Source organism: Phragmites australis, chromosome 13 (genome assembly GCF_958298935.1).
Source record: "Phragmites australis chromosome 13, lpPhrAust1.1, whole genome shotgun sequence".
In the NCBI taxonomy this organism is placed as follows: Eukaryota; Viridiplantae; Streptophyta; class Magnoliopsida; order Poales; family Poaceae; genus Phragmites; species Phragmites australis.
This window is the reverse complement of record NC_084933.1, coordinates 30,067,748-30,206,226: the sequence shown is the minus strand read 5'-3', so window position 1 is coordinate 30,206,226 and position 138,479 is coordinate 30,067,748. Positions and strand designations below refer to the sequence as shown.

At 43.4% G+C, this 138,479-nt stretch overlaps 15 protein-coding genes and 3 pseudogenes across 27 annotated transcripts; 12 read left to right on the top strand and 6 right to left on the bottom strand.

Moving 5' to 3' along the window:
* Positions 1-3,272: 3,272 nt before the first annotated feature.
* Positions 3,273-7,745, top strand: LOC133888078 (GTP cyclohydrolase 1-like). Of its 2 annotated transcripts, XM_062328190.1 has the most exons (4): positions 3,273-3,383; positions 3,491-3,763; positions 5,603-5,669; positions 6,087-7,745. In XM_062328190.1, exons 2-4 carry the CDS (start codon positions 3,593-3,595, stop codon positions 7,301-7,303), a joined length of 1,455 nt encoding a protein of 484 aa, XP_062184174.1. In that variant the 5' UTR covers positions 3,273-3,383; positions 3,491-3,592; the 3' UTR covers positions 7,304-7,745. The 2 variants fall into 2 exon arrangements, with proteins under 2 accessions (XP_062184174.1, XP_062184173.1); XM_062328189.1 differs by lacking the exon at positions 5,603-5,669 and having other exon boundaries at positions 3,276-3,383.
* A 4,590-nt stretch (positions 7,746-12,335) lies between these two features.
* Positions 12,336-16,350, top strand: LOC133887863 (flavanone 3-dioxygenase 1-like). The gene is made up of 3 exons (XM_062327855.1): positions 12,336-12,900; positions 15,020-15,448; positions 15,546-16,350. Exons 1-3 carry the CDS (start codon positions 12,520-12,522, stop codon positions 15,861-15,863), a joined length of 1,128 nt encoding a protein of 375 aa, XP_062183839.1. The 5' UTR covers positions 12,336-12,519; the 3' UTR covers positions 15,864-16,350.
* Positions 16,351-21,575: 5,225 nt separating this feature from the next.
* Positions 21,576-22,704, bottom strand: LOC133888934 (uncharacterized). The gene has a single exon (XM_062329332.1). It carries the CDS (start codon positions 22,475-22,477, stop codon positions 21,800-21,802), a length of 678 nt encoding a protein of 225 aa, XP_062185316.1. The 5' UTR covers positions 22,478-22,704; the 3' UTR covers positions 21,576-21,799.
* Positions 22,705-40,925: 18,221 nt separating this feature from the next.
* On the top strand, positions 40,926-41,950 carry LOC133889055 (indole-3-acetic acid-induced protein ARG7-like). Its single transcript, XM_062329498.1, has one exon. It carries the CDS (start codon positions 41,098-41,100, stop codon positions 41,542-41,544), a length of 447 nt encoding a protein of 148 aa, XP_062185482.1. The 5' UTR covers positions 40,926-41,097; the 3' UTR covers positions 41,545-41,950.
* Positions 41,951-43,871: 1,921 nt separating this feature from the next.
* On the top strand, positions 43,872-46,712 carry LOC133887856 (uncharacterized; annotated as a pseudogene).
* Positions 46,713-47,716: 1,004 nt separating this feature from the next.
* On the bottom strand, positions 47,717-50,184 carry LOC133888184 (uncharacterized). The gene is made up of 5 exons (XM_062328336.1): positions 50,056-50,184; positions 49,329-49,536; positions 49,152-49,231; positions 48,961-49,058; positions 47,717-48,112 (listed from the first exon to the last, which is right to left on the bottom strand). Exons 2-5 carry the CDS (start codon positions 49,498-49,500, stop codon positions 47,962-47,964), a joined length of 501 nt encoding a protein of 166 aa, XP_062184320.1. The 5' UTR covers positions 49,501-49,536; positions 50,056-50,184; the 3' UTR covers positions 47,717-47,961.
* Positions 50,185-50,258: 74 nt separating this feature from the next.
* Positions 50,259-53,945, bottom strand: LOC133888182 (26S proteasome non-ATPase regulatory subunit 7 homolog A). The gene is made up of 10 exons (XM_062328335.1): positions 53,555-53,945; positions 53,220-53,312; positions 53,055-53,136; positions 52,193-52,289; positions 52,040-52,115; positions 51,763-51,821; positions 51,545-51,667; positions 50,907-50,964; positions 50,712-50,797; positions 50,259-50,554 (listed from the first exon to the last, which is right to left on the bottom strand). The coding sequence occupies exons 1-10, from the start codon at positions 53,739-53,741 to the stop codon at positions 50,483-50,485; spliced, it is 933 nt and encodes a 310-aa protein (XP_062184319.1). The 5' UTR covers positions 53,742-53,945; the 3' UTR covers positions 50,259-50,482.
* A 1,090-nt stretch (positions 53,946-55,035) lies between these two features.
* Positions 55,036-56,680, top strand: LOC133888183 (mediator of RNA polymerase II transcription subunit 7a-like; annotated as a pseudogene).
* A 684-nt stretch (positions 56,681-57,364) lies between these two features.
* LOC133888325 (uncharacterized) lies at positions 57,365-65,215 on the top strand. Of its 8 annotated transcripts, none has more exons than XR_009903779.1 (14): positions 57,365-57,837; positions 58,345-58,387; positions 59,345-59,611; positions 59,695-59,787; positions 60,417-60,766; positions 60,846-60,995; positions 61,076-61,270; positions 62,002-62,076; positions 62,189-62,255; positions 62,326-62,604; positions 62,680-63,493; positions 63,585-63,641; positions 64,080-64,224; positions 64,769-65,215. XR_009903779.1 is itself a non-coding variant. In XM_062328519.1 (14 exons), exons 1-14 carry the CDS (start codon positions 57,478-57,480, stop codon positions 64,809-64,811), a joined length of 2,862 nt encoding a protein of 953 aa, XP_062184503.1. In that variant the 5' UTR covers positions 57,366-57,477; the 3' UTR covers positions 64,812-65,215. The 8 variants fall into 8 exon arrangements, 6 of the variants coding, with proteins under 6 accessions (XP_062184504.1, XP_062184503.1, XP_062184505.1 ...); XR_009903780.1 differs by having other exon boundaries at positions 57,366-57,837; positions 64,137-64,224; XM_062328519.1 differs by having other exon boundaries at positions 57,366-57,837; positions 64,156-64,224.
* A 1,161-nt stretch (positions 65,216-66,376) lies between these two features.
* LOC133888222 (molybdopterin biosynthesis protein CNX1) lies at positions 66,377-70,691 on the bottom strand. 3 transcript variants are annotated; one of them, XM_062328380.1, is made up of 13 exons: positions 70,441-70,689; positions 70,219-70,345; positions 70,003-70,133; positions 69,515-69,616; positions 69,349-69,432; positions 69,021-69,248; positions 68,634-68,821; positions 68,435-68,539; positions 68,004-68,327; positions 67,437-67,594; positions 67,234-67,340; positions 66,895-66,951; positions 66,377-66,808 (listed from the first exon to the last, which is right to left on the bottom strand). In XM_062328380.1, exons 1-13 carry the CDS (start codon positions 70,594-70,596, stop codon positions 66,599-66,601), a joined length of 1,977 nt encoding a protein of 658 aa, XP_062184364.1. In that variant the 5' UTR covers positions 70,597-70,689; the 3' UTR covers positions 66,377-66,598. The 3 variants fall into 3 exon arrangements, 2 of the variants coding, with proteins under 2 accessions (XP_062184364.1, XP_062184365.1); XR_009903748.1 differs by having other exon boundaries at positions 66,694-66,808; positions 67,188-67,340; positions 70,441-70,691; XM_062328381.1 differs by lacking the exons at positions 66,377-66,808; positions 66,895-66,951 and adding an exon at positions 66,958-67,089 and having other exon boundaries at positions 67,188-67,340; positions 70,441-70,691.
* A 3,298-nt stretch (positions 70,692-73,989) lies between these two features.
* On the top strand, positions 73,990-74,642 carry LOC133889619 (uncharacterized). The gene is made up of 3 exons (XM_062330071.1): positions 73,990-73,998; positions 74,240-74,403; positions 74,504-74,642. Exons 1-3 carry the CDS (start codon positions 73,990-73,992, stop codon positions 74,640-74,642), a joined length of 312 nt encoding a protein of 103 aa, XP_062186055.1.
* A 3,508-nt stretch (positions 74,643-78,150) lies between these two features.
* Positions 78,151-84,085, top strand: LOC133888473 (protein HEAT INTOLERANT 4-like). The gene is made up of 14 exons (XM_062328742.1): positions 78,151-78,548; positions 79,270-79,308; positions 79,444-79,497; positions 79,596-79,659; positions 79,988-80,046; positions 80,692-80,816; positions 80,938-80,997; positions 81,183-81,241; positions 82,254-82,327; positions 82,991-83,029; positions 83,122-83,184; positions 83,296-83,343; positions 83,428-83,556; positions 83,642-84,085. Exons 1-14 carry the CDS (start codon positions 78,381-78,383, stop codon positions 83,687-83,689), a joined length of 1,029 nt encoding a protein of 342 aa, XP_062184726.1. The 5' UTR covers positions 78,151-78,380; the 3' UTR covers positions 83,690-84,085.
* A 722-nt stretch (positions 84,086-84,807) lies between these two features.
* Positions 84,808-90,143, top strand: LOC133889618 (inositol-pentakisphosphate 2-kinase IPK1-like; annotated as a pseudogene).
* Positions 90,144-91,522: 1,379 nt separating this feature from the next.
* Positions 91,523-92,195, top strand: LOC133887885 (heavy metal-associated isoprenylated plant protein 2-like). The gene is made up of 2 exons (XM_062327897.1): positions 91,523-91,702; positions 91,802-92,195. Exons 1-2 carry the CDS (start codon positions 91,618-91,620, stop codon positions 92,170-92,172), a joined length of 456 nt encoding a protein of 151 aa, XP_062183881.1. The 5' UTR covers positions 91,523-91,617; the 3' UTR covers positions 92,173-92,195.
* A 106-nt stretch (positions 92,196-92,301) lies between these two features.
* LOC133887883 (protein NRT1/ PTR FAMILY 2.13-like) lies at positions 92,302-95,142 on the bottom strand. The gene is made up of 3 exons (XM_062327896.1): positions 94,905-95,142; positions 94,496-94,713; positions 92,302-93,958 (listed from the first exon to the last, which is right to left on the bottom strand). The coding sequence occupies exons 1-3, from the start codon at positions 95,062-95,064 to the stop codon at positions 92,465-92,467; spliced, it is 1,872 nt and encodes a 623-aa protein (XP_062183880.1). The 5' UTR covers positions 95,065-95,142; the 3' UTR covers positions 92,302-92,464.
* An 11,219-nt stretch (positions 95,143-106,361) lies between these two features.
* Positions 106,362-120,418, top strand: LOC133887895 (MAP3K epsilon protein kinase 1-like). 2 transcript variants are annotated; one of them, XM_062327910.1, is made up of 24 exons: positions 106,362-106,730; positions 106,840-106,974; positions 108,508-108,528; positions 109,300-109,373; positions 109,473-109,563; positions 109,635-109,718; positions 110,892-110,993; positions 111,714-111,845; positions 111,936-112,007; positions 112,089-112,195; positions 112,758-112,860; positions 112,988-113,320; positions 114,003-114,302; positions 114,438-114,482; positions 115,072-115,251; positions 115,330-115,413; positions 115,497-115,588; positions 115,692-115,775; positions 115,996-116,687; positions 117,936-118,327; positions 118,435-118,569; positions 119,104-119,510; positions 119,597-119,711; positions 119,867-120,418. In XM_062327910.1, the coding sequence occupies exons 1-24, from the start codon at positions 106,671-106,673 to the stop codon at positions 120,041-120,043; spliced, it is 4,017 nt and encodes a 1,338-aa protein (XP_062183894.1). In that variant the 5' UTR covers positions 106,362-106,670; the 3' UTR covers positions 120,044-120,418. The 2 variants fall into 2 exon arrangements, with proteins under 2 accessions (XP_062183894.1, XP_062183893.1); XM_062327909.1 differs by having other exon boundaries at positions 115,993-116,687.
* A 175-nt stretch (positions 120,419-120,593) lies between these two features.
* On the bottom strand, positions 120,594-123,137 carry LOC133887896 (probable inactive UDP-arabinopyranose mutase 2). 2 transcript variants are annotated; one of them, XM_062327912.1, is made up of 3 exons: positions 122,799-123,137; positions 121,990-122,121; positions 120,594-121,852 (listed from the first exon to the last, which is right to left on the bottom strand). In XM_062327912.1, the coding sequence occupies exons 1-3, from the start codon at positions 122,907-122,909 to the stop codon at positions 120,806-120,808; spliced, it is 1,290 nt and encodes a 429-aa protein (XP_062183896.1). In that variant the 5' UTR covers positions 122,910-123,137; the 3' UTR covers positions 120,594-120,805. The 2 variants fall into 2 exon arrangements, with proteins under 2 accessions (XP_062183896.1, XP_062183895.1); XM_062327911.1 differs by having other exon boundaries at positions 120,594-121,910; positions 121,992-122,121; positions 122,795-123,134.
* Positions 123,138-131,550: 8,413 nt separating this feature from the next.
* LOC133888644 (uncharacterized) lies at positions 131,551-138,060 on the top strand. The gene is made up of 6 exons (XM_062328959.1): positions 131,551-131,814; positions 132,004-132,179; positions 132,295-133,609; positions 133,989-134,258; positions 136,957-137,112; positions 137,503-138,060. The coding sequence occupies exons 2-6, from the start codon at positions 132,169-132,171 to the stop codon at positions 137,620-137,622; spliced, it is 1,872 nt and encodes a 623-aa protein (XP_062184943.1). The 5' UTR covers positions 131,551-131,814; positions 132,004-132,168; the 3' UTR covers positions 137,623-138,060.
* Positions 138,061-138,479: the final 419 nt, after the last annotated feature.

Sequence of the window (138,479 nt, the reverse complement as noted above, 5' to 3'; positions counted from 1 at the left end):
GACAGAGAATCGATAGGAGATGCCTCACCTTATGATAGAGAAGCTTTCTATTGAAGGGTATCACTCTGCGAAAGCTCCGATTTGGACATCGAGCTTCGAGGTGGTTTGGGGCTTGAGGTGGATGAACTCATATGGAAACTTCACCGACGGCGAGAGTGAAGGGGATAAGCTCGAGGAAGTCTTCGAGGAGCTCGAGGAAGTCCCCTCCATCGATCTTTGGTCATTGTGGGCATCAAGGTGGTCTCTCTCTCTCTCTCTCTCTCTGTGTGGGTGGAGGAGTGCGTGAGAGTGAGAGATAGAGTTGGTCGATTTGCTTAAGTGGATCATCTGTGTTGTGGTGGTTAGACTGCAGGAAGTGTCAGTCAAACAACGAAAAAGCTCACATGGCAAGCCTATGTGGCTACCCCCTAGCGGTCAGACTATGCGGAATCCCGGTCAGACCGTGAAAAAGGTTTTTTTAATGAAATTTCCTAATTTTCCCCTGTTTTTGTTCTTTTTCATCTCTAAGGAATTTAGGTTTTTTTAAAGGGCTCTAAACCACCTCCAAGTACTTCTGAAACATATTTAAACTCAAATTATCTAACGAATAAACATAAACATAATGTCATGATGCTTATGAATATTTAATTATAAGATTGGCCTTTTGGGACGTGACAAGTAGACACAAATAAATATAATTGGACATGTTAGGTATGAGCATCCCGCGAACAGCAAGTACTGGTTGTGGGACCATATTATATCGTAAGGAGGCTTGCTGTGCAAAACTTACGCTGGTCGTGCGAGCTAAGAGCTGGTTGCTTAATGGGCTAAGGTTCAAGAAAAATACCCAACAGATTGTCACATTCCTCATGAGGCCTATTAGTCAGAATGCCCTCTTACCCAATACTTCGACGGTAGCCTCCAAGCTTCTCCGCCAGCTTGCCCCCGTCCCACCCCACCCCGGCTGCTCGCCCTGCGCTGCCTATCCCCGCCCCACCCCACCCCGGCCGCTCGCCCCTGCGCCGCCTTGCCGCGTCACCCCGCCTGCCCGCCCACCCCTGCGCCACCTCACAGCGCCGCCTAGCCCCTGCGCCACCTCGCCATGCTGCGCGGTCACCCCAGCAGCTCCCCACCCTGGCCGCCAGCCCACCCCTCGCCCTCGCCATCCCCGTCCCACCGGCCCCGCGCCGACGGCCCCACCGCTCAGCGGTCCGACATGACCTGTCATGCTGCAACTGTGTCCGAGCCGGCCCGGCACGATACTGTGCTTCACGGGCCGTGCCGTAGACCGAGGACGCGGCATGCGGACAAGCACAATACGACCCGCTGAATTATCCCGGCCTATCGGGCCTGTGCCGTAACCGGATCGTGACAAGCCTGTCGAGCTAGCCGACAGGCGCATTTGACCATCTCTGCTCCGGTTCTTCTCTTAATTTCAGTAACCGGTCGCTGGTTGTTGGTTCTGGTGCTGTTTTTTCTTGGCTAGGATGAAATGGATGATGGACAGTTATGTTGAGGTTTTGATTTGGTGCAGGCCTTGTAGGTTATATGGTGTGACGTGTAATCTCCAGCATTCTTCTGGTGCAGCACTAGACGAATTATGGTCTGAAATTTATCCAGGTTAGCACTTCTTTCATTGATTAAGTAACATTTCCAGGTTCCTGATGGACAGTAGCATGCCAGCATCCTACATTTCAGTAACTTTCGATGATGCTCGTCTTCCAAACCCAAATGATGGTAATAGTCTTTGTACTGTGAACTCAGTGTTGTCTTCCAAATTCAAAGGATGGCATCGTGCTAGTGATTGCAAAATAATTCCTTTTGGAGAGCACTGCTGTGTGGTGCTGTATGTTGGTGCTGCTTCGTGTGCCCAACAGTGGCCGAGTGACATGCCATTTATTTCCATTTGTTGTCATTGTTCTTTTCCAAGGAAAGGATATGTGTTATTAGCTTCTACAGTGCAAGACGATGGCCACAAAAAATCAGGAGCTATTCATGACATGACAACAACACTGGTTTCATGGTATGGTATGAGCTTGTCATATTAGTATTATGGTATGCAGTTCCAATCAACTTTGCTTTGGCTCTACACTTCCAAATTTATGTAAATACTCAATAATGAGAGCTAGTCAGAACTGAAATGTACGCTCTAACCTGCTAATGAAGATGCAAAGAATTCTTTCCCCTTGATTGATGAATGTCGATCTCTCGAGTTGTATGTGAGAGCTGCAATGGAAGGGTAAGATTATCACAAACTGAACTGTCTCCTAGCTAAAATTTATGCTCTAAAGTAGGTGAGAATTTATGCTTTTTAAAATTATTTAGTTAAGCCGACATGCAGACATACAACTACTTTTCTATCATAGTCAACGAGTACTTTTCTGACACATTATGCAAGCTTAAGCCAGCAGGCAAAAAGCTTGTGGTGTCACACGAGTTGTCACATTAGAGCCGTGGTACAACGGGTCGATATGACACGATTCGTTTAACTGTTTCTATTTTTATAATATTTTATATAATTTGTTAAAATATAATACAATATATGATATGTGGTGTAATAGTAGTGTGTTTGATTTCAAATAGAAGGTCGTATATTTAATTCCAGTGAAAATAAGTTTTTTGATTTTTTTTAATTTTTCGTAGACTGACAAAAAAAAAAGTTTATCAGACCTACCATGCTGCAGGCCGGCACGAGCTGGTCTTAAATGGACCGTGACTGTACTGAAGTCGCGGCACGTGGGTTGATATGACAGAACCTATTTAACTACCAGGGCTAAAGAGATCATGCAACAATAAACCCATACCGTACCAAGCCGGGCTGCCCGTTTAGCCACTCTGGGGCGAGCTAATTGGTGCACGTGAGCACCTTAACTCGCGCCTCCTTCCGTTAACTCTCTTTTTACATTTTTTCCCCCTTCATGTATTTCTATTTTAAAAAAAAGTTCAAAAAAAAATCAATTTTTTTTTAAAAAAAGTTCAACTCAAGCCGCTAGTAGTTTTTATACGCCGTTTCACTCGAACTGCTAGCGCGAGCCCGTGGAACAGCATTTTCGAGCCGCAACCCGCCCGTCCTTTTAGATCCGCGGGACAGCGACCGGGCGCGCGCTTTTCTCCTAGCTGGCACCCTACCACGCTCACTGCCACTCGGTCCCACGGGCCATACTCCCATCCAATCGGCCATGCGCCACGCGGACACGGGCGGGTCCCTGTTTCTAATCCACCTACCGTGCCGCGGTGCCGTTTCGCTCACCTGGGGCCCACCCTCCTGTTATAAACCCAGCGGCGCTTCCCGTTTCTGGGCGGCCCATTCCGAAATTCCGAGAGTCCAAAAGAGGCGGCGGCGGCGATCCACACATCTCGAGGCGCGGTGGCCAACCACTCCCCATCCCTTCGTCGCCGCCGCGGTTCGGTTCGGTCCACCTATCTGTTCCCAGTTGCCCCGCACCCGCAGCCCCAGATTTATCTTTTGTTTTTCGTTTGGTATATTTTCGCGGCCGTCGCCTAATAATAGTCGTGCCGTGGGAAGCGGACGCCACCGCCATGGGAGCGCTCGAGGAGGCCCACCTCGCCGCCGCCGTGGCCGCCGCGTGCGCGTGCGAGGAGGAGGAGGAGGATGACCTCGAGCTGCTTGCCGCCGACGGCGAGGCGGCGTCGGCGTGGGACGACGACGCCATGGAGCCGGCGGTGCGCGCGCTGCTGGTGGGGCTCGGCGAGGACGAGCGCCGCGAGGGGCTGCGCCGGACGCCCAAGCGCGTCGCCAAGGCCTTCCGCGACGGCACCCGAGGTACCACGGCTGACCCCGCCTTCTCTCCTCCCGTCCCACCTGGGTTCGTGGATCCGTGCACCGTGCTTCTGTTTTGTGGAAACATGGCGACCTCTCCGATATGTGATCCGCATGTTGGTATGCTTGCTGTTGTGGAGTAGTGCACTGCGCCGCTGTATCCGCCATGCTATAGCTTTGTTGGTAGAGAACAACAACGCCATGTGGTATTTGGATACGTATGGTATTTGTTCGGATCTCGGAACGAAGGGTTGAGAATTCGGATGAACCTGGAATTATTCCCTGCCGAATTCTATCCCGGAAGGTAGTTCAGTCCAACTTAAACCGAGTGCAGTTTGGTGCGAGTGGTTGTTCCCACCTGTCATAATCATTGTGCTGGTATAGCTTTACTATTCTACTACTAGATTGTCACGCGCTTTTCGATTTCGTAATTGACAGGCTACGCTTTGAAGATTTAGCAACACCCCACCTAACAGCCTTTGACTTGAGCATACTGGCCAAAACATGTCATCACAAACGGGCACAAACATGCAGCACAAACGGTCACTACAATGAGCTTGTGCGATTGTGTTTACTGCAGTGTGAGAGAATGACAGTCATATTGCGAATTTAAAACATACACATAAAAGGACGTTAAATTTCTGCAATTTACCATTAAGGTTGTTGCTTAGTTATTAATACGCTTTGTCTCAGGCTGCAACACGGAGAAATTTTGTAATTAAGATTTAGGACAGTGATGTGTGGTTTGTCTGTTTATGTTACTGAATAGTCGTTGACCATTTACTGGATCCTTCCCAGACTCCTCCAATATGCCGAACCTCACCTCAGCCACCAGCTTATCCACTCTCATATCCATTTTCTTGTACTTAGCACAGCAGAACTTATCCCACAAACTACTGCGGTGATTGAACTCTAGTGTGCATCATTGATTCATGGCTGAAATGTAAAGTTTTGTCATTATAATTGGATATTTTCGACTCTGTGGTTGCATTACAATGACCCAATACTGGTTAGTAGAGTTTTTTTGAAATAAAAGTTATCTAGAATTATTTCCTAGTTAACATAGCTTTTCTTTATGAGTTATGACCAGCTGGGACTGGCAGTTACCATATTTTCAGGCATGTGGTTATCAATTCCTCTTACACTAACTTCTTTATTATTTTTGAAAGTATTCTTTATTTAAAAGGAACCTAAAGTTTATTATCAATTTACCAATTCATGAATTTGTGGAGGATTTTGGAATTGATGTACTGTACCTAAGAATCAACAAGAATATTTATAGATTCAGTCATTGAGTGGTCAGTACTCTAGATAGGCCTGGTGCAATTGAAAATTAAGTTCTAATATCATTCCTATGAGTGTTCTTTTGGCTACAGTTGAAAGAGCAAGCGCTCATTAGACAATGCCCCCCCCCTATGTTAAGCTATTTTCCCATTGGAAACATGAAACCTCTTGTGATGACAAAGAGAATTGTTGATATTCTGTTCTAGTACCATTGCCAGCCGTGGAACATCGTTTGGCTTATGTTTCGATTGCTGCTTGTTTCTTTAGGAAGGGGCACCATTTTTTTATTTGATTGTAGGAGTGTGAACTTACAAAATCAGTAATTTTGAACGCACAAGCCAAGGGTAGGGCTAGTGAGGTACTGACTTTTCTCGCAAATTGTGCACAGATGGAAATGCAATATGTCCAGTCTTTAAAATTACACTAGTGCTATAGGCCTTAGCTGCTAGGATTCTGTAGGTCTCTGCTTCTATGGTATTGTAGAACTTAATAAATTGCATTGAGTTAACAATTTAATCAACCTGATGTTATTCACTAATTTTCATCCTTGCTTTGTAGCTGATGAAAATCCAACCTTTTTGTTGGAATAATAAATCTTTCTTCTGCGATTTACCATTCTTCACATGTGAGTGATTGACATGTCAGTCTTCTATTCAACAGTTTTATGTTCATTTTGTTCGAAAATGACAAAGTTGAGCATGCGCTGTATTGCCCCAATATGACATACATCATGCTGGTTCTACTCTTAAAAATGATTTATGTGAAATCTGGATAATCTCATGCGACTCATGTGTAGAAGAGGTTGTCATAGTATTTTATTCAAGGAAGAAAACTGTTTATCCCATGGCTAGTGGCATCAAAGGAATATGTTTTCCTTTATCTTACACCAACTTTTTTTTACCTGGAACTGTAGGACCATCTCCTTTGACGCATATATTTTTACACCATCTCTTGTTTTAGTGAAGATGTTTGATGCTCTTACTCGTTGTCGCAACTTGTTGCTTGGCCCTAATTTGACATATAGCTAAAACTTCTCTTGCAGGTTACAGGCAAAAAGTAAAGGACATTGTGCAGGGTGCTCTGTTTCCAGAGGTTGGTGTCGACAAAAGGGCTGGCTCTGCTGGTGGAACTGGAGGGCAAGTTGTTGTTCGAGATATTGAACTTTTTTCGTACTGTGAGTCATGCTTGCTTCCATTCAGCATACAATGCCATGTTGGATATATGCCCTCCGGTGGAAGGGTGGTTGGGTTAAGCAAGCTTTCTAGAGTATCTGACGTCTTTGCCAAGAGGTTGCAAAACCCTCAAAGACTAGCTAATGAAATCTGTGGTGCACTGCATGCTAGCATTCAACCTGCTGGTGTGGCTGTTGCTCTGCAGTGCTGGCACATTCCTTTGCCAGAAAACTTGGAATGCAAGACTTTGCAAGGTTGGATCAGAACTTCACATTCATCTCGCTCTGGAGTTTTTGAGGGTGAGAACAACACTTTTTGGAATGACTTCGTGGCTCTTCTTAAGCTTAGGGGCGTTGACATGGAGATGGACAGCCATTCTGCCTCTCTATCTTGGTGCCCCTTGAGGTCTCATGAGGTCCCGTTCTCTAATGGGCACTGCAAGAAGAGCACAGCCAATGGCTCAATTTTGCCCAAATCAGTACCGACTCCCTCTAACATGGTTTCTGCTGTTAGCTCAATGCTCCTATCCCTTGGTGAGGACCCGCTCAGGAAAGAACTTTTAGGCACTCCTCAGCGTTACGTTCAGTGGCTAATGAAGTTCAGAGCATGTAATCTACAAGTAAATCTGAATGGCTTTACACTTAATAATGTTAGTGTATATGATAGGCCAGATGGAGACGCGGCTGATCACCGGACAATCCGTTCTGAGCTGCATTTGCCATTTTGTGCTCAATGTGAGCACCATCTTCTGCCCTTCTATGGAGTAGTGCACATTGGGTACTTTGACAATGGAAGCGGAGAAGGCATTGATCGGTCACATTTTCAGGCCTTGGTTCATTTCTATGGATGCAAGCTTCAAGTTCAAGAAAGGATGACAAGGCAGATAGCTGAAGCAGTTTATTCTGCTTCACACAATGGGGCCATAGTTGTTGTGGAGGCCAATCACATTTGCATGATATCAAGGGGAATAGAGAAAATCAGGAGCAACACCGCAACAATTGCAGTTTTGGGCCAGTTCTTGACCGACCCTTCTGCCAAGGCATGCTTCTTACAGAACGTTTTAGACACAGCTGATTCGGTGGTATGAATCTCATCAACAAAGGATACGTGATATTTAATTCCTTGTTGTCATTTCAGAAAAGCACTGAAAGAAAATTTATATGGTTGGGAGTTATTACTATCCAGTAATGGCAATGTTTGCCAATCTACTGGTCTTTTGTGATTCCATAGAAAACTCACGTTGCTTGATTGCTGCAATTTTTTGTCGCCTGGAAGATTGTACCAAGGATATCACAGGAAGCGCCAAAAGGGTTTTTGGTTCTCTCGTGTTGTACCATGACATTTATATGGCACATCAAATAAATAGTAATAGTTGCAGCTGTGCCGAGAAAGATAAACACTCAGATATGTTTCAAATGTTGTCAAATTGCCATATGTTCTTGCAATTTTGGAGATAAATTCAGTTTTGTTGTAGTATTGAATTTGCAGCTGTGCCAAGAAATATAGTTACTCGGATATGTTTTGATGGTTGTCGACTTGCCACATGTTGTTGCAATTTTGGTGAGATCATCCCAGTTTTTGTTGTAGTGTTAATTCGCAGCTGTGCCGAGAAAGAAAATTGCTCAGATATGTTTCTGTGGTTGCCGACTTGTTATAAGTTGTTGCATTATTTGTGAGATCATTCCAGCTTTTGTTGCAGTTTTGATTTTCGTTCTATAAAAAGCTCTACAGTACAGGGTGGTAGTGAGCTATATCTGAGTGTTTATAATCACGATGCTGGAAATATCACGTCATAGCCGATGCTAGATTCGCTTATAATCTCACAGTGTGTAGCATCACTCCTCTTCCGCCAGTTGGGACTCAAACCGGAATAAAAAAAAATCAACTCACCTGCTTGCATTCCCCGTCTCCTACTTCCCAAAGCCTGCACCATTATTTAACACCGGCGCAACTAGAGTAAAAATCTAAAATTAAACAACATACATAAGCATATTTATTAAAATAAATAATATATTATCGTATTTATAATTTTAACATTCGTATTCGCTACATCATTTACCGAAAATAAAATTTCGGTACACCGTACGTCAAAAAACTGCGAACCCAGTTATATTCGGCACATCGTATGCCGAATATGGTATTTGCCTGTCGTGCGGTCACTAATTGGCACACGGTCATATTTAACACACCGTGTGGCGAATACGGCACTGTAGCTCGTATTCGGCACATCGTGTACCGAATACGGGCTACAGTGCCGTATTCGTCACATCGTGTGTCGAATATGAGTTTTTTGACGTACGGTGTACCAAAAATATATTTTCGGTAAATGATACGTCAAATACGGATGCTAAATTTGTAAATACGATAATATATATTCTATTTCGATAAATACGTTTATGTATATTATCTAATTTTATATTTTTGCCGTGCAACTAGTTGCACCGAAGCAAGTAAAATTTTATCCAAGTAAGTGGCTGCAACGTTGAAGCATCGGTAGGACTCGGTGCCTGAAGCCCAAAAAACGTTTTGAAGCATCGGTTGAACAGTACACTGTGGGGGGCCTAAGGATACAAACTGCGAAAGCCACACTTGCCACGAGCTTTAGTTTGGCGGTTCGTTGCCGGTCGCCATCACCTGACTGCCTCGTACTGCACCGGACGGCACTGGCCAAATCTGTTACGGCCTGCGACTGGTTGGTGGATCACGCGAGTTCGGCCGCCACCATCCCCCTGCGCGCGCGCCGCCCCACCAACCGTTCAAACACCCGCGCCGCGCGCGCACCGAACCGCTCGTCCGCGCCGCGCGCGCACCGGGGCTGTTTGGTTAGGGGCGGGAGCCAAGCCAATTTTTAGGTGTGTCCTAACGAAGCTAGATCAAAATTTTATTTTATATCTTAAAAAAATTGATCAGCTAAATTTTTTCTATAATGTTTCTGTATAAATCTCGGATGGCTAAATAGTCCGTTAAATTTTTTACCGATCAAACTCTAATTTATTACTAAACCAAACGCTATTTTGATAATTAAAATTTAGCACTGTCTAAATTTTAGCTTAACCTGTTGAGACTAAAAATCAAACAGCCCACCGAATCCCCAGACGACGTGCGGGACGGAACTGCAACAGCTAGCCAGTTGCTATCTCCTCAACACGCACGGCACGTTGTATAAGCGCGTCTCTGTGCGAGAGCGCCGCGTCGCCCTCGGGCCTCGGCGCTGTCGCTGAGTGCGTGGTAGCTAAGTCGCTCACGGGTCACTGCTTGCGGATCGAGAGGGGTTTATATTGATTTCGACGCGGGCGACGATCTAATTTGATCTGTCTCCAGCGGTAACGGATGCGTACCCAAACTGGGTCGGCATCCTGAGCCCCTGAGGCACAGCGCGTCAGCCTACGTACCATGAATTTTATGCTGATAACAATTACGCTGGCCCATCGCGTCCTGTCGTTCATGTAAGCTGATAAGGCCAACTTCAGCAGCACCTGTATCCAGTGCTACAGTACTCCGCAAATACTGTAGCACTGGAAATTGCACTCCAGCATCTACTTGTCCAGTGCTAAATACTGTAGCACTGGAAATTGCACTCCAGCAGCTACCTTGTCCAGTGCTACAGTGCTCGCAGGGACTACAGTGGGCCCAGAGGCAGAAAACGCGTCGGTACTGTGGCAGTGCTGTACCAGCACTGTAGCAACACTGTTCGTAGAGGTTGTCAGTGGGCTCAGAGGGAGAAAAAAAGAGTAGTAGAAGATAGGAAATGAGGTAGCTGCTGGAGATGAAAAAATAATGTAATAGTGATAGAGGACGCTGTAATAGTGTTTTTAAGGATGAAAATTTAAGATAGCTGCTGGAGATGGTCTAACAAGTACATAGTACATCGCTACTGACTATCATATCACTCGTCTTTCGGATCTTTTGACCGAAGTCGGTCATCTTGTTATATGCGTGTTCATCAACCATAATATTCGTGGATTGTTACTGCTATAGAAATAATCATTACTATTAGTTAAAACAATATTACTATGGATAGTCGGACTGTCAGTGATAATCATTATCATAATAAATAGTAGTACTAATTTATAACGTAAATCAATAAAAATACAAGCTATCACTGTCGATTCTTGAACTGATTCTGCCGATTAATATATTTATCACTGTAGATTCCAGCTACGAACCGATAGTGATATTCAATTTATGAAAAAAAAATAGGTAGACAATAATTTAAATATTACTAATCTTCAGAATTACTAGTTTATATTTCACTAATATATAATTAAGTCACTAATAATTTCTAATCTATCACTGTACACAAAAACAAAAAGACATACATGTGCACGCAAAAGAACCCTAAACCCCTCGTGCGCGTCTACCGATCGGCCAACAATGACGAAGAAGTAGTCATCGCTGTCCTCGTCCTTTGTAGCGAAAATGACTCCATTAGACTATAATTATGATTTTGATGATTAATGATAATATAGTTAATGAGACTAATATGTTTGTTAAGAATGTATGTTAGTATGTCTCATGGATGCAGTACATGAAAAAGTTACCGTAACTGGGACAAAGTTGAACTGAATTGGAGTAGTCCTAGGAATACTTGCATCATCGGATAGTCCGGTGCTCTGGGTGTTTGAATTCACCGGAGTATATTTGTCAAATGATAGAGAGGCCTGAAGACCTCACCGGAAGATCCGGTGTTTGAGCAGAGTGCTCACCAGAGCAATTCTTCTAGAGAAGATAATGTGCTGAAGAATATGTCTCACCGGATAGTCTGGTGTTCAATGGGAGTTGCACCGAAGTATTTTCAGAGAAAAGAAGAAATAGCCAGATGGTCCGGTGTTGAGAATGACGAATGCATTGGAGCATACATCCGGTGATTGGATGCCGACCGGAGAATATTCTTTGTGGAGCTCCAACGTGGATTAGGAGTGATATTCATGTCATCAATAACACGAGAGAAATTTATTATGCCGAGTTTGCTTTCTCTACCTTATTTACGTTTATGCATTTATATTATTGCAATTTACCTTCTTAGATAGATTGCAAAGTGTTTTGATCGGTAGAGTAGACACACTAGATAAACCTAGAGCATATTTAAATAGAAATTGATATATATTTATTTTGTGTTATTTTTGAAGCTGAAATAGTTCTAAGTGTTCCAATTTACTTCCCTCTTAGGACGTCACTGATCCCTTCATCCTCCTCATCCGAGCTCCCAGGCCCCTCCGACTTCGGTTCATCGATGAAGTAGTACCAAACATTGTCCTCAGAGGAGGACCTTGTCGAACCACTGGAGTCCGAGGACCGCGCCTCGTCTGAGCTCTCCGACGAGGCCTTCGCCTCATCGTCAAACGACTGCGCAGGTGTGAGTGGTGTGGTCAAAGAAAGCGGCGATGGAGGCGGCGGTGGAATGGCCGAAGCGGGAGAAGAAGGTAGCGGATCCATCACGGCGGCAACGGTGATTGAAGGGAGAGGGTGAAAAAGATCGAGTGTGAGAGCGAGAGCGAGAACGAGTAAGATGAGTGATTGAGTGAGAGCGATCAAGTGAAAAATTAAAAGCATTCAAGATAAGCCAAGCAGGCGGATGTAGAAATTAGTACGATTTTCTGCTATCACTGCTGGTTTGTAAATACAACCGATAATAATAATCATTATTGCTATGAGTTATTAAATACATATCTTTTTATGAACTGGTATCAATATTGGTTCGTGTTAGTAATCGGCAGTGATAAGTTGTTATTGTCACCGTCAATTTATAATAAGAACTGATAATGATAATTACTGTCATTATTAAATCTTATTGGCTTAATTTTTTATATGCGTATTAAGCTTACGCTGATAATGATAATTACTATCACTATTAAATCTATTAAATCTTGTTAGCTCAATTTTTTATATAAATATTAAATTTACGAAACAATAATAATATTATCACTACCAGTTCAGTTCAGTAAATATAAAGATGTCTACGCAAGGAATCAGTGGCTTTTTACCTATGTGGAATGGTAGCTACCAGCTACCACGAGTTGGAGACTGAGCCTGAGTTCGGTTAGGCACAATGGGACTGGATACTACATATAGATAGTAGTATATTGATTGATGGAGTAGATATGCATGAGTCGCGTGGAGGTTAGCTCATTGTAGCTTGCGTGGTAGCTATCTGCAGGTCTCGTCTTCGGTTCAACCTCCACACCGTGCGCCTATATAACGCTACGTACTACTCAAGCAGCATACACTGTAAGATACGCCAGCCAGCCCAACACGTCCCGGAATACTAACCCAGCGCTGCACACGCATACAGTTCCAGTGCAGATGGCTCCGGTGAGCAGCGCAGTGACGTTCCTCCCGACGGCGGCGTCGGGCGAGACGACGCTGCGGCCGTCGTTCGTGCGCGAGGAGGACGAGCGGCCCAAGGTGGCGCACGACTGCTTTAGCGACGACGTACCGGTGGTGTCTCTCGAGGGCATCGACGACGTCGGCGGCGCGCGGAGGGCCGAGATCCGCGCGCGCGTGACCGCGGCGTGCGAGGACTGGGGCATCTTCCAGGTCGTGGACCACGGCGTGGACGCCGCGCTCGTGGCCGACATGGCGCGCCTGGCGCGCGAGTTCTTCGCGCTGCCGCCCGAGGAGAAGCTCCGCTTCGACATGTCCGGCGGCAAGAAGGGCGGATTCATCGTCTCCAGCCACCTCCAGGTACGTACGTGCGCACGCTGGAATGCACAGCATGTGCCGTGCATCGTTTAGACTGATCTAGAGGCACAGTTGCAGACGTACTTGGGCTCCTTAAACCACGCAAGCAAAGACTTGGAAGAGCTAGCTGCCACAAAAATTCATCAAACGTACGTTCTACTGCTATATATATATTCACGTATTAAGTGTGGCCAAACATTGCGTGATCATGCCCGCCAAATTAAATCAGATGAACACGCGAACTATATCATATAGCATGCACCAACGTATTGCGTAGGTGGCTAGCTAGCCACTGCTTCGCATGCTTCCCAGTTCAATTTACATCAGATATGGACACAGATCCTCTGCAGTTGTCACTGGCAACTGCAGAGAGCACTCCACAGCCCTTGGGTTTAGGGATGAAAACGGACGGGATAAATCCCGTTCCGTTCCGATCCGTTTTCTATATTTTCTCGTTCGTTTTCGATTCCGTTTTCGAGAGAAAATGTGAAAATGAAAACGGTTATGGGGTTTTTCCGACTATTTTCGGATTTTCCGTTTTTAATCTAGAATTTCCCGTTTTTCTAATTGAGATCAAACTTCACAAATCACAATGTAGCCCACATGCCAAGCCCGTCTGGTCAGTCCAAACATAACCTCTATCCCAAAGTTCAACCAGATCCCAGTGGTCCAGTCTCGGTCGGCTGTTGACCTACCGATGTTGTTCAAGCTCTTGCACCACTTATAATCCTAGTCTTTGTGTGATTGTATGTTATGTCGAGTACTCGAGTTACAACATGATAGTTGTTTTTCAGTTGATACTTATGTCATTATGTGGTTCATCTGTGTATGATATAAATTACTTTTGTTGGTGTGAATTAATTATGTGTCGCGTCGATGCTTGAAATCATTATTTTACGGATCGGTGTTCTCATTTTAAATTATCGGTTTCTGACTGATACCCGCATATTTATGTTCGGATTGGTTCGTTTTGATATCCCGACATTCCCGAGTTCGCACCCGTTTCCGGCTTTCCCGTTTTCGATTCCGTTTTCGAGAGAAAATGTGAAAATGAAAACGGTTAGGGGGTTTTCGCGACCGTTCCCGTTCGTTTTCATCCCTACTTGGTTGGGGATGGATGGATTGGATCAATCGATACAGTAACGCTACAGTACCTGATGCTACAGTATAGATTTGTGTCACAGTAGAATCAAACATTGTAGCTACAGTATCTGCAGTAAATAGTAATTAATTAATACAGAGAACTGTAGCAGCAGACTTATATTACTGTACAAACAGTAATCCTCTGCATTAATTGTCATTAATGCAGAGGATCCGTGTCCATCAGATATACCATCACCAATCTTTAAATTGTTGCGTTTCTTTGTCCTATGCCCAAACACACCGTATGCGCATCTAAGAAAACGAACAAAAAAAAAAGAGATTAGGGTGTCACAGGATATATATGTATCGACCTGTTGGCTCTGATGCATTAGCATGGATCCATATGCTTGATTTGGTAACTTTCTCAGTCAAACGGCTCCAAAGGGGAGGGATTAACGTTTTACTCTATGCATGTCTCGTGCGCCAAAAAGCGCAACATGTTGATTCTTATACAGATCTGGAACTGGGACAGACCGGAATTGACAATTGAACACCGGAGATCAGATGTGTCGTTGTTCAGCACATGCGTGAGAGGCAAAATCTGATAGTCTGTTGGATTAAAGATACTATTTAAATCACTTTATCGACTATATAACGAGACAAACGACAAAGCTTTACAGGTAAGTTTGAGCAGCCATATTGGCCTTATTTGGAATAAAAAAAATTAGTCACTATTTAAAATCATTGCATCCGAACTTAGATCAGATAGAAATAGTAGTGCTCCTGTTCATCATTCAAAAAATAAAATTTGAGATCGGAAAACAATCTCATTCGAAACTATTTAGTAATACTTTAGGAAAACAGCCCACTCGGTAGTTGCAAAACCGCTTGTGCTTACCATGACACTTAGAAACCTTGTGATTTTAGAGTTCTTTGAGATCAAGTGTAATCTTAGATATTTTTTTTAGATGGGTAATCTTAGAGTTGGTAACAAGTAACAATGGAATATCTACGAGCGCTAATGCAAAGCACCGTGCAGGGCGAGACGGTGAAGGACTGGCGGGAGATCGTGACCTACTTCTCATACCCTGTGAAGGCCCGTGACTACTCGAGGTGGCCCGACAAGCCGGCGGCGTGGCGCGCGGTGGTGGAGCAGTACAGCGAGAAGCTGATGGGCCTGACCTGCAAGCTCCTGGGCGTGCTCTCCGAGGCAATGGGCCTGGAGACGGACGCGCTCGCCAAGTCCTGCGTGGACATGGACCAGAAGGTTGTGGTCAACTTCTACCCCAAGTGCCCCCAGCCAGACCTCACGCTGGGCCTCAAACGCCACACCGACCCCGGCACCATCACGCTGCTGCTGCAGGACCTCGTCGGCGGCCTCCAGGCCACCCGCGATGGCGGCCGGACGTGGATCACCGTGCAGCCCGTAGAGGGAGCCTTCGTCGTCAACCTCGGCGACCATGGCCATGTGAGTTGATTGATTAGCTTGTAATGTGATTTGTGCGTAGGAAAGCATGCAGTTCAACTTCCTGATCGATGGATCGTTTTGGTTTGCGCGCGTGCAGTTCTTGAGCAACGGCAGGTTCAAGAACGCCGACCACCAGGCGGTGGTGAACTCCGAGTGCAGCCGGCTGTCGATCGCGACGTTCCAGAACCCGGCACCCGACGCGACGGTGTACCCGCTGGCCGTGCGGGAGGGCGAGGCGCCCATACTGGAAGAGCCCATCACCTTCTCGGAAATGTACCGGCGCAAGATGGTGCGCGACCTCGAGCTCGCCAAGCTCAAGAAGCAGGCCAAGGCCGAGAAGCAGCTGCAGCAGAGTGCCAAGAGCAAGGAGTTCGCCTCGCCAAAGGCCAAATCGCTCGACGAGATTCTTGCCTAACGCGATCGAACCATTGGTGCATGATACATAAGAATATTAACTGTGAGCGTGTAGTAATTAAGTGCTACGAAATAATGCGTCGCCGTGAAATAGAGGCACTTGTTAGCGTGCTTGTGCGGATTAATTGTATTTCATATGAATTCTGGGTGTGCAGTTTTCAGGACTGAGATGGTCACAGTGACAAGTTCAGTTGCCATTATTTTTTTCGAACTGACAGCAGGAGGTCTGCTGATTTTTTCGTAGAAGAAGCAGAAGGGAAAAGTACACAAGGTCCTTCCATATATGCCACCGGAAGTAGAGGACAATGCCATTGATCTTCCGACGAATGTGCGTGCCAATGGCCCTGTTTGCCTTTTGCCGCCACGCTCTGATGCTCTGAGCCTCATTAAGCTGCGGTAAGTGTGTTAAGCTGAACCACACCGTGATGGATGCCCAAGTTTCTCTTGTGAATGTGCAGTCCTTAAAAGTTGCCATTATTCATCGTAGGAAAGAGCTCGCACTTCTCCAAGAAACAGACCTCATGGTTTCTTTCAAGTATGTGAGAACAACTCGTAGGAAAGAGGTCTATTTCCTGGAGTATGTGATAACAAACTCGGAAAAACGCCCTGCTTTCAACCCGCCTTTATTTAGCTTCATGATTTCTTTTGAGTTATGGATTTACATTTACATGTGATGCACGACAGGCTCAACAGATCAATAGTTCTCCTAAAGTTTACCACAGCAGTAAGTAAATACAAAGGCCTATACGAGATAGTTGGGCCTAAGAGAAAGTATAACAAGTATTCAGTCAGTTACACCACTCAACTTGCTATCTTGCAGCACATCATGAAATCATCCGCATTCAATCAACCTGAAATCCCACAGGATTTCGACCGGGAACCTTGGATCGTCATCCGAACGATTTACGAGCAAATCGATAAAGAACTGTCACCCAAATCACAAGAATTCGAATCAGCAGCGAAGAACTAACCCTAAATTGCAGGAAAGTAAATACAAAACATAAAATAGATACAATAGATACAATTGACTAATGGATATGCAATCGGTCTCTACACCTCAACTATTTATAAAAGATGGTATGATCTTAACCCTATGAAATCAAATTAGGATTCTATTCCAACAAAAAAACACCTTGTTCGACCAAAATCACGAAAGAGATCCGAACAAATCTACGAATCTACTTCGATTCAGTTTCGGACTGAACACCAGATGATCCGATGAGAACAAACTCCAGAACACCAGACTATCCGACGAGTTCACTCAGCCGAAATTCTAAGACTCGGTCTTACACACACCGAATATTCCAACGTCATATATACTCACCGGAGTATGTTATCGGACCAATATTTGCAGAGAGCAACTTTTGACAAGAGAGTAAACATGTCTCGTTGGATGTTCCGGTGTACACCGGACTAATATTTGCATAGAACAAATTTTTTGCAAAGTTTTCCTTTTGAATTCACCAGATGATCCGGCGATCATCAAAGACCTCACAGGATAATTTTCACCAGAGAATATTTTTTGGGCTAAAAACCTTCTTCTTCTCACCGGATAGTCCGATGATACTCCGGAATCTCCACCGAACCATTTATTTCTGAGAACAAGTTTTCAACGCAAATTGACCTTCTACATACCGGATAGTCCGGCGTTTTCATCGAACCACTCGCCGGACTATTTTATACAGAGAGTATGATTTGCTGCACCAAATTCTCATCCCTCTCACCGAATAGTCCGACGTTCAATGAGCCTCTTACCGGACTATTTTTTCTAGAAAGTATATCTTCTGACCGAAATCGAATTATAAGCACGGAATAGTTCGACGATGACACGGTATTGATCACTGAATTATCCGGTGTAAAAAAAAATCTGACCGCGCTATTTTTTGCCATCAACACCCATCTGCAAAGAGACATGTTTGTTACCACGAGCCCAGAAGGATAATCAAGTACAAGTTCATTCAAAGGGAAATTTTCGGAACTAAGTGTGTATATATTGGTTATCTGAACTGTTCGTACATTTCGCACATTAATCTTAAAAATAAATTAAAGAAAAATACTAAAAATAGCAGATTTATAAATGTATACAGTCATATTCCGGTAGGATGTGGTAGTTTTATAGTTTTATCGGTCATACATTTTCGTGTTTTATATAATATGTAAATATTTTAGTTTTTTATGTGTTTATTCCGATAGGATAATCACACTTTCTGATTTTTACGTGTAAATGTTTCGATCTTTTATATGTTTATTTTGGTGGGATGATATTCTTTTATTATTTTACTGTTTTATGAATATTAAAATATATGAACGGTATAGATAACCGGTGCGTGCATATCCGGAGCAGAGTTGTATTTTCCCGGTTTCATCAGCCACCAATTTTACCGAGCGCGACGGAGGAAACGCTGACGACGGAGCGCACCGCAGCCAAAACCATTGCCTAGTCTCTTGAGCAGGCCACGGCGTCGGCGGTGTCGAGGTCCTTCGTCCTTGGGCGAAGATATTTAAGAAGATTAGTAAGAGGGTCTGAAGAAAGGCGAAACAGAGAGATACAGCAATACCTGCACAGTAGTACAAAGGAAACTCGAGTTTCGTTCCGCATTGTAGGAGGAGCAAGAAGGTGACCTTTTGCGACGACCTCGCTGATCCTCCTGCACTCCAGGTCCCATTCCCTCACATCTTTCGGCGCACCATTCTTGGGGTATGGCGAGCAGCGAAGAGGGAGCGGCCCGGCCGGGCCGTGATGGTGGTGACGGCAGGTGAGGCGCCGGAGCACTCTCCTCCAGCTGAAGCCGACGCCGTCTCCCGTTGCCGCTTCTCCACCTCTTTCATATTGCTCCGGTGCAGCAACTTCGCCGCCACCGCCTCAATCTCCGGAACTGGCAGCGGCATCCCCATCGGCTCCGACCACCCCAACTGTTTCGCTTTCTTCTGAGACGACTCTTCAGGGTCCGTCGTGCTCTGTTCCCCAAACTCGTAACTCTTCCTCTTCATTGCCGGCACCGGTTCTTAGGTCCAAGAAACAGGCCATCTGTCTGACACGCGGCATCCAGGCTGCTCCTCATTCGCTTAGCACCTTCACTCGTCACCTCTCCACTCGCCGCCGCCAGGCTTGTTGATTTGGGCTCCATCATCACCCAAGCACCGCCGATCCGATCAGAAGTGTTACTCCGTCGCTTTGGGTTTTGGGTTGAGGAAGGAACGACCGTTTCCTCCTCGGTCCTCACCCGGCCTGCCCTCGAAGGACTAGACTTTTGTGGCTTTTGGAACAGCTTTGTTATATCTTACTGGGCAAATTAAGAGGTGGTCTTACTTAAATTTTTATTTATTATATATATATATTAAGATTTAAAATTTAGGGACTAACCTCTGCCTTATGAGAAGGCAATTTGCAAGCGGGGGATCGAACCCCGGCTGGTTCGTCCACTCCAATGAGCTTACCGGCCGGGCTAGAGTCCGCTTGCTATATATATTAAGATTTATGTTGGATGGTTAGTTTTTTATAAAATTCAGCAATTCAATCTCTCTTTACCTAATTTTTTTATACTACTCACACATATAAATGTTATATCAATTACAGTTATCATATATTAAAGTTACAACTAATTTACATAGAAATTACAGTTATATTTTTATATAATTTTTAAGTAATAATGGTGTAACAACAAAATTTGGGTGAAAATCACCTCACTTTCACTGTATTTTTATTACTGCTATCATTCGATTTTAAACCATAGATCTTAGATCTAATGATTAGAAATACGAGTGAGATTTTCTTTTAAATAAGCCGGATGAGGTATAGACAGACCCTTTTGGAATCAGGATGCAAACAAACTTGAATATGAATTGAGTTGTATGCCGCTTATTTTCACCGTCGGTCACGATGGATCTAATCTAACTCCAATCGCAACCGATCGCTTTGTTCTCAAAGGATTATAAGATCATGTCTAATGGATTTCTTTCGCGATTCAGAATTTCTTCATAAATGGATTTTCGTTTACTTCAGTACTCTAACAATTTCACTTAACAGTTCCCTTTACAAAGATATTCCTAAGATCATTCTCTCTAGAACGAGATTCTCTATACTTTCTTTTATAAATCCTTTCAAAGTAAAGCTCTTAAATATAAGAGGGAAAATAATTATGGATAGTCTTGATCCGACTCGGACTTTGACAGACTGACAGTCTGACACGGTTGTGGCTTGTGGGCGTGCATGCGATCCTACCATGGTACTGTCACTTGTGCATGCATGTCCAGCACGTTCTCTTCTCGTTCACCCAGGTGGTCGACCACGGCGTGAACGCCACCCTCGTCACGGCAATGGCGCGCCGCCGCGCGAGTTCTTGGCACTGCCGCCGGCGGCCGACAGACTGATGGACCTGCCCTGCAAGAACTCGAGACGGACGCGGTCGCCAATGCCTTATGCTGGGCCTTATGCTGGGCCTCAAGCGCCACACTGACCCCGGCCCATCTGTCACGTTCCCGGATGATTCTCACACCGATCAATCACAGGAACAACCGAATCAACACAAACTCAGCTGGTTTACTGCCACCGAATCAATTCACTGTGTCTGGGTACAACTAACAGTACTGGAACCTAAGCAATCTAGAGTAGCAGGGAGAGAACGGAGACTTGGGAAGGAGACAGAGCAGCAGGGGATTGGGGATCGAAGAAGTTCAGACAAAGGAGGAGTTCTGAAGGAGGAAAAAGGTGATTCTTCTGTTTGTTCTTCGATGCCTTCGGTCCCGACCTTCTCTCCTTTTTGTTGTCACCTCTGCTGTGTGGCTTGGTCCAATCAGCAACGAGACACCGACGACTGAGCCCACTTAGCAGCTAGTAGCTAGATCCGTGACACCATCACGCTGCTTCTCTGAGGACATCGTTGGCGGCCATCAAGCCACTACGACGCCGGCCGGACATGGATCACCATGCACGCAGGGCCGCCCCTAGAGGGGGGTGAGCAGGGCGGCTGCCCCGGGCTTTTAAAACCCAGTGGTTCATATGTATATGTGTTCTGTCTTCTGTGCCGACTAAGCTGTGCTTTGTGCTCAACGTTACAAGTCCACAACTCGTCCGGTTTAAAAGTAAACTGAAAAAATTAGATCTAGGCAAATGGACGTCTTGTGGCAGGCGGCGTCCAGACTCCGGAGTATATTGGGACATGCTATTTTTTTCATATGATGCATGCAACTGCTATTTGTTTGATATAAAAAATATAACATTATTGCTTTGATATAAAAAATATAACATTATTGCTTTGAGTCACTGTGATATATAAATATTTTAAAATTTATATTTAATGAAAACTCTATTTTTAATGTCATTCTGGAACACCGAAATGTAAGGAGCGACCCTGCATGCACGGATGCACCCCGTCGAGGGAGCGTTCGTTGTCAATCGGCCTCGGTGACCACGGCCATGCGAGCTAACAGGCTTGCAAGTTGCAATGTAACTAGAGCTAATACACACGTGACAGTGTACCGGCAGTAAATTTGTACCATGTAGAAGTCGATATTCTTTTTCTTAACCCTCGGACTTGGCTAGTGTACACCGCCCCCCGCTAGAGTGATAGTTTGAGGATTAATCACATCCATGATCCATCATGAGAACTAGTTAAGGACAGCCGGACAATCTGCCATATCAACATCACAAACGCATGAGTAACGACGACAAAATGGATGTACAGTATAGTGAGCAGTAGCACTCATCTTTCTTCCTGGCAAAGAGTTGCACAATTAATGGATCGAGTAGTGTTACAGACAGAACAATACCAAAAAATCTCATCGATCAATTTCTACTACCATCCTAGCTGTTAAACAATCAGCACAGCTGCTGCTGCCGCCGCCGTCGTGGCGCTACAACGTACGTCCCTGCCCAGCTGCCCATAGGGCCGTCGCCGTTGTGGCGCCGCCATTACGTAGAGCACGGGAGCACGACCTTTACTCCGGTTCAACGGCGCTTGCCGTGGGAGCACGTGCACGCACGGTCTTCTCGGCCGCCATCTCGGCCGCGGGCCGCTTTCGCCTCTTTTTTTTTTTTCCCCCCCCGCCTCCGGAGGACCAGCGCTGCCGCGATCGACTTGCATGCATGCACACATGTTGCAGAATTCGAATGAACCACCGGTTCACCAAAGCTCGCCAATGGACAGGGCTGACTAGGCTTTGATTCGGTTGGCGGCTGGCTATTGATGGATCACCAGACGAGATCTCCACGGGCATCCTCTGCAGCAGCGGCCACGAGTCGCCGAGCCAGCGCCGCGTGACGGCCGGCCCGCAGAAGCAGGAGGAGGCCGAGGAGGACGAAGACACGCGGCGGAGGACGTCGAGGAGGTGGTCCTCGTCGCAGGGGAGCGCGACGGGGCCTGGGGTGGCTGGGAAGCCGTACTCCTCCTCCGCCTGCCGCAGTAGCTCCCGGAACGCCGGGTGGTTCAGGTGCGCCAGCCGCACCACGAACCGCCTCGAGCCGCTGCCCGCCTCGACGCTCACCGCCACGTGCCCCGCCGGCACCGGGGCCTCGTTGTTGCTGGAGCGCGAGGCCTCCGCGGCGCGGGAGCGCCACCGCCTCACGGTGCGACGCAACCAGATGAGCGACGGGATGGTGATCACGACCTTGCACATGCTTGACTACGCGAATTGGGTCGAAGAAGCGACGATGGAATGGACGAGCCACGAGTGAGCGGTTTGCTTTGCTGTGGCTAGCGCCGCTCTTGGCTCGGGAGTTGGGGCTTGCGGGTGTGGAGTTGGGCGGGATGGGGTGGGCGATATATAGCGGTCGCGTTGGGCATCGACCACCGGAGTTCGGCAAAAATTGCAGGAACGACATCGCGGTGCGTCGCCTTTGGTGTGTGGAGCTATGCCGTGCCGTACCGTGCCGAGCCGTGCGTGCACCGGGACACGGTTGTGATCCGCAGGTGAGGCAGTCGATGCTGTGGGGGCGGTAACTGGTAAGCGGTTTGTGTCGTTTTCTCGGCGCTGCTGCTTGCCATGCCTAGTAGTCTAGGTACTGATCGGTGAAAGAGTTGTGATGTTTACAGCTAGCTCTCTTTCACAGGTCCCGTGTTCTTTTTTTTTTTATTTATTTACATCACTGTGATGACAATGTGTCAATGTGATCGAGAATGTGATGTGTTTATTCGCATGAGTTCTCACTCATTTGGCTTGAACGTCCCCAGTACTAGCCTGATTTGTACTGTAGACGACAAGGGCGGAAGCAGCCTTATGGCATGCTCCGCTAGCAGCGAACAGAGGACACTGTGGAGGAAGCTTGCTGATTGTGCTATATGTTTTCGTGCCAACTCAGAGGCATGGGTGCACATTCTCCTACTTCCTCTAGTTTCCCTAAGTCAAACCGATTTTTTTTCAATAACAGTATTTTTTGGAAAATTATAAAAATAATAGTTAAATTCACAAAAATCAAGAATAGCTGCATGTCGGTACTCCGCGTGGCACTATGCCAAGAGGGTTGTCAGCACTTTCCTAGTCCCACAGACGATATTAAAACAACATAACTTTTTGATATTATCTTAGATAGGGATAATATTTATATGAAAAATATAGTTCTCGATGAGATTTATAACTTTCTAGTTGAACATTTTTTTTATTTGAATCCGTTTAGATGCTCAAAAAATAGTTATACATTTTAGATATGAAAAACTAGATTTGAAACTTCTGGCCAACTTTTGCGTATCTAAACGGATTTGAATAGAAAAATGTTCAATTAGAAAGTTATAGATATCGTCGAGAAATATAATTTTTTATAAATATAATCTCCATCTAAAAATATATCAAAAATTATAATTTTTTATTTAAATATCATTTACAGAACATATGACATGTTGTCACGCAGAATGGTAACAGGCACCTAAACTCACTACCCACGTACCAATAGGTCTCCGGACCCACTGCCACATATGAAGTCAGCACACTGCATGCTGATAAATTTCTTGTCGGCACTCCGCTTAACGACAAGTAACTAGTGTTGTAATTTTGTGAATTTAGCTATTATTTTTTTATTTTTAATAAAAATATTATTAAAAAACCCTCATTCAAACCTATGTGGTCCTTTCTTAGATCTGCACTCATTTTGTTATCCTCACACATTTATACCGTTAAAAGTTTGCCATAGTCCGTAGAAATCCTTGGCTCTACCACTAGTAAGGGAGGACGCTATATGGCTATTTCACTAGATTCGAACCCAAATTGTTCCATAGAAGATTTCAAGCTAATATATAGTGATATGCATCTGAACTTTTGTGGCAGAAAAGTTGTATTTCCGAGCAACTCTGTAAGTTTTTTTTTTTTTAAACTTGCGAATAGAGTCCAGTTGGCACTAAACACCATGGAGACATTGCTTTTGAGTTTTCAGCCTACTTTAGGACAAACCTTTGTATCAGTTCTGAGCTGCTTCGCGTTCCTTGCCCGGAACTTCGTCGCCCCAGCGGGCAGACCACGAAACCGAAATCCTGCAAAGCGCGTAGCTCACCGGACACCGGCAGCAGACGTGGTGCATCTCCAGCCGAGCCCCTCTCGACTGTCACGCATTATAGCTCTCTACTCCAACTCGGCATGGCATCGTGCGTCTGTTCACTGCACCGAACGCAAAAGCACTCCCAAATTCAGGCAATCATGCCGAGCGCCAACGGGAGACGTCACCCCGGTTGATCGATATCTCCGTGCTACAAATTTGCAACGCATGATAGAATGCAAATGCAGGCATGGTGCATGCGTCTCGTATTCATTCCACGTTAGCATACATGAATCAGTTCCCAAAACTCCACATTTTCCTTCGAGTTACAGATGTGGCACGACGTGTGCTTGCATACGTACAGTCTGATCTGTCCTTGCAACGTGAACCACGTACTGGATTGGTCGTCAAAGACTCACTAGAAAGAAAGAAAGAAAGATCAAGGAGATCTGAGCCTATTCCAGTGCCGTGGTGTTAAACACAGCGTCATCATAGTGAGCTCATTAGGCCGGCGACTAGCTGGGTCAGGTGCATGTGATCCTACGATCTACGGCTTTCACGTCTCATACCGTTGAGGCCTCGCCATCAGCAACACATGTCGCGGTTCAGATCTCGAACTACATATACCCGATTCCGCCTTTCTCCATCAGCTCGATCTCGCAGCCAACAGATTGCAAGAAACCAGTGTGTGCCAGCTCGTTCAGCTCACAGTTTCCGGGGGCGCAGGCATGATCACCCACTCTTTCGGAGCCGCCAAGTTGAAAACAATGCTATCGTGGCGCGTCGCCACATCAGACGCAACTGATTCCTCTCCCACGCTTGCTAGTTGCAGCCTTATCCGAGCACGAGATAATGACTGAAATTAACAGCTACTTACATTACTGCATATCACCGAATCACAGACAATTTTTAACGTATATCACAGACGGAGAGCGAAACCGTCTATAAAAAATATATGTGATATCGAGCTTACCACATACAGATAATCACTGTCTGTAATATGACATAGCACGTACGGTTTTTAATAATAACCATATGTAATATTATTTTTAGAAAATATAATATTATCAACGTAGAAAAAGTAAAACAAAATATTTTTGCGCTTGAGCGGTTTGTTGGCATCGATCTTATGGTCTCATGCTTTGCACGTAGCTTGTTTATCATCTCACTTGTACATCATTACTAATAGCAGTAGAATATTTTATTCTTTTGAGTCTTATTGTCCAAAATTTTAGATAATTATTTAGGCATCAAAATAACTTAAAAATGAAAAGTTATAAACTACAAAGTTTTAGAACTTGTCGAAAACTGCAATTTTCATAAAAAAGTTTCTTCCACCGACTTCGTATGAATATTTTATAAATTTTCAAATATATACTACTTACGGATATTTATAAAACTCTTCTGTGTTGATCATCTAGACACAAATAGATATTTATAAAAAAATCGTCTGTGTCTACGAAAGCGATAATATATAGATGATTTTACTAGAAGATTATTTGTGTGTACACGGCTATTAGATATAGATGGTTTTTTTTATATAGAGCCATCTGTCGTCATTCAACAACACATACGATTTTTCAGAAAAATCTTTAAAAGCCATCAACACACAAATAGCTTATTAATAAAACTATCTAATGTATTCTCACTCTATTAGACGGCTAAGAATATCACAAGCATTTTTATTATCAACCGTTAATATATAATTTATCAATAATAAAATTTAAAGAATTATTGTGACGTTGGGTCTATTATTGTTGTTTTTTAGTGTCAGATAGACATTATGTTGGGCCAGCTCTGCCTTCTCAGTAGGTCTGGAAAGTTTTGCGCGGTTTCGGCGCGCACACAGATCAAGAACGGTGGACTCGATTGATGGAACAGCACCGCGGCATGGGAGCGTACTACACTAACTAACTCGCCCGTGTCACGGACGCACGGGCCGGCTATCGCGGCCGCGACGTGTGCAATGCAACTCGAGCTCGCGGGCGTGACGGCCGCGCGCGCGTACGCTTATTCGTGCAATGCATAGCCTACGCGCGAGGGCACTGCACATACGCGCACTGAATCAGGATCTTAAAAAATCTTTTATAGAAAGGTTATGTAGAGTTTGGTTCTCACGAACGCGGCCGTGCTCTCTCATAGCCACGCGGACGTGCGTACCCCTTGTCCGCGTACCTGGCTTGAGTCGCTTTCGTTTCCGGGGTGGCGGCCGCCTCGTGCGCCCCGGCCGAACCTGTGTGCATGCATGTCTGCCGGTTTTACTGCTTGGTGTGCACGGGGTAGCATCTATTACAGAACACCGATTACAAAAGCACCCCTAAAGAAAAATGAAACTACAACACAACCATTGAGAGATCCCGTTCTTTTGATTCATTTCAGATCAACCCAAACGGGCACGGCAACGCCCCGCCGGAGTTGGACGTGGAAACACACCAAGGATAGAGTCCTCCAATGGTGAGGAAACTTCACTCTTTTTCGCCACATCAGACGACCTGTCCCAAATAGATCTTGATAACGATGAACGTCAAGCTTCATGAACTGGCCAACGGTCGAATCCTCACCGCAGAAGGAGCAAATAAGCGCCACCAACTTCATCACCAGTATAGAAACCAACACCGGCAAACACACCAACGAGAGAGTATGACCCACATCCAAAATCACATACCTGCACCATAAAAACATCATACCTCTGTAAACACTTGCCATGGCTGTCGTCGGAGCTGACGTAGAAGCCAACAAACTCAATGAAAACCAGCAAGAAACACAAACCTAGTGAAAAGTCATCAAAGATGATGCCTCTCGTAAAACCTAACCCTATACTAAACAAACCACCTAAACTACCAATATAAAAACTACTAACTACCTATCTAGGGGCACCAGACGTCGATCCTCCCGCTCCCCCCGCACTCTTCGGCAACAGAAAACCTGTCAAAAGAGGGGAAACGGTCGGATCGATGTCGGAAACAAAGAAATCACTGAGCAATCGCATGTTACTCCTGTAGCTAGGGAACGATGAAAGAGTTAGGTGAACATACAGAGCCACACATTCTTTTTTTTTTTAACAATAAAAGCAGGAGTTCTACCATTCATTGAAGGAGAAGAGAAGAATTTAGTTACAGGAGTGGCTATATCGCACTGCCGTCATGTACAAAATAGTCAAAGGCCATATCACTTCCAAAAAAACACCAGGCTACATCTAAGGACCTAATGTAACTTGAAGGCGCGCTTTCTTTGAACAATGTTCTCTTTTGTGCGGTTGCACTCTGTTTTTTCTTTCTGGTTTTTCTCGTGTCTTTCTGAGAGGAACAATGCAAGGCGTTCGTGCAATATCGCGGTGGTTGCCCGGTCCGATTGGCGAACTACAGCATCTCCGCTCGTGCACGACGTTCACGATCTCGACCATGCAACCCCCCAGAATCTTTGTGAAGGAACAATGATGACGCGCGCGGCCCGTTCCAACCGAAATTTTCGCGTTCCCTTTTGGTTGCGGGATCACATCATCTAGCTTAAGAAATTATAGCAGATCTTATTTTTAGAGTAAAGTATTACTGAGCTCACTCATGTATAAACATGCATGCGTGGCAGGATACATGCATCTGTCCTTCACTCCTTCTGGTGCTTAGTTGTGCTAATTGTGACTGCCAAGTAGTCCTCCACTAGTTTTGGTTGGTGCATGGGGTGTTCGATAGATTACACACTAAGTTTATGCTCGTTAATTTACTTGCGATTCTTTTCAAATTTCAACGGGAACACGTTGCTACCTACCAGGTAAAACTGAAAAGGAAAGAAATGCCTGTGCCTGGGAGGCATCTTTTCTGTGATGTGTATGGTTTGAAATTGGCCACACGTCATAAGAATCCAGTACTACTATATGGCCATGCATAGTCATCAGCCACATGCTCCCATGCCACACAACCATTTGGCTCATCATTGTAAATTGCTGGGCATTTGGGCCACTATTCACTCAGAGTTAGCAATTGACACGTAGAGCATCTAGGAGAGGCACAGGACAAAGCTTGATTTGGTGCCGTATGATTGGCAAATTAGGCCTTATTTGGCTCATAAGCTTACATATAAATCCCCTCCTCTATGTTCCGTTCCCACCTTTTCTAATGAAAGATCGGAAGAGAGAATATCTGTTCGGTGAAGCAGTTTAGGATGGGAAAGAGACAAATATATTATTGTATTAGGAAAGGTTGATCAGTTTGAGCAATCATTCATAGTCAAACAAGAGCCGGCTAAAGACATAAATATTTTTGAATGTGCACTTCTAGGTAAGCTATCCCAAAAATAATAAGGTAAAGAATATTGAGTTATGTACAAAAGAAAATGAGTTGAATTTAGTCTCATTTCAACCACTCTGCTGTAGTGAAAGAAAGAAGAACGCCAGAAGGAATTAGAAGTTGGAAATAGCATTGATCCTTATGTAGAACTTAGGGCACGTTTGTTTCAACAAGTGTTTATAAAAAACAGTTTATAGATTATGGATTGTAAAAAAATAGATTATAAAAACTGAATTGCATAATTTATGTAAGTTGATGGAAGACAGATTGGTAGAATGTTATAATTTTAAGGTTAGATTGTTAAAAGTTGAATTGCATGGCTAAACTGAAACAAACAGAACCTTACATTGGATATTGCTCTCGTTAGCAAATCTTATTGAGCAATTTTTTAAGAACAAATATTTAACTTGGCGATTACATCATGTGTTGTTTGCTATTATTCTGCCTCTTGCAGGCTCTGGAAGGACTCATGAGACAAACCACCCCTATCCCAAATGTTCAAGCCGCGTGGCCAAGACTCCGGGGCAGAGTCATCGGGGAAGCAATGTACTTGAGAGTGGGCCAGAACAACCCACTCGCATGCAGCCTCTTAGAGAACCTCCTTCTCGCTCGCTCCCAATCTCTCAATCACCTCCTTCATCGTCACTTATAAAGGTAATTTTATGATATTAATAAGTGTATTTGACTATATGAACGGATGTAACAATCGGTATCTGTTGGATGAAACTGCGTAGGAAAGCTCGAATTGAGTATTTCTCTTAAGCTAGACTATATATTTGTATTCACCGAATCTTGCATATGAAGACGGCCTGCACGGTGATCATGACGATGCGGCGGCACGCACGGTGGTGGTACTAAGCTGAGCGGCCAGGAGTCGTCCAGGGCGCACGGCACAGCCGCACAGGCGATTCACGAGGCGATCGGTTCCCTGATCAAGAATCACTGCGGGCTAAAATGTGCTAGAAACAGACGCCATGGAAGAGACCTCTGGACCGTTCTACTACTCGCCTACGAGCGTACGTAGAACACCGGACGCCGAGCGGGGGCGAAGCATTTTCACAAACACTTGAGCGGTTGCGCCGCCGCCGCCGCTTCTCTGAGCCGGCCAAACGAGCTGTCCTCTGCTTCTTCCGTCTCGGCGGACCACCATGGCCTCCGGCATCCGAGCCTGAGGAGGAAGTCGCCTTCTGCAATGCGGCTAATCTAGGCCAACCGGTCGGTAGTTGAAATAATGACCACCCTTGGGTCGAAACAAACGCCCACACCGCTTCACGGTGCAGCTCGCCGGACCGCCGCCGCACTCCGACAATGTTTAATTAACTTCCCTCCCCTTCCTCCTAGAGGCCCCGCAGCCACCAGCTTGCAACGACCAAGATAGGGTGGTCAAGTGCCCCGAGGGTTGGTGGTCGGTGTTCATGCAGTCTCGAATGAGATCGAAGAGATAAAAATGTAGCAGATAAAGCTCCTGCAGAGCTCAAGCTGATAAGTATGCCGATCCTTATGCAGGTGTACTGTCTGCCTTGTTGTACATACGTTAAAAAAAATTGATTCTTTCTGATTTGGCCTTCTACGATAGGTGTCGTTGCAGAGGACGACAAAGCGTAGTGGTGAACTGGTGAGCGATTAAACATTTCAGCATGGTATCCTAATGTTACGAGGTTCTATTTGTTCCCCATGAAATTTCAGATGAAGATAAAAACGTAGCAGATAAAGCTCCTGCAGAGTTCAAACTGTCTGCTCTGTAGTACGTACGTTAAAAAAATTGTTTATTTCTGTTTTGGCCTTTCTCTCTACGATAGTTGCCATTTCAGAGGGAAAACAAGCGTAGTTTAGCGATTAAACATGTCAGCATGATATCCTATTGTTACGAGGATTGAAATGTGAGGGAAAACAAGCAGAAATGTTAATGGTGAAAGAAAAAGTTCCTAAGCGTGAGATGCTAATTAACCTTTGTGCCTTGGTCGTTCGTGTTGGCCGTTGGCCGTGCTGTGCGTACACGTTCATGCATGATTACTTCGCTGACGACACTTAGAACAAACACTAAATAATCAAGGGGTGTTAGACAGTTGGTTAGGGGCAAAGGCGACCTCGGATAGGAAAGTAAGCCGTCATCACCATTCATTCATTCTCGACGTCGAAGGCAACAACCGGTGTAGACAGCAGCCAAGGGCTTAACAACGAGGAAAGAACCATTTGGTTGGTTCAGTTCGTTTCAGAAAACTGGAGATCCAGCCTGAAAAGGCAAAGGCTGACGCTTATTTTTTTGCCGAGACCTTTTGTTAAACTTTCACCGACCGGTATGGGCGATGATCATCTAGGCTTGGACTTTGTGGTGGGTAGCTACTAAGATCATCCCAACTATATTTTCTTCATTTCGTTTCCTTCATGATTCCCTTCTCCATTCCCATTCATTTTATTTTCTCTTATCTCCAACAGCTTCATTTCGAGAGGAATCGCGAAAGAAAAGGAGAGAGAATCCCGTTCTGAAAGGAATGACCATGCGAATCACATCGTGAAAGGAACCGTAAAGGAATTTTAGCCCACGAAAGGAATCCGTTGGAGCTGGCCTAAGACCACTCCCAGTGCTCCACCATCACTAGTGCCTTAAACATTTAAGAGGGTGCTATATAGGCAAAAATATGATGTGACAACTAAATTAAAGAGGAGAGATGAGCAGCTAATGTCTTTCCGAAGAAACAAGCCAGTCGTGAAATCCAACACTGAAGACATCACATGTAGCCACGTTGGAGCGCCACGGTTTCCTCTTCACTAGCTCCCGCAGATCCGCTGCTCCATCCAGCGGTCTTCCATGCCATCGTCCATTCTTCACCCTATCACGAGCCCCCTGTCGCAGAGCCAGGAGATCCTCCGCCACTGATGCCGGGAGAAGCTCCATCGCCGGCCCTAGAAGAAGCTCCTCCGCCACCACCGGTTGAAGATCGACACCGTTGCAGTCCTGATTCACATGGGTGGTCGGGAGAAAAAACGTCGAGATCGCGAGAAAGCATCTCCTCCGCTACCTGCTCGGCCACCGGCACCATCGCAACCTCAAATCACTTCTAGCTAAGGGCCTGTCGGTGAATCAGGAACCGGGGGTCCCCGAATCCCGAGGCCAGGTCAGCAATCTGCCACGTGGCGCCATCCCGTAGAGTTTCCCCCGCGAGGTAAAAAAGATTAAGTCCCGGGAGAGGGCGCTCGGGGCCACAGTCAGTGGCCCCCGAGTACTAAAGTTCCCCGATGATCTGCGAAGTCTAAGTGCCGGGAAGAAAGTGCTCGGGAAGGTGTACGGTGACCCCCGAGCACCTGAGTCCCCCGACGACCAGGAAGGCTAAGTACCGGGAGAAGTGTACCTAGGGCCGCGAGCGGTGGCCCCCTGGACGCCCAAGTATCCTGAGGACCCGCTGAAGGAAGTTCCGGGAGAGAGTACTCGGGGAGGTGAATAGTGACCCCCGAGTACTCGGTTCCCCGAGGACCAAGAAGGGTATTCTCGGGAGAGAGTGCTCGGGGAGATGAACAGTACCCCCGAGCACTCGGTTCCCCGACGACTCAAAAAGCCCCCTGACAGTGGCCCCAACAGGGGTCCGCTGATGAGGTGTTGGCCAGTCAGAGGCCTGAGGCTGCATTTAAGAGCGCGTGTGGCCTGTCACCTCCAACTGCTCCCGCCACGCTCGGTGTCAGTTCCTGCCATATTTTGGTAGAAGGGCGTGGGGTCATTAAATGCATGGGTCACATCCCGTGCCATCCGGTCCGTCTCGGGATAGCGTCGTGAGGGCCGAGGCGTTCCGTCTGCCGTGCTGCTGTGACAAGAAAACAAGACAGGGAGGGCACGCCGGGCCGCTCTGTGGCTGCCCGGTGGGCCCTCTCCACGGCGCCTGTTGCAAGGGAAAAGGGAAAAGAGGAAAGAGGCGGAAAACAGAAGGAAGTTTGAAGTGAGAAGAGAAGATCGAGAGCACCCAAGGCCAGCAGATACACACAGACCGAAGAACAAGGAGCCCCAGGCTCTAAGATAGATAAACATTCTTGTAACTAGCAACATCCTTAAGGGACTTTCTTAAGGCATTTATAGTATCCACACAGGAGTAGGGTGCTACACTCCCGTGCGGCCCAAACTTGTCTAAACGCCGGTGCATTTACTTCGTTCCGCACTAGGTCACTCCACCCCGCCGGCCATTGCATTCATACCCATTTATTTCTCCGGCGAACATATTCAGGATCATCTCCCGGCAGAATCTCTAAAAAGGGGTCCCTCAGGATCCCTGCGACAGGAGTTAATCCTCCGATAGGGCCCGACACTAATTTTTTGTTGAGTTTGCAGGGATACGTTTGTGATTGAGATTCATTACAATATGAGTATAGCATGAATTTGAGAATGCAGGAACATATGAGTATAGCATCGATAAAACAATACATTTGTTATTGAGATACAGTAGTATACTTCAGTTCATGTGTGAGTATAGCATGAATTTGAGAATGCAGGAACAAAAGAGTATAGCATCAATAAAACAATGCATTTGTGTTGAGATACAGTAGTTCAGAACACATGATTGGTTTTCATAATATGTTCCTATCAGTTATACAGGACACTCTTACTATTTCTTAAATTTGTGATATGTAGCTTATATGCATTCACTGACTGTTATTTTGATGTTTAGATCAACTAGGAAATTATATATTTTAACCGTGGCTATATATGTTGGTTGACAAAGCAATGGTATGTAGGACCTAATTGTTCTTTCTAGTTTGCATCTCTGAATTGTTTACCAAAATGGATTTTTACAATAATTGCTCCAACATGAAATAGTTAGGCATATTTGTGCTTGATATGCAAATTGATCCATCAAAACAGAACTATTATGACCGTTGATTTTATATCTTATCTTGATTAGGGTCCCATTGTATTATTCCAGGGTTCATCCACTAGGTGGTTTCATGAATTACTTACAACAGCCACAATTTCCATCCAGTAAAGCAGCTAATACATTGGAGAATTTCCATTTCGTTGGAGTTCCAAAGTCCTTTGCAGCATTCTCACCACCGCAAACTCCAACAGTACATTCACATATGCAAATTGATCCATCCGAGCAAAATGAAAAAAAAAAACACCATCAACATTGAGGATGCGGACAATGTTGATATTGGTAGGACTGGGAAGAGATTAAACTATACACCGGAAGAAGATGTTAGATTGGTAATGCATCACTTGTTTCAATTTTGAAAGATTGAGTATACAATATAATTCAGTTTTCATGTTAACAGTTTGCTTCTTTTACAATTTGTAGGTCAGTGCTTAGGTTAACAATTCGACAGACCCAATTTTGGAGAGATATAACTTAAGTGTACAACAGCACCACCCCCAACAGATCGCAAAAGAGAAGTAAAACAACTAAAGCTCCGTTGGCAGTGCATTAAGACAACAATCAATGAATTCAATGGTTGTTTCCGGTGGGGAAGGAGAAAAGGGAGGTGGCTAATAGGAAGGGGAGTCCGGTCGGGGGAGAAAGATGGGTGCCAGCCTGGAGAGGAGGGAGCTGAAGAGGGTTGAGGTGGCGCCGGAGAGAAGGACAACATGGGTGATGGAGAGCTCGACGGTGGGCTTCTTCGTGCGTGCGCAGGAGAGAGGGAAGAGAGACTGACCGGGGCGAAGACTCTACAGTGGTGGCAGCCTGAGGTGTGAGCGAGCACGACAACAAAGCGAAGAAGGGAGGTGGCGCCGCAGGAGGCTACGGTGGCGGTTGGCGAGCAACGGCGCGCGAGCGAGAACGTCTGCGAGGCATGACCGAAAGTGGGAGGCCATCAGTGTGGAGGGCGCATGGGCGTGACTAGGACGATTTGCGTGAGGGCTGCGGTGGTCACTGCCGAGCAGCGTGGCGCGTGCTCGGCTCGACGCACTGGTGCTACGGCTGAAACGACACGAAGGGGCGGAGAGGGGAGGCAGTGGTGCTTTACTGTGGACAGATGTTGACGGTCGAAGGTGGTTGAGCACGGCGAGCCTCGAGCGAATGGTGCCTCGGCAACAGCGGCAGTGCGCACGACTGTTAATGGCCGTGCAGAGGAGCCGCGGTCTCGGGACGGTGGCTCGCGGCTGGATAGCGCGATGAAGCGCGTACCAGCGCGGCGCAGCAGAGGGATCCGACTTGGGATGGCACACGGCGTGCGTGCGAGTTGATGCTGCGTGCTCGGTCATGGATGATGGTGTGTGTGATGCATGTATTCCCGTGTGTGTGCTGTGATTGTGCAGGGGAGAGGGAGAGGAGCAGAGGTGCTGCTACTGATGCTATGCTTGTGTTGTGCGTGTGTGCTCTATGTTTGTATGGTGTGGAGAGGAGTTCCTTGCAGGTGAAGGAAGGGGAGAGGAGAGGGGAAAATGGCTTTGGCTGCCAGTGGAAATATCAGTGGAGGGCATGGGCTGCCTTGGTCGGTTATCACACAGAGAGAGAGCAGGCATGGGAGCGATGTGGGCGTGAGAGAGTTGGCTGGTGGTGTGACTTTGGCCTATAGAAGAGAAGAGAGAGAGAGCAACAAGGTATGAGAGAAGGTGGCTGGTGTAGTTGAATAGAGAGATAGTAGTGAGATGAGAGAGTAGGGGAGTGAAAAGATCCGAGAGAGATAAATGAGAGAGATAGTATTTGAATGTTAAATAGAATGTGTGATAATTCAAATAGTTGTATTTGAATTTGAATTGAATTTCTCATCTTTCTCTCTCAGTACAACACGTATCATCATCTTTCTCTCTTCAGCATGCGCCAACTTTTAAATAAAAGAAGAAGAATATAAATCAGAATCTTACGAGAATCAAGAAACAAGAACGTAGAATTTTCTTGCGTGGAAATCGCGACTGTCGCCTTGCGCACCGCAACTTGCGACGCTAGTTGTCCGTGTTCGTGTGCTTGTTCTCGTTCATTGGCCGATCTACCAATCCCGGAATTCATGGGGGAATGGTACTTCTCGTAGTACTAGTACTTCACTATGGAACGAAACACCGGCGATCGAGTGGCATCGCATCGGAATCAGGTTTGGTGTCTGCACGAGTGAGTTTCATCACACTTTACACGTCCATGGCCAATCGATCGGAACAGGAGATGCTGTCCTGATCCACGCGTGCGCACAGCAACTCGATGATTTGTTGTTGCCGGTATTCTCTGCCTTCTGGTGGGTCGACAGCAGCATGGAAGCGAGAAAGACGAAGTTAACTTTTTCCTCGATCTGCTGAGGTATGAGGGTATCCGGTATCCATGCATGAGATCGAGGTACGTACGAAGGTGTACGACGAAATAGCAACCGTGCAATGGTCTGTCCCACTGATTTACTAGTACTTCGTATATATATATTCCTGGAACAACAATCTCAACATCGTAACGTGTTCTTTTCCTCTTTTGGTGAGAAGGGAACGTACGATGCGAGTTTTGTTCGTAGCAATGCCTTGTTCGTAATGGGAGATGTCGACCTAACAACCAAAACAAAACTCCAGCCAGGTCGTGAACAACCATGGTTATTCGTTAACGGAAACTCCACGGCACATTAGCATCTGTATGATCTGTTGCGTAATGGTAGGAGATGTGGACTTGACAACCAGAAAAATGGGTTCCATATACTGCGCATCTCATATCACGGATCTTCGTCCTTACTTCCTGCTCCCTGCCTCCCCGAGAAGACGTGTCATCGTTGTCCAGTGTCTGCACACAAACCGGCACTGGGTACCCGTTAACCTCTCAGCTCAAGGAAATTCACTTCACACATGCATGCACCGGCAGATTAGATAGATAACTAGATATATAAGTAGATAGTACTCCAACGTTGCCAATACAGTACTGGAAACTGGACCGGGGCACGAACCAGGGTACCACATCGTGCATGAGAGGCATGCGATGCCCGGCAAAGTAGAGTGGGCCGCGCGGCGAACGTGCCACACCAACCGGCCGGACCAGTAACCGGACCGAGCCGATTGCGCGCAGATTTGCCGTATCGTCCCCGCGCCGCCTGCGCATTAATTTAGGCGCTCCGCGAGCGAGTAAAATACTAGTACTCCTGCTGCGGCCGGAGCCGCGCCCACCCCACGGCGGCAGCGGCACATGGGTGGAGGCCGTTCGCTTGCCGCCGTGCGCGCCGATCGAGCAAGGAAAGGATACCGCCCCGGCCGCGCACGCCGCTTGGCTCGCGACGGCTCAACGGCCGCCACGTACGTCTTCGCCCCGTCGCCGCGCGCGGGGCCTGCGTTGCGTCGCGGTCCACTGCACTTGGCCGAGCGCAGCGTTACTCGTATCGAGTGCGCCAATCGTGGAGTCCGCGGTCGGTCGGTGGGGGCGCGTCCGTTTCGGTTGACCGGTACTAGCTCTCTAATGAAAGGAAATACTATAAGATCATTTAACAAAGGATTTTTATAAAATCTTGATTTATATCATCTTTTTTTATCTAACGGCTATCACGTGTAATTTAGAGTAAGAAATATAACACGTAGTATACGCAAAAAAAGTTTTTCTGTGAGATCGAGTCTTATGAAATTTACTTCCCACACTCATGGATCACAAATGCGTCGGTTACCGCTCGAAAATCACGGTAACAGCTGGATTTCAAAATTGATGTAATGAATTTTGAGCCTATTCTCTCTAAATTTTACGCGGTTATTATGATAACCAGCTATTATTGTGGATTTTTTTTTTGCCAAAACAAATTTGTGAACTTTGAGCTCACTTGCTCAGCTATTGGCTGGCTGCACGTCTGGTCGTACTCACCGATCCGTCCACGGTGCTTGCTGTGCTATGATGCTCTGCTCTAGTGCTCTCTACACTGATGGGAAGTTTGTATCCTTCTGCATGCTGAAGCGGCGAATTGCTACCGTTTGGCCTTTTGGGTCAGTGGCACGTGCAGCAGTACGTAGTCGCCGCTTTTGTGATACCGTTTCTTTCGTGTAGGCTCAGGGCTAGGGGTGGAAACTAGAGGTTGTAATTGCTTTGTTACGAAGCACCAAGCATGTGTTAAGGACAGTTAACTGGTATCATGCCTTTGACAAGGGATCTCACTTGACTCTTCATCCACAGATGCATGAATCAGATACAGTACTGTACTCACAAATGGATAAACAGCAGTGACGGATCCAAGATTTTAGGTAAAAGTGATCTAACTTATACGTAAATATTTTTTAATACCACAAATATAACGTGTCAACCTATAAGTATACAATTTTACTAAAAACACGATACAAATCTAAAATTTTACCAACATATAAATATGAAATTTGTGTTAAAAAGACTATCACCCATCTAAACACTATCAAAAGCGTTCTGTACCCATATGTGTCCTGCCTGCTGATGATCAGTAACGCACTCTTTTGCATCAAAGTTTCTTGATTAGGCGGCAAGCAAGATCAGGCACAGACCATGCATGTGCCAGCAAGTGACAGAGCACTATGATACAGATGAATGTACAAATATGCTCAGAAAATAATAATAAAAAAGATGGCACTACACTGCTACATATAAGAGCACAGAGAAAGAAAAAAAAAGATGGCAACCTGGCATGATGCCGGATGGCGCTGCACTGTTGTCGAGCCCAAGCCCCCCCCCCCCCACACGTTCCGTCCACGGCTTTAGCTCTTGTCGGCGCAGATGCTCTTGGGTCTTGCCATCACGGCCTCTCGCAGCAACGCCGGCGCGTTGAAAGCGTGTGGTGCCCAGAGATGGGAAATCAGGAGGGTCCGCTGCAGAATGCAGTCTGTCGCAGTCCGAGCCTCTAAGCGGACGGGAGCTAGCCGGCGATGCTTGAGGGACGGCAACAGCGAGCGGACGGGAGCCAGGTCGGCAACGCTACAGGAGGAGGAACGGCCGAGAGAATGAGGCTGAGTTGATCCGCCGATGGGCCTTGGGCCAGAGTAAAATCTTTGGGTGGTCTATGGCCCACCAGTGCCACCCTTTGAATCCGCCCCTGATAAACAGTGTGTCGCTAATAAGCTATTTGAGCATTATGCGGTAGGAAACATTTGACTGTGTGTTCGGTAGAAAACATGATCCTGAGTGAAACCTCTGCAGCTCTATCTCTTCCGGAAATGATGGTACTCCATCCGTTTCAAAATACTTGTCATTTTCTATTTAAAGTTTGACTAATAATACTTCTTAAATTAGCAAGTTAAGTAAAGTAGAAATGGTATTACTAGATTTTCCATTTAAGGTGCTATAAGCATGTTATATACATATAACCGTTTGCATATGTTTTTGTTAAAAATTGTTGGTCAAAGTTCAAATCAAAAAATCAAAATTGACAAGTATTTTGAAATGGAGAGTTCAAACCAAAAAATCAAAATTGACAAGTATTTTGAAATAGAGGTAGTATTTCAAACTAAAATAAAGTGAGCATGTCGGCAAAATTTACTCCATGCTATCTATTACTCCATCCACCATAAAATATAGGACGTATTAGAATTTAAAAAGATCAAATTTTATATTTTTTAACTAATAATGAATCAAATTACACATATATTTTAATGTAGAAAAGTTATATCAATAGACCATATTTCATAGATATTTTAATATAATATTGATTTTTAGCAATTGATAATTTATTACAAAATAAATTAATGATCAAAATATATTTTCAAAGTCTAATACATCCTATATTTTAGGACAGGAAAGTACCTAACATAATAAGCCAGGACTGACATGCAATAGCAGAACCTGAAAGGGGCTAGGTGTGAGCCTATCAGGGCGTGCCCTGAAATCTTCATGGCGATCCTTGAAAAGTGAAAACTACCACTCCGGCAAGGATTGCACGGCGCTGGCGCATAATCCGATGAGAGATCAGACAGATCAAATTCGGGCACATGTGCAGCCGGATTGACTGCCCGCCCTGCTGCGGACAGCGCCCGGTCACATGCACGAGGAGCAGAGGCCACTCCGATCGCCACCTGATCGATCGCTGATCGAACCGTAGGGAGCCACTACGCTCGGCTGCCTCATCAGAGCTTTGCCAAAAGGCCAAGGATTCGTTCTCTCTCTCAGGCATCAACACCACCGATGTGATGTGACAATGTCATTATGATGCCACTGTGTCTGCAGCGAACAGCGATGCATGATGTTGTACTGTATCGCCTGTACGTGGTTTTCTTTTCCTTCTATTTTCCTTGACAAGCAGAAGCTCAACAGTGAGCATGGTATGGGTTTCTGGTGGCCATGACATGGTCGAGCAGCATTACACGCTTGCAAAATGCCAAATTTTGTTCGACACAGCGTTACGATCCACACTAGCATCCCTGTTTCAGAAAGATCGCGAGCAGTGCGTGTCTACGTGATTTATTTTTGCATAACAGCAGCATTTCAACGTGCCTAGTATTATTCATTTCTTGAGGAAATATAATAGGGAAATAGATTATGGCCGCCGATCCCAAATGGCTCATGACATACACGCAAAAAAGGAATGCATTGAATAAGTGGAAGGAAAAAACGGGATATGCATAAGAAAGAAAGTTTGTGCACTCAATTTCTTGGTATATGGATGGGCATAAATCGATCCATGATCCACTTGTCTATCTCTATTTTGGTAGCACAAGTCTGCAAACCAATCTATGCACCTTGCACTTTGACGGTGGGATATTAAAACACTAAGCATGTGCACTTAACAGGAACTTAGAAAGGAATGCTACAGAGTACAGAAGTCAGGTTCGGATTTGCCACTGGGCAACTAGGTCATGACCCAAGTCGTAGGCTCGTAGCCTAATTGTACTAAGTAGCATAGCTACCATTTGAATTATAGTCCAAGTCGTGATCTAGCTGCACTTACGAAGAAGACAACTGATTGCCTCAGCTATTAGGCCAACCCAGCTCCGCCTTTGTACAGAGTTATTAGGAGTGACAAACTTTTGTTTATGTGCAGTGTCATTCTAAAGGCATCAATCCAATGTAAGGAACTTATAATGACATGAACATCACACGAGACCAAGTTGTTCAAGCTATCAAAGAGGTATGATCCGATTCTGAAAAGTGGAATTTGACTGTACGTCTATATCTCAATGCACTTATCCGAAAATAAGATGACATATTTATGAAAAAATACATAAGAGTATTTTTTTGAATGACCGTTGACCTAATAATACATAATAAGTGTACTCCATATGAAATTGGCCAACAGGAAAAAAAAAAGGCACAACCACAAACGAAACCAATAGCTGAAGAAGAAAAGAAAATACTACTCATATTTTGGTGTGTGTGTGTGGGGGGGGGGGGGATTATGTAATGAAAATATGAAATGGAGTGGACGAATAAAGTCCCATCACCTTCAAGCATAATTTATTCCAGGTCCACTGGACGACCGGCCCAAAGGCAGAGGCCCCCCATTTCGCGAAGGGACCCCTCCTCCCTATAAAGCCTCCCACCCCGTCCCCTCCAAAAGCCAGCTCCATTTCACAACTGACTCGTCGTACGCCACCGATTCACCCACGTACGAGCAACAACCGCGCGGCGCTCGGCTCGCCCACAGCTCCAGCAGCTCAGCACCGTGTCAAAGCGATGGCCAAATGCAGCGGCAAGATCCGCTATATCGTCTGGCTCCGGCAGACGTTGCGGCGGTGGCGGTCCCGCGCGGCGGCGCGCGCGGCGGTGGCGGCCGGGGAGGCGGTGGTGGTCCCGGCGGGGCACGTGGCCGTGTGCGTGGGCGGCGCGTCGCGGCGGTTCGTGGTGCGGGCGGCGCACCTGAACCACCCGGTGTTCCGGGAGCTGCTCCGGCAGGCGGAGGAGGAGTACGGTTTCCCCTCCGGCGCCTGCGCCGGCCCCATCGCGCTCCCCTGCGACGAGGGGCTCTTCGAGCACGTCCTCCGCCACCTCTCCTCCCCGTCCAAGGCGTCCCGGTTCGTCACCCTTGACGACCTCAAGAGCGGCGCGCTCTCCTGCTGCTCCGCCGCCAGCGAGGCGCTCCCGCTCCTCCATGGCATCGCCGCCGACAAGGCCGTGTGGTGAATGAAGCCCACTGGACGCTAGCCGCTCCGCGCGCCATTGCGCGTACGTGTGCGACCATTCGTGGCTTCTCTTTTCCTTTTATTTTTTCGCTCTCGCTCCCTCCATTTCCACACGAGAGGAGCTGGGAGTCTGGGACGCGACGGAAACAAGCAAGCAAGCAGGATGAGAGCGGCCGGCCGGAGGCGGTGAAGTGAGATGGCTGAGAAAGTCTTAGGATTTTTAGACGGTCTAGTCTAGTCATCCATTCATTCCCTTGTCAAATCTGGGAAAAATTTAGTGGCAGAATTTTTATTCTTTCTTCTTCTTTTTTTCTTTTTTCCTCTCACTTAATAATCCTCCGTTGTAAATACTACCTGTACGACTGCGATTCGGCCAGCATTGCAAGTGAAAAACATTCCTTTTCTGCTCAGTCGCATTGCAACCTTGCACGACTTGCAAGTAAACATTATGGCTTGTACTACTTTCTCCTGCACTGCCTGGCCAATGGCTATTCTTGCCATGATTTGCCATATTTTTCGTATGAAACTTGTAAAAAAAAGATCGAATTGTCCAGGGCAAGCCTAGAAAAAGGAATTAACAAAGTATCTTCAGTTTTTTAGTTTTTCTGCAAAAAGGATGGTGTAGGAGTTAGCAGAAGCTCACTAGAATATATCTTCAAGCTGTCGCTAGGCTGGTCGCAATGATTATGGTATCATCAGCCACCGCCCACCGAATAAAAGGTCGATAATTGACAACACAAAAGTATTGGTCTACTATTTTTTTTTTCCTCTCGGAAGATTGCTCAACTAAGGGCATAGAGCTTCCTGATTTAAATTATCTCGGAAAGTAATTTTATGAGGAAAAAGATTACATGGTTGAAAGTTATTATCTAAGATAAATTTTATTGGTGAAGTGATTATATAGAGAAAGTGAATTAGAGAAATTGTTTTCTTTAGAAATCAAAAACTATAAATTGTTGTTTGACAGAGCTCTTACTTATTTTATTTTAGAAGCTGATCTAAAAGTTCTATCAAATAGATGCTAAACTATGATCAACCTTATGGAAGGTTAACTTGAGCACTTGAGCTTGAAGGTACCAGTAATGTTGCTGTGATCGGGATTAAAGTACTTTCACCGCTGAACTGAGACCATCAGGCTCTGCAGCTGCAGTGCAGTGAATCACCAGGGACGTGATTACTGCTTTTCTAAAACCACCTTTTCGTGGAATCTCAGCACAAAACGGTATTGCACGGGACTCCATTTTTAACAGCGCATAGCATGGCAAGCCAAGTGAAAGATTCCATTTTCTTTTCCTCCCTGAAAAATAAGATTAGATCAGGATACCAGCTGCCAGCAAAGATAAGGCAATCAGGACGGACCCAACTCCCATCATCCATCATCCATACGAGATGAACAAGTCACCCGGTGAGAGGAGAGCTCACTTGCCATTAACACAGCAGGCTTCATTGTTTACGGCTGGGTAAAGGAACAGAGAGAGGCGACCCGTGAACCTCTGGCTGGCGTACTTCTTCACTGTGCTGCGGGCCTGCCGGCGCTGCCCAATCTGCCGCCGAGGCGCGTCCATGTGGGGCGTGGTCCCGGCTGCATGTGTGTTGATACCCAGCAGCCCGGGGCAGGCGCACGGCGGGTTGCCCAATCCACCTGCCGCTGTAGTCCTTTCGAGCTTTATCCGTAGTCCTCCGCCTATCCACAGGCCGGCGGCGTTCGCACGCCGGTCAGCACCACAGTTCAGTCTGGCTTGGAGGAGCTGTTATGAACAAATTTCAGCCACTGCAGTCAGATAAAAATTGACCAAATCTTTGTGTTCAAGTCGATTTTGTGTTTACTTTGTCGCTGCGACAGTTGCATGCCGGGACCGCACCGTGAACCATGGCCGTCCCCTTTTTGAGATGACCGAGGTCCCCATGGGTTGAAATCGGCCCACAAGGGTAGCAATCACAGGACGCTCAGTAAGCGGCACGGAAAGTGAAAACGGCCCACAAGGGTTGCAAGTCGAACGCGCCGGCCCAATCTGTCGCCTTTAGGCTCACCACATCTTTCATCGTTGATAGTTGCAAGTTAGAACCTCCTTCTAACTTGGAGTGAAGGCAGCTGTACTTTCTATCCATCAAAGATCGAACATCACGCTTGCTCTTTGTATTTCTCGTTAAGACGATTTTGTATTCATGGATAGCTAGACGTCTGTAATAACTTTATCGATCTGAGTACTCCGGTACAAAAGTAGAACCCCTCCTTCGTGGGTTCCTCCGCCGCCGGCGTCACTTCTTGCTGCTGAAAGTTTTGCGCGCGGCTTGCTCTTCTCGTTGGTTGGCAGCGTGAAGTGAAGGATGAGGAAGTTCGCGTTCCACGCGCAGAAGCTTCTCAAGATGGCCAACTTCCTCGAGTTCAAGCGGGAGAAGGGCCACCGCGAATCCGCGATGGCTTCGTCACCCAGCGCTACCGCATCGTCGAGAGGGACGACTACAAGAAGGACTCCTGCTCACTATCCCCCTAACCCTACCCTCGGTTGCCTGTTAAATGGATCAACTACTCGTGCTGTATTAGTTGCAATCTGTTGATTGATCTTGTCGATGAATTTGATCATGAGCAATTCACTGTAAATTTCCGATTGGTTCTGTCGTGGCAGGTACAACGGGATATGCTTGATGGTGCAAAAGCAAGTGAACATCATCAAGCAGATGGACCCAAGAGACCCTTTCAGGATCGACATGACAGACATGCTGCTCGATAAGCTGTAAGTTCATGCAGATTAGGCTCTAAGCTTCTCTATGCATTGCTTGTGTGAATTTCGTGCTGGAGAATTAATATAGATTAGAACCCTCAAGTTCCTTAACCTTATAAAGTTGCTGCCTTTAACTGCGATTGGATTGTTGATTTGTTGTGGAGTTATGGTCTTATATGTTAGAACTCGATTCTATAGTTGCAGCTGACTGTTTCGTTCGCTATTTCAGGTACGTAGGGAAGATATAAAGTTGAGCGTATATTCTATTTCTCATGCTATCAATACATTTTGTATCAATTATGTACTGATTACCTAGAATTTATTGCAGTTTAAATGGTGGCAAAGATGGCTTGAATAACCCTTTATGAGACCATTAGCTTATAATTATATCCTTACCTTCTTTCAGTGGCGGACCCAGGCATGAAGCAAAGGGGTGCTAATTACTACATACTAAAATTTTCACTAGTTTTTAATTTAAAGATATGCTATCCAAAGTACAATGTCCTTTATGCACAACGAATATTCATCACTTGTTAGGCTCAAAATTACATAAGGTGTTAGTTTGTTTTCATTGAACCTAACACGAGCAGTTCATTCATACTACTGAACTTTTTTCCAATGGCCAGAAACATGAAATGCTCTGAAATTAACATAAGATTTTTTAGATGTTAAGGTCTACACCGACATAAGGCATTCATTTTGGTAGCTTAATCAAAAGCATTGTAATCCAAACTTCAATAAGTTCTCAGTTCTACTTGCTTACACAATTACAATTGTATCTCTTTGGAACATCTGAATCTGTAAATGTTCGGACAAGCATTTGCTGAAACATCGCAGTTCACAAGTCTTTCACATGGAAATTAACTACTTTCTCGTAAGCAACGCACAAATGCCATACCAATTGCTTAACAGCAGCTAAAAGAATTAGCTAAAGCATGAGCTATGATGATATCCCAACCACTCATCAGAATTAACAACGCTGAACAGAAGTACATAACAAAGAGCAGAGCAGAGCGAAGTCTGACCATGTAAGAATGTGGAGAGGCCTCCCTTGGGCATGTAATCGAAGATGAGCAGTTTCTCCCCCTTCTAATTTTCTCTCTCTGTTGCCCCCAAACAAACAGTACCCCTGCGAGGGAGCCTGCAACTGCAGAGGTAATGCCGGTGTCGGTCGTCGGGGGCTCGGGGCTTCAGGGCAGAGGGAAGCTGGCCAGCCGGTGCCGAGCAGTAGGGGAGGCTTGGGGCAGACCGACGGAGGATATCCGGGAGCCTACGGGCTACAAGATGGCGTCGGGAATCAAGGATAGACAGAGAGGATCCGGGTTCAGGAGCCCGTAGGGCTTACGGGCGCACGACGAAGGCTGCAGGGCTGCTGGGGACTGGCGGGCGGCAGCTTTGGGACCGGGGCTGACGGGATGTGCCGACTGCTGCCAGCCGAGACCGAGAACGCGAGAAGGGCGCCGTCTCGCGGTTCGCTGGCGGCAGGGACGTAGGCTCGCTCGCTGCTCATAGGGGCCAGGAGCACCGAGCATGGACTGATGTTGTCTAGTGGTCTCAGGGGCTCACGGCCTGGGCTTTGCCGCTTGAGGGGAGGGGTGCTAAATGGGCTTGAGAAGATGCTATCTATTGGTTACTTGGGCCAAGCCCGTGCTAGAGCCCCCCTAGCACGGGCCGTGGATCCGCCCCTGCGGCTTCTGTCCATACAAACAACTTTTAGCTCTTTGTTGGACTCTCAGCTTTCTGCATTTGCACCGGGATTAAATATCATAAACCATCAGCTGTGGTAGGGCTTGATCCTGAACATGGCAATGGATTGCTTTTGTTTGCGTACTAGTGTTGTGACTATAAGGCATGGGTGCATCATGGAACTTGCTATTATATTGTTTTGATTGAGTGAATCCTCCTAGTTGCAGATATCTGAACATATTCCATTTTGGCCAAATCATATAATTCCTGCCCGATGAAGATTTGTCATTTTGATGTTTTCTCTGTTACTGGCCTCCTCATTTGTGTTGCCTGACAAAGATTCTTCAATTTCAAGTATAATATGGGTGTAATTTCAACAAAAAAGAGCTTGTTACAATGTGAGAAACTTTCAGTGAGCTCCTCCTGCAGGTCTCTCTCCCCGCTGACCTCTATCTCTACATCGCTTGTTCACAATACATATGATATTCTATTTACCTTATTGTTTGCTAAATTATTGCAGGCGGAGACTTGCATAAGTTATGGTGCATATCAAGATGGCGGAGCACCTTAAAGAGGCGGTGACATACATCGAACAGGGCCATGTGCGTGTAGGTCCAGAGGTCGTCACCGATCCAACCTTTCTTGTAACCAGGATTCCAGGAACATGGAGGACTTCATGGCCTGGGTGGATTCTTCAAAGATCAAGAAAAAAGTCATTGAGTACAATGATGCATTGGATGATTATGATGCCATGGCTTGAGAGTAGTGTTCAGCCCTTCCAGCTACCCCCTCCGATACACAGCTTTACTGATTATGTTCTGACCATTGCTGGAAAGTCGATATCATACCCAACATATGCACGTGCCAATGCTAACAAGCCTTGTTCATATCTAGCGCATTGAATGCGCTTCACAATCACTCGATACATACCCTTTCCTCTTTTCGTCCATTTCTCAGCAAGAGCTACCTGAATTGAAGCAAGCAACCCTAGTGAAGAAGAAGAAAAGTGGTCGAAGACTACGAGTCGAAACTGATCCTTATGGACTAACTGGAAAAGTACGAGCTGTAAATCCAGCGTGGGGTGCAGAAGGTTTTGATCCTGGCTATGGAGCTACTCATCCGACGTATGATATTTTTTAGGCCAAAATCTGAGGCAGTTACTTGTTGCAGAGCTGCTTGCATGTGCATTTGGCTGTCTTGCGTTGCAGATGCTAATACAGTTTTGTAGTTTTTTTGGGACTATTTTTTAGTTGGTTAATGATACATCATTACGCAGAAGTTGTGATATTGGGTGCGGTATCGGCATGATGTGGGTGTTGTCACCTTGTTAAGGGTGTGCTTCACTTTATGATGCTGCGTCACCAAGTTTAGACTGGTTCGGTGACTCCCCTCGTATTCGTTCAAGTGCGTGCCTCCTGTCTAGGAATTGCCTGAGAACCATATCTTGATCAGTTGGAATGATATTCGGAACTAAGAATATGCAGAAGTTGTCTTGAATCTTGATGTCAGTTGTGGATAGAACTTATGCAGAACGAAATTAAACATAGCTGAGTCTGGAAATAATTTTTTTTAAGGTTTAGCCTCATCATACAGGCCTGGAAATCCAAAAGGATGTATAAATATATCGCAATTCCCAGAAGCAAGTTCTATGAGATGTACAATATTTATGAACTTCTCATTAAGATCACAGTGAAGTTTCCATAAACTTACATGTTAGTGGCTCAGTAGTCGGTGCAAAGCCAACGATCATCTGCTATGTTGTGATTTCAGGATACAAAAATACAGTCAGCAGATTGTCAGTCCAGAGGGAGTTGCAAATTGCAATACAGATCCAGCCATCCAGGCCATGCATCATCTGATGAACTCGTGCAGCAGTTGTGAAGCATCGGGTGTTTCAACTGGATATATGAGCTATTGATCTGTGAAGGAATCATAAACAAGGCATCAACTAAGTATCGCTTCCTGCATCACCTAGACTAATATTCTGTCAGCAGCTACAACTATGAAGCTTAGGATTCTGAATCAACTTCTGATGTTTGAGAGGCTCTACTGCCTTTTGATTCCTGCATCTCCACCTCAACAGTAATCACTTCTGTTGACTTGCCATTTTCCGTCTCCATCCTTCGTAACTTTTCTTTCTGTATGGCACGTAGCTCGTACCTGCAAAAACAGAATGTGTGTAAGGAAAAGAGAAAATCATATAGCTCAGCTCATCAAACAGCAATAGCTCAGCTCTCAACTTTTTAGAGGGCTGTTGATGGGAAATTGGGAATAGATAATAGCACATTCTGTGCAAGGTTGCAGAGAAAACGGCAGTAAATTTTTTGGTTAAACAGTCCCCATGATTGCCAATTATGTCAGTTTTGATCCTTGAAATTTCGCATTTTTTTGCTTGGCAACATAGCTTCATGTTAAGAGATTCCTATACATAGCTTCACTTACTTATTCTCGAGACAACTTACAGATTGCACTTTTTAGCCTAAACAGGGAGGGCTCACTATTTTTTCAGGTCATCTATGTAGTTGAAAATCCATTCCATGTGATCTTTCAAGCAGTAAAACTTTGTGCAGTAAAGAACAATCACCTTCCAACATTCCATGATAGCAAGTACAATAAACAGAATCATAGCATGTACTAATAGATAATGCCTAAGAATGTAACGTTGCAGTTAGATGACAATATGACCTCGTCAGTCACCAATCCATTTCGCTGAATGTATATGTACGAGGACAGCAGAATACTATATCGAAATTGAATTATGTACGAGGACAGCAGAATACTATATCGAAATTGAAAATGTCACAGATAAACTTGGATCTACTGATGGCAATGAAGTGCACAGAAGATATAAGTCGATGAATTTTACAAAAACAAAACAAAGTGAGATGCTAGTCAGTTCGTGTTGCTAATTTTGCTCATTGACCACGTTGATCAATACTGAGAACCTAATCTAGCTCCACAGCTGGAGCGTCACCCACACATGGGAATACTGTTGGATGAGAGCTTACGGTGAGTTATAACTCTTGGCGAGCCGGAAGTATATCCTCCAGAACTGCTTATCCTTCATGTGGCGAGGGCACAGATCGTACCGAATCTTGGCGAGTTCCTGCACGCGAAGCATACAGATGCAGCTCACACTTCACAGTCCTTTGCGGATGGGCAGAATTGAGCAGTACGACGAGATCCGCGGGAAACCAACCTTGGCTTTGGATAGCACGAGCACGGCATGCCGCTCCTGCCAGCTGGTGAGGTCGCCGGCGGTCGCCTCCGCGGAGCCTTCTGCGATCAACACACATCGTCATCAGGATCGAGCCGGATCAAGTGGGGGCAGAAGAATTGGGAGGGGATGGGGGGGGGGGGTGGATTTATTGATTGCCTTGGAGCTGGAGGGCGACGGACTTGAAGGCGTCGGGGGAGAGCGTCCGTAGGAAGTCCAGGAGCTGCGGGGTCACGCCCAGCTCCTCGTCCTCCTCGGCCGACTTGCTTGCGCCGCCGCCCCCGCTGCCGCTGCCCCGGCGGCGAAACGGCCACGAGAAAGAGAAGGCCATGAGGGAGGGACGCAAGGCGAGCCGCAGTCAGTTGACGACAAATTTCAGAATTTGACATCCAATTCGCGTGCCACTCTTAAATTAACACCTAATTCGTGTGCTTTTTAAAATATAACATCGAGCATACAAATTTCTTCAGAATATAATATCCGCGCTAAAGGGATTGGCGCGGAGTTGGTGCGGAGGTGCGAATTTCTCAAATTTCGTGTTTATCTCCGTCGAACCGGACTAATATACCCTTGTAGACTGTTTATTACCCGCACCAACCCCTTTGGTGTGAAAGTATGGAAGTTCCGTGCTAAATCCTTTGGCGCGGACAGCTCGTCCAGCCAGTCTCTCACTAAACTCTTTGCATCGCTGGCGCTGGACTGTGAAACCTTCGCGCCAAATAAGTCTGCACAGGGGCATATTAGTCTGGTCCGAAATTAAGAAATTCGCACTTCCGCGCCAACCTCTTTAGCGTAGATGTCACATTCTGAAAAAATTCGTATGCTCGATGTTATATTCTGAAAAGTACGTAAATTAGGTGTTAATTTCAAAGACTCGTCAGTTGACACGCACACGCCGATGGGCTGAGATTCGAGAGCGACGGCGATCTCTGGCTCTCCGCGGTAGAGATCAAACCGGTGTGTTGGATATCTCGGCGGAAGAGAACCTGATTCCGTACGCCACACTGCGTGGCCGTTTGGGTCCGTCCGATCGAGGTGGAAGAGATTGTTCTACGTGCACGTGGATATGTTTCATGATGGTTATGGCTGGCAAGACGTGATGCATCAGATGAAATAATACAGAAAAAATTGAGGTATGATCCAAAGCTCATACAGTGTAAAAGGTTTTTCTTGCCGTTGACCTCATCGTACAAAAAATAAAGATCAAAATGTCCATTCAAGGTCAAGACAAATCGGTTCAAGAGCAACCGTGCTAACATGTCACACGTTCCTTTTTTTCTTGGACACCAATGGGTCAGAGATCAAAATCGCATTTAGCTCCCAGCAGCAGTAGGAATGGAGGTTGGTTTTGAATCCTCAGCCTTCTCGTGCTCCTTGTTTAGCATCTGGAATCACAATAAATTAACAATTTTAGATTTTCATCCCAAATAAATGTAAAATAGAAGATATCAATCTACAGGGAAGCATAATCATAACCTATTCTGGGACAGAATGCAGATAGGGACTGGAAACAGCTATCGTAGGCAAATAGAAACAACCAACCTTATTGTTGATCAAGTTGTGAAGTGCAATGACACTCCGGATCAGAGAAGACAGGTATATGACCAACATCATATCATTTGTTTTCACTGCACGATGGAAAGGGAACATAAGGCTAATGCGATAAGAAATCCCAGAAAATATAAATATGAGGTCAATTATGATAAATCAAAGGCAAGATTCATGATTACGGATTACCTGCAAAAGCTTTAATCAGCTCATTTACGTTGAGATTTGGAAGGAGATTAAACACATCCTGCAAAATGAATTGAAATGAATACATCTAACTCCATGGGAACAATCTGCAAGCGCTTCACAAAGACTTTGGACGGAATTAAAAATTATTGCAATGATACTTCAGGCGCTAGTTAGAAGATCAACTGATCAAGCATAACTATGTGTGGTACAACTATGTAAAGCTTGGCCTAAAAGAACAAGATCAGAAAAATAACCCTTCTGAAAAAATCGATATGTAGAAAGCATGGACAAAATTAGATCAAACATCTATGTGGCTGCAAAACCACTGGGAACTAAGAATGCCTGTACATTTCAATGCATAAGCAATTGTTGAACTTTCATTTAAAAAATGAAAACATTCTAAGCACGTTTCAGTTTTCTTTCAGTGTTTAATACAATTAGTTGGCTCACCCTGGTAGCCTTGTGAATGGAGGTGTACCGTGTACCTCAAACATTTAATAAAATAAAAGGATGTAGCACATGATAACTTCTGGATAGGACCAAATCCAAATAGGAATCATTAAGACTAGCGAGGGAATCGAAGGTATGCAAATGTAACTGCTAAGAGTAATATATGACACGTTACGAGAAAGACTAACCTGCAAATGGTACAAAATCTCATGATTCAGTGGGAGTTTCCCTTCAATTACAAGATCCAAATAGCTTCGGATCTCCCTGAGCCTTGCATCCAGTCCTTTCAAGGCTGCAAGCTTGCTAGTGACCTTCATTGACAAGGTGATAGATTAGTGGTGTGGCGTAAAGATTAGTGGTGTGGCGTAAATAAAGCATCATGTAAATTGCCCTCTTGAAATATTACCTCTGTTGCAAGTGTGCTTATTGTTGTGTCCTTGACATCCCTCAGAAGGTGCTCAACTCCTAAAGACAGCACAATGCATATCGGTTAACAAACCATTGCAGCAAAGACAGGATGATTTCCTCTCTAGAACTCATAATTAGCATCAATATTTTTATTGCTGAATATGAACTTGGCTAACAGAAGACCCTACATGATGACATGATTGAACAATAGCCTCTGACTTAAAATGCCAATAAGCATACCCTTTCTCATGCAATTTCAGATGAATGAGCCTTACCGATTTCCTCAACTTCATGAGCAGCAATTTCTGATGGAACATGGACAAACACTTTCTGACTTTTCTGAGTAGCATTCTGTAAAGGACAACCATGTACATTAAAACACTGAACAAGCAAGAGCAAATCTCCAACTTCTCGGACCGCGTAATTACCTCTTTAACCTCTTCCACAGCATAATACGCTTTAGTGGGTATTCCCAACTCCTTGGGTTGAACATCAATAATCACCAGGACAGGATTAGGAACATAACTGCAAATTGAAAATAAGAATTCAAATTAACTGCTACAAGAATGCCACAGGGAATACAGGATGAGCACCCAATGACGACGGCATCATAATTAACTTTTCAAGGAAAACCCAATAATTCTTTCATTACCACAACCAGACACCCCTTAAAAAGGATACAGAAAATATAGATAAAAAATACATATGACGTTTCAAGGTTTTAAATTAAGTTTTTTTTTTTAGGTCTACAAACCATTAGAAGGTATTAATACTAATAGCTCTAAAAAATCATGATTTAGCTTCACCCAACAAGTTGATTCTTTTAATGAAGTATGTGGTGGAGGAATTACGGTGTTGAAACTAAGTCAGGTGGAAATTTATCATGCTGACTGTTGTCTTGATGTTAGTTTCATTGCCAACAATCTAGATCAGAACTGCATTGGCAGGAGAGAAACAGATACAATTTCATTGGCAGGATAGTAAAAGATACAATTCAAATCTACCAGAACCCACATGGCTTGAAGCATTACAGAACAAAAAAATTGAGCACACATAACAATTGCCTATCATTAAAACTAGGTGAAAAGGGAGTGAATAAGCTACAGAAACTAGGTTATTCATAACAACACTTCAAACGGTCGTACTAGCCTGCCTGAAAAGTTATTCATTTGTTTTACAACTTCGGACGGTATAAATAAAATTGTAGCTGATTAAACAAAAACACTACTTATAAGAGGGCAGAACTTAACGAACAATTATATGATATATGATTATAGCACAGAATCATACCTGTTGAACAAAGCATGGATATCCAGGTCGTTCTCCCTTAGTTTTGGACCAGTGCTGTACCAGCCAACAACATGCTCCTTGGCTGCATAGGAAATAGTTCATCGGGCCAACAGAGTCAATCACATAGCGCAAGCCCAACAAGCTCGGAGTTCTGAAACAGCATACCATTGATCCTCTTGAACATGGAGAACATCGACTCATGGTAATTGTGATCCAGGAACCAGATCCTCGGATCCTTGTCATCCTCCTCGAATGGCACTGCAAAAATCAGGCGTCAAGCGCACCGCAGGTTGCGGATATAGCAAGTTACCCCGGAACAACTTCATAGATCTAATCATGTGAAAGCACGGCAATTCACGCCAGTAGATCTATATACATCTACACAACACAACCGAATTCGCGAAACCCTAGACACAGCACGAAGCGCAGGCCCCCTGGAAAGGGACGAGGACATGCCTGGGCCGGCGTAAACCCTAGCGGAGAGAGGCAGGGTCGCCTACCGGCGTAGGAGTTGGTGACGTCGACGGAGCCGCGGGAGGAGGTGCCGAGGAGCACGCCGACGACGCGCTTGCGGGTATCACGGGCGACGCGGTTGTAGTGGTCCACGATGCTGAGCAGCACCAGCGGGTGCACCACCACCCGCTCCAGCGTCCGCCCCGACAGCTGCGCCGCCTTCACAACGTCCATCTCCTCCCTCCCCTACTTGCCGGAGCCCTAACGCAACCACGGATCTGCGGCGCACGGCCTCGCTCCTCCTCTGTGTCGGCTCGTGTGATTGGCAGAGTTGTGTCGTTGCTGCTGCTGCGCCGGCCGCCTCTGTGCTTTGCTTCCCCCAGCTCCCTCCCTTTCTTGCGGATGCGGAAGGTCGGGCTCGTTTTTGAATTATGACTTGGTGCGAGGGGAGCAGCGTAAAAGGACTCGCCTTGCAGCTCTGCGCACCGTCTGATTGGAAATGATCGTCTCAGATTGACCTTGGTGGATCCGAATTGGGCCTTCGCCCATCCACCGGGCTGGTCCGGGTTCTGGTTTTCCGTCGCATCGGCATCGTCGACTCATCGACGGCGGACGGAGATCTTGTGCTCTCCTCATAATTTAGTATTAGGAATCTACTGTTCTCCGACTTCCCCCCTCTTTTCCCGTCGCCAAACGCAACCTCAGAGGAATTGGATCCGTCGACGGCATCGTTTCCGTCTCGCCTCCGTCCTACCGGCGGCGGCGGCGGCGGCGCTCCCCTTCCCCGTGGTGTCAGCCGCGAAAATCGGTGAGTTGACCCCCCTACTCGTCCTGGTAGTCGCCCCATATCTTTCTTTCTTTATCTCTCTCTCGCCTCGCTCTATGTTTGCTCAGCACTAGCCTCAGCCTCACTCATCTCCGGATTGCTGGTTGCTCAAATTGTTGTGTGGTGGTAGGGAAGGGGTTGCGAAGTGTTTGGTTAGTACGTCGTGTTCTAAGATTGGGGGGAGGGGCAGGATTATACTAGTTGAGACTTTCATGTTGTAGTCAGTGATACTGATCTCATTCCAGTTGTATATTTCTAGGGTAATCATTCATCCGTGATGTTTTATATCGTGAAAATTTTCATTGCATTTGTATTGATGTACTTGGCTAGATCGATGGTACTTGGAGTAAAGTGCTTAACTATTGCTTTTGCTCTTTTGATGAATCATAATTAGAAGGCTTCTGAAGTTTAGTGTTTTGTAATATGGTGTATAGACCGCTACTGCATTCAGGAAGTTGACTAGCCTGAGGATTTGTCCGTATGGCAGTAATGCGAAAATGTTTGGCTTTGTTTCCCCTTTGACCTTTGTACCGTATTTTCAATTTACATTTAATCTGTTGAGCTTAAGCACACTAGAAAACAAAAATTGCATTTATATGACTTGACCGTCTGAGAGGTTATGTAATTTGATTTGACGACTAGAAAAATTAATTGATTACGTATATGGTATTCTGGTTTTGTGCAGCATAAGGCTGGATGGCAATGGCCACATCATCGTCATTCCCTCCTACTACCAACTGTATAAGGATTACAAGCAGGACCCTTCATCTACTCCAGATCCTCCACCGCCAATTGATGGACCATACAAACTCTTTGGTGCTACCTACACAGTATGTTGCTTATCATAATCTTCTTTATAGTGTGATATTGCTTTTGTTAAACTGACTGCGGTTTGCCTCTCTGGCCCCTAGACAGATGTGGTGCTGCCAAGCTTTGAGGATCGAGGTGTTTTTTTTTTTTTTTGAAAACTGATTATATTTCAGACTTCAAAAAGGAGCTAAGGACCCTGAACAGAGAGCTTCAACATATATTGGAGCTGGCAGATATTTTAGTGGAGAGACCATCTCAGTATGCTCGCAGGGTAGAAGATATTTCACTCATTTTCAAGAACTTACATCATCTTCTTAATTCCCTACGACCTCATCAGGTGTGAACCTCAGTTTTTGTTCCACGTGGTGAATTTCTCTTCAATTCACTAAAATGTACTTAATTTTTTGAAAATCTTTTAGGCAAGAGCCACATTGATTCACATGCTTGAGAGCCAAATACAGCGCCACAAGCAAGCAATTGAAGACATAAAACAGTGAGTGACTAGTCTTTCTTCAGCTTGGCTGCATAAGTTTTGAATATTCATCTGGCATGGCAGGGTAGACCTCTGAGCTCTTTTCTCAATGCCTCTTTACAAAAAAGCATGCATCATTATTATCATTATTTTGATTATATTAGCTGGTCCCCCAGAATGCTCCACTATACACTGAACCAATCATATATGTATTTGTATATTCTTAGTTATTTTGAGTTGGGAAAATGGATTGTGTCCAGACGGCCAAACATGACTTATTGTTCGCAACTATTGCAAACTTTTAATCCAGCATAATCATGCTATTTCTATATTATTAGCCTTTTGTGTGTGTTTTTTCTTTTACGACCGCATTGCAACTTTGTCGTTGTAAAGAAGAAGAAGACTATAGCTACTTCTGGAGATGGTTAACTGATGATTTTGATAGAAAATTATAGAGGACATGCTATTCTACAATATTGACTTTTGCTATTGGGAACAGACATTTCATATGGTATCCTGTATGTATGCTTACATATTGCAAGTAACCTTCGTCCCTTACTCCCTTAAGGATCATTATAACTTAATCGCTTGCTTTCAAACCATCCGGTGTTATCGTAAATTGTGACTGTACAATGCTAGTATTCTGACATCCATGGGTATTTCCTTGCTTCAGGAGGAGAGAGGAGGCACAAAAGCTACTTGGGGAATCACTGCTTGTCTTAGATGGAAGCCAAACTAGTTAGGTTGGCTGCAAGCAACTCGAGTTGGCAGGCTCAAGACGAACTAGTGCTCTATGAGTTGGAGAATGTAGTAGTTTTCTTGTAGAAATAGCCTAGAGACGGTGTTGAGATATTTCTGGCTCGTGGACTTGTGCTATTTGTTGTGGCTTGTGTTATTTCCAGCTTTGATCACTGAATCTGTTCCAGACTTTGATGATGGAAACTACCATACTCCATTAGTCCAGCTACTTAATGCTTAACTGCCATGTTTCTGTTTTCTTCCGTGCCTTGTACTCAAGAGGTCATTGGTATCTACTGGCCTGTTTAATCCAAATCAATTATCATCGACTGTTTTTAAGTAAAACTATCATTCGATAGTGTTGACTGTTGAGGTAGTCGTTAGGGGTGTAAATTGGTGAACCTAAAGGATATACTCACCATCTTTAGTTTAATTAATAATATTAGTTTTTTGAAAATTTATTTAATAAGAAAAATAGTGTTATTGATTCAATTAAAAAAAGGTTGGTGGGTACCTTATGTTTGATGTCGCTCTTACAATAGGCGACAGGTTAAAAAATAAAAACAGTGCGTTTTATTGCTTTCAAAATTTAAAATAATATCGAAATAGTCATGAAAAATTAAAAAAATATTATGGAGGATACTATGACCTATCTCTTAAAAGATTCAGACAATTTTTTCATGAAATTTGTCTTTTTTGTTTTTTATTGTAAAATTATTTGTTTAAGTTGAAGTTTTTTGAGAGAGATCATACTATCCTCTACAACATACTTGTTTCAGAATTTTCATGATTATTTTGATAGTATTTTGAATTTTAAGAGCAATGAAATACAGTGTTTTTTTTATTTTTTAACCTAACGGAAGATCGCCAGCCTGTTTTACAATTTTTTGATTTCCGAAATATAAAAATAAAAAATGCCCAAAAGCTTGTGCGGGGCTGGCAGCCCAGAAAGCCCAAACCGTGTGCGCACCACAAACCTCGCGGAGAAGCAACAAAACCAGAGCAGAGCAGAGCAGAGCAGAGCAGACCGACCCGGTGTAAGAGTGACAGCAGGGGAAGAAAATTCCACCTCTCCGCAGCTCGCGCCTCCTCTCCTCTCCCCGTCCCCGTCCGCGTCCGCGTCCATGGACGCGTACCACCAGCAGCGCCGCTTCGCCGGCCCTGGCGACACGCCGCCGCCGCCGCAGCCGCCTCATCCCTCCCACCCGAACGCCCACTGGTATCCCGCGCCCCCGCCACCGTACCCTCCCCACCCCAGCCACCCCTACCCTCCCCAGCACCACCGCCAGTGGGGCCCGCCCCCCGACATACATCACCAGCGCCACCCTGCGCCGCTGCCACAGCAGCACCCGTACGCGTACCAGCCGCTGCCCCCGCCGATGCCGATGCAGCCGCCGCCACCGGCGCCTGGGAACCCCTGGCCTCCTCACCACGCCGCCGGCCAGCCCTCGCCGGCCAGCTACCCTCCGCCGCCGCCGGGGCAGGTACGTTGGACGTATCCAGTGTTCGTTTTCTGAAACAGATGGCTGGCGATGCGTTAGCGTCCTTATCGGGGCATTGGGTAACACTGGTAAGAGATTTGTGTTAGGGTTTGTAGCGTAGGTCAGTTGCTAGGTGTAGGGTTTATGGAAAGTGTGTTCTACTTCAAGTAGCAAACAAAACGTGGTGCCAGGTTGTTTGGATGAAAGCTTATGAGTCCATTCAATTCAATGATGCTCTTGCTGGGCGTAATTTGACGTTGATATGACGGTATACGATGGCAGATGGCACGGTTCTACTATCTAAGGCTTGCTATTTTCTGTGTCTTAGCTAGGTGCTTTGATGTATATCTCGACTTTTCTGCTTTCAGTCAGGTGACCTTCAGTTGGTTTTGTGTTTTTAGCCAAGCGGCTGGCTGCATGATCTGCCCATTATTTTTTATTTCATTTGCTTCTTTGTTCTCTACTTTCATGGAATATGAAATTTGTTCCCCAACGTTGTTTATTTTGTAGGCTTGGACCAATCATTCATGGACTCAGGATCATGGATATCCAGGTTTGTCAATATTATCTAAGCCTATGCGTCTTTAGATATAATTTTGCAAGATGATGTTGAGTATGATTTACAACAGGAACTTCATAGCTTGTGTTGATACTGAATTTTTGATACATGGCATCAATACAATATGATGTGGGCACTCTGATATGGCATTTGTGTTAAAAATCCTAATTGCTTCACATCGAGGATTTTTTTCGTAAAAAGTTTGAATTATACATGTATTTCAATCTCGTTCATGAAAACAGAAGTCCTCAATAGGTATTGGATACTGCATAGAATGCTACCGAAGTAGTTGACAAGTATGTATCAACCATGGCCATACTGGCGATGGTGTTGGTACTAAAGCTTAGTTTTGGTTGGAAATTTCCTTGCACCATTTGATGATTATTGGAGTGCTACCACTATCCAAAACGTATTAGTGAATGTGAATGAGATGTTTCCTTGAAAATTATCAAGCCTAAACACATTGTACGATGTAAAATGGAAAAATGCATCCATTTCCAAATGTTTATAAAAGAGTAATAAACTTGGTCCTGGGGGGATATTTTCTTCATGAGTTCATTTGTTGCTAAATCAATATTAACTGATCGTATTTCAAATATTCTGGATATCACTGTTATAATGCATGTACTTTCCCACATAACCCTTGCTTCTGAACTTTGACGTACTTTCTTACATAATCATGTCTTGATAATTTTTGTTGTGATACTTTGTTTCTAGCAAATGCAATTGTCTTGTTAGTTAATTGACCAATCATGGAAAGTTTTTTTTTTGTTTGGGGGGGGGGGGGGGCGTTAAATCTATTTAGGCTACTTTTAATGAAGTAAACTTTAAACATCATATACGTTAACTCTGGAGAGACTTCTTGGAGAGAAAAACCTTGCAGCAAGAACTCAATTTTTTGTTATGATGATTAAGTTTCTCTATTTCCTTAAAAAACAAAAAAACTGGAAGGTCATGGCAATGAGGAAGATTGGGCTACAAAGGCGAAAGCATGGGCTGCTGCTAAGTCAGTTACGGAAAACCGCCAGGTTCAACAGCATGTTGTATCCACAAGTAGAACTGAAAATCATCATTATGGTTACCATGATCAGTATCAGCAACCAGCTGGTCTGCCTACAGAAGTTAAAGAACCTTTACACCCACCAATTCCTCAATCAAGTAACGACTATGTGCCATTTCCAATGGCAGGTCATCATAGGGAAACAAAACATTTGCTAGGTACAGTATATTATTGCCCTTGCTCTATATGTGTTACATGTGGATGTGTAAGTTTCAGAATGGAGCTGAAGATTGTATTGCAGATAGAGGTCCAATGGTGTCTCCAGCGAAGAATTTTGATTCATTTCCATCCACCTATGAGCAGGAGGTATCTTATAATTATTCTTCTGCTCCAGGTATGCCTTGCTTGGCAATTTGATTGTATGTGCAGCCTGAATCATAATAGGTTGAACCTCCTGGGAAAGTTTTCAGATTCGACCATGGAAAGACTGAAAAAATGAAAAGGCTAGAGCATCCCTATTTTTAGAATGAAGAGTATAATGCACTTCACCTATCTCTTGATACTTAGCTACCAGTATCTGTTGTGGGTACTTCATTTGCGTTGTATTTGAAGCAACGAGTTGGATATATCTATTGTGTTGGCCTCTACCAAATGGAGGAAAACACATATTAGTAAATAAATATACTTATATGCTGATGAATTTCTTCATCAGTGATTATGGTTTTGTCAAATATTCAATAAGTACTGGTGGTATGTCATGTTGATTATATTTATCGTCCTTATAGCTGAAAAGAAAAATCGGTCACTGATGCAATATAGTTGATTAATCATCCTTTTTAACTGTGAATAGCAGAAATCATCCATTTCCTCCAATGGTCACTAGTACAATGTATTTGAGCAATATCCTTTTCTATTATATGAAGATGAACACATTTGTTTGTCTTACCAGCAGTCCAACATTCATGCTGAAACTTCAATAATTTTAAAGAAAATTTTCTTTTTGACTATGCCATGTAATAACAGGTAATGGGAATGCTATGCCTCAATATCCAAGCTCGCAAGCACAACCATTTCCAACTGCTTCGTCTGTTCAAGATGGATTCCCACGGGCTCCGCCTAGTATGCATGTTCCCTCAGTGGAACAGCCTCCTTTTGGGCATGAACGACAGTCAGTTGATCCAAGTGACCAACCTTTGGAATTTAATAGCAGGAAAGCTCCTGATATGCCAGTCCATATAAATTACAATTCTAGTATCCCAGCTGCTCCATCAGTAGCATCTAATCATGATGTAGTTGCAACATCCACCCATTCATGGATGCCTCCTGCAGTAGGGTTTCTCCCTCAAGCTCCAGTGCCACCACAAGCAGCACAGGTTTATACCTGTTTGTATTATTCACCTATCCTGTTTTATTTTCTTTACATGAGTGATGCCTACTCTTTTGATCTTACAGATGGATCCTTCTGTGCATGCTGCACCACTTTTTGGAGCAGTCTCTGGTTCAAACTATGTCCCACCTGCAGCATTTGGTGTTGGTAGTGTAACAGAAGTGTTCCCTACAGATCCAAACACTCTGTTTAGTGTTGCAGAAAAATCAAAGAAAGTATGCGACCTCTTTTTGCTGCCATGCATTTCCCTTCCTGATCTTTCTACCTGTTTAACTTTGAATGATTCTTGTGCCAGCCTCCAGTACCTAACTGGCTTCGAGAAGAACTTTTGAAGAAAAAGTCAGCTCCATTGAGTGCTTTGGCACAGCACTCGTCGAATTTAAATTCCATGGAATCTAAAGATGCCGAACAACCACTAAGAAGACCTGACCAAAGTGACAGCAGAAGCAATGATTCAGCTAAATCCACTGAAGATGATGAAGCTGATGAGGTGATGTTCACTATTTTAATTATCAATCCCTACCTATCACACTATTGATAATTCCTTTATGTAATTCATTTTTGTGCGAAGTCAGCCAAAAAAAAATTCTCCGTTGTAGTCTAGCTGGTTAAGATACTTGGCTCTCTCTCTCACTCTCTCTCTCCCTCTCTCTCTCTCTCTCTCTCTTAGCCAAATACCATACTTCTAATGATCTATTTAAGGATCTGAGTGGTGATTAATGTGTCCAAGTTAGTAAGCTAAATAGTGGTGTGGGGGACTCTAAATGAAGATGTGAAAAATTATTTTTGGATCAACTTTTGTTAAAAACAGTGAGCTAGCTTGGTCATAGCAGCAGGTTGGACTATTGGGGTAGAGTTGGAGGTAGTGGCTTCGAGAAACTATTGATGGCATGCTCCCTTGCCTAGCGTTATTGCCTGATTTATTGCTCCGTGGTTTTCCAATTCCTTTTGTATGTTATTACTTATTAGGTTATGCAATGACTTGTTTATATCCCACAGAGACACTGTACCCATACGCTAGTTATTGGAAAACTATTTTGTACAGCAACACCAATTTAGAGGGGAAACCAACTTTGCTATTCATTTTTTATGGGATTAATATAGCATATAGTTGAACAACATGCTGACCTTGGCCTTTTTTTTCTTTCTTTGTTCCCATTTTCAACTTGAGTATCAACATGGCTCTTATTTGAATCATTCTAAAACCTTAATCATTTGCAGGATGAAATTGAAGCGGCTCGGGTGGCAGCAATCAACCAGGAAATTAAGCGTGTGCTAACTGAAGTTCTTTTGAAGGTTTTGTTCTTTGCTTAATTGTGTTTAACTATCAGTATGATTGTATCTGCCAAAGACTTACAAGGATACTAATGTTTGTTAGTTTTTTACCCTTTTTTGTCATCACATCCAGGTTACTGATGATCTTTTTGATGAGATCGCAACAAAAGTTTTGAACGAAGATGATTCATCAGCTGAATGTGAGTGAATTTTTATGAACTGTGAAATTAAATAGATATTTGATTTTACTGATCATTGCCTCTGGTGCAGCCAATGAGCCCACTGGTATTTTTGGCTCGAAGGAGCCTAATCTGGGCGAATCAAAAACCAAGACCTCTGCTAAAGTTGTTCTCTCTGCTACGCCAACCAATATTAGCTCTAGTGATCGTAAAGATAGTATTGGGCTAAGTTCCCCTAAAGGTGCTCTTCTCGGTCTTGCTAGTTATGATTCAGATGATGATGATGAAGATGAGGGTGATGGCGAGGCTAAGATTCCATCATCAAATTTATCATCTGAAGCTAATGCCAGCGCCGCTAATCCTGAAGAAGGTAAGTTCTCAACGAAATACTCACGGGACATGATTTTCCACAATTTATTAACTTGGATGCATGATAAAATTGTAGGTGATAAAAGCACTCTTGGTAAACGACATGGGAATCATAATGAAAAAAATTCTTCACTCGGAAGCACTTCATCAGGGGAAGATCCTAAATATATGAACAAAAAATTTCAAAGGAGCACAAATGCAGAACATGAACGTGAGCATATTCATGACACACAGAATGGAGAATTTCCTTTAGATGCCAAAACTTTTATCCAGCCAAAGGGTGCAGTTCATAAAATGGATGACAAGGCACATAGATACGCAGAGGTAGATATCCGGAACAGAAAAACCTCTTCTGGCAGTCATGCTGAAAAGTACAATGATGTGGAAAGCAGTCACAGGCATTTAGAAAAGAGCGGCAAGGAGGACTTTTTAAAAAAGGTGAAGGCTGATCATACAAAAGAACTTGAATCTTCTACTGCAGAAAAATACAATAATGATGACAAATATAGCATGTATGGAAACCTTGATAAAAAGGGTAGCTTCAAGGAAGAAAAAGGTTCTGGTAAGATTGCAAAGCATGAATCAGATACAAGGGAGCCATACTCCAGAGGTAACTCTAAGCAGGATGATGCCAAGGGAGATCGAAAGGATTTTTCAAAGGATACTAGAGAGGGAAACAGGGATATTACTGATAGAGGAGAGGGGAAAGTAAAAGATGAAAAGGAGGACGGCTCAAGGCAAATGACAAAGAGCTCATCAAGTCATAGCAGTAGAAGGTCACGGTCACGATCACGATCTCCAAGAGAGAGAAGTCGAAATAGGAAGGAGAGCTCTTCACATGTTCGAGGGAGTGTTTCAAGTGATGAACCTTCTGATAGTGTGAAAAAGAGGTACTATAATTCTCAAGTAGATTTAATGATGTTTAGCATTTATGTTGCACTCCTGTTCTGATGAACAGTTCATTACTATTTTCTGCTGCAGAAAGCTTCATTCGCGTAAAAACAGCGTGTCTCCCTCACCTCCAAAATCTAGAAACAGGTATTTTATTTGTGCCCTTTTCTATAATGCTAGGAATCCCCTTTTCTATAATGCTACGAATTATGCTGGGATTAACGAAATTAGAAATGTGCTGGTTGGCTCCAGTATTTTTGCAGATATGTTTTATGGTTAAAAACAGTAGTGTTTCTGATCTTAGTCTATGCTGGTCCCCTAGATGTTGTGGAATACATCGCTAGCTTTTTATGCTTTAATTATGAATAAGGAGAGTCATGCTATAGATGTTCTTGTCTTAGCAACTGTTTCTACCCATTAAAAGGTAAGGGGTAATTTTTTTTTTTTTTTTTAGAATGGGTAAATGTTAAGGTGGCTGACTGTTCTGAAACATCAATTGGGGGTTTCTGCCATATTCTTGGTTGAACTGCATTGCTCTGCTTCATTGGATATTATATCCTTTGTGAATTTGGTATGAGCGTGCAGGTATCTTCTGCGTGAAGAAACATCAGGTTCATGTTACTCTTACACTTACCTATTTAGTATTATGTTTCATCTCTAGACGAATTTCGCGGTCTCCACATAGCAAGCATTCTCACCGCAGGCATTCGCCTTATTCATCTGCCAACAGGTAAGAGATTAATTTGTTCTTTCTTCATCATTATATAACTCCTGCTGATAGCTCGACGTGAAATTTTCAGTAGTTTTGAAAATAGATTAGCTATCAATCTTGCTGTAGCTGATTATGAAAAATGGATTAGCTGCAAATAAAAGCAAATAGTAAGGAATTTTAAGAAAAAGAAAAGACAGATTTTAGGTATCTTGACAGCACATGTTCGATTGAAAACATTGTTTAGATTTTACAAGAAACCTCGTGCTTGATATGTAATCTTGCATGGTTTCCCCAAAAATTTCCATACCATCTTAAGAAATCAAAGGCATTTTCTACACAATTTCTCCCAGGGAAAGCAGAAAACAGCATACTGTAAGTTTGTAGCCTGCAGGATGTTTAAAGTACACTATACTTCATCTTGGAGTCTTGGGTATTCTGGCCGGGCATCAATTCTTAGACTTTCAGGACTGCCGATCCTTTAAATCTGGAATCCTCTATTTGTTGGCCCACTTGTACAGTACTATATTAGTGCTTCCTTAAAAACTGTGTCTAATCATCGCAGGAAGAGGCGGTCAAGATCAAGAACTCCAGTCAAAAGGAGATAGAAGACAGTGGGCAGTTTGTTACCCAACAGGGCCGGATGCCCAGGCGTCCCCGTGAAACAATAGATGTTGCAGTATTGATGTGGTGCTATCTAGTGCATCTTTTGCGTCTATGGTTCCATGGAAGAACAGCATCCCAATGGTGACAAGACATCAATAGAGGCAGAGACTGGATATATAACTCCAATGCTTACGACATAATGATCATTTTGCTGTATCCTGTTCGGAGAATGAGCAATGGTAACCAGCTTAGGAGGTTTGCCATTGGACAGTATGATTTGCAGTGCCCCCATCGACTTCGCCGTATATTAGGCCATGTACGGCTCTGCAGAGCTACGTTTTTAATTGCACTTTCCTAACTCGGAGTATTTCCTGAAATTTTGTATGCTAAGAGACATGCATTACCATCCTGTTTTCCAGTTCTTTGTTTATCTGAGTTTGCGAATGGAAAAAGAATCGCTTTTATTTCATCCCGTGAAATATAATTTCACGGACTCGGCTGTAGTAGTTTCACCCCAAGAAGCTCCAGAGTTCAGTGCTGCTAAATATATAAGTTTGGCTGCGAGCAATCGGTGCTGCAGTGTGTATTCGGCTGCCCCCATGTTGCGTACCTCATGTTATTCCCTACTCGAACAGTTTAGTGTCGTTTAATTTTTTTTAAAAAAACAAACATGCTATGAATCGCGTTGTCGTTGGGTGATGTGCGTTTCACGTCGGGTAGTATTCATAAAGGACCAAGAAGGGCTTAGGTACCACGAACCAGAGATAGCCAAATAGGCTACTCAGGCTGGTCTGGTACGAACTCAGCTTGATATGATTTGATTGGTCTGGCTATTGTAACAGGTTGTGTCATGCCGAATCGTGTCACACCATTAGTCCACGAATCGCGTCACACCATTAGTCCATGACACAATTCATCTACCACCGTATCGTTCTGAATCAGCCCAAACGTTGGGTCAACCCAAGCACTATTGGCCTGGTGGCCTGACGAGGTAGAAAAGAGGCAAGGCAGAGCGAGGAGGTCGGGAGCGAGGTGACTGGGCAGGGAGGTCAGGGGCTGGACAGCCGGTGACAGGGCAAGGTAGCATGATGATCAGGCAAGGAGGCATGGTGACACGATGACCGAACGAGGTGATAGGGTGAGAACCAGCAACAATTGGCCTGGTGGCCCGACGAGGTAGAAAAGGGGCAAGGCAGAGCGGGGAGGTCGGGAGCGAGGTGACTGGGCAGGGAGGTCAGGGGCTGGACAGCTGGTGACAGGGCAAGGCAGCATGATGATCAGGCAAGGAGGCATGGTGACACGACGACCGAACAAGGTGACAGGGTGAGAGCCAGCAACAAGATGAGGCAATTGGTGAGACAAGGCATGCCTGTGCTGAGCCCATACCAGTCCGTCTAAATCGAATCGTGCTATGCCAGCTCGCTATGTCAAGACATCAGCATAAACATAGCCCGGCTAGTCATACCGTACCGACCCAGCCCACCTATCATCGGGCCATGCCGTGCCTGGGCTATACCTCGAGCCGACCCAGTTAGCCATCTTTACCGCGAACAGAAACAGGAGATAGTGAAATATGAAAGAGATCCAAATTCGTAGCACAGTGAAATAGATTCGAACAAGTGACGACGAGATATCACACAGGAGTTCAAATCTTCATATGACATCACAACGAGCAAAATCAATGCAGTCACTGCTTCATCATCGAACTGGACGGAGGCATGCAGCAGAACACGAACGTAGTAGCTATTTCGTGGAGGTTTTCTCAGTTTTGCGGGCATCCCATTGTCGATCAAGGTTCGCATGAGCAACCCATATCAGTCGACGCGGCTCTGAAGCTCCGCTCCCATTGGTCCACTGGCGCCGCTGCAGCGTGAGGGACGTGGCGGGGGTGCTTCTCCCTCTTGTCACCCTTGATCTGCTTCAGGGCGTGCTTGAGCGCCGGGAGGAGCGCCTCCACGCACTCCGCGACCGCGTTCGGATTACCAGGCATGTTAATGATCTGAAAAAGATTACCAACACCCGCGAGCGTTTAAGAGGTCCATACACGAGAAATTATTATATACTTTTTTGAGTTATAGTATGTACAAGTGTTGATCCTCTGATTCCAGCCGTGGCCCGGGACAGCATTGCGAACGGTGTAATCTGTACCACAGAGAATAGTTCAGAGACACTCAGTGCAGAACAGAAGATCTCATTTCCAGCAACGTCTAAGAAACTGGGAAATAGAGGATATGCCACTTCATATTCTTCAATGTGATCGTTACGGTTACTGTTATGCCTCTAAAAATACAAACATCCAGCAGAAACGGTTAAATGTTTCAATTTGTATAGTTAAGTCTTATCAGTGATTCATAGGAATAGCAGCTATGATGAATTACCATGTTGAATCTAAAGATAACGGGATGTAACAAATGCCACCATCACCTTCAAACTCTCTTGAAGCATAACAAATGCGAGACCAGGTGCTTCTTTCTCTATCACAGATTTTGTTGCTTCTGGGGTGACATCCCGAGGTGTGAAGCCAGTGCCACCTGCATGTGCATCATCACCAGGAAGTAAAAGCTCATGTGAGTAGGAAACAAGGAATGTGCAATTCACTATAACTTTTGAAAATAAGATCATGTCACCTAATGTCAAGATGAGGCTAACGCGGTCAATATCACTCCATTTTACCAGAATTCCTTTGATTTTCTCCACTTCATCAGGAACAACAGCAGTAGCAACCACGGTTGCTCCCCCCAATTTCTCTGATGAAGAATTTACTACAGATACTGCTCTTGGGCCACTGCAGACGGGATAATTAAAGAGAGACGAAACAAAGATGATATAAGTTACTTTTCACTTTCACAAAAGCATGGTTCAAATCACAGAGAACTAAATAAAAAGATATGCTTAGTCCCATGTTTTCAAGTCTAAGAGAACAAAATCATTGCAAAATGTGGAGTCCTTACTGAAATGCATCACCATCTTATGTGAAGAAACAACAGTAATTAGACTCTTCCCTTTTGCACCATAGAGTGACCCCTTTGCAACTCAAGGCAAAGAGGTGTATCATGGTGCGCGCAGTTTACAGGGTGAGAATACAACACACAGTTTTGCTCTTTCCAACATGCTCTCGAGACCAAATCACATGCAATAGTAGGACATTTTTTTATTGGGACTATGAAGGAAAAGGAATCAGACTTGAGATATACCTCCTATCAGGGCCTGCACCGGATGAAACAGTGTCACTTACAGTCAGAATTGCTACTTTAACTTCAGCATTCTGAGAGGCTGCAACCTGAGGTACATCTGTGGAAATTCGTTTTGCAGATGGAACAAAATGAGACAGGAGTGGATATGAAGCAGCGTGCAGCTTATCCAAAGGAGAGCTGATTATGTCTGAAATAAGTATAGCTTGGATAGATGTTCCAGCTGTCAATATCTGCCCAGTCGATGGTACTTCCAGCAAAGCATTTGCAGATTTCATACTTAGGAGACGGCTACTAGCTTGATGGCCAGTGCTCTCAGCAACATAACTGCCCAAACGTTCAAAACAAACAAAGACTTACATCACCTGGTGTCAAATTATCAAAAACACTGTTACCAAATATCCCATGTTAAAATATATCTCATACGGTCTTACCCAGGTCTACCAGATCCATCATCAAGCACCCATCTGATCACTGCACGGTGAAACTCTGTTCGATGTGGGTCTGCTCTTAAAGGATGCAATAGGCGCACATGCACTCTGTGGACACAGAATTATCCGTGAAGAAAATTTGCTGAATAATGTAAGATGAGGAAAAAATACTCACAACAAACATAAGCACGAGGATTACTACCTTTGCAGATGAGGATTTGACCAACCAGATAAGAGACGTATTGCAGGAACAACAAAAAGATTGAAGCAAACCATACAGCTCACTGGGTTTCCAGGCAAACCAAATGCAAGAACTGTTTTAGACGGCTTTGGTGTGTCTTGTGTGGTGATCTCAGCAAATGTTAATGGCTTTCCTGGTTTCATTCGGATCTGTATGGCATGCAGCAAAATATAAAAATTACTCGGAGAAATGGACAAAGATAGTGGTGTTGTCTTCAAAAGGATTCTTTTTATAAAGATAACAGCTCTAATAGGTTATCGAACAGCCACAAAAAAATAATCTGATCGTAAAATGTAATCTTTCTCTGGATCCCTGACTGTTGATTCATGTTGCCTAATAACTAGGTACCTTTTCGAAGTGAATTTTACCCATCTTTGCCAGGCAAGGTTTGACGAGATCTCTATCACCCATGGAAACACCACCAGAAGTAAGGATTATATCAGCATCAGAACATAGAGCTGCATCCATATGCTCCTTAAGACTTTCTTCAGTGTCTTCTGCAATACCCAAGTCAACAACTCTGCATTTCTGCTGAACAGCAGCAGCTAATAGCATGGCCCGGTTGGAATCACGAATCTGCAATTTTAGTTTCAAGAAGAGAGGCCATTCATTTCAGTGAAGTATGTAATGCAAAGAAAGCTGAAGGATGCAAACACCACGGAATAGTTCAAATAACCTGACCACGACTGAGAGTGGCAGTGGCCGGCTGCACTAATTCATCCCCTGTAGAAAAAACAGCAACGGTTGGTCGAGGGTATACCTGCGCAAGCAAACTCAGAATGCAGCATTACAATTGTGTTTCTTTTCTATACTCAGCCAGGGTAACTGGAAGACTTATTCACCTTGACAGTAGTTACACCCACTGTTGCAAGTAGCCCAATTTCTGCAGGACCTATGTGCTCACCAGACTTCAGCACTATCGAATCCTTTTCTATGTCACATCCCTGAAAATTATTTGAAATACTAAATCAGCAGTAGCTACTTCTTAACAGTGTGCACAGCACTTTCCATGAAATTTTTCATAGTGATTGAGTGCTCTGGAGATAAGAGTAGTAGAGATAGATGGTCAAGTTACCTAAAACTAATTCCATTACAATAAGAATGCTGCTTCCAACAAAGATAAAAGTAAAACAGTAAATCCACTCAGATATATAATAACCATCTAAGCTGAAAAAAAGATGCAGCTGACATAGCAGCAACGCACAGAGAACAGCTTTTCTTTCACACCCGTATTCTCACAAACTCGAAGTCATGGTTACACTTCATCAAAAGCAAAAGTAGAAGCACAGAAATCAGTTAGATGAGCAAGTAGGGATGAAGTTTAGCATACCACATTGCGGATGTCCTGCCCCTCGACGGCCCGCGCCAAAATCCTAACTCTCTTCGACCCATCTGCTACGGTGGCGACCTGCTCGGTGTCCTCCACTTGCACGACGGCGTCGGTGCCATCAGGAATCGGCCCTGCGTCAGTGGCCACAATCACTCAGACGATCAGCACACAACGCGGCGCAACACCGGGAGATAACGCACGCGCAAGTCACCTCACCTCCGGTCGTGACGTAGGCGACCGTGCCAGGGGCGACGACCACGCCGAGGGCGTCGTCGCCGGCCCTCGACTCCGTAATCACCGGGTACTCCCCGGGCCCGTCGGAGGCCACGACGGCGTACCCATCCTGCAGGAGGAGACGGTTTCCATCAACCCAAGCCCGCCACCCACAGCAGAAAGGAGGAAGGAAGGGGATGGAAGGCGGAAGGAGGGGCGACCGACCTTGATGGAGGCGCGGAAGGGAGGGAGCGGGTCGGGCGCGCGGACGTCCTCCGCGAGGACGAGGCCGAGCGCGTCGTGCAGCGGCACGTCGCGCGGCGCGGCGCGGCCCGCGGCGGCGGATAACACCGCCGCGAGAGCCTCCTCTACCGGCAGCATCTCTCTCTCTCTCTCTCCCCCTTCAATTTCCCTCGGCTCTTCTGCCTCCGGCGGCGGGCGAGGGGAGGGCTATCTGTATCGGCTGACTCAACCACTCGGCGAGCCTGCGCTTTAAAAAAAAAAAAATCAACGGAGGGGTCGCCACGTGTGTCGTGACGACTGCCCTGCAGTGCAGCAGCCGGAGCCGGTGGAGGGCCAGGCAGGCGGACGAGTATCCTGAGGTCGCGTGCCATTGTTAACGAGTAGGATCGGTTTTATGTGTCAGCGATCAAGTTAATACGATGTCGATGTTAGAGGATTCGAATTTAGGTTAGACAGTAGCCGGAACTAGATCCTCTGATCTTAGCCTTTTTAATGTTAGAGTGCAGTTTGTCAGTTTTGAGCCATTTGATTGTAAATGATCTTAGCTTTTTGAACGTTAGAGTGCAGTTTAGTAGTTTTGAGCCGTTAGATTGTAAATGAATGGACAAAATCTGTCGCTACAGTAGGCATGTGAACAGGCCTCCGGCTCTCGGTTCAAAATCACGTTGGTATTTCGAAAGAGACGGGCTACCCAAAGCCAAATTTGTTTTCGTCTCGTGTGATGAAGAAGGTTCCCGGTGTTCCCACGCCGTCGCCAAGTCGCCCTCCGCCTCGGCGCCCGCAACACCCACCCGTCAGTCAGCTGGCGCAGCTCATAGCCGTGGCACGCCGCTTGGAGTTGGTGTGCTGCCGTTGCCGTTGACAACGCCAAGGGCGGCCACCGCACCGCACCGCGCGCCCGTCTGTTCGACTAACGAAGAGGCCAACGAGCCGGGGGCCGGGTGTGAGCTTGCGACCGGTCCTGCCGTCCTGCACCACACCGGACCGCTCAATAGCCGAGGGGCCAACCGAACGATAAGAGTACAGGACCACAACCCAACGTCACCACGGGCATTTGCTTCGCCAGTGGCCGCGCGCCTGTTCCGTGCTTCAGCAGCCGCACGCACGGTTTTACAGAGACAGATCATGTTAATATGTTATGTCTATGTCCTATTCGGATGGTTAAGTAGCTAACGGTGAGCCAAAGAAGAGACCAAGCAAGAATTAGCAACTGCTCACACGAATCCTCTGCAGTACCATAGACATTAAAAGTCGCTGACATGTGGGCTAGGTAGGAGAGCAGGCTCACATGATCCCGGTTGGCTCGGACTAGCTAAGCTATTTATTCATCAACGATGACACGCCAGGACGGCAAAGTAACAGCGGAGCGCCTCTCAGCTCAACTCTGCATCCTCAAGACCTCAACTCATAGCAACTCTAGTGTCAGGGATTGTACCATGCTAGGGATTGTAAACTAACTGAAAAAGAAAGGGAACAGAAGCTCCTTTTTGCGAGGATATTAACGGGCTCAAGCAATGCAATAATCAGATCTATCGCAGGCAAACTAACGTCACCCCAACTCTCCAGACTACTTGACCAGGCATGACTTGAGAGATTTGATTGCCACCTTTCCAACCAACCGAGTTTCACTAAATAAAGTACGAACGGGGGCAGTATGCAGGATTTTGAAGCAACTACTTTCATAATTCCACCCAAGAAAACATCTGCCTCGGCGTTACTTTTACCACCAAAATCCATCAGTCTTTGGAAACACTGCAAGACAACCCGATAAAGATGCATCCCAGCTCCACTGTCGCGAATTATCGACTACCTGCAAGAAAGGAATTTCAGTTTAGCTATTGGATATACCAGAAGACACGCAATAATACATCTGCTGGTTACGAAAACTATAGCCCTATCCCTGTGCTTGTCTCGGCGGCAGACCTAGAAAAATATATTGATGGTGCCAGCTTGCTAGAACACTGACCTATTTACTAAGTGTTACTTGCTATTTCTAACTATAATCTTAGTAGGATTAGCAATGTTCCTCATGCATACTAGATCCGCTCCTGGCTGGTCTGCAGGGAACATTCTCAATAAAAAAAACTTATGCATCATCAGAAATGCAGAAGTCTTCAGCGTATCGTTTCTTCTTGCACTCGTAAGTTCAAACAAATGGACAACTAAAACTGAAGAGCCCATTAAGGAAACGATATTATCCATGGAACTGCCCAACCTAACTCTCATTTGGATCCCTTCATAACATTGATCGTACCAGCGTTTCTTCTATAATATATATGAGTATTCGAACATGCACTCATACTAGATCAACCACTGAATTGTCAAACTTATAGCTCTAAAGCCTTAATCTGATCAAAGTAGTACTGAACAATGAGCCTATCTAAAGTATAAAATACTTCCGGACAGCACATTATCACTTGCCTGATGATGTTTGAGAGAGAAAACTTGTAAATTTTGATCAAGAAACAAAAGACAATGAGATAAGATGATGAGTACAGCCTAAATTTTCAGTAAGATAGCATGTTCATACTTCATAAAGGTTGGCAGATCCAGCTCAAACTAGATCTGGCATAATTCACAGGGAGGAGGTCAAAGGGGTGGATTACGTTGATGCAAAATGACTACAATACAGACTTCTTTTTAACGGAAAACAGTGAGGGAATCCCCCACTGCAAAGCTTTATTGAAACGAGAGGGGGGAAAGGAAACGAAAGTATACACAAGAAGGGAGGAACAGAGGGAGGAAGGAGAAAAGAAATAAAACTCTAAACAGATTATTAGGAGCTATGATTTAAGACCAGATCTCAATATGCCTACTCCTACCATTATCTTGAATTTTGGTTTATCTTCAGTTTTACATTAGCAGCTTGCTCTCCTGATCTATACAACATCAAGCAATACAAATGCAAACCTGCAAACTCTGATAAATACAACGGATACAATTAATAGGCCTCTTGTACGCAGAGCTATTGGTTGTATTAAAGTAAGAAAAAGACTATGACTTGTTGGTTGCATTAAAAGGAAAACAAAAGGTCAATAAAAAACTATGGCCCTAAGTTGAAGGCAAAGTGCATTTGCCCTTTTTCCATTAATATACCGAAATAAGAGTTAATACAACCTAGATAGTTCAGATATATCAGAAAATTAGAGGTAAAGTGCCTGATCGCAGAGCACTTGCTACCAGATAGCTAGAAACATAGCTAGAATTAGAGACTAGAGATAACAGAGAGTACAAAAATCAAACGGGTTACATGAAAGATTGAAAGACAGAAAAAGAGATATCTAGTAGCTGACACCCGGCGGCAGGGAATCTGTTTGAGTAGCTGAATATGATAATTTGCATTGGCTTGAGATAGAACTAGTTTATACTTTCTACCTTGTACCGAATGATAAAATGATAGCACAGCTTTCTGGATGGATATGTCATGGAAATGTGAACAAGACAAAAGACTCATGCTGTTTAGATGCTAGTAAAAACTAACACAAATATCAGTTCATCTTGATGCCTGACAAAACTAACCAACCAAGAATCATGGCTTGTGTAAGTCAAAGTCGAATCACGGCTTGTGAAAGTCTAAAGCCCTGAACTAGCGTAGATGATGTACCTACATCCTCCTCAAAGCGAACACTTATTTAACATGAAAGCTGCATATCTTCAGTTCCGAATTGGGGGCTACCATTTTGTATCACTAAATTGAGCATTGATTCTATATATTCAATTTCGTAGGTAGGATTATAAAATCTTAGCATTACGGCGACGGTGCATGACACGATTCAATTAGTTCGTGGGGGGAAGTAAGCAGCACGTACCTGTTCTACTCGTCGTCCTTCAGGATGTGCTCGCCAGGGGTCGCCGTGGCTGCTGTAGCGGCGGCGGCTTGCTCTTCCTCCCGGAGCATCTTCTGCGCATCGTTGACCCGCATCCGGACGATGCCGCCGACCACAACTGCATGCAAATCAACAAATAATCAGCAGGCACTGGCGTCAGTTCGTGCGATTAGATAAGCGGGAAAAAAAAGGAGAGGGGGTATGACGGGATTGATTACTTGCGGCGGTGCCCAGGGTCCAGATCCACAGGATCTTGAGACCGGGGCTCTTCTGGCTCCACCTGGTCACCATTGGAGGAGCGGCAGCAGCTTGAAGCGCGGTGAAAGCGCAGGGGATTTCAGTCTGCTTGGAGAATGAGGGAATCAAGGAATGCTTGATTTGATAGGGCTTTCGGGGGGTTTGCCCTAGTTACCCTTTTTCTTTTTCTTCAAATTTTGTCATGTGAAAATTCAGGATTTGTCTTTTTAAATTTGAAACTTTTATAGTTGATTTTTTATAAATCCTATGGTGTAATTTACTAATTTCTAATACTAGCAATCGCACACGTATTACACACGTAGAATCAATTTAAGATATAACAATCCGAAAAGCTAACAAAATATAGCATAGTAAAAGAGGGATTTGCATACACGATAATTGAATTCATGTGCCCATGCGACGCGGAGATGGCTGGTGTTAAGGAGATGATCAGCGTAGGTGGTGAGCCGATGAGCAGAGGTAGCCAACGCCTATCCGTGGAGATGATCAACGCGTAACATGAGTTGAGGTTGCTACTTGTCAATTTGTGTAGATTGTAGTAGAGACCGAAGGTTGTGATTAGATTTTGAAAATAGATTAAGAGAATAAAAAAAGAACAATGGTTGAAGATCTCGATGTAGTTTTGTAAGAGAAGAAGAAAAGAAAATATGATACATTGTGGTCTTACCCTTTTATTATGTGGTGATAATTTTTCTTTATTTAAATTTTGGAAATAGAGTGACGGAGGAAAAAGAGCACGTTATAATAAGGAAAGATAGCACGTTATAATCAAGGAAGACGATTAATGACAACGCATGGAGAATAGATTGATTATTAAGCAGCTAATTAATTATAACTCTTTATGTAAACCGTATTTGGTGTTTGATAGGGTACAACATTGGAGCACCGTGTACCGTTCTAAGGGGCTTGATGTCAGAGATCTTATGAATATGGGTAACTCCCTCTTTTATAGCTTATTATAGTAAGAGTTTGTCGTATTTATATATTATCGTTTTTCTTCCCTTAAAAAGACAATTGAAATAATACTGCAAGAGTTATGAAAGAAGCTTTGAACTAATAATGCTCATAGAGGACGGTGGTTGAACTTTTCAAAAGTTCATTTGTCACTGACAAAAACATATTTTTATCTCATGGCTCCACATCTAAAACATTAAGTGAAGACTGCTGAAGTAACTACAATAACAAGTTTGGCATGCATCTTAGGGTGATTTGATGATCGGGTCCTTCTTGCCCGCGACATTTTCCTTGTCAGAATAAAAGCACATCTACACTATTAGGACCGAAGTCATGTCACCATCATCACATCCTACTCGTACAAATACTCCTCAACAAGGAATTCACGAAAGCATGGACCGAAATGGTGGGAAAAAGATGCCTGCACATCTTGATATACGGTATCAAGCACTCATTTCTTTATGTGAGTAACTAACGTTCATCGACAAGGGTTAGTAAGACGCTGATGGATTCAAGCTTGTGTATTGTTGGGAGGCAAGAGTAGGGATACTAAGGATAAGCATAGAGGGGATAGTAGTAAAGATAAGGGTAGAGGAAATTGTTCGAAGTGACACGATGCTGAGAATGTTTTGTTTTTTTGAAAGTTGAGAATATCGTGGGAGGCAAAGTGGCGGTGAAAGGGCAAATGAGAAGCATTCGCAAGAGGTCTAGTACCGAAAAATGATAAACCCCTCCTCCGGTACCTTTATTAGAGGCATTAAATAGGGCTGTATCCCACGCTGCCCCCAAACATCGAACGTGGGTGGCTCGGGGGGAGCTCCTTGCTCCCCTGTCATCGCCAACCGAGCCCCAGCCAACCGAACATGTGTGACTGGAAATTTGAATGTTTAGCCCCTGGTCTTATTTTTTCTAAGAATCCATCTAAAGAACTAATTTCATAGTAACAAACTAAAATAATTAGTCTTTTTTTTACACGTCTTTGTTTCCCACTAGCTGGAGTAAATAATCTATTTTGGAGGATTCGAATTTCTTTGCGCCTAATAAAGTGAACTCTCCAAAAGTAAAGAAGATTAGCAAGAAACTTCGGGATACATGAATAGGGTAAGGAAATGGGCTAGAGTGTAAATATTCCAAGCAATAGCCCAATAAATCCATACTGTCGAGGAATCTTTGCTACTGGATATAGTCTAAATATTCCAACAATGAATAATCACATACAAGGAGACACAATATAAAGAAAAAGTTTTCTCTTTATTTCATCTATGTTCTATAATGAGGGTTTCACCCCTATATTTATATGCTAAAACTACTCGAAGATAGAATTAATGTATCATAGATAAAGACCCATGCTACAATGTCAAACTCTAATAGATCAAGACGAGCCCACATTCTGTTGTTAAACTTTAGAGTTTTTAACATTCTCCCTTAGTACTTCTCGCGAAATACATATGTCTCATCAAAAATTTCCAAAAACCTAGTGGAAAATTAGTAGAAAGAGTACATATCTTGTGACATGATCATCGTGTCCTATGAGTAAAGATATATCCCTGCAGAGTGTAAGATCAATTCGAATTACTGCGCTTTCAGTTATGAGCATGTTTCTGTCTATTTACATCAATCATATAGTTTCGTTATTGGGATATTGTGATGAAATGTTGGGACATAGCTGGTGACATGCTTGTAGTCATAGAAACAAAGTTGAACCTATTCTTGCTTTGAAAAAAACTTGATGGCGTACTTAAAACGCTATTGGAGTGCGTCCAATAATGACTTAGCGCTGGTCATAGCTATGTATTCATTCTTCAAAGTGGGGAAGAGATGATGGTAGAAAAAATGAAGTGTCTAATCATCCTTATCCTCTATGAAAACCATTACACAGCATGTTCCTAGCCTAATTGCAATATCCGGACATTCGACATCTAAGTGAGATAGTTGTGACAATCTGCACTCAGCTCAGTGAACTTCTTGTTCGTGATGCCAGCCATCTACATATTTAAATGACACGAGTATTACTGCTTAGTAAAGTTGCATCACATTGCTAAATATTATAATTCTCTTGACACTTTCTATATTATTATATGAATTTTATCGAATTTAAACGTCTAACATGAAATTAAACAATAAAAATAATAATTAATAGTATAAAAATAATAATAGCAAAATTAAATATTGCACAATTGCTAAAATAGATACAAAATCGAGTTTTAAGGTAATTTTATAAAAAAAACATTTTTAAAGTTTTCTGTAAAGCTCTTAGGTTTCTACGTAAAATTTCAGGATTTACGTAATTTCTAAAAACTCCAGATTTATACATAATATTAATATTTACAGATTACTGTATCATCATTGTAGTATCAAATTCTGTCCGTTTATCTGAAATTCGACGCTTCATGGCAGAGTGAAGTTAGAGATCCAGTTCCTGCAAAACGGTGGGTCGGACTGATAGCACCGTAAAATAAGGTGTGAAACAGTCATCGCGATTAGTGCCGGGTGGACCCCACGTGTCATACGCCCTACATTTGAATCTCACTGCTAAGCAACGCAGATCTCCAGCAGTGTCCAAAAGCATTTTGACCACGCGGCGCCTCGCACCCTCTCGACAGACGGACAGATCACCGCCCCAACTGTAATCGGACGGGCCAAAACTGAGTTCGTGTCCAACCTACAGGTCTCGCCGCCCATCGAAGGTTGAACACACTCGCAGGCCGCACGCCCCGCGCCGCCTCCCCCCTTGCTCACCCCTCTCGTCCCCGCTTCAAATTTGGACCGCGTCGATTTCACGCGCCGATTCCCCCAAATCGACACCCACCCCTCTCCCCAACGCATAAATACAAATCCCAATCCGAACGCGAGCCGAAACCCTAACCCTAGCAGCAGAGAGCGATGGCGCGCCCAAGGGGTAAGAAGCGCACGGCGGCCCAGGCGGCTGCCGGTGAATCGAGCAAGCCGGAGGCGGCGAAGGAGCCGGCCACGCGGGGGCGGGGAAGGCGCGCCAAGGCGCCGCCCAAGCCCAAGGCCGAGACGGAGTACTTCCCCGAGAAGAGGAATCTGGTGAGGAGGATGCAGGATGACCTGTCTCGGATGCGTGGTTCGTTCTTTTAGGTTTTGGTACCGCCGAGTAGCTAGCGTCTGCTAGTCGTGATCCGATTTAGCTCGTGGACTGCTCCATTTTCGATTGGTGCTCTCGCGGTGAGATTTGTACTGCTTGGATTGGTCAAAAATGCGGGATGATGGTTGTGTTCTGAAGCGAGCGATGCTCAAATGTGGCATCTCTCCGTTAATATGAGACTAGACTTGGTTCGATTATTGGTTTTCCCATCTGAGTAGGAAACTGGAATGCTCTGCCGTGGTGTTAGAGAATTCGCTAATGATGAAAAGAAACTAAAGCTGTGCCTTAGGCTGAAGTTTACAATTTATTCCAAGTCAACTTTTTCTTTGGTCTGGTAGTAGTGGTTGTTATATGACAATAGTGAAGCATGCCTGATTAGCACTGAAGTTTAAGATACGTCTGGAAGACGATGAATCTACAAACATGTTTCTGGCATGTTAATTTGAACAGATTCATTGTTGCACCACAGGTGCCATGTACTGTTTGCAAGTTTTTTTTGGCTAATAACAGCAGTTCGTTCTATTGAGATTATCTGTTTGGCCATTTTTTGAAGTTACCAGTATGATTTAAATCCTGCTTGACTGTCGTGTATGATCTCCTTGATTATGGCCTTGCTCTTTCGCTTTATGAGTGTTTTGGCTAATGGTTGCTTGCTATGTTCAGGAGGATCTGTGGTTATCCGCTTTTCCTGTCGGGACTGAGGTTTGTGCCCATCCCTACCTTCTTTTATTTTGTAGTGTGTATGTTAGTGATGCACATTTGGACTTATCATACAGCTTAAGCTACGCATTTTGCCTTGCTTTTAACAACTTATATAACTTGGCATGTCATCTTCAGTGGGAAAACATTGATAAGATAAAGGAGTTCAACTGGAACTTTGAAAATTTAGAGGTATGATGGTCAAAAAGATAATGCTGTAAGATTTCCTTTTTCTTTTTCGAATGTTTAGCTCCCCTTCACAATGATATGTGGTTCTTGTGGGTGACCAGAAAACGCTAGAAGAAGGGGGAGAACTTTATGGGAAGACAGTTTACGTGTTTGGAAGCACTGAGCGTAAGTGTACTTCCTTTTTAGCTTGTTTCTAAAGTTAATTTGGCTACCCTTGATCCTTGATACATGTTTGTTAATATTGGTAATAGTTTAGTAATCGGCAGCAAACTAGTGTTATCTGGGCTAAATTTAATGTGAAGTTTTTTTTTTGAGGAGCTATCAGTCTGGTTTAGTGAGATTCAACAAATATGTCTGTGCAGCACTATAGATATGTTGGATGTATAAAGTGGATTTTGGTATTTGCTGTCTGTTTTATTTGCTTACTAGTTGTGCCAGCCTGTTGAATGTTGTTCCATTAAAGTCTAACTGGCTTATTTCCGTTGGCATGCAGCTCAACTATTGGATGTAAATGGTGAATCAAAGATAGTACTTATTCCTGTTGTAGTTGCTGTAAGTTCTCATCCACCCTACCCTCTTGACTGAACATTCTGTCTAATACCTTTTGCATTACCAAAAATGCATACTATCTTTGGTATATATTATTGCTGTTTACTTAGAATTATCAACTGCACAAGAGAGAAAATGCATATGTCAGTTTTTAAGATTAAAAATGCGACAACCTTTTGAAACTAAAAAATGGTAGCATAATCTTGTTGGTTGATGTCTATGTTTCACTGGTACGGAATACGGATACGGCGATACCGCAATATGTGATTTTCAAAACAGGGCAATGGTAATATAGATGAACTATCACAGTATCCGATACAGGTATCAGGCATGGTGGTATATGATATAGGTACGGCTGTGTTAGTGGAGCATCAGTGATACATAGGTAGATGTTACTGAGGAGACTATATTCTGGTAGGCACATTTTGTACCCTTTGTATTGGATTTCCTGGTATCCTGCTCAACACTGTTTGACTGGTAATCTTCTTCTCCTCCTCATTGATGCTATTGGCTCTAATATGCAGTGACGAATATGGCTTGTCATATTTGTAGTTTGTCATCAAGTAACTTGTTTAAGGCCTAGTAAATGTTACTATTTATTTGCTGGATGGTGGGTCTGATTTAGCACTTGAAATTTTTATTTTGCAGGTAGACTCTCCTTTCCCTCCATCAGATAAAATTGGCATAAATTCCGTCCAAAGGGAAAATGAAGAAATAGTGCCAATGAAGGCGATGAAGATGGCATGGGTGCCCTATGTTCCACTTGAGGACCGGTATTTCTGTGTTATTTATGTTGACCAATATTTGTTGACTTTTGTTTTTGTTGCTTATATCCTTACCTTTTCCCAGTCATTGTAACTTATGTTGCTCACTTTGCTATTGCTTTGTCTATAGGCTCAGCAGGATTGACAGTTTGAAAACAAAAATATTCACTCTCGGTTGCACCCAGCGAAGGTCAGCATTATGAATTTATGCTTCCAAAATTTCATGGTTTGGGGTATATATTTTTATTTTTGTCTTGTATTTGTTTACGGGGCATTTTCATTCTCATCCAGTGAGGTGGTATATGTCCATTTTTAAGCTGTACTATTCTTACCACTAGTTACAAGCTACAAAATCTCAGGTTTATACATTTGCAGGTCTGCGCTGAAGCATCTTAAAACTGAGAGAGTCAAGAAGTTTGACTACTGCATGCCCTGTAAGCTGAATTGGGTTTACTTTTTCGTACGCTTGTACTGTGCTTCTATGGGAATATCTGTTGCCTTTTTTGCTATAGGGTCCTTTGAATACTTGTTATCCTTAGAGAGGCTCCCATGCTGTACTTGTCCTTGGCATGCTTCAGTCCAGGATAATGTAAACTACACTATTCAAATTTGTGCATAATGTTCTGTGAGACTGCAACTACGAGTTGAATGGTTGTGATACAACTCAACATGTTGGAATGATCAGCTTTTTTCTTAATTGAATTGTTAATTCATTGGAATGGTAGTTGAAGTAACATGCCAGCGAACAAATGTGATGGCTATTAAACTTCAATGGACTTAGTTGGCTAACAAAATCATAAATGGCATATTGTATGATCAATAATATCAATTGAAATCGTATTCCGGTTGCTTCCTAACAATCCGATTCAACTAATATCCTGTCTCAAGCAAGTCTCTTCATTTTTTTAGGGAATCAGTCTCTTCTTTTCATTTGTTGGTGTGTATTCGGTTGGTCTTTGCCCTTTTGGTGTTGTTTGCGCCTTTAAGATTAGCATCTCTAACAGTATCGTTAGAGTGTGCAATTTTGTAGTCATGCTATAAAGAGTCCGAGCATGTAGTGTTCTAAAATGCGCTAGTTGGGCAGCGAGGTGGTGCCTAGCATCTAGTTACCATCTAGTGAGGTAGCCTCCTAGATAGCAATTAGATGCTACGAGGGAAGGTTGTGTGCCTTGTGCATAGTGCGTAAGAACTGCGTAGGTGGGTTAGGCAGCCACATTCTAAAACAGCGCAACACTACATGCTCACAAATACTCGAAATAAACCGACACTCCCACTGAACCCCTGTACGGCACAACTCATGATCACAAATACTGGCACATATCTTTGTTCTACTAGTTGATTAGATCTCTCGATTTAAATATATCTGGCATTAATTGTTTTGATTATATGGTTCTCTTGAGGGAGGGTGATCTCATCGGCATACAAACCTCGTTTAATATCTTGCAGATTATATGCCACTGAATCCTCCTGAAGACGAAGATGACACAGTTGTCAATATCATATACCCTCTAGAACCCCCGGTAAGCTTCCTTTACTGAGTTTGTTATCAGTTAGCGGTATTACATAAATAATCAAGAGTTGTTACTTTTCTTATTTACCCGTAGGTTATGCTGTTTGTTATGTCTTATGGAGGGGTCATAATTACTAAAGGAATAAATCTAGAAAGAGCAGTATCCGCATCGCACCTAATATGTATTTTTTTGATTGTGAGCTTAGCTGGGCTTATATTTGGAATGCCGTTCAACTGAATCAATCAGTATAGTTACTATCCCAATCTCACCACATAAGCTGCAGCCAGGAGTTGACTTCTTCTGGCTTATTTCTGTGCTCGCTGAGCCGTTTGTGCTGTGACATGGTGTTTGGTCTATATGAGGTCATGGTTTTTGTCTGGTGCTGCTGGCATGCTGCCATTGCCCTCGCTATGTAAGCCAATCTCACGTGCTGCTGGGGACCCCTCCCCATCTTTTGTCGTTGATATATGATCATGCCTGCATTGTTTGAAGTTTCCTTCTATTGATATGCGGGGACAATTAAATCTGCTCACCTTGCTTTCCACTTTGTAGTTATTGTATTTCAAGCATTATTCACAGAATTGTAATTGTATTTATTGCTTCCTAATTTAGTCTGGAGTTCTGATATCAAATAGCTGTAAATTGTTGTCATCTTTGTGCTACTTGTTGCAGATAGTTACTGACTTTGACTGGGAAATGGATGATTACGAGGTTTGTATGGAATTTGTTTTGGTCTGCTCTGATGCACTATAGTGGGTACCTATGAAAGGGCATCTGTGCTGAATCATTATGTTGCAATGCAGGATTTTATTGATGAGAAAGTCAAAGATGAAGTGTTGCCAGAAGATGAGAAAGAAAAATTTAAGGTACACATTAATATTTGTTCTTAATCAATCATACTCTAAACTTAGTGTTGTTTAGAATAGTAACCTTGATGGCTTTCCCTTCCTAATTTTGCTGCCACGTTTCTTTAACAGGAATTTCTAATGGAGAAGGTTAGAGAAAGGAAGAGAGAACTGAAACAGGTCCACAATCAACCGAAATATCAATTAACTTCACAGGAGATTTATTGCATTCTAGTATTAATTGTTTCCCCAAAACTTATGCAGGCTAAAGAAGCCAGGAAGAAAGCTATTGATGATATGGATCCTAAGACAAAAGAGGCATTTGAAAACATTAAGTTTTACAAATTTTATCCTGTGAAAACCCCGGACACACCTGATGTAAGCAAAGTGAAGGTATGCCGTGGTGCTGTTCAGTGTTCCTTAATTGAAGCATCCGAACCTGCTCTGGATTTAACTTTGTACCTACTGTTTTCTGCAGGCGAAGTACATCAACAGATATTACCGGAACGCACATTATCTGATGTAACGACATTGATCTCACATGTTCAGTGAGCATCATCATTGATTGAGCTATCCAAATTGAAGAGTTGGTATTACAAATTTTGAAAGCCAGGGGAGATCATCTTGGTGGTATCTTCAAATGTGGTCTCTTATCGACCATCAGACAACTTGTTGCATCTGAATTCTGTTGTGATACAGTTTTCGTCCGACTATAAGAGTATCTCTTTCCTTAGGCATCTTCTTTTGTTGTGCGGTGTATAACATGCTGAGGATAGGTTGTTATGTAACAATCAAGGTCATGGCAGCCCTTGTAAGAGTAAAACAAGTGGTTCAGGAACAATCTGTTCCCTTTTCTTCATCTAGTGAAGTTTCGGCACATGATTCTTGAATTTAATATCGTTGCAACAGAGCTTGCCTGTTATGCTGTGTCACTGTTTACTAACTGTGGGCTGTGCAGCCAAGCACCAGATATGCCATATGCAACATGTTGGGATCCACAGTTTTTTTTTGTTATATGCCGCGTCAGATTCTCAGTTTGGTGAGGCGACTGGATACAGGCAGTGTTATTTTGTGGTTCATCTTGATGTTACTTTTGTGCAGGGTACTTATCTGCTTCAGCCACTTAGTAGTAATCCTGACAAGACCATTGATCCCCTGACTTCCGGAGCAATTAACCTGTCAGGAGTAAAAAATGTGAAACAATTTACCACTCTGTATTACTGATTGTAATTTAGAAACTATAGCCGGTACAGGGTTTCAACTTTCAAGGCCCGGCCTTGTTTGCGGGTTGTGTCAAGTGTTAAGCTGCGCTCGTTGGTCTCTACTCTACTCACCTACTCGGGCACGCGCACCGGAGTTCATAGCGTCGGCACGAGTACCTGATGTTGGGGAAGATCTACTAACAAGTCAACAAGTGCAAACGTGTAAATAGCTAATGCTGTTTATCTAATCCTATTCAAATTTGTAGTTGATTTCAATACCGCAAGCAATGATCCTGATGGACCCCTTTGAGATTCGGTCGGAAAGTTGTTTCTGATCTACCTTGTACGTGGGGTTAATATGTGTGTGACTTAGGTAGGATGAATAATCGTCGGCTAGTAGTAATGAATGCATCAAGGGTTTAAACAAGTTCAGACCGCACGGATGGGTAATACTCTACTCCTGTATGTCTAGTATATTATCAATGCTCTTCGAATGTCTTTCTCTGGATCTCTAACACTCTCGTTTTTTTTCTGTGTTACAAGGTGCTGCTGTTCTATTGCCTGTGTGAAGTCTTGACCTTCCTTTTTCTCCGTCCCCTTCTACGAAGTGCTCCCCCCTTATATCTACCGGAGGAGGCTCTCCAGGGAGTGCCCAGAACGGGGGTACAAGTTTCCGTAAATAATAAATGGAAAGCAACCATCATGGGTCTACAATTGATGTTACAAGGGTTGAAAATGCACCCCTCGGACGGTCGCATCGGTCTTCACGTCCCAACTTTAACAGGCGCAAGGGCGCCCACCGGCCAGCCTCTGAGTACTCTCTCATACTTGTCTGGTCAGAGTAGGTCTGACACGGTTTGATGCAACAGGGCGATAAGCGATAAGCCTCAAACCCATTGAAGATATCTTCAAGCCGTCTGTTTCCATGGGCCCCGCGAAGGGACATGCGATGGGACCCGCTGCATTAATTGTTCCCACGCCTTCCTGTCAAGCGGTGGCATGGACTGACGTATTCAGTACGACAGGCGTGGGGGAGAGTGGTTGGATGTGACGGTCCACGCTCCCCCTTAAATGCAGCATTGGGCCTCCCACCAATCGACACCTCATCATGGAGTCCTTGCGGGGTCCATCGGTATGGGACTTCTCGGGTCCTCAGGGAACTCTGGGTACTCGGGGATCAACTGCTCTTGGCCCCGAGCGCTCACTCCCGGACCTGGCTCTTCTTGGGTCCTTGAGGAACTCTGGGTACTCGGGGACCAACTGTCCTTCGCCACGAGCACCCCTCCTGAACCTGGCTCTTCTCGGGTCCTCGGGGCACTCTGGGTACTCGGGGACCAACTATTCTTGGCCTCGAGCACCCCCTTCCGGACTTGGCTTCCCTCAGACCCTCGGGGACGTGGTCCCCGAGGGAATGCGCCATGTGACACTGCGCTGTCCTGGCCTCGGGACTCGAGAACCCCCGGATCCCATATCACCGACAGGAGGGGTTAATTAAAAAAAATATGTACAATCATAAAATAATCCCTTCACTGATGGGATCAACTGTAGCATTTGAATAAGGTCGGAATAGTTAATATTTACTGCTTGCTAGTTTGTATAGTTGGCGTTGTCAGTACGCGACGCAGAGGTGGAGCCGATGACTTCCTCCACTTTTCCTTTCCCCTTATCATCCCTTATCCTTGTCCCACGGGGAATCTGTGAGTTTTTAATATTATTTTTTAGGATATTTTAAAAATATCATGCAAAATCGTAAAATTACAAAAAAAAAATGTGAAGTTCTCGATGGAATAGTGAAAATAGTAATTTTCGCATTTTGGTCCTACACGTATTGGCACTGTAGCACGAACTATTTTTCATGACACTGTCGCACGAAAATTATTAAAAAATTAATTTTCACGGAACCAATGTGCAAAGATTTTTTTTTTCATTTTCTATGTATGTAATTTTTTTATTTTTTGTTATAAGTTGTTATTTTGTTGTCATATAGAAATATAACACATTTATAGAAATAACATATCCCTGAAGATCAATGACACAGAAATACAAGCCATTTATATTGAACTCGCCTATAAAAATAGGACACCTGATGCGCTAAAAAGAAGGGAGCATTGCATCCATTCTTGAAAATAGATAACTGGAAATGCTTGGTCATGTGATAGGATACTAAAATACTATTATAATTACAATTTAACTTTTTTTGCCACACTTTAGGGAAGTAAATATCGAATGAAATCAGAAAAGACTCAAAACTTTTGGTGCTATCACTACATAATGTTTGCACCTTACTAGTTACACTATTCATCAAGCTAAGTGGCCGCCTTGTTCTCAAGGCAACTAACTAACTTAACTGTGAAAATTAATTACGTAAAAGAAGACTGTGCACCACAATAAAATAACAACTTACATAAAAATGCAATTTTTTGCACACATAAAAAATGAATAGCTATTTTCGCACATTGGTTCCATGAAAAATAAATCTTAATAATTTTGCGCTACAGTATAGAGAAATTATTAAAAATTAATTTTCACCAAACCAACGTGTGAAAATTAATTTTTCATAGGACCAAAGTGCCTATCGAAAAATTAATTTTCGCTAAACTGTGTAGTGACTGCGTAATATTTGTGAAATTCCCGTAAAAAATAATATTAAAAAAACTGGGAATCTGCTACGCTACTTTCCTCCTGCTTCCCCTGAATACTGCTAGCTCCAACTGCCCATCTTGCAGCATCCAGCCTCATCTTCCGGTGATCGCTGGAGTAGGGTCCAAGCCCAACGCAAGCGCAAGCCACCTCCTTCCGCTGGTAAGCATCACGCCCGCCTGCTTCCCCTGCAGCTGCTACCTGCCGGGCGGCCCTCCCCCTCGCCATCTGCTCGATCAAATGCCACACCGCCTAGGAACAAGCTTTGATTACCTCTTCTCGCTTGATTTTGGTCTATTAGTCATCCGCAGCTTGGGTTTGCTGCGGACTTAAACATCAAAGCTAGATTCCCATTCTTCTTACTGAGTGTTCAGGTACATAGTATTTGCAAGCTGGAGACGCTAAGGATTGGGCTTACAAAGGAGAGGGTGCTGCGAATCTCATCCTCAGCTACCCTGGCTCATCGCCTTCTATGGTATGCGCCGAGTTGGTCCTTCTTGTGTCCTCGCCTGTTACTTGGCTTGCATGCGCTGCGAATTTCTCGACTTCATGTGTGCTGCACGGATGCGGTTGTACCAGCCCAGATCCAGTGCCCGATCCAGCAAGTGATGACACGGGGATCAGGGACGCTTACGTTGCCGTATGAAATTTAAGCATATATCACGCTCTGTGATTTTGCATTTTGTGATCGTGTATGCATTCTTCCTTGCTATGATACGTTTGGTGGAAATATGATTTGATCACCTCCTTTTTTACAGCTTGGCAAAGTACTGCAGGTCAAGAAGGTTCTTAAAGACAAGACACAACCAGCACCAAATTGTATGGTCTTCTCAAGTTATGAGCAACTGTTGTGGGGTCATATCCCAGAATTGGTTGAGTCTGTTAAACAAGATTGCTTGAATCAAGCCTATGCAGTGCACGTTATGAGCCAACTTCTGGGTGCCAATCATGTTGGTGGTGGGGTAAGGTTTAGATTCAGTTCATGTATATCCCGTTATTGTAATTTTTGGTTAGCAACATATCGACAATCGTTGATACTTGGATATTCTTTTCTTCTAGAAGTAATGAGAGAATTGTTACCATGTCCTAGTAATAGCCATCACCCTACTAATCTGGTATACGAGAATAATATGGCATGGATGTGCAAACTATTGAGTTTGGTCACAAACGTGCTGTTATTTCATCATTTGTTGTTGTTTCTAAAGACGTTATTCTTTGGAACCTCATGACTAATCAAATAAATCATGCCATCTTTCCATGATGTAGATTCTTGTACGTGTCTCTAGGGATTTTCTGGAGCTTGTTAAAAAGAATGTGCTTAACAGCCCTCCTGCTTGGAGAGTGAATGCAAGTTCAATTGATAACACTGCTGATGCTACTCTTCTAATAGCTGACCACTCTTTATTTTCTGGTAAACTCTTTGCATTTTGACCTTATTTTAACACCTCATCCTTCTTCTTACCATAATTTGATGCTTGTTTAGATTATGAAAGAAGATAGATTCAGTAGCACCTCATCCTTCTTCTTACTCTTTTCGGCATGCTTTGCCTTTCCCTTTCAGGCCAAATGTGGGTTTCTGCTGTCATCAGAATATATATCAAAAGAAAATTCTATCAAGAAACAAGTAACACGATATAAGATGCATCAGCACCTCAAATTTCATTAGGGTGAGGTATGTAGATTGGTATGCTTGATACAAGATAGAATCCTACTCTCTTTTGCTCACCAAAAAAGAAACATGCATTGTTGATACAATTGTTATGACAATACCTTCAAGCTTTCTTGTTATTTATGGCACACTATCTCATTTGGTCTTTGAAATCAGGTTGATTCCCAACACATTGTTCCACACATTTCAGATATCGAAGACTAGTGAATACAATCCTCTTGATCTATTTTCTGGGTCAAAAGAAAGAATACGCATGGCCATAAAGTCATTTTTCTCTACTCAGAACAACTTCAGGATTTTGTGAATGGTTCTTTAGTTTTTGGTGGCATGGGAGGTGGTGCAAATAGTGTTCATCATGACAAAACAGAAAAGTGTCTCGGAAATCTCAGCAAGGTTAGTGGCCCAGAGCTATCTGACTTTATTGAGCTCCTGTCGGAGGCAATTTTTAAATCTGGAGTATTAGGTAAACTGTTGGCCACTCAAAAGCTGGACGATCATGACATTGAAGGGGCAATTCATTTGTACTACAACATAATTTCTCAGCCTTGTTTGGTCTGCAAAAATATAACTCATCCAGAGCTATTGCGGAAGTACACTCTCTTGCATTCTCTTTCGTTGGACAAAAGCCTGAAGATTGTCAGGGACTTCCTTATTTCTGCTACTGCAAAGGACTGTAGCCTAATGATCAGCTTTCGGCCAAGAGAGAGTGGAACAGCATATTCTGATTATGATACAGTATTTCTTGACTCAGTGGAGCAAACCTATGGTTACAAGGTATACTACTGTGAAATCTATTGTTGTTACCTTCATCTCATAGTTGTCCAGCAACTTAACTAGTTATATAGTTCATTATGAACAACTGAGTTTGCTTTGTGAATTCACTTCTTTATTTAACGTTTGTTTCCGCATAAATGGTGTTGAATTGCACATTCCTTTTGCAGGCATATATTGTTGATCTGGATGTGAAACCTCTGGATAAGATGGAACATTATTTTAAACTGGATCATAAGATAGTCAATTTCTATACAAGAAGCGGGGCGGTTGGGCAAGATCCAAAGGGAAGGGGCACTAGCGACGAGCTGATGATACTCTGATTCAGCGCCAAAAGTGAGGAGCTTCTTGCTATGTCTGTACAAAAGCGCAGGGAGTGTTTGTTGTTGCCGCTGTTGTTGTAACTTAATGAGTACAGTCGCAAAGTTGGGAAGCTCGATCCGTAAGCCTCGAAAGGGTACAAGGAGTCGTTGTTGTTCGTCGTTGCTGTTGTTGTAACTCTACTAGTGCAGTAGTGCATACACCGTGGCTTGTCACAGCAATTAGCCGAGATGTTCGATGCTCGTTGAGACAACTGTTTACCGTGGCAAGTGGCAACCACATATTGTAGGTAAAAATTCAAAATTAGATAACATATATAAGTGTATTTGTCAAAATAGATAATATGTTGTCGTATTTACAAATTTAATATTCGTATTCATATTCGGTGCATTATTTACTGAAAATAGATTTTCGGTACACCGTACGTCGAAAAACTCATATTCGCCACAAGATGTTATGATCGTGTGTCGAATTAGTGACAGTACAGCAGATAAAGGTCATATTCGGCACACGTAACCTGTATTCGGTACACGGTGTTCAAATATGACCAGGTTCGCGGTTTTTCGACGTACGGTGTACCGAGATTCTATTTTCGGTAAATAATATGCTGAATACGAATGCTAAAATTGTAAATACGGTAATATATCATCTATTTTAGCAAATACGACATATATGTTGTCTAATTTTAGATTTTTAACATTATATGTGTGCTACTGCTTCTTTTTTCTTTTGACGGAAAATGTATGCTACTGCTATCTGGGTTCTAGAATGCATGGAGCCTCGATCCCCTTGGCAGCTTGACGTCCGCCATGTACAGAATAGGTTAGAGACAGTGGTTCAACCTCCAACTTCTAGAATATGCTGCCCAATGGAAATATTTGTACTAGCCCTAACCCCAAAACACTTTAGAGCCCACAAGTCCTCTAAAATATTTGGATATGAAAGAACAAGAAGAGGAAGAGGATGAGAAGCAAAAAGAAAAGAAAAAAAAAAAGAAGAGAAAGGAGTAAGACGAAAAAAATTAAGCCACTCTAATTCTCAGCTCTGGAACCGTCATTGAAACGAGAACTTCCTGTTGGTACGGTAGTATATAGGAATGCTAAACCAATCATATATAACATTTGCTTCGTTAGGATATCAGGGTCATGCATGGCACGAGGTTCATTGCTTGCCAGCAAGTCCACCAAACGGGCGAAATCCTTGAAGAAATCAATGCGCATGTTTCTACGTCATGGTACTCAACTAACTAATTTTCAAACATTAGATAGGAACTAGTAGTTAAATATTCTTTTCGTCTTAAAATAGGTAATATTTTAAGTTAAATATAACTATAAGATAAAAAATAAAATAAGTATTTTAACCTCTTTTAATATTATTCATTGCATGTGAAATGAGACATGTATTGAAAAGAAAATTATTTAATGGAGAAGTAAGACTAGAAAATTTAAGCTAAAATTACTTCGAAATTATAGAGAATCTTTTAAATATTATAGAGGAGATTAAAACATCATTAATTTTGAGACGAAGGGAGCAGTTTAGAGCTACGAAAATGTTATATATCCCATCAGAATTCTGACGGGTTGCAATCCAGTTAATAATCTGTAGTGAAGTCAATAATCATTAGCAAGTTAGAGATCGAGTTGGTGATGACAATGTTAGCAGCTAGCCAATGCGATGATACATCGATTGGACTTTTCACTCAAGGGGTTGAGCTACTCAGTTTGTCCCTCCAACCACCTCAAAACCCAACGAAGTACTTGTACTAGCTCAAGGGCCTGCGGGAGCAAACGCCTGCCGGCACTATCGTGCAGGGTTGGACAGGCCAGGGAGCAGCAAAGGGAACGAGCATCCATGTCGAAGAGGACGGTGCTCAAGGTGGACACCTCCTGCGCCAAATGCAAGCGCAAGGTCCTGCAGGCCGTCTCTGGCCTCCAAGGTACAACCCGCTTCAATTATGGAACATGGATTATGGCAATACAATTGAGTTGGGTCCTTGCGTCGATCCGAATGAATCGGTCTTTCTACCAATGATCAGGTGTTGACAAGATCGAGATCGACTCCGAAAAGAGCACGATGACGGTGACCGGCAGCGTGGACCCGGTGGACGTGATTGTGCAGACGAGGAAGGCCGGGAAGCGCGCGTCCGTTGTCACCATCGGCCCGCCACCCAAGCCGGAGGAGAAGAAACCCGAGCAGGAGAAGAAACCCGAGCAGCAGAAGAAACCCGAGCAGCAGAAAAAGCCCGAGGAGAAGCAGGGGGAGAAGAAATCGGCGGCGGGCGCGGAGAAGAAGGCGCCCGAGCCGCCGGTGGTGTTCGTCCACCATGTCCCCTCGTGGCCTTCGTGCCCAATGTACCAGGAGAGAGTAGTCTACGAGCAGGAACCCCCGCCCTGCTCCATCATGTAATTAACTGATCCGATCTGATCATATATATGTCCCAATTTGGTCATATCAAAAGTCTCCGTTAGGAAAGCAGGAATTTCATAAGAGTTTTGCATCAACTTCATATGAAACAGTACGATTTATGTTAGGACTAGGGGTGTAAAGTGTAAGCTCGATCTGTTGGCTGTTTTTATGGCATCTTTATTTCATCTAGCAAGTTAAGAAATGATTCTACATACAAAGAATGATCTAGAGCCAGCTACTTTATTAGAAGAGAATATGTACTGCACCCATGACCCATCCAGTAGGGGAAATACTACGTCTCTAGGAGCGCGGCCTCACTACCGCTTGTCGAAGCACTGTCCCGTGCAGGTTCAGGTCCAGCAGGAGAGTCAGGACCCTGCTCGACCTTGTACCGGTAGAAGTGCGCGCACACGAGGAAGTAGACGAAGTTGGCCGCGCCGAGCACGGCCATGGTGTAGTAGAAGTAGTCGAGCCTCCCGGCGCTGATGTCATCCCTGACCCAGCCGGCGGACTCGCCGTGCCGCCTAGTCCTCGCGTTCACGATGTTGACCACGAGGATGGCGACGTAGCTGCTGACACCCTGCGAGCAGTAGAAGGCCGCGTTGGCGAGCGAGCGCATCTGGTCCGGGAACTGCGTGTTGTAGAACACCATCTGCCCCGCTATGCTGAACGCGCCCGACACGCCCATCACCGCGAGCTGCGGCGCCAGAAGGAACACGGACAGCGGGGACATGCCGTCGCCGTGGTCTAGCGCGGAGCGCCTCCTCCTGCGCTCCACGACGGCCGCGACCACGAACGACAGCGAGCCGACCACCAGCCCGGCGCCCTGCCTCTGAAGCAAAGTGATGCCGCCTTCCGCCTTGGTGACCCACTTCGCGGCGCGGGCTATGAGCAGGTCGTAGACGGGCACGAAGAGCGCAATGCAGAGGTAGAATACGGCGATGATCGAGACCGGCGGGATGGTGAAGCGCCTGCCCATGTGGAGGTCCATGGTTAAAGCCTGGAGGAAAGTGTAGTTGGTCATCTCCGTCACCGCGGTGAACCACACCATTGCGGAGATCCACACGGGGATGATCTTGACGAGACACTTCACCTCCTCGACCTGCTGCACGCTGCACAGGTTCCACGGCCTCGCTGGGGAGCCGTCGGGCCGTATCTCGTCGGCGTCGGTCACGATGGCCGCCTTGTTCAGAAAGCTGAGTTGCAACGTGAGAGCGAACCTGTGCACACGGCCGCCGTTCCCCGCTGCGGGATCAGGGTTGTACAGGACCTCCTCCTGCCGCCGCGCGTCGTCGAGGTGCGGCAGCTGGAGCCTCCACTTGCGGCACGACGCGACGACCACCCGCGCGACGCTCGTGAAGACGCTGCCCTCGGGCGGCACTTTGACGTAGACCTTGGTGCCGACGAGGAACACGGCCAAGGCGACGAGCATGAGCACCGTGGGGATGGCGAAGCCGAGGCCCCAGCTCACCTTGACCTCGACGTACACCACGACGGTGAGCGCCACGAACGAGGCCATCATGACGATGGCGTAGTACCAGCTGTAGTAGCGCGTGAGCCCTACCTTGTGCCGCTCGTTGCTCTTGTCGAACTGGTCGGCGCCGAATGGCAGGCTGGTGGGGTTCGCCGCGCCCCAGCCCACGACGATCAGCCCCATGCCGACGTAGAGCACAGCGCGGTGGAGCGCCGACGGACCGACGCACGTGCCGGCTTGCCGGGCCAACGCGCTGCACGGCGGCGGTTTGAGCTGATGGACCGTTGCCGATAGGGTGATGACCGCCATCCCCTGCATTACCACAATATAATAGAGTCAGCCATGCGTTACATATTGATCGATCGATCTTCCATAACAAATGTCATTTTAACCAAATGGTTTTGGATTTGGGAGACAACATTTTTCTAGCAAAACACGCAAACGGCCGTCAACACATTACCCCCCCCCCCCCCAGCCGCCTCCTGCCGTCCCTAACTGCGTCGCTGCTGCCGGATCCGCACCAGCCGCCTCCGCCATGCTAGCCCGGTGTCACCAGACCGTTTCCTTGCATTGCCTGCCATCGGCACCATCCACTGGCCGTCCTCCGCCACCCATAGCCCCCTGCGCCCCACCTTGCCGACCTACCCTTCGCCGGTCACCCCCACCAGGCCGGACGCCTACCGAGTCCATCCCTCTAACGCCGACAGAAGAAAAAACCCCGAACCAAAACCCCCCACCACTAACTCGTCTCCGGCAAAATCGACGATATGTTAGAAGATTTTCAGTCGCGACGTACAGGAAACGCGAATGTATATCGACTGACAGACGAGTGACTTGACCACAACTTACAATGATTCCGAATACGATTCCGAACAGCAGGGTTCTGAATTTGCCCCATAATGCATCGGCAACGAAGGCTCCAACGACGGGCGAGAAATTGGACGTGCCAGAAAAGATGTTATTCAAGTTTGTCGCGGCATTCTGTTTCATATTGTAACGGATGATCAGGTAACTCGTGAGGGGAATGGAGAACGCATTGGACGCCATAATAGATGCCGCGAAGACCCCTGCATCCATGCACACAGAAGGAATGTTAGTGAAATGTATATCCAATGCTGGCCATCACAGGCTCACAGCTATGAAAGCTCAAGTTTCTGGACTATACAAGTGGTCTATTTGCATACGAGGAAAAGGGAAAAGTTATGGTGCATTTCTGCATGTATATGTAGTATATGAAGTTAAAAATGTAGCGTGATACCAATGATGAAGCCAACGGCTCGCCATCCTCTCGGCCTCCTCCGCGTCGCCTCCGCTCCTCCGCCGCCTCCCGCAGCCTCTTCCTCCGTAAGGCCGCTCAGGCCTGGCCGCCGCCGCGGGCCGGAGGCCATGGATGCTTCCGGCCGTCCACCCTCGCACATCTCTATACCTAGGGCCTGTTGATCGTCTGGTTGATCGAGCAGGTGACAATATTATCCGAAGCTCGGTCAGATGCTTGGCGATGGATGGATGGATGGGTGTGCCGTCGCGCATCAGCATTATTTGTACCCGCGCGCCCTGAGAAAATTCAGCAGGTAATTACTCCCCTGCGGCTTCAGTCTTCAACCAGCTGCTTCCTGAGTTGCTGGGAGGAAGGCAGGAAGTACTCTGTTGCCAGGAAGCCGGCCAGGGAGTCAATTGCTGTTTCGTCTCTCTCGCCTGGCCACCGTTTCGCGTCTCTCGTGCGGACGGTATGCATGGCAAAAGTTTTTTGAAAGCCTCAACATTAGCTATAAGGTCTATTATCTTAACGGTTAAGTTTAAATATACACCATATCCTATAAGCTCATATCTATTCACACCTTAGATCTTCTATTTAGCTCGGTAGTTCTTCGATTTATACTTATGTCTATTATAACTAGCAAGTGGCCCGCGCATTTGCGCGGCTAGTTTTTTTTATTTGAATAAAATGATATTTTATTTTAAATATTGTAGTTTGCCAAATAATTACATGCTTAAGGACTATTTATATGAACGAAACTACCGTATGAACTCTTTTTCAACGAAACTACCGTATAGACTCTTTGATTTGATTAAATGTTTGGACTCTTTCCACCATTAGATATTCATAACAATGAATGGTCTAGATCTTTTTCTTTTTTCAGATTAATGTGGTAATTTTGTGGTTTTAAGAGTGAACGTGGAGGCTCCTTTTGTTGGCCGATTACTAATCTTTTTCAACGAAACTACCGTATGGACTCTTTGATTTGATTAAATGTTTAGACTCTTTACACCGTTAGATATTTATAACAATTTGAATGGTCTAGATCTTTTTCTTTTTTCAGATTAATGTGTAATATTTGGACTCTTTCCACCGTTAGATATTCATAACAATGAATGGTCTAGATTTTTTTCTTTTTTCAGATTAATGTGATAATTTTGTGGTTTTAAGAGCGAACGTGGAGACTCCTTTCGTTGGCCAATTACTAAGATAATAGATCCGCAAACGCTCAAGACTGTTAAAAGAATTTTATTTCGAGAGGCAAACCCTATTCGAGATCAGGAGTCGAACTCCTGACCGTTCACCTGTCGACGAAACTACAACGCGCTACGAGCACATTCGCTGCATGGCAATAGGTTGAACCGTGTGGACTAGTCAAGTTAGTGACCTACGGGGCCGAATGCCGCAGTCGAACTAACGTGTATGAAAAAACCATTCATCATGCATCTAGATGTGTGGTCTTCAGCGGATCCAAAGCCGCAAAGTAGGGCTCGTCTCTTTTAGTGGAAATCGGAAGGGAGTTACCCCTTATCGTGTTTTTTTTTAAATGCATCTACATGTGTTTTGTCTGAATCAAACAGCTGAGAAGAAATTAGTCGTACATATACCATCATTTCGCTAACAGTTCGATAAGGTAGCCTCGATCCTTTTGATCGTACCTCAGATTCAGGTCAGGATGGCAAATCATGAGGTGGCAATCTTTGGAGCGGTGAGCCATCGATTTTGACCGGATCCACCTCTCCGCAAGCGGCCGCCATACATTACTCAAATCTAGGACCGGATGAAAAGCTTAAAGCTTATGACTTACCTTAGCTTATATTTGGTTCGGCTTAGCTCGTTCTAAAATCTAATGAGACGTTAGAGTCTAAACAAGTCAGTGCCATCATCTGTATCATACTGTTTCTTTTTACTGTGTTCATCATTTTATTCATTGGTTATCTTTATCTTCGATGCAAAGACTCCTCGCTAGCATACTTAGCTTTCTGTTAATCAGCTTCTCGTTAAGATATAACTCTTATCTTTTTTTCTCTCATTGATCATTCCTTCAGACTTTAATTGTATAGACGGATGTGTGAGTAATGTTATTTCATATATCTTTTAACGAATATTTTGTTTTAGAAGAAAAACATATATATGTAGATCTGTCTATTATGGTACTGCATATGGATTTGAAAAACATTCAGAAGATATTCAGATTACAGTAATTATATCTCTGATTAAACCATGCAAAGAAGTATTATACTTGTAGATATCATTGCTATTGTTGTATGATTTTATCGATGTATTTTTTAACGGATATTTATATTCTTTTCATCATAATAACGAGCTGGTGCAAAAAAAGTAACAAGTTGCTCGTAAGTTAAACGAGCTAGCTCATAAACCGAACTGTATTTTCTACTCGTTATATTAAACGAGCTAAATGAGTCAAACTCAAACAAGCCGAGTCCAAACAGCCGGGCTGACTCGTTATGTAGCCCCACTCAAATTCTTTGACTTCAGGAAATCAGATAGGAACAATAATTCATGAGAACGTTACAGTGGTTTGCAGTCATTCCTTCACGAAGTCAGGCAGGAACAATAATTCGTGAGTGCTACAGCAGTTTACTGTCCAGAGTGCTACAATAGTTTACTGTCTTTACTGTATCATAAAATCTGATTCATCCACCCACAATGATTTAAAGCTACTTCAGCTCGTGTGAAGTCAGAGGATACCATCTGAATTTTTAATGACAAAATATAAATGTGTCCACAGAGTCAAGAGTCTGTTGTCATCACAGCAGAAAAAAGTATTCTTTAGACTGATTCTGTTGTACATGCCCTAGTCTTCAGGATAGCTCTTTAACTTCATCTAGGACCCTCCATTATGTTTTTAGCGTGTGATTAGGACACGTACATGTGTACATGTATGGGGTATCAGTGTGGTGTGTATCTTTAGATAAAAAAAACTCCATCTAAGTCGATTACGATCTCAAACTATCTTCAACGATTTCTCTTCACGAGTCTTGTTTCCTTCACAAAGCGATTCTTATTCTTTTCAACGCTACAACGATTTTACTTCACAGTTTTATTCACGAAGAGATTATTAAGATCATTCCTTTTACTCAAGATTCTATTTCATTAAACTTCATGAATCTCTTCGAAGTAAACGGTTGAAGATAAAAAAAATAAAGTAAATGAGAATAGAGAGAAGAATTAAAGAGAAACAAAATGAGAAAAAAATGGTTGGAGATAGTCTACCGGCTATTGTACGTGTACAAGTACTCAATCTCCTGGTCTATACGATATGGGTTGCATATCTCTCATTCTCTACACTAGAACGTGTCAGAAACCGTTTGATTGGGCTTCCGGAAGGCAGGCAAGGTACGTCAAGACAATCATATATATGTTCTGGATCGAGATGTGTATCATATTTTTGTGTGCCTGTACATCTGACGACTAAATTAGCCATAAGATATTCGACCTTAGTGAACGCGCGCATGCTTTATATGTTGGATATTTTTCAAAATAAAGTTCATGTTTCGGGCTTTGTTTTTGTCTCATATGAATAGAATAAAAGAGAGAGAAACTCGGCTTGATTAATCACATGCATGACTTAATTTAATGCACTACAGTGCATGCATGCACTTTGCACCGTTCCTGCAAATAGCTGGTTGAAAAGCACCGAGTGCTAGCCTTGCAATTTGTTCTCTTCGGTTGTCTCAGCCGATAGAAAAGTCACATAGCTTAATGTGAGCAGGCGGCAGTCGTGCTTCGAACAGGCACCAATTCGGTGCAAGCGTCTGTCCATTCACAGAAGACGTCGTTCGGTAGCAGGTGGCCAGCATTCGATCGTTGGTCGCGTTAGAAATTTTCTAATCTAATATATAAATAGTTCAAATATGAATGACTATGTATCACCGAATCGCAAGTAAAATTAAATCAAACAATGATTCACAGTTTGACACAGAGCCACACGTTTTCATAAAACTGCAAAAAAAATTGTGGTATCGATAAACTGGAGTATTATATGCGTGTTATCTCAAAAACTGTGGTTTTCATATCTGAAAACCGTGACATCTAAACATGCCTAATCATTCCTGTTATGCTCACTGTACAAAGTAATCACTAGTTTAACATAGTTCAATAACCAGACCGCTGCAATAACGCAAGCATTCACTCATGTCTCACTTCCCACTGGTTAAGCCTGGTGCCATGTTCGATAAATCTAATAGGTTTGTACCTCTTCATATTTGATCAGGAGAAGTTCAATAACTGAGATTTTTTTTTTTGAAAGACCTAACAACTGAGAACTGAATACGTTACGGAAAATAAGCAGGTAAAATGGAAAATTTGAGGACAAGTTATAACGGTTACCTTCCCAACAAATATAGCTTCTGATTTGTGAAGCTCCTGTTCCACGAGGCCAGGGTCAAGGTCCTGCTCCATGTACAGTGAGTAGAGAATAGTAAGCTGTGATTAATTGATTATATATGTATGTCCAACCAAAATGACCGCAAGTCCGCAATGACCAATAGAGGATAACTTCTCAGTTCATATTTGCAGTATTATAATTCTCTATGAAAAATATTGCTGCTGCCAGATAGGTAAGACTACACGCACATGAAATGGAAGAACAGAATGCATGTTACTAATTACAAGAGCATCGTCAATTGATCTGCATCCCATGTTTAAGCTAAAAGCTCCATTTAGAAGCTAATTTGTTTCAATTTGATGCCCCCTCCCCTCGGTGGGGATTCGGTCCAGTTGCTGGTCGGTGCTCCGCCATGACCTACAGGCGCGTTTCTCAGAGAGATTGGTGAGCGGCGAGTGTCGACCGTCGACCGCAGGTCGACGACTGTCGGGTCAGTGGGCGGCGACATCCCGGGAGGTCGGAATGGGGATGGCCGGATGGGGATTTGCCGATTTGAGGATGGAGATTTGGGGATCGGCCGGCCAATCAAGCCTGAATCGCTGTACGCATGAGGTGCGACTAGACAAGGGGTTAGGCTGCAGGAGGGAGATGTGGGCCTTTCTTTCTTTGTTGGCCGTGGGCTGTGAGCTACTAAAAGACAGAAATCATAAGATAGTCTTAGATCTATCCGGACTATCCTGTAGTTTCGTTCATGGCTCCTAGATGTATCCGTTGGTGAGCCATAAATAGTTGAGCGCTGCATTCATCGGCTAGATCGCTAGTGTACAACACTAAACTACAGGCCGTTGTATTCTAGTAGCATTGATAGATAGTCCTGCATCATCACTAGAGCGTTCAAGGTCGTTGTCAAGAGTGCATTTGCCGGCGACATGTTTCATTCTATCTTTGATAGACTACTTATTTGCAACCGGTGCACATCTTATGGTGGAGATAAATAAGCTTTAAAAAAACGTCTCTACGACATGCCTTGAAGCCGTTATTTCCAACTACGAGTCATCTCCAACAACAAAATTCTCCGACATTATATATTTTTAAACCTTAGCAGCCATGAAGAATGGGTACAGGTGTAGCCCTACCCTTGATTCCTTCCGAACCCCGGGGACCTGAAACTACTCCAGTTAGGTACTGAAAAGTGTTGCAAATCGAATGTAATAGACATAGATTGAACTCAGTAGGAAATAGACAGAATGAACTCTTATCTTCTCATTCATTGATATTGACGTACATATATACAAAGTGAATGAGTTAGAAGACATTCCTTCTGAACGGACGAGAGCTATTGCCAAAGCAGTTTCTTTGATCATATGGTTCGTAACACTCCCCTGGATCAAAGTCATTTTCTATATACATCAATTTGAATACTCCTCTGAAAATCCTGCAGGAAAAATATGCAGAGATATGTACTCGTGATATGCCATCAAAAACTACTTAAAAACCCAGTGAAAAAATTAGAAGAAAAAAATATGGCATATATGCTTGTATTGATATTGTCTTATTAAAAATCTTATATTAGAAACCTTAATAAGAAAAATTCATAAAAGAAAAGAGTGCAATACTTATGATCTGATGATCATTAGTAGGTTATATTTTATGAGTTAATTCCTCTGAACTTTGCAACTCTTTTAGTCATCTCATACAAATTCCAATAATAGAATAAATATATTGGTATAGACTTTGTAAATAAATTTGTAAGATTATCATATGATATTGTTTGTAAAATTTATATCTCCTCATTTTTGTAATTCATGAGGATAAAAATAATTTTATGGCAATATACTTTGTGATATTGCTCTTTATATAAAATGTACACATTTAAAAAATACAAGCAACATTATCTTCATAGCTAATGATAAATATTTATGATGAATCAATACCACATGATTCTTGTATGTAGTTAACCATTCTGTGAAGTCATATACATTCATATGATGTTTCATATAATTATAATTATTTTAAAATGATTAGTGAAAGTAGTTATGAGAGTTTGATTTTGATGACCTCTATTAGAAGGCCTTTTCACTATATAGGAATAAAAAGTCTGTCTATGATCTGATATTGTGGGGATGAAATAAATAGCTAATATCTATATATTCAAACATAGTCATGCCTTGGATTTTTTTGATAGAATAAGCCAATATTCTTATGCACCTTAGAAATGTCTGGGGATATCATTTACTCCTACTTAGTGACATTTTTGCCGGAGTTGTATTATGTTTAGCTAGCATATTATCTGCAAATGCAATATCAGATTTGTTGTAATTTGCAAGATACACTAACGCTCCAAAGGTAATGAGATATGAAACTTTATGTTCTAATATCTCTTCATCATCTCGAGATTTGTATGGATCTTTATCCATTTCAAGGAATTGAACGATCATAGATACTTGGATAATATATTCATATTGAATTTCTTCAATATCTTATGGATATATACAGACTAGTATACAAGTATTTTGAGGGAATATGTTCGAGTTGTAAACTTGAGCAAAATTTGGTTTTACTCAAATTATTTATCTCAAAATCCATATTAAGATGATTACGTATTTCTTGTGTATTTCTGTGATATTGAGATCATCTAAATACACTTAGATGATACACAATCTTTTGATGATTTGTTTATAAACACATATGAGCAATCATCATTATTTGAGTAACACTTCTGCATTTTGAACTCATTCAGTCGGTTGTATCATATTTTATCTCACTATTTTAAGTTATAGAGTGACTTTACACAATACATGTTGCGATTTGCTTTGAAATTTGGAATTTTAAACCCTTTAGAGATTTTCATATAAATTTCCGAATCAAGACCATATTCTGCCAATGATATTAAATATCATAATGTTTTTACACTTATAACTAGAGAGAATATTTTATTGAAAATTGATGTCGAGACTCTAGTAAACCCTTTGCTACCAGCCTCACTTTTATCTCACCACCTCATGTGTTCTCATTCCATTTATGGGCGAAAATATTTTATCCCACAGGAAGGATATTTTGAGGAGTATGTATTACTGTGATAAATATCTCTCTTTTATTGAGCGAGTGCAATTTTACCTCAATTGCTTCCTTCTATCTAGTCCAATATGAGTGCCTGAGGTACTCTGCCGTGGCCATAGGCTTTTATCAGTATCTAATTGATTTTTTTTGCAATTTTTAAGGATAAATATTTAACGATAATTGTAGTCTTTATATGATTATCTAGAATCAATATAATTTTGTAGGTATTTTGTTTACCTTTTCTAACTTCTCGTGATTTCTTATGACAATGGAGTTAGGATGTGTCAATGTCCTAGTACCTTAAAATAATGCGCCACATTTGTGCTAGGTCATGGATGTTGAGTATCCACAGGCCTTGGATATTGAGTATGCATATGGTATCAAATAACTTCAGATTGAATTGTATTTACTATTTTTTTTCTACAAATGCTTACAAAAAGCATGATTTATTGTGACCATACTTCTCCTCTTATTTGCATTTGTGAGTTGAGTGGTTTTATTATGTGCCTCCACTCTTTTCTAGCGTATTGTATTGGCACGTCTCAAATCCGTAATCACATAATTAAACATAATTATGCTTCTTAAGTATTATATTTAATTTTGTGTGATTTAGTCTTGTAACTCTAGAACAATTCGTTTAAAGTTATTCGGATGAAAGAAACTAATCCGAGAGAGAAAAGAATAGAAATGGCATTGAAAATACTTTGTTTCTCTAGCATATGGGCCCCACCAGGTGGGCCAACTACCTCATATCTCTTTGGAGCAGCCCTCACCTGCCCTCCCTCACTCTCCCGTGCTCCCTCTCCACCGGTCAAGCATAGGGGAGCTGTCCCCCCCTCTCCCTAGCAAACTCTCTCTCACTCCTCCCTTGAATCCGTACTCTAGAAGAGAAGTCGAGGTACGTATATGGTATCCATGCGATCACGAGCTCATAAGCTATCCATCCATCCATCCAATTTATTTTCGTTTTTCCGAAGGATTCGAGCTAGATTTGATGTCTTTTTGTGTTCTTGGTTGAAGCAGAAGTAACACCAAAGTTCTTCGATTTCCTGCTGTTTCCTCCTTCTCCTGGCGGTCCCCAACCTCGGCAAAAAACCTTGGGTAAGTCCCCTAGGTATGCATGTCAAGAATCTGTGTTTTGATTGGATAGATTTCGAATTTCAAGCTAAGGTTGTGAAGTTCTAGTGTTCTTGAGCATTGAAGGCAATGACCGAGTTTCGATCGTTTTCGGCATGTGCTTGTTGTCCTATACGGCAGAGAAGGTCCAGAAGTGCTCTAGGTCCAAAATACCCACCCCAAAAGCCACCGAAATCGCCAGAATCGTCGCCGGTGAGCTCACCAAGTGCCCTCGGCCTAGCACAGCGGTCTGACCGTGTTTTTCCCTCGGTCTAACCACCGTTCCAAGAGTCCGACCGCCCCTTGGGCCGGTCTGACCACCAGAACCCAAACCTCTCTGCACATCGACGGTCTGACCATGATTTCCTGCGGTCTGATCGTGACCCCGGCAGTCTGACCGCGGTCAACTCAGACAAAACTGTTTTTAGCACAGTTTATTGTTTGCTAAAACTTGTAAAGTAAATTCTCTGTAGCTTCAAAAATTATGAAGCTAATTTTGTTGGTTTCATAATAACATACTCTACCTGTTAAAAATATCACCAACAACGAAATAATTAATTAAATTTTTGAGTTAAATTAATTAGGTTAAGACTTCATTAATTCACCGTTAATTCTTTATAAGTCCAAAATTGGTCATATTCCGAGTTAAATTAATTAGGTTAAGGCTTCTCTTGTGTAGGGAATATTTTAAGAGGATCTTTAAATTGTTTTCACTTCATTTAGAGTTTTATTTATTTCTCCATGATTTTTGCAAAGTTCACGAGCATAAAGTGAACCTGTTAATAAATAATACTATAATTAACATTTTCATGTAATACCATTATTTTATCTATATAAAGCATAATATAAGTAAACTAATAAAAGTGGTTTTACTAATTTTAGAGGTGTGATGGATTAGTTATAAATTAATCTAGTTACAACATATTTACACAATCATGCATGTTACAATAACTATTTCATGAGTTAATATATTTTTAAAAGACATAGGATCATATAAAGAAGACTAAAAAAATTGGTTTCATGATTTTTAGATTAGCAAAGAGGTGACTATGCATTTAACTAGGTTTAGCAAATACATGTTCTCGCATAAAATATTTAACTTTTTTATGAGTATAAATACTTTTATCATGTAGATCATGTTATAGGAAAAACAATAAAATTTGTTTTACTTGATTTTAAACTCGCATGAATTAGTTATTGATTTTACGAGGTTAAACTTTTTTTATTGAACTTCACTGAAATTGAGAAAACTGCTCGATAAATTGAAAAAACTGAATGATTACCTAGAAATACGGTCAATATGAAAAATACGGAAAAATTGGTTGATAAATCGGTGAATTCGCTCGGTAACTGGTTCAATTTGAGCAGTTACCGAATGCCGATTCGGTCGATTTTTTTTCCAAATTACAAATTTGATCGAGTGATTTTCACAATAATCACGAATTTTCGGCCAGTGCCAGAAACCGGTTTTCGTTCCTCAAACAATATAACAACCCTGCTGTAAACTTGCCTAATTTCAGTGGATTGACGGTTAGCAAATGTCAAAACTACAGTACTACCTTAGGGTCTGAGCGCTTATTTGATTGATTGATAGTTTCGTCGAGCACCACACTCTAGCGAGCACCACACTCTAGAGCACCCACTCGAGTGGACATCCCCTTACCATAACTATTGGCATGATTTTAATTCTTTTCCCCACTTTAGGAAATATTTACATCGATTTAACATTTGAAGATAATATATCCCTATATTTCTTTTTTCTCTGATTTCGAACTGCTACGCGTTTTTGTAGTTACGAATTTTGAGTTAAACCTAGAAGAATTGCATATCCGAACATATATATTATGCTATTCTGTTGCATGCATTATCCTGCTCTTATAAGACACTTAGATTTATGCAGCGATACTGCATTGAACATAAGTTGGTTGGCTGATTTGAATTCTTAAAGTTTGCATTGATCTTGAATCATCATATGTTTAAGACATTTCATTTTCATGCGTGCACATGCGGGGGAATTTAGTTGCATTTCCATTGTGATGTAGACGTTTCATCCCCGAGCAACAGTTGGTACATTCACATTCATGAGACACTTTTTTAAGGCTCCATGACGGCGTCCACCCCATCGAAGTTCACTCCAACTTATTCAAAAAGTGTTCATACACATATAAGGGCAAAGTCCAACGACAAACAACACCTTAAATGAATTCCAGAACTGGGATTAAAAAGAGTGTACCAAATAAAGTTATAGTTGCAAAAACAATGTTTAGTGATAGTGAACATGGGCTAGAGGAGGCTCCGAGATGTGGCAAGGCGGCACGTGTATGTAGAGCTAGACGATTAATGGAGGTAATATTGAAAACTATGGCAACAGATGGATACATATGTGGATATTTCAATTAAGGGAGCTCTTACAAACACAGAGACCAGTACATAATGCCTCACCTTCTTTTAACAAACAACAAGGTTGATAAAAAAAAAACCCTAATAACTAAGTGCCAAGTAGTGTACATATTCATACAATTTCTATTGACAGCTAGAGATGTGGAGTTTGTAAATTGATAAAATCATTATATATGTCTCGTTGTTGATGTGTACTCGTTTTCCATTAATTTTTTTTATCTTAATAAGATAAAAAAGAATTTAATCTCTATGAGTAACTGATACAGCCACGTTCATTTATCACCCAACTCATTTGAATATTTTTTTACTCCTATGTGAAAAGGCTTCGAGATATACATGACGCAAGTGTCAGACAAAACCTGGTCACATCTCCGTTTGAAAAATATGACATCAGCGGGGCCCCGGATGACGCACAAAAATCGCAGACGCTAGTTGATGACAGCTAATTGACAGTCCGATCCCCTGCTTATCCATCAAACATCCTCGTTGGCTTCCGCCAACTTCAAAACTACACCTCCAGTATAAAAGCATCCATTCCGTTAGTTTCCCACGCCCACAGAAAAAATCAAAATTAGAACGAAATCGTTAAAATTACAGAAAAGCCCCTCCGCTCGGTCTGTCTGTTTGTCTCTCTCTCCTCTCTCTTCCCTCCTCGCTCGCCTTCGTCTTCCTGCTTCCCCCAACCTCCAATTCCCTTTCCCACCCAAACCCTAGAGCAAGCTGAATGGCCCTCGCCGCGAGCTCGCGGGAGCCTCTGCGCCGCCGCCGGTGACTGCTGATCCGCCCGTCCCCGCCGCGGGCCGGTGGCGTCCGGGCCCCTGTCTGGGAGGAGGGACGATATGGCGTCGAGGCAGCACAATGCGCAGTTCCACAAATCCAAGACGCTCGACAACAAATACGTGAGGATTATATAGCCTCCTGCCTCGGATCCGGGGGGAATTCGTGTTTGGTGCTGCGAATTTGAGGATGCTCTTCTCACTCACTGTGCTTGTGTGCTTGTGTGTGCAGATGCTTGGGGATGAGATAGGGAAGGGGGCGTACGGCCGCGTGTACAAGGGGCTTGACCTGGAGAATGGGGATTTCGTGGCCATCAAGCAGGTCTCACTGGAGAACATTCCGCAGGAGGATCTCAACATAATCATGGTGAGATTTCATTTTTTGGCTTCTCTTATGACGCACAGCAAGTGCCGAACAGAAAATGTGTGGAATTACGTGAATGTAGTTTTGGGAGCTCTGTAACAGACATCAGCAAAAGTAGCCTCAACAGCTATAAAATGAGGCTATAAGTTTGAGCTACGTAGCCTGCTGTTTGGTATTATACTGTTTTGTTCGGTACCATGTTGTAGAATTAATTCATAGGGCTAATTTCTGCTAGCTTACTTACGTGACTCTTTAGCATGATCCATATTAAGTCTGTTCAGACTTGGAATAATAGCAGAAGTCAACGGCATGTGTAATCTGTGTGTTTCCATGTTGATTGATCATGTAGCAAGTTGGTTATATGTTTCTTGAGTCCGATCCTTGTGAGCTATTTATTGTCGTATGCGTGGAAAGATATGATGCATATTTCCACAAGACATATATGACGTAATATAGTGAACTGTTTGGGACTTCTAGCAAGGAACATGACTGATGACGAGATGAACGCTACTCTAGGCTCTTACGTCATTTGTTTTGATTTTGATGCAATTGGCTTGGTTATCATGGCAATGCATGCCATTGGTGCCAAGTTATTTCCAAATTTGCTACCTATACATGACAAGTACAAAATTTTTGTTTCATTACATTGTTTACGAGCAGAAGATTTTCTGCAGTTTCCGCACCATGACAAGTAGCGACCACTCTAACCTTATATGTCCTTGCAAGCAGTAACGACACTTGAACCTTTACAACTTTCCTGCAAAGGATAAATTTATCGCTTAACTACAGAACTGCTTATCGGTGGAATTGGCTGCAATTAACGGCTATGCATGCTGACATGTGGTCCATCTAATCCAAGTCTGTATATCTAAAATAGAACTTTAGAAGTTTAACCTGTTGAGGTTAATTTTGTGGAAGTGGACACTGATTGGGTGCTCTTTTCCTTCTTTTTGATATTGATACACATATCATTTACTGCTTGGACGTGAGGTTTCTTTTTGAAATATCGATGTATGCACTGTCTAAATTTTGTGAACCATAGAGATTCAAACTACAGCTGTATGTTTTGATTTGTGTTTTGGAACATGCCTGATGCATTTGTGCTCAGTTTGATGAACTTTAATTGTTGTTTATTTAGCAAACAGACATACTGTTGTACAATAAATTATGTCATCACTTGATTTGGTGAACCCCATTAAGGCTGCCTACTTGGCTGCATACTTCATCAAGTGCCTCAGGGTGGACTGGTGGGGTGGCTGCTTGCTTCTGTTTAGAACACTGAGTTTCTTGAAGTTAAAACCTTTCGCATTCTTCATGTATATATGAGCACGAATTATGATATTTTTTCACCAGATCATAAGATTCCCCTATCACTTTCTTATAAAACTTCTCATTGTTAGTTTCTTTTTTGTGAATGTCACTGTTTCTGCAATTTCTCTTGTATTTCTGCAGCATAGGGTTCTAATTAATTGTCTTTGTGTATGTTGAACCATTCTGCACAATGTTCTTCATGGTTTGCTGGTGTGGTGGATTCAGCAAGAAATCGATCTACTGAAAGTAAGTCTTGATATTTTTTTCATTATGCAGAGATTACCACATTTGGACTTCATTAGACTGTTAGATCCATAATTTACTTGTTACTTACCACATATTCGTGCCATTTTTTGATATTTCTTATCAGAATTTGTATCTCTTTTGCATGCTCTACTGGTGTTTAGATAGAAGTTCCTGTAGCTACTGAAAATTCCATAAAGATGATACTAGATACTTGTTTTTCTTCAATATAGGTTGTTCTAAACTTCTGTGTACTTTTATGTCATCTCTTTGATTCTTTCTATTATACCCTAAGTCCCTTATCGAGTGATGCTAATATTCTGGTCGACAAATGGGAGTATGGGACATCTTTCACAGTCTCCCTACACGTGTTTAAGAGAAAAGGTAATAAATCTGGGAACAAATGATGTGCATGTTAGGAATATAGAGTCCTTATCCATTACCTATAGGTTAGGTTACTAGAGTCTTTATCTTATATTCCATCATGTACTTTATATATTACCCCCAGTGGCTGCTATTGAATACAAGTTGCTATTCCTAACATGGTATTAGAGCTAGGCCTTTCTCCTCGGGGCGCCGCAACTCGCTCAAAACGCTAAAAAATTTCGCCGGCTTCCCTTCCTTGCTGGCTCTATCTCTCTCAGCTTCCAAAATTTAAAACTATACATGTGTACAATTGATTTAATAGCTTTTATTGCATCTAAAATTAAAAGCAGGACCTTGATTGTTCTATGCACTTTTACATGATTCTAAATCTTTTCATTCTTCATGCAGAATCTTAATCACAAAAATATTGTTAAGTATCTTGGATCATTGAAGACAAAGAGCCATCTCCATATTATTCTAGAGTAAGCAATCCTCATTGAAAATGTCTTGTTATGAGGTAGAGGTGTACCATCTAGTGTATTTTGACATGGAAGTTCTAATACCATTGGGGGTGATTGCAGGTATGTAGAGAATGGCTCACTTGCCAATATCATCAAGCCAAACAAATTTGGACCTTTTCCTGAATCATTGGTGGCTGTCTACATTGCCCAGGTGATTACTGCAATACTACTACTTTCTTCTTTTTTGTCATTTCTGTCTGATATTAGTCTTTACATGACCAGGTGTTGGAAGGTCTTGTTTATCTGCATGAACAAGGTGTCATACATAGAGATATCAAGGGTGCAAATATATTGACTACCAAAGAGGTTAATGGCTGTATAATATGCTTATTTGCCCACGTTCTTTTTCTTTGTTTCGATCATTGAAGTTGGTAAAAAATCTTGGAACACCTATTAATCAAATGTTGTTGAAGAAATATGAAGGTGCACCAATACTAGTCTAAAAAAGAAGTTTTAAATAGTATATTTGGAAGCAATCTATTGCATAATGCCATGAACTATCTAGTAACATGAGTCATGCAATGAAAAAGAAAGAAAGGGCACCCAAGTCTCGAGATGAACTCATGGAAAAATGGTGGTATAGCATAGATCTTGGGAGCAGGGAATTGTTGTAAATATGCAATGTAGTTCTCCCTTCTGCCTCACAGTAGCTCTAAGCACAAAGTGTCATTTTTAATGATATATTTGCTCATACCAGCTTATCCTGAGTTATGAGTACAGTGCCGGACAGCATTGCATTTGGAAATTCCCTATCGCTTTTTTTTTTTGGAGAAGTGATCTATTCCATCGTCACTTAGAATTTCTTGATTCTCAGACTATGTATTACTCTGTCACCTTGAAATACAAGCCCTTCCTCTCCCCAAATCAGATATACACGTGTGTGTGACACACCACAGCCACCGCCATGACCAACAAAAACCAACCCATGTGAATAAAAGCATGCACACACTTCAAGAGTCAAACCTTGTAGATTTTGACCTACAGTATCTTAGCAATGTAGATCTACTAGAATAATAAGGGTAATATTTTAGCTAATTATATGTTGATATGGAAGGAGTGGTATAAAAGGAAATTTATTATAACTTTTGAGTGCCAAATGAAACTATTTAGCTATAAATATTTGCTATGGGAATTCCCTCCATTAGACCAAGGAGGCATAAAAAATTAGAAAAAATAGCAACATTAGACCATACATACCCCCGCTAAATGGCGTACTACAATGACCCAACCACACTTAAAACATTAAAGCCGGGGTATATAGTGGAAATACTGCGATAACTGTACTGTCTGTTTGCTTAATGGACATACATTGTGAAATCCGCTTCCATAAAACATCGGCTTATATTGAGGAGCACTTACAAGTTTACATGGTTGATGTAGCTCATGGCTAAATTTACTATTTATTTTAAACTTGCAATTGAATAATAGCATTAGCACTTTTTCTCTACATATCTTCACTTGTCTGCGTCGCTTGTTTAGGGCCTTGTCAAACTTGCTGATTTTGGAGTTGCCACTAAATTGACTGAAGCAGATATCAACACCCATTCTGTGGTCGGCACTCCCTACTGGATGGCCCCGGAGGTTATTGATTAACTGTCTTTATTTGTTGAATATAATGTCCCTGCTGAATATTGGTGCAATATCCGCTAACATACTGCAGTAGTTTTCGTTTGTGTTTTACTATTAAAATGTCTTAAATGTTGTCTTGTTCCATTGTGTTGAACATAAAACTTTTAGCATCACTACAAATATGGCAACCACCAATTTAGTGTTAGTTCATCAAGTTGAGCTTCCATTTTTTTGGAGATAAAAATAAACTTGCACAGTTCGCCTTTTTGGAGGAAGAGTTGGCTGGGAGGGTTATCATGAGGTCAGTGGAACTTAATTACGCCATTGTGTCACATGGCTTCTGGAATTTCTACATGTATTTTCATTTTTTTTTTTGTGATGAGGATGGTTTTGCAAATACATGCCAGTGGCACCACAAAATCTGTGGTTTTGTAAAGGATGTGTGGAAGCCAGGTTGATTAAGCAGATCTGCTACAGGCCAAAGTGTATCACTTAATATTCTGCCAAGACAATTCAATTGAGTTAAATTGCAAAATTCTACATAGTACTGTTATCATTGACAATGTATCATACTCCAATATATAAGAAATACTGCTAATAGGATAACAGTGATTGCTATTGAGGTTCCTATTGACTTTCATCTCTCGCCATCCAACATTGTATTTGAATAATTGCACAGCATACTTTTTTAGTTTCATTTATCAATTTCTTACCAATCCACGACTGCATTAGGTCATTGAAATGTCTGGTGTTTGTGCTGCTTCTGATATCTGGAGTGTTGGTTGCACTGTTATTGAGTTGCTCACATGTGCTCCGCCATATTACGACCTCCAGCCCATGCCTGCACTGTTTCGCATTGTTCAGGTAGATTGCATACTGCTGTTTTGTATCTCCATACATTTTTGCAATTTGCTCTTTATTCAGCTATGTGAGAATACTATTTATATTATATAGGATGTACATCCACCGATACCGGAAGGATTGTCTCCTGAGATTACTGATTTTCTCCGGCAATGTTTCCAAAAGGTTCTCTGTTGTTTTCTTGGTATTGTTTGAGTACTAAATTAGTTTTTCTATGACATGTTCTGACTTTAAATGCGACTGTAGGATTCGATGCAAAGGCCTGATGCAAAGACATTATTGATGCATCCATGGCTGCAAAACTCAAGGCGAGCTTTGCCGTCTTCCCTTCGGCAACCTGCTCGATCGTTGAGGTATAAGTGATAGTTAATAGTCTGAGAATCCAATTTATAAGTTCATTCTTTTCTATCGGGACCAGTAACAGTGAATAGTTTGATGAACCAATATACAAGTTGGAAAAGTATAAACAGGATGAAACTGCAATATGACTCTGTAATTTGACCTTTTCCTGTCATTTACATTAGTGTGTAGAGGTAGGCAGTTTTCTTGAATTATTGCTAGATTTTTGAAAATATGTATGATGGTAGTTTATAATCTTATTCAAATCTTTTGGCATCCTTTGTTCTTTGTTATTGTTCACAATTGGTGATTGGCTAAGCAGCATAGGACACTTGGATAACTGTTATTTTCTTTGCGTAAAACTTGTCTTGGCACAGACTGAACATGTCTTTTTCCTGCTGATTCTAATTGTTCTCATGGATGGACTTTTGCTTTTGCATTATGATATAGCATATCAGCAAGTATAGCTGCACGAATGTATAATTTTTATATTGCCAAGATTGGTCGTTCACAGATTATTTGAACCACCTTGACCTTGATAAGCCAGTTAAAATCTCCTTCTGCTGGTACAATCAGGAATATCGATGGGGATGATGAAGGCTCAAGTGGTGATAATAATTCTGGTTTTTGTGGCCCACCAGGGGATGCTCAAACACCTATTGCTTCTGATATTGAACAGGTAACCCTTTTGGGGTTCTTTACACATCATGTTCAGCTCATAGTGTGATCCTCCTAAATCATTTGTGGTGAACCCACAAGATCCTTAGGCTTGCAGATTATAAACATTTTTATTTATATTGCTCTAGGAAAATGAAAGAAAAGAACCAATTCGAGAATCTGCTGCACAAGATAAAGCTGACGAGCTTCATGATGGAAAGTTAAAACCTACCGAGAGCAGTAGTTCAAACAACGTGGATAACATGGTTCTTAATAAAGATCCGACATTAGTTTTTCATGATAAGCTATCGCTGGAATCTTCATCTGGAGGTGCTGATTTAAATGGAAAAGTAATGGCACATGAACTAGTGCAAGATGGTCTGCCAAGTAAGATAGAGCTTGAAAGTAAAGAAAGTTCAAGTCTTGAGGATGGTGATGTATTCTCCTTTCAGGCTGGAAGACAGAATATTGACTTCCATAAGGTGAGATCTTTCTGTACAGTATTTCGGCTTTGCACGAAGAAACAGTCTAACACTTCCTGAGTCAATAACTGTAAGGAGTCACTATGATTCATCTGTTGTGTTTTATGCACTTTACATACACTTTCTTAATCAACCATTTGTTGTACAAGTGGAAGTGGGGAAAGTCGAAAAAAGGTGTTGGAGCAAACCAACTTGAACTTTCTTATCTGTGTGAAGGAACAGATTGGGGTTATGGATGATCCAGTCAATTTGATTTAGGTTACAACTGACACCCTTCAGTAGGATTCTATTGCAGCTAGGTTGCCACTTTGGTATATACTGATTTTCAAATATGTTACATGCTACAAGTAAATCATTCCAACCCAAATCTTCAGCCTCCCATTCCTTGATCTGCAGATAGGCTGCCACTTCGGTAAATATTGATTTTTAAATGTGTAGCCGTTTAAATGCAACTATTAAATCATTATAACACACATCTTCAACCTCCCATTCCTGGATCATTCTTGTTGGTTGCTTGTCAGTTGGTCTATACTCTATATTACTTGTCAATAGTTGTGTAGCTCTCAATGTAGCCACACTATCAAGGTCTCGAACTGTTTACACTACTCTGGTTTTCTTATTAATATTTTCATTAGAAGTTCTTTAACTGTGAATTGCCCTTAAATGTATCCTGTCTTGACAGGTGGCTGAACCTTCAGTTGTTGAGGGACCGGATGAGTTAAGTAGATTTAGCGACAAACCTGGAGATGCCTCATTGGAAGACTTATTTCCACCAATTGACAAACAAGGAGATTATGGGGCTGAAGCTTCAACATCCACTACCGGCCAAGAACTTCAATATAATGGTAAAAAAAATGACCTTGCAAAGGAACTCAAGGCCAGGATGGAGCAGCAACAAAAGGAAAATGATAGCGAGCCCAGGAATGGTGGGAAGCTTCTTCAATTTGTCATGCAATTGAGGGAAGAAGATATTGATGGACCAGTAATGCACTAACAACTAGTCCGCTACCATTATCTTTTCTATATACCTTCCTTTGTTAATATGAAAAATAGACGAGATTCTGTTTATTCTAGCTCTGATTTCAATGGTTTTATCAACCATTTTCCAATTTTACAGGGTTTTGGTGACAATATTGCTGGAGAGAGTCTTTTCCCTTTACAGGTGTGCCATGTCCTAGTTCTAGTACTGTGATTCATTCTGCAATTGCTGTTTATATTTTTTAAAATCAATGTCAATTCTTTGGCAATGCTCTCGGTTAACCTTTACAATTCTGAATCTATATTTTATGTATGGCACATAATGAAATGTCCAGCTACAGTAGTGTGGCATTTATTATGGGCCTTGGTAGCAGTTATCTGCATGGTTGCAGAATGTGTCAATTGTTTAAACCTGGAAAATGTCAAACAGCAGCTAGTTTGCTTGGTGATTCTTGTGCAAAAGCATGCCCCTGTTGGTTCATGACGTGATCAGTACTATATAGGTCACTTTAGTTTCTATTTGAAATATATGGCACTTGCATTAGAGATGACAGTATGTTGGATGTCTTATTCACAAATAAGCTAAACTGTTCCCCTCCCCCCCCAAAAAAAAGATCCCCTCCAAAAAAAGGAAGAAAAAAAGAAAATACATAATTAGTGCAGTGGCACTTATTTTTTATTTTTAGACTATGTCCCGGGAAGTATACATTGTTTTCATACATCTCTAGTTACCAGGGCTTGACCTTGATTTACGTTTTTTTTCTTCTTTGTAGCCTGTGGAATACAGCAAATTAGTAGCACAACTGAAACCCGAGGAAAGTGAAGAAGTAATATTATCAGCGTGCCAAAAGCTTCTGTTGTTCTTCAGTCACCGGCCTGAGCAAAAACAGATTTATGTGACACAGAACGGTTTCCTCCCACTAATGGAACTTCTTGAACTTCCCAAAAACCGTGTATGAAGTTTTACTTGGGTTTCGCAGGCTTTTTTGCTGGTTCTTTACTCTGAAAAGTTTACTGTTTATTTTCTGCAGATTATATGCTCTGTTCTGCAGCTCATCAACTGCATTGTAAAAGACAATACAGGCTTCCTAGAAAACGCTTGCCTTGTTGGCCTTGTGAGTCCATCCTTCCAATTCCTGACCTCAATTTTCTGTTGACAACGTGGAATAGAAAGTTGATATTTACAATTTATTTACAGATTCCGGTGGTGATGAATTTCGCAGAGCCAAAACGTCCAAAGGATGTTCGAATGCAAGCATCCTGGTTTCTTCAGCAGCTTTGTCAGGCCAGGTTTTTTTTCTCAGACATAGTTGATGGCTAACATATTTTAATAAAAAAGTGGAAGGGAATGGATAAATGCTTTGGTGTACTAATTTTCAATTTCCATCTCCAGCACTTTGACATTGCAAATGTTCATTGCATGCCAAGGGATCCCTGTTTTGGTGGGCTTTTTGGAGCCTGATTATGCAAAATACAGGTAAAGTCTTCTGATTGTCATAAATACTCCCTTCAGACCTTTCCTGTCCATTCATTGGTTTTATTATGTGGATACCATCAAAAGTGCCCATATTGGAAAATACCATCGGTGTGAGGATGACATTTTCCAACTTTTGTGATTTTTGTGATGGTACGCAGCAAATTGCTATTAATAAATACTTGTATCTAACTGATATGTTGGAACATATTTAAATTAGCAGGGACATGGTTCATCTTGCAATTGATGGCATATGGCAGGTCTTCAAGCTCCAGCATTCAACTCCGAGAAATGACTTCTGCCGTATAGCGGCAAAAAATGGGATACTTCTCAGGCTGGTTAATACTCTCCATAGCTTGAATGAAGCAACAAGATTTGCCTCCATCTCAGGGTCAGGTGCTTCGGCAACACAGAATGGCTCAACCCCCCGACGAAGATCTGGCCAATTAGATCCTTCAATGCTTGAAATTTCCAAGGCGAGGCTGGACCATCACCACTCATCTGGTTCTCTGCAATCCCTACAAGCAGATGCAGATAAGCACCATATATTAATGGATCCTTCGTCATCGCCTAGGTTCAGCGATAAAACTGGTGCTGGTAACTTGGAGAGGAATGAGAATGACTTGGTTAGGCCACAGAGGCTTAGTGTTTCTGTTGGAAGGACATCTACAGACAGATCTCCTAAACACATAGAACTAGTTTCAAATGGTCATAATAGCGGTCAAAATGACCAAATCCGGCCTCTACTGAGTTTGTTGGAGAAAGAACCACCTTCTCGGCATGTATCTGGACAACTTGATTATGTCCGCCACTTATCTGGATTGGAAAGGCATGAAACAATTTTGCCATTATTACATGCGTCAACAGAGAGGAAAACAAATGGTGAACTTGACTTACTAATGGCAGAATTTGCTGGTACTTTATTCTTTGCCCATTATTTCATACTTCAGTTCTTAGCATATTAGTGTGCCCTCTACTGTGCATTCTGCATATGTTCCTATCATTTAAGTAGTTTTCTTTATGTTCCACTGTTCCTTTCGAAGATTTTATTTTTCATCCATTGCTAAAGTTTTCGGTTTGCTACACATGGACAAAGAAACCTAAGCTAGAATATTACCATTCTGCACCTTCCCTTTTTTTTTTCCATCCCACCATTCTTAATTTCTCATTTCCTGGTTCTTTCCATTTAGGGTGTGTTAATACCATAGTTGGTTATATGAGTTCTAAAATTTTATTATTGAGATATTTAATGTTATATGTCACATCTCTTTTGGTTTGCTTCATGGTTCCCCTAATCCCTTTTTCTCCAAACAAGGAATAGTTCCCCTATCAAAACAAAAAAGGGAATAGCTCCCTATTTCGATTATTAGGATCAAGCAAAAGAGCTCATGGTGCCACTATCCAACTTGTTCAGCGTGATGTGGTGCACAAGTTAACTAGAAAGCACATGCACTCCACTTACTGACCAAATAAAAAGGAAAGACTAGAAGAGACATCAAAGAACTCTCCAGGGTTTATAGACCTACAGCATTTCAGTCCAAGAACATAGCGGAGGAACAGCAAGGAATAGTTCTCCTATCAAAACAAAAAAAAAGGGAATAGCTCCCTGTTTCCATTATTGGGAATTGGGATCAAGCAAAACAGAGTTCATGGTGCAACTATCCAACTTGTTCAGCATGATGTGGTGCACAAGTTAACTAGAAAGCACACACACTCCACTTACTGACCAAATAAAAAGGAAAGACCAGAAGAGACATCAAAGAACTCTCCAGGGTTTGTAGACCTACAGCATTTCAGTCCAAGACCATAGCAGAGGAACAGTTACTGACAGTTCTGTTCGCATCTGTTGTATCACTTGAGTACCTTGCTTCAATTATTTGCCTGCTGCCGAGTTTGTAAGCCTGCCCAGTATTTTAAAAAGATAAATTAGGTCTCACAGTCTTAAGTTTTGCTTATATAAATCACCAGAGACATTATCTACAAATAACTGCACTATGTCTATGTGTATCACATTAACAGTCATGTGTGAACCCTAGGTAGATTTTGTAGTACGAAGGAATCATCCACTTTTTACGAAAAATATGTAGCGAGGAAACGTTTGATGCTATATGATATAACCCCTCTTTATGTGCTAATATAAATTGGTCATTTAATTTCATGCAGAGGTCTCTAGACAGGGAAATGGTCATCTTGACTCTAGTGTAAAAGCTTCAAATAGAGTTCAAAGTATGAAATATGCACCATCGGCGGGTGCAACAGCTTCTAATGAAGGAACATCGACATCTGGAGCTGCATCACAGACAGCATCTGGTGTGTTATCTGGATCAGGAGTGCTCAATTTAAGACCAGGAAGTACAACATCATCTGGTCCATTAGCTCAGATGTTCTCTTCCATGAGCGCGGATGTGGCACATGAATACCTTGAGAAAGTGGCGGATCTTCTTTTGGAATTTGCACAGGCAGACACCGTGGTAAAATCTCTAATGTCTAGCCAAAGCCTTCCTGCACGGCTTTTCCAGATGTTCAACAGGATAGAACCTCCTATTCTTCTTAAGGTAAAGCCTAAATCATTTTAATGATTGTTTCTTCTATCTACTTGGTCAGGCGACTAATTGTTCTTGTTTTCTGTTTCTGTCTGGAACGATTTATCCTTTTTGTGCAGATTCTTAGGTGCATTAATCATTTATCAGGTGATCCTAATTGTCTAGAGACACTTCAACGCACAGATGCAATCAAGCATCTGATACCAATTCTTGAACTTCGTGATGGAGCTCTAGTTTATCAAATACATAGCGAGGTGCGCAATTTCTTTTAAAGATTTGTATTTAGACATACTTAGTAGGGAAGAAAAATCCCACTAACTAGCGTTTCAGCGTGTTCTTTTCCTTTTTACATGGTGAAAAATTAGCTGTCAATAATTTTGAAATTTAGTTATGGTCCATGTTCTATACTGGCTGGAGTCATGGCCTACTGCTCCTGAGTCAGAGGGTCTTGTGGGATTATGCCTAGATGAACAAAGTACCTGTACTATGCTCAATTTGATGTCTTATTATAGCAGTGTGCATTAGATATAGCATGCTCAAAATTACAGTAGGAACCATCTTACTGGACTGTTTGGTTGTAGCCGACAGAACAGCATTGTCTGCAAGATGACAATGTGTTTGTAGTTGTGCACCTTTTTTTAGGGGTACTGTCTGACACTCTGATTTGAAAACTCGTGCTATTAAGTAAAACATGATCCTTTGTTTTTCAGTTACAACCATGTAGACATTGCCTTCTGTTGCAAGATTTTCTGATCGCATCATAACTGCCTCTTCCTTTCTGTCTCTAGGTCCTCAATGCTTTGTTCAACCTTTGCAAGATTAATAAAAGAAGACAGGAACAAGCAGCTGAAAACGGGATCATCCCTCACTTGATGAATTTTGTCATGTCAGACTCACCGCTAAGGCAGTATGCCTTGCCTTTGCTGTGTGATATGGCTCATGCTTCTCGCAACTCTAGAGAGCAGTTGAGGGCTCATGGAGGGCTGGATGTGTACTTAAATCTGTTGGAGGATGATGCATGGGCATGCACTGCATTAGATTCTATTGCTGTTTGCTTGGCTCATGATAATGATCACAGAAAAGTAGAACAAGTGTTGTTGAAGAAAGAGGCCATTCAAAAATTAGTCAAGTTTTTCCAAGACTGCCCAGAACAATATTTTGTCCATATATTGGATGCTTTCTTGAAGATAATCACGTAAGAGTACAGGGTGACATTTCTTGATTAGCTACTATCATGCTACAGAGTACTAATACATACATTGTATTCAATGTCTATTGCAGGAAATCTTCTCGGATAAATACAGCAATGGCCACCAATGGTTTGACAACATTGCTTATTGCAAGACTTGACCATCGAGAAGCTATTGCCCGCTTGACTCTGCTAAAACTCATAAAGGTTTGCCCATTAGTCTTTTTTTTTTTGGTTTAGTAATAATGGTTATACAAATCGAGTGCTAACTGACAATTATCAAATAGTCCATTTTGAGGTCAATATGTCAATGAATTGTTTCTTGTCCTTATGTAGAATTTGAACTTATGGAACTTTTCCAGGTTGTCTATGAGCACCATCCTCGACCAAAGCAGCTCATAGTAGAGAATGACCTTCCCCAAAAGCTACAAAACCTCATTGAAGAACGTAGGGGTGGGCAACGTGGCGGTCAACAAGTGTTGGTCAAACAAATGGCCACCTCATTGCTGAAAGCATTGCACATCAACACTGTCTTGTGATTTCGATCTGTCATGTATTTTCCTCTCAAGTTGTATATGTTTGCCCTAGAGGAAAAGGTGTCCTTTTCTTTCTCCTTTTCTGCTTCTGTTGTACCGTAATTTCTCATGAGCACCAGACTGCATGTTGTGCCTGATCCCTCTTTTATCGGGAGAAGGCTCAACGTTCCGGTGCAGGATGCAAAAAGGGTTATTTATATATTACTAGTATGCTAGTGAAGTTGTAAATTAGACGTCTCTCAGTTACAAAATTACTCATGTAGACCTATTTTGTTGCATATTGTGCTTGTAAAATTTTGCTAGGTGTACTTCTGGGTATGCTGGTAATAATATCCTGATGCGGCTGGTTATTAAGAAATACGGGTACTAAATTTCGTTTGTTGCCATGTTTCAATCCTCCGATATCTACCTGACTTTATTGAGGTTTAAGCGCAGAGATCTGGTGGACACGGAAAGTGACTGATATTATTGAGACAGCGGCTGCTCAAGGCAGCTACTTCATTACATTCCGTTGCAGAAAGACATGGATAAAAATAACATTGACAAAAGAATGTGTGCAACAAAATACTCATTGCAAATCACAGGTGTTTTTGATCGTTACACGGTTCTTGAGCTTACACACTGAAGGGTTCATTACTCGATGCTAAATTCCCTGCATACAGGAATGTTGTTTCAGCTTCATGAGTTCCACAAGGAAATTTTAAAACTGAAAACAAGTTTTCCAAGCAATTATAGATCTTTTATAGGAAACACCCAAACTCCAAACTAGGCATTCTGAGCTCCATGAGATTTCCATAGGTTGGTCCATTCCACCATGGCATCGGCTGCTTTGGTGAAGATTGCATTCTGCGGTCCTAATTTCTCCCGGACAATGCTCGCTAGCTCCCTAACACAGTCTTCAACAGTAACCGCAGTCCTTGATAGCTTGAGTGACTGGAAGAACGGAAGAACGTCGTCCATGACTTTCACCCCTTCCCATTCTTTCACGCTCTCCAGAGCTTTCCCTGCTTCTGCATCACTTCTCATCACGTAAGGCAGTCCAGTCTTCACACCATACCCCAAGCGGTCGCACACCGCTTTGGCACACAAGCCATTCCATACGTCTTCAAGGGTATCCCATCTGTGCTTCCCTTCCTTGCGTAGCCGCAGGCCTGGGAACATAACAGGCCCCAGCACCTCACGGTTGAATGCAACATTTATCCCACTCACAGGCATCATTGCACCAAGTGGGACTGTCATCACAGCATCCACATAGGTTGTGTTGCGTTGGTTTCTCTTCACAACATGAGTCATTGGGTCATAGTCTGCGTTATGCAGCCACAGCCCACATGAGAGCATGCATTCGACCCCTTCACGCAAGCTAAATGGGTAACCACGAACAAAATCAGCCCCTTTCCGGAATGGATCATAGAGCGTGTTGAAAAAGAAAGGTGTAGCAGGTGTCTTCAAATTGGCCATGTGCTGTGCAACAGCATCAACAGTCAACCCGCCATTGTCCTTCGCTGGGAGGCAATTATCATCAATTGAAATCACATACTTCTTGCGTGAGACAAGATACCCAAAGTAACGGCATGAATGGCCAGAGAAGTTGATGGACGTGGCACCAAGCACTCCGTTAATGTCTGACTTCGTGTAAACCTTGAGATCAAAACCTGAAGGGATTTGAAGATCCTCTGCCAAGTCAGGATCTTTGACAACAATGACGTGGAAATGAGAGAAAAATGGCCGCCATGCCTCAAAGAAGGTGATCAGGTTGGGCTGGAGTGCTGCGATCACAATGTCAACCTCACTGTCCTGAATTTCCAAAGCCATCTTCTGAGGTAATTAGAATGATCTAAGCGCCTGCAGGTCTAGAACCTCTCAGAGCACCCTGCAAATAAGCAGATGTGTCAAAAACAAAAGCTGATGTGGCATATTAATTGAATGTGCAAAGGGTAAAAGGCAGACGCACTTGTGGGAATGACAGGTACGAGTAGCTGCTTAATGTTTAGCAATTGGACAGCCAAGATGATTTCCTCACAGCCGGTTGCTAGAAACAACTTCAGAACTTTCTCTGTCAGCTTACCAGCACTCAGGGTTCTCTGCCATCAAAATGCAAGAACAGAATACCAACACATCAATAAGCGTGCAAATATTGCCATTGCTTCAACCAAAAGGCAGACAGAAGAGAACATCTCATACATTAACTTTTGGGGCATCTTAAATCCTTGGCATAGAAATTATCCCATCTCCCTCATAAACTCGGTATTAAAATTCCTAAAATCCCCAGTTTCAAATTACCAAATCATGACTCTACTGCTTGCGGATCATCTGATCAGGACAACATAAGGCATCCACTACTCCTTCCCCCAACACCAAAGTTCATAATGATCAACTCTTTCATGACCAATTGACCATAGATTCGTTTTTTGGGTCACATTAACAAGATCAATGTAGCATCAAACCGAACAAATATCATAAAAATTAATTACACATCACCACATTTGACTACTTTCTACACCGTGTGTGATCATAAAACAACTGACGCGAACCATTTCTCCATAATTCGACAACATTTATCAACCGTGCAAACGCATGACAGGTAAACCAGAACAGATCAAACAGCATAATGTCAAGACCAGCAGACAAACAAGCCAAGATTAATTTAACACCGCTGAAAACATAAACGTTCACGCCGAGCAGTGGCAGCAGCAGTAACCGGTAGTAGCGAAACAGATTTGAGGCAGGCGGAGGCCGGAAACGGTGCGGGGGTACCTACACGGAAGAGGTCGACGACGAGGTGGTCGGGGAGTTGGGAGAGGTCGGCGATGTGGGCGATTCGGAGGAGCGCGGAGTCGAGGGTGAGGGAGAGCAGCGAGGGAGGTCGCATCGGCCCAGATCTGGATCTCGCGCTCCCTTTATAGCACGCCTCCGCGGGAAGGGGAAGCAAAGGCAGGCGCCTCGCGTGCGTTCCGCGCCACGTTGCCCTCGATCCTCGCCTCCCGCACCGCGCACCACGCCCGCTTCGTGTTGCGGTTGCCGGCAGGAGCGAGGAGCGCGACCGACGCGCCAATCGGCGACTTTTCGCGGGTTTTTACTGTTTCACCCCTGTTTTCCGCGGATTTTCCCTCTCTCCTTGTCCGTGCAACTGCGTGCGTGGTCGGTTGTGTAGTTTGGGTGTTCGAATTTGTCCCGGTTTGATTTGGTGGACGTGGATAATTAAAGAAACATATTTGTTTATATTTATTATTTTAGTCTGATCTATAGATATAAATATATTTTTTTATCTTGATTTGAAAAGCTTTACTTCATAGTCTAGTTTGGTAAATATAAACTTCTATATCTAATCATGTAAATAAGTTTATTTGTCAATGTCACGAAATTATCTTTATACGAGCAACCAATCATAATCTCATCTTTTACATCTACTTATACGACCTTAGATTCAGTCAATCAAATAAAAACTCAGGACAGTCTATCTAGATAAATATAACCAATGAAACACTCTTCTTTCTAACAAATATAACCCCGTTCAGCCTACTTACACTTGGCTAACCTAACGCTCTACTGAAACTCGTATGACGAAGTGGTGAATAAGACTAGACGAAAAGCTCAAAGCTCGCGAGCTGTTGGCTCGGCTCATTCTAAAATCTAACGAGTTGAGCTAGAGTTTTAGCTCGTTTAGATAAAGAGTTGGCTCGAGCCAGCTCGTGAGCTGCTCGCGAGCCAAACGAGCTAGGGCTATCGTCTATATTATATCACTTTTTTTCATTGTGATCATCAGTTTACTCATTGTTCATCTTCATCCTCGATGGAGAGGCTCCTCGTCAGCCTACTTGGCTTTCTATTGGTTAACTCCTCGTTACGATGCAGCTCTTATCTTTTATCTTTTTTCATTGATCATTCCTTTAGGCTCTGCATCTGTAGACGAATGTATGGAGAACGTTGTTTATATATTTTTTAGGAATATTTTGTTCCAATAGCAGAACATATATAAGTGGATATGTATGTTGTTGTGCTGCATATGGGTTTGAAAAAGATTCAGAAGAGATTCAGCTCACAGCAATTATACCTCTGATTAAGCCATGCAAAGAAGTATTATGCTTATAGATGTCATTATTATTATTGTATGATTTTATCGATGTATTTTTCAGTGGATGTTTACATTCTTTTTATCCTAATAACGAGCTGTTCAAGAGCCAAACGAGCTAGCTCGTGAGCTCAATAAACCGAACCGAGCTAGTTTTTCTACTCGTTTAGATAACAAGCTAGCTAGCTCGTTAACATAATAAGCCAAACGAGTCAAGTCGAGTCATAACGAGTCGAGCAAGCTTGTTATCCAGCCCTAGTGGTGAACCAAACACACCTTCCTTTGCTGATGTATGATGTTGTGGGTTGTGGGTTGTGGCAGAGTGGACCGGGTTGATGTCAAGAGTAGTATCTTCCAGAGATGACCAAATGGGTCTTTTGAGCTAGCTCGGCACAGGCCCGATCGACCCAGCTACTGTTACAGACCATGTCATGCCAGCTTGCGTGCCACCCCCTCGGTCCACGGTACGGCCCGTCATCCAATGTATCGTGTCGGGCCAGCCCGGGCACGATTGCGGCCCGGCGGCATAGCTGGCCTGCCACCCTAGAGGCATAGGCGGCCTGGCGGAGGCATGGTGCAGGGGCGGCCCGGCGGCATGGCTACACACCAGCAGGCCAGCGGGCACGGTGGAGGCATGTTCGACCCGTCGGCATGGCACGCTGGCCCAACAACACTTAAAAATAGGAAAAATATAAAAAATAATAGTTACAAAATTCTAAAAAAAATCAGAAAATATAGAAAATAAATAAAATGAGAGTTATTGATTGGTTGCCTCGTTAAAATCTTTCTACTAAAAGAAAAAAGAGTGCAATATATAGCTATGCTTCGAAAATTATATGGTTTATTAGAAACCCCATAATTTTACTTACAATATTTTACATGCTTCCTTAAGTACCCCGTTTCATTTGTAAACCTAGCACCTAATTCATTGTTACATATATTACACTTAGCAAATCTTACATATTCCTTATTAATTTCTTTAAAGACCTTCTCAAAATGTTGCCACACACATGACCAAGCATGCGAGTTTTCGAGATCCATGAATGAAAAATTGGAAATTTAGAATTGATTTGTTAAAGTGGGCAAGTAGCTTTGGAGTTTGGATCAATGGAAGTTTGGCATGGACAGATAGTGTCTATTTATATACCAGGATGAGATGTGGGTGACGGGTCCCGCGTTGCTTTCGAAAGAAATAAAGAAAAATCATAAAAAAATCAGAAATAATAAGGAGACATAATTAATTCTAAAATTGAGCTTTATTGATAGGTTGTCTCATTAAAAACCTTTATAGCAAAGAAAAAAGAGTATAACCTAGCTCAAAAAATTTAAAATTACACTTTCTCATCAACATCTAGATACAAATTTTCAAATGAAGCTTGAAGCTCAGTGTTCTCTGCAGTGTGTCGCATTCGCGCTTCAGCTTGTTCCCAGTCTTTTACTATAGTGAGTATTTCTACCATCTCACTTGTGAGATTTCTTCTTCTCTCTTCGATTATCCTTCCAGTAAGACTTAAGGCAACCTAAAAAAAACTGAAGATACTAGAACCATTAACAAATCTCGTGCTAACAGTGAATGCACTAGATAATTCGTCTTGTGCTCATGCTACTATTGCAGTCTGTTGAAATTTTCTTGTTCATGGCTGATAACATGGCTACCGATGAAGGTAGTTAGCTCCCCTCCAAATGTTAGAATTACAACGCTCGTAGTTGTAGACGATCGTGACAAAGAGTCTGAGCTTCTTGACGAAGAACCTCCACCAAATAATTTTCCCCACGTTGTCGTTTTCTTACTTATTGTGGGTGATAATGGAGGTTGTTGCAGGCGAACTCCAGTATAGTTTGTTTCGTATTTACTATAAACATAATTTAGAACGGACATTAGTATAATAAGTAGAATAGTTATGGCCAAGAATATCACCTAGAATTGTGAGAACTCTTAGAAACTGGTGATTTTAGCTTAGGATTTAAAATAAAGGTAAATGTATATAGCAAAGGAATTTCTTTCCAATACTTTAAAATTTTAGATTTTATAGGAACTACAAAATCTATTAGAAGATTGTCATTTTCATACATGTTTAAATGAGTAGCAATTTCAACAATATTATGCACTACTAGACAAGATGTTGGATAATAAACTCTAGATAAAATCACAATTAAATCATGAAAAATTAAAAAAACTCTAGTATCCTTTCGGCAACATATCAATGCGCTTCCATGAGTAAGGTTTGACCCTATGCTGATGATAATGTGTTTGAATAAACACATTAAATGTGCTCTTATATGGTATAATATTTTTGAGCATCAAGAAAGTAGAGTTCTATCTTACCAGCATGTTCACAACAAACTTACATGGACACACACCCATTACAACACAGTACTGCTTATATACTGCAATTCGTTGGTTAGAGAAGTTTACAAAAGATATTACAGTACAAAAATTGTCTAGGTATTGCGACAAACTCTTCAAATCGGATTTTACTATAAGATTGATAATATGATAAGCACATCGTTGATGTAATAGGAAAGATTCAATATATGTACTAAATAATAGAGTAAGAATGTCCATGACTCTAGAGTTTGCACCAGCATTATCTAAAATGATAGAAAATAAACTATTTATGAGACCAAAATCTTCAACTACTTGAGATATTTTTTCAGCAATATTTTCACCAGTATGAGCATTGTCAATCAACCTGAAACCTATTATTCTCTTTTCTAATTCACAATCATTATTAACAAAATGAGCAACAACACTAAGTTAATCCTTTCTAACTCTGACTGCCCATATGTCCGAGATCAAAGCAATTGAAAATATACATGTTTGTAACATTTCTTTAACCTTGCTACGACACACATTATAACATTTTACCATATATCTACTAGTTGTCTGTCTAGAAACATGCATGAACCTAGGATTATGAGCTTACTTAATGTAATTTTCAAACTCAAGAGACTCACCGATGTTGAGTAGTAGATCCGATCTTGCAATGAAGCATCATAACTCAGTCATACTCCCAATGACGAAGAGAGTCATCGAGGTTGTACTACAACATCGTCTGCTTCATGGCTGCTCCACTGTTTCGCTTGCAAGTTGCGGCGTGCCTCTTCAAATGTCCCGTTCGACCTGAGGGTTTTGCAGATAATTCATGTTTATAAATATAACACCTAGCATACTCACACTTACCCTATCTTCCTCTTTGTAGAACCTTTTAAAATATTGCCAAACTTCGGAAGTACCGACTCTTGATCTTTTAAAGCTAGTGCTTACTGATACATGTGCACTTGTAGAGCCTAACCTCACCTGCATGTGAACCAACCAGAGGTTCACCATTGGATCCATCATCACCTGCAACATTGATATCAAAGGGGCCGTAATCCCTTGTGTGTCCTTGGAGAAAAAATCATGATCGATGGATGTATTATGATCATGATCATCGGCATCCATGATCAATGTCAAATGGCACTAAAAATACAAATATTCCGAGTTAGAAATAATCAAATAATAAAATAAGAATGAATAACAATGCAAAAAAATCATTAAGATTTCTTCAACTTCAACACAGCAGGATGACGGTTTTGGAATTGTTTGGATTTTTTGCAACAATTTAGACTAATTTTACCAAATTATCACTAATTCTCAAGAACTTTGAGACAAGAATGAGATGATAAAACAAGAGTCAAGAGCAAATGTTGTTGCTGATGTAAAATGGAAGGACAAAGTGACCCTCTATTTATAGATGAAAAATTATGATTTTTGCAATTTTTTTAAAATTTTAAGCTCAAACAGTAAAAAAAAAACTATAAAATTCAAAAATACCGAGTTAAATGTTTAACCACTTAAACCCGTGTGGCTCCTTGTGCCGTCCGTGCCCTCACGTGCCGGGCCCACGCGCAACAACTACAGTCGATTCAGGCGTGCCTGCTGAGCCGTGCCGTGCCGGGCTAGCTGTGCGCCCGTTAGGCTGGGTCTCGTGCTATGCCGACCCAACCCATTTAGGCTCAGATTGGACTATGCTTAGACTGTGTCTACGATGTCGTGTTTCGGATCGGCCCATTATGCATGGTACATTTAGAGCAACTCCAAAAGCATCGCCAACACTCACGCCATTCCACTGAAACGCTAAAACGATCAATTTTTCCTCTCCAACAGACTAGCCAACACGCACGTCATTTTGCCAGCCTCGCCATCCGACTCCTCCCGCACGCCAAACCTGGCTTGTCTCACCCCCCACGCCATCCTCCAACAGCTGGTCGTCCCGTGCGCTCCCGCCACCATCCGGCATCCTCAAGCGTGCGGCCACCATCCCCTCGCCCGTCTTCCTCTCCGCCGCCCGACCCCAGCTCCCCTTCGGCCTCTGCGGCTCCGCCCCGAGCCCCAGACGCTGCATTCCCTCACACTCGTCAGAGGTAATGCATCTCGGCGCTCTCTTCTTGCTTGCATTCCCTGCCTCGGTTTCTTGATCTGGAGCTCATTTGGGCTGCCATAGTCCTAGATCCGTGCGAAATTGGAGCTTCCGTCGCATCTGCTCTTATGCTACCCCCTTCAAATCGCACCGCAACCCTGAGACTGGGAGCCAACTGAAATTGGGGTCTGTCGGTGTATCAGGAACCAGGGGTCCCTGAGTCCCGAGACCGGGCCGGCCATCCGCCACGCGTCACCATCCCGCGAGGTCCACCCTGCAAGATAAGAAGAAGCTAAGTCCCGGGAGAAGGTGCTCGGGGCCGCCGCCTCTGGTTCCCGAGCACCCCAGTTCCCCGACGATCCGCAGAGTCCAAGTACTGGGAAGGAAGTGCTCGGAAGGGTTCTCGCTTACCCCCAAGTACTGTAGTCCCCCGATGATCCAAACAGCCAAGTGCTCGGGAGAGAGTGCTCGGGGCTGCACGTGGCAACCCCCGAGGACTCGGTTCCCCGAAGGTCTCCCCCAAGTGCTCGGGAGAGAGTGCTTGGGGCTGCACGTGGCAGCCCCCGAGGACTCGGTTCCCCGAAGGTCTCACCGGAGTGCTCGGGAGAGAGTGCTCGGGGCTGCACGTGGCAGTCCCCGAGGACTCGGTTCCCCGAAGGTTCGCGCAAGATCGTCCGACGACCCGAAGGGTCCCCTCGTCGGGGTGTCAGCCAGTCAAAGGCCCAATGCCGCATTTAATAGGCACGCGCGGCCTGACATCCTGACATCCTGACATTCTCAGCTGCTCACGCCCTAGTGTCAGACCCTGCCATGCTCTGGCAGGGGAGCATGGGTCCATTAAATGCACGGGTCCCGTCCCGTTTCATCCGGGTGCCTCGGGATAACATTGCCAAAATCGAAGCGCTCCGCCTGCCACCCTGCCCTGGCAGAAGAACAAGACAGGGTGGACGCACCGGGCACCTCTGTGGCTGCCCGGTGGACCCTCTTAATGGCGCCGGAGGACATCCACAGTGGCGGGTGGTCGGATGCACGCCGCAATTTTTCCACCGCCCCTGTCACTTCGCCAAGACGGAATGATGACGCCTTTCTCCGTGGCGCCTTGGCATTCGCGCCCCCTCTTTCCCATTCTGGATAAGTCGAGGTCGGCGCGCCTATAAAAGAAAAGGATGGAGAACACATAAAGAGAGACCGAAAACAAGGTGAACAAGGCAAGAAAGCCCCGACATAGGTGCCATAGGTGCTCGACTAGATCATCTTGAAGCTGAGAATGAGCTTGTCGATCCATGATATTATGATTGCTCTTAATAAACTCTATAAACTGAGACAGCTCAGGGGAGTGCTCATCAGAAACTGTCACCCTTTCTCCCTCATGATCGTAATGGAAGTCTTCTGGCTCATGATTGTAATCAAAGTCTTCCCGCTCATCTTCAATTATCATGTTATGCATGATGACACAAGCTGTCATGATTTGTCCGAGTGTCTCTTGATCCCAAAACCTTGCTGGTCCACGAACAATAGCAAAACGAGCCTGTAGAACTCCAAATGCTCGTTCGACATCCTTCCTAGCACCTTCTTGAGCTTGCGAGAAAAGTTTTTTCTTATTCCCTTGCGAAGATGTTATTGTCTTCACGAAAGTTGCCCATGGTGGATATATGCCATCTGCCAAGTAATAGCCCATTCTATAGTTGTGATTATTGATGGTGTAATTCACTTCTGTAGCTTGTCCTTCGACTAGCTTTGCAAATAGAGGGGAACGGTGAAGAACATTAATATCATTGTGAGACCCCGGTAAACCAAAGAAAGCGTGCCAAATCCAAAGATCTTGTGAAGCAACGGCTTCCAGAATAATTGTGGGCTCATGCACATGGCCGGTATACATTTCTTGCCATGCTGCAGGGCAATTTTTCCACTTTCAATGCATGCAATCTATGCTCCATAGCATACCGCGAAAACCTCTTGATTCTCCCATTTCTAGTAACCTAGCAGTATCAATATTATTTGGAGATCTCAGATACTCATCACCAAATACTTCCACAACAGCTTGTACAAACCTTTTAAGACTCTCTATAGCAGTACTTTCTCTAATCCGAATAAATTCATCTGTAGCATCCGCTGGTACTCCATAAGCTAGCATGCGAAATGCAGCGGTAATCTTCTGCAAAGGAGATAACCCAAGAATCCCAGCACTATTTCTTTTCTGCATGAAATAGCTATCATGCTCCACTACAGATTGTACTATACGAAGAAATAGAGAACGAGCCATTCTAAATCTGCGCAGAAATAATAATAAAATGAGACAATAGGATAAAAAATAAGAGTGAACAAAAACATATTCACTAATTACAAACCTGCGCCGAAAGATAGCCGAGCCGTAGGTGGGATCCTCTGAAAAGTAGTCTTGGTATAGTCTCGCATGTCCGGTTTCTCTACCGCGATGAATTACTCAATGTCCTGGCACGGAACCGCTATGGCGTCGAACATTCAAACACTGATCTTCATCGTGCACTTGGAATGCTGTAGCAACAATGAGTTCGTCGTCATCGGATGAGGTCGACGACGAATCCATAAGAATTTGCTTGACGATATGACGCCTCATTGCGATGTTGGAGAGGAGACAAAGATATGTGGGAGAGGACACAGAGAGAGCTGGGAGATGAGACACAGCTCAAGAATGGCAAATGGACTTGCATATATAGATCTGAAAAAATAGCCGTTGGAAAAATAACCGTTAGAAAAATAGCTATTAAAAAAATAGCCGTCGGAGAAATAACCGTTAGAAATATAGCCGTTACAAAAATATAGTCGTTATGAATATATTGTTAGTTATAGAATACTATTAACAAATATGAGAGAGAATATAGAGGATGAAATATAGATGTACTGTTGGAGTGGTGGAGTATTATGGAGGAATAATCTTTATAGATAGCAATCTATATGAGGATATGGATGGTGAAATATGGATGTGCTATTGGAGTTGCTCTTAGACATCGTTAGTATCTTCCTTGCTAAGCCCATAGATGGGCCCTGTCCGGCCCGGCCAGGGCAAGACCTCGAGGCATCGCTCACAGCATCACATTGTCGTCGTCCACTTCGCCAGCGCCCGTTCCTCGCGCCGCCGAACGCGCCTCCTCCAGCCTCCGTCCACACCGGAGGACGCCAGCCAGCCGCCCCGACACGGCGACACCGAAGTAACTATTCCTTTGTAGTCGTCTATGTCGTACGCCTCCTCCCAAATCCCGTCGGTTATTGGATTGGGGGTGGAGCGGAGATCCATCCGGACTTGGGATTGATCTCTTTTGTTGGTAAGGAACCCTAACTTGCTTGGATAGATTTTTCCAGTGGCGAGTTTTGTTCTGCGCTATCTCCTAACTGCTGTGATCAATCAAATCCAAAATATTTCTACATCCCGATCAGTTCGTAGCGGATTTCGCTGCTGCATACTGGAGCATTATATAATCCATTCATCCGTGGTTGTCTTTCGGTTTCATTAGGCTGTTCTTCTTCTGGGCGCGCATGATCAATCTCAGTTGACGCCATATGACTTAGGACCCCAAGGTGCAGGTGCAATTTATTTGGCAAGAAATTTTGACCCCACATGCCCTACGAGGTCTGTCCGCCGTAACTCCGCCGTGAAGCTCTAACCGTGGGAGAGCATCATGATGTCAAGGTCAGCTCTGCAGCTCTTAATCTCATTTGGAGTTTACGTGCTGTGCTTATTAGTGTGTCGGGTTTATACGACTTGTCCAATGCGGAATTGTGAATTGCTCTCCTGTGACTCCCAGGTTTGCCTACATAGGGAAGAGCAGAAAACTTGCTCAAGCCCTGTTGGTTACCTCAAAACCCAACAATTCTGGAGCTCAAAACATTGGTTCGAGCTTCGCATTTGGTTTGGCTGGCAGGGCCTTTCTGCATGGGAGGGTTCATAATGGACCCAGCACTTCATACATGCTTGGAAGAGCAAATGATAGCTTACACTGGGGCACTGGTGTGGGAAAGTTCTCAGTTCTTTCATCCTGTAGTCATAATGCATTTCAGAGCCAACTTACTTGGAGGCAACTCGTGGCACTGGGTTCTCGTGTACCGAAAGCATCTCCATTTTTGAGTAGGGTTGCTTGCGTCATTAGCTTGGCTGTGACTAGATCTAATTTAGCTCCTTACCTCTTTGCTTTCGTAGCCGGAGAGTTAATGCTAGTTCAGAGGACATCTGCAGATGGTGAGTACTACCCAATACGTGAGCGGGCTCAGGATGGCCGTATTTATGTTACCTCGTTAATATTTTCGGCAATGGAGATGGTTATCATAATCTTCAGATCAATATATTTGGCACTGTTGTTCACTCCGAGTATACTGATGGCACCATTTGTTGATACTCTTGGCAGTAAGTATAGGAAAACATGGCTTCGACTTGTCCATCGTACTTTGGAGCTGGCAGGTCCTGCGTTTATTAAATGGGGCCAATGGGCTGCAACACGTCCTGATCTCTTTGCAAGTGACCTTTGTACCGAATTGTCGAAGCTGCACACAAAAGCACCAGCTCACAGCTTTAAGTATACCAAGAAAACTGTTGAGAAAGCTTTTGGTCGAAAGCTATCAGACATTTTTGAGAATTTTGAAGAGGACCCTGTAGCATCTGGAAGTGTTGCTCAAGTGCACCGAGCTGTTTTGAGATTCTGGTATCCCAGTCAGCAGACAAAGCGCATAACAGTTGCAGTAAAAGTAAGACATCCTGGTGTAGGAGATTCAATACGGAGGGATTTCATTATCATTAATGCAGTAGCCAAAATTTCTAGATATATCCCTGCTTTAAATTGGTTGCGGTTGGATGAGAGTGTGCAACAGTTTGCTGTCTTCATGATGTCTCAAGTTGACCTTGCAAGGGAAGCTGCTCATTTGAGTCGGTTTATCTACAACTTCCGAAGGTGGAAGGATGTATCTTTCCCAAGACCTCTTTATCCACTTGTTCATCCTGCTGTTTTGGTCGAGACTTACGAGCATGGAGAGAGTGTTTCACACTATGTCGATGACCTTGATGGGCATGATCGAATTAAAAGCATTCTCGCCCATATTGGCACTCATGCACTTTTGAAAATGTTACTGGTAATTTACTTCATTGATCTCTTAGTATCCTCGTCTCATTCTATTTTTTCCTTATAATTCGATATATATATGATTACCTAGTTTGAACAACTGAAAGAGTTAAATTAAATTTATGCAAATCCTGAATGATATATTTTGAAAAGATCAAGGGGGACTTCGATATTTAATATATGCATCAAAATAGCACTTTTTGCTGCTTTATTCATGGAAAATAACTGCTATAAGAGGCTACTTGTCCTGGAGTCCAGATTGTGAGCCTTCCAATAAGACTTTCTGTCCTTAGCACAATCTGTTGTAGTACAGTTCTTCATTGACACTTAACTTTTATAGCTGTATTTATGGCTAACATTCTTCATCACTTTTTGTGGTCCTTTTCCAGGTTGATAATTTTGTTCATGCAGATATGCACCCTGGAAATATTTTGGTCCGTGTTGGACAGCCAAATAACTCAAATAACACCCTTCTAAAGTCAAGGCCACATGTAGTCTTCCTTGACGTAGGAATGACTGCTGAACTTTCGAGTAATGACCGTGTGAATTTACTTGAGTTTTTCAAGGCTGTTGCTCACCGAGATGGTCGCACAGCTGCAGAAAGTACTCTAAAGTTGTCAAAACAGCAGAATTGCCCAAATCCAAAAGCTTTTATTGAGGTAACTCTTCACCAACCAGTCTTTTCATTGGCGATAGAAACTTAGCTTTTGTTGATGATTTGGTTGCTTTCTTTTATTTGATTAAGCAGGATATCCTGCTGTAATAGATGGTCTGTGGCAATTGTCTTCATAAGTTGATTTTGGATAAATGTATCCGCACAATGTACTTTGCCAGCAGACACCAGAGTTCTTTTTTATTTGGAAAAAGTCCATTTTTGATCCCTCAACTATCGAGTTGGTTTGAAAATCATCCCTCATCTCAAAAACCAGAAATCTTAAGTCCTCCAACTTCTAAAACTGTTCGCTATCCATCCCTCGGGCCGTTTTATGGTGGTTTTGCACACGTGGTGTATCTGAATAGGATCTAACGTGGACAGACACGTTGATTGGGTGCGCCATGTCGGATAAAGAGGCTCAGGTGGCTAACACATCAGTGCCTCCGGCTGGGTTCTCCATGCCTCCTCCACAACAAGCAGCAGCAGGGGCGTGTGGACTCGCGTGACAGCAAGGATGGCGCGGGCTCGAGGGCAGCAACCTGCAAGAGAGGTGGTGCGGCCATGGGGCGGTGGCGTGGTGAATCTTCCATGCAACAGAGCTTCAACGCGGCGGAGCCTCCAGCCAATCTTCGCTCTTCCATGGTGGGCGGCGGCCCACAGTAGGGATGACGGGAGGCGTCTGCGCCTAGTTGATCTTCCATGGGCGGTGGCCAGCAGCTCTGGGGGTGTGGGCGGCAAATGGGCTCGGCGTGCGGCGGCCGCAGGACTTGGCGCGGCAGGGACAAATCGGAGGTGAGGCTTCGATCAGCAGAGCTTCCCATCGGCGAGGCTTAGTGAACATGACCGGCGGCGGAATCGCACAGCGATGAAACGCAGTAGGGCTTCGGCTTCGCGTCTCCTTTTGATCGATCTCCTAGGCGGCAAAGCTTTTGCGAACACCTTGTGGGTGTGTCGGACCGATCTCCTCGGCTTCGTCTTGCCGGTGAGCCGCGTCGCCGTTCTCCTCGGCCCGATCAAATCTCGGTGAGCTACTTCGCAGCGAGCTCCACCTCGACCTCCTCCTTCTCCCTGCTCCAATTTGGCCTTGTTGCCCCTTCTCCCTCCCCAACGATCGTCGTGGGCAACTCCACTCGAGCCACTCTGCCGCCGACAAGCCTTAGAAATTGACTTCCCGCATTGAGGCGATGCTCACCGTTTTGGACTGAGATCCGTCGGAGCGCCATCTACACCGTCGGAGTGCATCGACGAGTGTGGTGCGCACAAAGAAGGCTGGGTCACACACCTGCTACAACGTGGTCGACATGAGTCACGGGATGAGCGGGGCCATGGCATCACGTCGGCCACGAGCGCGAGGAGGCGGAAGGTGGAGTGGAGAAGAAGAGGCTGACAGGTGGACCCCAATATAGGAGAGGCTAAGTCAGCATGGTCAGGCTACGTAGGATGCAAGTCAGCAGCGTCACATGTGCAAAACCACTCTGAAACAGGTCGAGGGATGAGTTCCGGATGGTTTTAAATGTTGGCGAATGAAAGATTTCTGGTATTAGAGTTGAAGGACGAAAATTAAACAACTCAATAGTTGAGGGACGAAAAATAGACTTTTTCCTTTTTATTTTGTTTAGTTTCTGGCACTTGGTTGTTGACATTTTTTTTGCTCCCTCTATTTTGCAATATATGCTCGTTTTCTTGTAAATTCGTTTTTCACAATGTAAGTCCATTGAGAAAGTCAAGTGTGTAGTAGTTGCATTTTGTCCACTCTCTTCTCCTTATTTGATGCTGTTAAAGAGGTTCAGTGGTTAGTGGTTACATATGCCATTTAACGGGCATATGTTTGGTCCAATCTTATTAACTAGATCTTAGATGTTGTCTCCTTGGTCTGTCCGCATGATGGCAACGGGTCTGCCCCCGTCGGGTTTTGCTGGAACGGACCCGTACCCGAAACCCGACTCGCCAAACCCAACCCGAACCCGAAATCAATATCGGGCGCAAAACTACCCTCGCCCCCGGCCCCGACGGGGACCCGAAACCTGACGGGGCAACTCGAAACCCGGTAGTGTGATGGCGGCGGGTCAGGGGGGGGGGGCGGGCGGGGCGGGCGCGAGTGCTGGGTGGGCGGGGTTTCGGGTTTCGGTGACACCCACGGGTGGAAAAACAGACCCGAACCCGACCCGAGTTAAGGCCCTGACCCGACCCGACCCGATAGCTTCGCGGGTTTTTTTTTTCACCCGAACCCGACCCCGTCAGGTCTGAAATCCGCGGGGACCCGACCCGACGGGGGAAATTGCCACCCCCGAGTATTGTATCAAAGGTCCCTTGTTACAAAATCAGAGGATCGAGGAAGATGAAAACAAAATTGATTCATTGATTTCTGATGCTGTGTAGGCATATAGTAGTATTTGATGCAAGCACATTTGCTCTGGTTAGTGGCCATATGCTGCCACGAAACAATGTTTTCCTTGGAAGGTTTGGCAGTGAAGCTCATATTTAGATCCATACATTTGGTGTAAAGAGTGCTAGATCCTAGCTGCACTAGAATACATGTCACAACTCAACGTTGGGTCTCTTTCCTAATTATTTTTTTCTGCAATCTCATAAAAAACCAAGTTTCTTTTTTCTTTTGCCATATTGGCAATTGCAGATGAGTCTTCTTAATTTATTTTCATGGTAGCAATTGTTGAGAAATCTTAACTTAATTTCTGCAACAGGAAGTTGAGCGAGCATTCTCTTTTTGGGGCACCACTGAAGGTGATGCTGTCCACCCAGCTGAGTGTATGCACCAGCTCCTTGAGCAAGTCCGACGTTACAAAGTGAACATTGATGGGAATGTTTGCACTGTCATGGTGACGACATTAGTTCTTGAGGTAACTTATCTCTCCCATCACTGTTTTTGATTCAGAGAAGTTTAAGCCAACTTAACCAATGTTTGTGTTGTTATGAACTCTAGATTGTTTTGGGGCTTTTGTCTCTAGACGTTGTGCTCCTCCTATATTTCTTTTGTTTATGATATCCAAGTGCGGTGAAGTATTCATTTGTAAGCAGAGAGGACTCCATGATATGCTGATGTGAACAGCTTCCCGTTCATGTCTCTGTGTATTAGCTCCTTTTCGTTGTCAGAATTGAAGTTTGATGAAATCATAAAATAAGTACAGTATCATGTGCTTTAAAGCTTTGTTTCTTTAATCTCAAGAATACCTTCTATAGGCACACTTTTTTCCATTTGTGATCCTTGAATTCTTTTCCCTGTTTCACAGGGCTGGCAGCGCAAGTTGGATCCAGATTACAATGTTATGAAGACACTACAGACTTTACTTTTTAAAGAAGACTGGGCTAAATCTCTTCAGTACACGATTCAAGGGCTTATGGCACCTTAGGATCAGCGCTGCAATCCTCTCAAAAGTTTTGATCTGGTTTGTGTGCGGATGATGGAGGATGCTCTGCTCTCACCATCACGTTTTGTTTCTTTTCCTTTTTATTTTTTCCTTTTTAGGTTATACAGTTCTGCACCCGTCCTGGTAGTGCTGCTAAAGCAGCTGTGACAAAGTAATAATTGCAGCACGAATTTGAAGCTACTAGAGTACCCTGCTCTAGAGTACATTGCCCTGGATTACCTGCTTGTGTTCTTGTCAAGCCAAGGATTGGGTCCTTTTTTGCTCCTCCCAACAATTTTGTCGATAGCTCTTAGATGATGTAGCAAAAGGCGTATTATTCTGATGATCTTTTTGTAACTGGAGAGATTGTATCAGCGAACGAGAGATTTTGTTATGTATACACGGAGATACTGTTAATTTTAAGAAGATACCTACGTCTCATCTGACGATTTCCTATAAAACGTCCATGGCAGTACTTATGTTAGGAATGCATAATGCTTGAAATGTGAATGAGTACCTGGTAATCAGCTCTTCAGCTTCAATTCCAGATAATTTTGCATTTGAAATCGCCTGCTGCTCCTGTTATGAAAGACCAACTAATTGCATTTATATGTTGAGGGATGTAACTAACATGAAAGCTTATACTCCTCGATTATTTGTTCTGCACAGTGACGCTTTTGCCTATTCAATTCTGAATATAAGTTGCAGATTCTAACCATTGCATGGCGCGGCTGCACAAGGCTGCGGAGACCGTAATTCAGTTTCCACTGACGTCCAGAATTTGAACACGTGGCCCCGAGCAACGTATGAGGAGAGAAGGCAGGAGGAAGCTAACCCGGATCCTGTCCTCCATGAGGACC

What these genes read in the sequence shown, in the direction of transcription:
- LOC133887883 (XM_062327896.1), bottom strand. Translation starts at nt 95,064, where the DNA reads ATGTGCGAGGGTGGACGGCCGGAAGCATCCATGGCCTCCGGCCCGCGG. An exon ending in AGCCGTTGGCTTCATCATTG is followed by an intron (nt 94,714 to 94,904) that starts GTATCACGCTAC and finishes GCATGGATGCAG; the next exon opens with GGGTCTTCGCGGCATCTATT. An exon ending in GAATCGTATTCGGAATCATT is followed by an intron (nt 93,959 to 94,495) that starts GTAAGTTGTGGT and finishes GTGGTAATGCAG; the next exon opens with GGGATGGCGGTCATCACCCT.
- LOC133888222 (XM_062328380.1), bottom strand. Translation starts at nt 70,596, where the DNA reads ATGCTGCCGGTAGAGGAGGCTCTCGCGGCGGTGTTATCCGCCGCCGCG. An exon ending in CCACTCTCAGTCGTGGTCAG is followed by an intron (nt 69,249 to 69,348) that starts GTTATTTGAACT and finishes CTAAAATTGCAG; the next exon opens with ATTCGTGATTCCAACCGGGC. An exon ending in TGCTTCAAGAGAGTTTGAAG is followed by an intron (nt 66,952 to 67,233) that starts GTGATGGTGGCA and finishes TCTGTGGTACAG; the next exon opens with ATTACACCGTTCGCAATGCT.
- LOC133888325 (XM_062328518.1), top strand. Translation starts at nt 57,478, where the DNA reads ATGGACGCGTACCACCAGCAGCGCCGCTTCGCCGGCCCTGGCGACACG. An exon ending in TGCCACCACAAGCAGCACAG is followed by an intron (nt 60,767 to 60,845) that starts GTTTATACCTGT and finishes TTGATCTTACAG; the next exon opens with ATGGATCCTTCTGTGCATGC. An exon ending in TCTGATAGTGTGAAAAAGAG is followed by an intron (nt 63,494 to 63,584) that starts GTACTATAATTC and finishes TTTCTGCTGCAG; the next exon opens with AAAGCTTCATTCGCGTAAAA.
- LOC133889619 (XM_062330071.1), top strand. An exon ending in GACGATGCCGCCGACCACAA is followed by an intron (nt 74,404 to 74,503) that starts CTGCATGCAAAT and finishes GGGATTGATTAC; the next exon opens with TTGCGGCGGTGCCCAGGGTC.
- LOC133888184 (XM_062328336.1), bottom strand. Translation starts at nt 49,500, where the DNA reads ATGGCCTTCTCTTTCTCGTGGCCGTTTCGCCGCCGGGGCAGCGGCAGC. An exon ending in CGTCGCCCTCCAGCTCCAAG is followed by an intron (nt 49,232 to 49,328) that starts GCAATCAATAAA and finishes TGTTGATCGCAG; the next exon opens with AAGGCTCCGCGGAGGCGACC. An exon ending in TCGTGCTATCCAAAGCCAAG is followed by an intron (nt 49,059 to 49,151) that starts GTTGGTTTCCCG and finishes CTTCGCGTGCAG; the next exon opens with GAACTCGCCAAGATTCGGTA.
- LOC133888182 (XM_062328335.1), bottom strand. Translation starts at nt 53,741, where the DNA reads ATGGACGTTGTGAAGGCGGCGCAGCTGTCGGGGCGGACGCTGGAGCGG. An exon ending in TCATGAAGTTGAGGAAATCG is followed by an intron (nt 51,822 to 52,039) that starts GTAAGGCTCATT and finishes TGCTGTCTTTAG; the next exon opens with GAGTTGAGCACCTTCTGAGG. An exon ending in TAAGCACACTTGCAACAGAG is followed by an intron (nt 51,668 to 51,762) that starts GTAATATTTCAA and finishes TTGTCAATGAAG; the next exon opens with GTCACTAGCAAGCTTGCAGC.
- LOC133888644 (XM_062328959.1), top strand. An exon ending in ATCCAAAAGCTTTTATTGAG is followed by an intron (nt 134,259 to 136,956) that starts GTAACTCTTCAC and finishes TTTCTGCAACAG; the next exon opens with GAAGTTGAGCGAGCATTCTC. An exon ending in TGACGACATTAGTTCTTGAG is followed by an intron (nt 137,113 to 137,502) that starts GTAACTTATCTC and finishes CCTGTTTCACAG; the next exon opens with GGCTGGCAGCGCAAGTTGGA.
- LOC133888078 (XM_062328189.1), top strand. Translation starts at nt 3,520, where the DNA reads ATGGGAGCGCTCGAGGAGGCCCACCTCGCCGCCGCCGTGGCCGCCGCG. An exon ending in CTTCCGCGACGGCACCCGAG is followed by an intron (nt 3,764 to 6,086) that starts GTACCACGGCTG and finishes CTTCTCTTGCAG; the next exon opens with GTTACAGGCAAAAAGTAAAG.
- LOC133887863 (XM_062327855.1), top strand. Translation starts at nt 12,520, where the DNA reads ATGGCTCCGGTGAGCAGCGCAGTGACGTTCCTCCCGACGGCGGCGTCG. An exon ending in TCGTCTCCAGCCACCTCCAG is followed by an intron (nt 12,901 to 15,019) that starts GTACGTACGTGC and finishes AGCACCGTGCAG; the next exon opens with GGCGAGACGGTGAAGGACTG. An exon ending in ACCTCGGCGACCATGGCCAT is followed by an intron (nt 15,449 to 15,545) that starts GTGAGTTGATTG and finishes GCGCGCGTGCAG; the next exon opens with TTCTTGAGCAACGGCAGGTT.
- LOC133889055 (XM_062329498.1), top strand. Translation starts at nt 41,098, where the DNA reads ATGGCCAAATGCAGCGGCAAGATCCGCTATATCGTCTGGCTCCGGCAG.
- LOC133887895 (XM_062327909.1), top strand. Translation starts at nt 106,671, where the DNA reads ATGGCGTCGAGGCAGCACAATGCGCAGTTCCACAAATCCAAGACGCTC. An exon ending in AGGATCTCAACATAATCATG is followed by an intron (nt 106,975 to 108,507) that starts GTGAGATTTCAT and finishes TGGTGGATTCAG; the next exon opens with CAAGAAATCGATCTACTGAA. An exon ending in GCTTTCTTGAAGATAATCAC is followed by an intron (nt 119,511 to 119,596) that starts GTAAGAGTACAG and finishes TGTCTATTGCAG; the next exon opens with GAAATCTTCTCGGATAAATA.
- LOC133887885 (XM_062327897.1), top strand. Translation starts at nt 91,618, where the DNA reads ATGTCGAAGAGGACGGTGCTCAAGGTGGACACCTCCTGCGCCAAATGC. An exon ending in GGCCGTCTCTGGCCTCCAAG is followed by an intron (nt 91,703 to 91,801) that starts GTACAACCCGCT and finishes ACCAATGATCAG; the next exon opens with GTGTTGACAAGATCGAGATC.
- LOC133888473 (XM_062328742.1), top strand. Translation starts at nt 78,381, where the DNA reads ATGGCGCGCCCAAGGGGTAAGAAGCGCACGGCGGCCCAGGCGGCTGCC. An exon ending in TATGTTCCACTTGAGGACCG is followed by an intron (nt 80,817 to 80,937) that starts GTATTTCTGTGT and finishes CTTTGTCTATAG; the next exon opens with GCTCAGCAGGATTGACAGTT. An exon ending in TATACCCTCTAGAACCCCCG is followed by an intron (nt 82,328 to 82,990) that starts GTAAGCTTCCTT and finishes TACTTGTTGCAG; the next exon opens with ATAGTTACTGACTTTGACTG.
- LOC133888934 (XM_062329332.1), bottom strand. Translation starts at nt 22,477, where the DNA reads ATGTGCAAGGTCGTGATCACCATCCCGTCGCTCATCTGGTTGCGTCGC.
- LOC133887896 (XM_062327912.1), bottom strand. Translation starts at nt 122,909, where the DNA reads ATGCGACCTCCCTCGCTGCTCTCCCTCACCCTCGACTCCGCGCTCCTC. An exon ending in TCGTCGTCGACCTCTTCCGT is followed by an intron (nt 122,122 to 122,798) that starts GTAGGTACCCCC and finishes TTTTGATGGCAG; the next exon opens with AGAACCCTGAGTGCTGGTAA. An exon ending in TACCTGTCATTCCCACAAGT is followed by an intron (nt 121,853 to 121,989) that starts GCGTCTGCCTTT and finishes TTACCTCAGAAG; the next exon opens with ATGGCTTTGGAAATTCAGGA.